General features: G+C 46.9%; 7 protein-coding genes and 2 long non-coding RNA genes across 20 annotated transcripts; 4 read left to right on the forward strand and 5 right to left on the reverse strand.

Moving 5' to 3' along the window:
• The first annotated feature begins 1211 nt into the window (after positions 1-1211).
• Positions 1212-4106, forward strand: LOC114581436 (claudin-9-like). Its single transcript, XM_028701572.2, has one exon. It carries the CDS (start codon positions 1883-1885, stop codon positions 2537-2539), a length of 657 nt encoding a protein of 218 aa, XP_028557405.1. The 5' UTR covers positions 1212-1882; the 3' UTR covers positions 2540-4106.
• A 13058-nt stretch (positions 4107-17164) lies between these two features.
• Positions 17165-26215, reverse strand: LOC114581437 (claudin-4). Its single transcript, XM_028701573.2, has 2 exons — positions 26089-26215; positions 17165-18503 (listed from the first exon to the last, which is right to left on the reverse strand). The coding sequence occupies exon 2, from the start codon at positions 18478-18480 to the stop codon at positions 17836-17838; it is 645 nt and encodes a 214-aa protein (XP_028557406.1). The 5' UTR covers positions 18481-18503; positions 26089-26215; the 3' UTR covers positions 17165-17835.
• Positions 26216-40980: 14765 nt separating this feature from the next.
• On the reverse strand, positions 40981-45705 carry LOC114581441 (uncharacterized). Its single transcript, XR_003703334.2, has 3 exons — positions 45356-45705; positions 42232-44351; positions 40981-42131 (listed from the first exon to the last, which is right to left on the reverse strand). It is a non-coding gene; the product is annotated as an uncharacterized LOC114581441 (long non-coding RNA).
• Positions 45706-45755: 50 nt separating this feature from the next.
• On the forward strand, positions 45756-62707 carry SRRM2 (serine/arginine repetitive matrix 2). Of its 4 annotated transcripts, none has more exons than XM_028701540.2 (15): positions 45756-45873; positions 47565-47840; positions 49352-49456; positions 49626-49817; positions 50337-50414; positions 50582-50644; positions 51047-51073; positions 51443-51493; positions 51606-51695; positions 51840-52026; positions 52164-56968; positions 58693-58962; positions 59913-60038; positions 60189-60305; positions 61607-62707. In XM_028701540.2, the coding sequence occupies exons 2-15, from the start codon at positions 47602-47604 to the stop codon at positions 61614-61616; spliced, it is 6360 nt and encodes a 2119-aa protein (XP_028557373.2). In that variant the 5' UTR covers positions 45756-45873; positions 47565-47601; the 3' UTR covers positions 61617-62707. The 4 variants fall into 4 exon arrangements, with proteins under 4 accessions (XP_028557373.2, XP_028557376.2, XP_028557372.2 ...); XM_028701543.2 differs by lacking the exon at positions 45756-45873 and adding an exon at positions 46114-46219; XM_028701539.2 differs by lacking the exon at positions 45756-45873 and adding an exon at positions 46132-46290.
• Positions 62708-67737: 5030 nt separating this feature from the next.
• LOC114581442 (uncharacterized) lies at positions 67738-73191 on the reverse strand. 2 transcript variants are annotated; one of them, XR_003703335.2, is made up of 3 exons: positions 73116-73191; positions 72237-72424; positions 67738-68905 (listed from the first exon to the last, which is right to left on the reverse strand). It is a non-coding gene; the product is annotated as an uncharacterized LOC114581442 (long non-coding RNA). The 2 variants fall into 2 exon arrangements; XR_013390390.1 differs by having other exon boundaries at positions 67738-72424.
• A 21803-nt stretch (positions 73192-94994) lies between these two features.
• On the reverse strand, positions 94995-100560 carry ELOB (elongin B). The gene is made up of 4 exons (XM_028701574.2): positions 100402-100560; positions 97047-97181; positions 96262-96370; positions 94995-95349 (listed from the first exon to the last, which is right to left on the reverse strand). Exons 1-4 carry the CDS (start codon positions 100402-100404, stop codon positions 95237-95239), a joined length of 360 nt encoding a protein of 119 aa, XP_028557407.1. The 5' UTR covers positions 100405-100560; the 3' UTR covers positions 94995-95236.
• Positions 100561-100651: 91 nt separating this feature from the next.
• Positions 100652-112210, forward strand: LOC114581431 (serine protease 27-like). 6 transcript variants are annotated; one of them, XM_028701564.2, is made up of 7 exons: positions 100652-100739; positions 104020-104275; positions 106188-106214; positions 106314-106482; positions 109350-109627; positions 110715-110890; positions 111748-112210. In XM_028701564.2, the coding sequence occupies exons 2-7, from the start codon at positions 104224-104226 to the stop codon at positions 111985-111987; spliced, it is 942 nt and encodes a 313-aa protein (XP_028557397.2). In that variant the 5' UTR covers positions 100652-100739; positions 104020-104223; the 3' UTR covers positions 111988-112210. The 6 variants fall into 6 exon arrangements, with proteins under 6 accessions (XP_028557397.2, XP_028557396.2, XP_077773297.1 ...); XM_028701563.2 differs by lacking the exon at positions 100652-100739 and adding an exon at positions 100759-101046; XM_077917171.1 differs by lacking the exon at positions 100652-100739 and adding an exon at positions 100759-100992.
• A 4093-nt stretch (positions 112211-116303) lies between these two features.
• LOC144325311 (serine protease 33-like) lies at positions 116304-123578 on the forward strand. Its single transcript, XM_077918128.1, has 6 exons — positions 116304-116522; positions 117315-117423; positions 117978-118143; positions 119768-120045; positions 120667-120845; positions 122999-123578. The coding sequence occupies exons 1-6, from the start codon at positions 116304-116306 to the stop codon at positions 123254-123256; spliced, it is 1209 nt and encodes a 402-aa protein (XP_077774254.1). The 3' UTR covers positions 123257-123578.
• A 2307-nt stretch (positions 123579-125885) lies between these two features.
• On the reverse strand, positions 125886-137793 carry LOC114583223 (prostasin-like). Of its 3 annotated transcripts, none has more exons than XM_077917173.1 (7): positions 137360-137791; positions 134352-134372; positions 130301-130342; positions 129872-130034; positions 128463-128731; positions 127593-127762; positions 125886-126315 (listed from the first exon to the last, which is right to left on the reverse strand). In XM_077917173.1, exons 4-7 carry the CDS (start codon positions 129949-129951, stop codon positions 126070-126072), a joined length of 765 nt encoding a protein of 254 aa, XP_077773299.1. In that variant the 5' UTR covers positions 129952-130034; positions 130301-130342; positions 134352-134372; positions 137360-137791; the 3' UTR covers positions 125886-126069. The 3 variants fall into 3 exon arrangements, with proteins under 3 accessions (XP_077773299.1, XP_077773300.1, XP_077773298.1); XM_077917174.1 differs by having other exon boundaries at positions 130301-130357; XM_077917172.1 differs by lacking the exon at positions 130301-130342 and having other exon boundaries at positions 137360-137793.
• Positions 137794-140024: the final 2231 nt, after the last annotated feature.

The following is a 140024-nucleotide window of genomic DNA, read 5'->3' on the forward strand; positions in this document are numbered from 1 at the left end:
TAGCTGAGTCCTAGGTCGTTCTTTTTATTAATTCAGATCAAAGCAGTGCATCATACAAAATGACAGGAGGGGTGTGGATTATGGTTATCATCGTGTGTACTGCACACCGCTTTCCAAAACAGTGGGGGGAGCACACTGGGTGCGGAGTAAACAGGGAAGTGAACCCAGCCTGAGTGCCACTCCGTGAGTTTTACTGGAGCAAACTTGCTTAGGATTGGGTTTGAAACAGCTTTGTTATGGCAACAAGTGAAAGGAGGCTACACACAAATGCTGATTATTTCTGGCATCTGTATCCCGCCCTCCCTCCAAAGAGCTTAGAGAGCCCTACGTGGCTGTGCTCCCTTCAACATCGCAACTGGAGCCCTTTTTAGGGAAGTATTTAATGTTTGAAGTTTTATTCTGTTTTTAATGTTATGTTGAAAGCCGCCCAGAATGGCTGGTGAAACCCAGCCAGATGGGCGGGGTAGAAATAATAAATTAATTATTATTACTACTACTACTTGCGTGGGGATTTGAACTTGGCTCTCCCCACTCAAGCGCACAGGATCTCAATTGCAAAGTTATACCCTTGCTATTCACCCACACCTCAGAGGGGAAACCTTTGGCTCCCCAGGTTATAATACCCATTTCCCTTGAAGATTGGCCGTTCTGCCTGGGGATGATCGGAGCTGGAATCCAAAAACATTTGGTGGGCCATAAGTTTTCCCCAACACTGACACCCACCACCCTGGAGGGAGCTGCATTTGTACAATGGGTATGATATGGGATGTGTGGGTGCCTCTAACTAGGCACCCTTTCCATCATCATCATCATCATCATCATTATTACATATATTGCATATTCATCATTTCTTTCATGATGCTGCAGTTGGCTGGCACGGGGAATATCTGATAGGCTCCACTTCTCTGTGCCTCTTGAATTCAACCACAGAAACTCCCTTTCTCGCTTGATCGCTCGCTCTTTCTCTTCCCCCCCACCTCCCTCCTTCTCTCCACCTCTGCTTGTTTTTCTCAGCCTTCTCCTCCCCTCCCACCCTTTCCCCTCTAGAACGGGCAGCTTCCCAACTCGCCAACAGAAAATAAAGAAATATTCAAACTCTCTCCTCGACACCACCACCCATTCTGTCGTTACCATGGAACCCCCAATGCCCTTCTCGGCTTGGGCTGCCTGCTCCTCCCACCCACCTGTTGGGGGTTCATATAACCCGCCCCTCCCTGTCCCTAAGCACGGGCTCCCACGGGATCCTTCTAGACAACAGCAGGTACCTGTGAAGGAGAGCAAATTCAATAACAAGCAGCCTGCCGAAACCAGGGAGGGGAAGAGAAGACGGAGGATCTGTCCAGCTCCCACCATCGCTAGCAGCTCCTTCCTGGGCCTCTTTCCTTTGCTGGTTCCACCGCACCTGTCTGCCTTTGGTCCGGCCAAGCTCATAAAAGGACAGGTATCCCTGGACGACTCCACATCACAGACCATCTCTTGGATGCTGTTGACTGCCATCTTCCAGGCTGGCATCTCCAGTCGCAGGTAACACAAGAAGGCCTCTTTTGTAGCTGTGTCATCAACCGGTCCGATAAAGAGACTTGGTTTTGCAGAGGAGCCCCATCAGAAACCCTCCTCCTGGGCCCACAAGTCGTTGGAATATCCTTCCAGGACTTACTGGCCAAAGCTGCTCTTTGGGGAAATAAGTTATCTCCCATTGCAGCATCCTTCACTCTGAAGATTGTGTGTCTTTGAATTCTCACCCACATTGATCCCTGTAAAAGACAGCCTGCCTTCGGACACTGCTGCCCGGTAAAACGTGCGTTCCCCGACCCTCCCAGAGGGTGGCGGAAGAAGGAGTACGTGTCTTGCAGCAGGCTAAGAAAGCAAGTCTCCGCTCACAATGTCCTCCGCAGGGTTGGAGATCTTGGCCATAGGCCTGTGCATTGTTGGTTGGATAGGGACCATCATCGCTTGCGCCCTGCCCATGTGGAGGGTCACCGCGTTTATCGGGAACAACATTGTCGTGGCGCAGATCATCTGGGAGGGGCTGTGGATGAACTGCATTGTGCAGAGCACCGGGCAGATGCAGTGCAAGATCTACGACTCCATGCTGGCCCTCTCGCAGGACGTCCAAGCTGCCCGGGCCCTCATGGTCGTCTCTGTGCTGCTGGCCATCCTGGCACTGCTGGTGGCCATCGTGGGAGCCAAGTGCACCAACTGCGTGGAGGACGAGGGGGCCAAGGCACGCATCGTCATCACCTCGGGGGCGCTCTTCATCATCTCGGGTCTCTTGACCCTCATCCCGGTGTGCTGGTCGGCCAACTCGATAATCCGCGACTTCTACAACCCAATGGTGGTCGAGGCCCTGAAAAGGGAGCTGGGGGCCGCCCTCTATGTTGGCTGGGCAGCTTCCGCACTGCTGCTGCTTGGAGGGTCTCTTCTATGTTGCTCCTGCCCGCCGCGGGAAGACCGCTACCCAGCCCGCATTGGGTACTCCGTCCCGGCCAGATCCACTGCGCCTCCAGGCAGTGGGATCGACAAGAGGGACTATGTATGAAGAGCTGTGGTTGGGGGGAGGGTAGACTTGCCAGATGTTGCTAGGCCCAAACCCTGACAGGAGTTACTGGCCCAAGGACTTTTTCAGCGGGGGAAATGGGACAAAGCCAATCGGTATGGGTTGAGCCGTGATATCTGGCAATTCTCAGTTGCGTGCACATGCACAGGTGTATGTGTGAGACCATGAGCGGGTGGGAGATTAGGGGAAACATGAACAAATAAACGGATATGTGAGAGAATGAACAAACAATTAGGAAAGAGATGAGTGGGGCAGCAAACACAACTGGAATGCAGAAACTGTACCTGAGGAGGCTGAGCAAATGAGAGCAGGGAGATGGGACAAGGATAATGCGGGCCAAGTTAATGGCTAAGCCAGCAAATGATTGTTTGGGAATGGAGGCATAGGGGCAGATAAGAACGGAGAGGCACTTGTGAACAAACAAAACGCAGGCAGAAACATGAGAAGAGCCAGGGAAATTAAATATGAGAGAAAGAGGAAACACTGAGGAGGACTGTCTGTCTTGTTATAAAGCAGCTCTGCTGCAAGAACCAGCTCATTAGAAAAAGTTTCGTCAAGAACAAAAAGTGAGGGGGAAACGGAGAGTCAGAGAACAAGTGGTTTTTAATATTGGAAATGGCAATTGGATGCTGACATGGCTGAAACAAAAGAGGGAATTGACGGGGTGAGGTTTGAGGGTAGAAATGAAACTAATCAAAGGAGAAATGGGCAGGGTAAGCAAGCCTACCCAAACCTGGCATATCAAGAACAAAGAGACCACAAGGGGTGTGGAGAATGGAGGCAAGGCACGACTTCCTCACAAGGCTTGTGTGAGAATGGCGGGATAAAATGGGAAGTGAGGAACAAGAGCCTTGGTTTGGTGAGTGCAGGGGGGCTAGGCAGGATGTGGCAGGAGACCCTGACCCTCTTTTGCCTTGGACTGGTGCTATTTGCTTGCTGGTTAATAATTTGTCAAGGCTTTGGCTACTCCTAGAGGCCTGGACAAACAGATGAGGATGTTTTGCCCCTGTTGCTCCCTACCACAGCCTGCCTCAGACAGTGCAAGGAGGAAATCTGTCTCTCTCACACACCCTGATGCATTAGGCTCCCCTCCGCTCACAGATTTGGGAAGAGAACCCAGCTGTTCTGGCTTCCACCCCCTCTGTTATTGGAATGGGGGTGGGAAACAGGATTCTCAGCCCTGCCCCCCCTTTTTTCCCCTTCAGAAGTTTCCTAAGGAAAGGGTAGGGTGGGGGCAGTGGCGTAGCGTGGGTTGTCAGCACCCGGGGCAAGGCAAGTAATTTGTGCCCCCTAACCCGTGGATTTGCGCCCCCAACCCGTGGATTTGCGCCCCCTAACCCTAACCTCCAGAAGTTGCGCCCGGTGCGGCCGGCCCCCCCCTGCACCCCCCACGCTACGCCACTGGGTGGGGGGGAGTTCCTGAGGTAACTCTTTCCCCTTGAGCAAGAAGGGTCAAATGGGACTATCTTTTGTGATCACTCCCTCCCAGAGGTCTGTGTGGTGTTACTGAAAACTGTATTATTCAGATAAAGAAGATAAATGTTTGTAACCTATCTGTCTCTGGTCTTATTTTTGGGGTGAGGAAAGGGGACTGCAGACCTTTTGGAAAGTGAGAGCAAAGCTTAATTACAAAGGGAGGGGAGGGGGACACAGAAACAAATGTGGGGAGGATGGATAGTGAATATATTGAAAATATATTGAAAAGTGCTTCATTTGTAATAGGTGGAGTGTGTCGGGAGTTTGTGCGTATCACACATCACTCAGTCTGACATAGAAGCTCTAAGTTTCCCTGTTTGGGGACTATTTCTGAGGAAAGGCACTCTGTATAAGCTCAGGAGGACTCTTCTTCACCGCTTCATTTACTCATGCCCTGCCATTCAAGAGTGGTTCCTTAGCAAAGCCCCCAGCCTTCTCAGGCTCTTGTGAAATAGAGGCACAGGAACTTCGACATATATTTCCAATTCTATATTTTATAGTGGTGTTACTATTAATAACCTATCTGACACCAGGAAGCGACGCAGTAGAGGGTCTCAACCCACCAGTTGAAGACTAAAGTGTTAGACAGCATCATTGGTATACATGATCTGGGGCTCAAACTTGCCTGATAGCTGTGCCCCTTTGGACTCTGAAGCCCCACCCCTACTCCCGAATCTGTTAGAGTTGGCAGGCGGTGAGTGAAAGGCATTTCAAACATTTTCGCATCAGGGGTACCTTTTCAGCCTGCTTGAAAGTAAAAAAGGAAAGGGGGGAGAACCCCTCCAGATAACGCCTGATGGGGGAGATTTGAGGGTTTTGGTTTTTTAAAAAACGGTTCTGGGACAAAACTCAAATTAAGCACCCCAAGGAGCACAGGCCAAAGAGCAGGCTGTCCTGGAGTAGAAAAGTGTGTCAGGACGGGGATTGGCTTCTTTATTAAAGAGAACGCCAGTGTATAAATGAACGGGAAGGCCAAAGGGCTGACAAGGTGTGTTTATATGTGGGGGGAGGGGACAGAGGAAGATGGTTTATTCCGAGTCAGACCATCAATCCGGAGAAAGAGCTCAGTACTGACAATGACTGGCAGCCGCTCGTCAGGGTTTCAGTGGGGGCTCTTTCCCGCATTTACCAGAAGATGCTGGAATCTTCTGGATGTAAGGTATGCGCTCTGCCGCTGAGCTGAAACTAGTCCACTTTACTCCCAGATACAAGGGAACTTCTGAGAGAAATTCATTTTGCCCATGCTCAGAGGCACTCCGCTCCTTATTACTGCTTTACATGTTGCAGTATGAAGGCCTGACATTGAAGAATGGATGGTGTGTGTGTGTGTGTGTGTGTGTGTGAGAGAGAGAGAGAGAGAGAGCGCACACACCACATTTTCTAGGCTGATTTGCAGCTCATATGAACACCTGTGTTCTGGATGCAAAATACAGATGCACACACCGATCTACAATGCAAAGTGTGTGACTTTTCCAGCTGGGCTTTGGGCAGCTGCCAGGGCTCTCTTTCCCCTCACCTTTCCCCTGGCATCTGGGTCTAACTGCCATTTTTATTTCCCAAAACAACCCCCCACACTGCAGTGCCACAGTCTGGGACACTGTGGGAAATCAAAATGGCAGCCCCCCCCCCCGACACATGGCGCAGCTCAGAGCACTGCTGCTGCCTGTCAGAGATGCCACATTGGCCTGTCAGGGCCTATCCAAGGATATTTTGATTGGTGCCTTGTTAAACCTGGATATAGCTCTACAGGAAACTAATATTGTTATGTACTGAAGTTCTCACCCTGGGCCAGCAGAGGGATACTGTAGATAGTTTTCACTCAGGTCCACATATGCAAATAAGGGATTGAAAGTGATGTTCAGTGATTGGATAGTTACAGAAAATGGTTACTGTTGCGTTCTAGCGGAGCTCTATATAAGCAGGCAGGCTGAACCCTTCAGTTCGGTTCTGTTCTGGCCTGTGAATAAACAAGAGCTGTTTGAAGAATCGCTGTGTCGTCTGATATGTTCACCCACAACTTAACAAATATCCTTTGCACAGCAATTAGGACACAATTTGGGATTCCCACAGGCATCTGTGAGAACAAGATGCTGGACGAGAGGGGGGGGGGTGTCGCTGGCTTGATCCAGAAGGGCTGTGTAAACCGTTATAATGGGCTGGTACTCTGGGAGACCAGGGCTCAAATTCCCACTCAGCCACTGGGTGACCTTGAGCCGCTTAACTCTCAGGCTGACCTACCTCACAGGGTTGTTGTGGGATGAAACGGACGGAGGGAGAAGCACACATGCCACCTTGAGCTTGTGAGCAAAGTAAATGTAATAATAAATAATTAACTTAATGCATAAATATAATTAAAAATAGGAAATAAATGTTATTCTATCCATACATTATGTGCTGATGCCATCTCTCCCGCTCAGCCCCGCCCCAGCATGAAATACAGGCAGGGTTTCTGTCACCTGCCTTTCCTAACTGTCTAAAAGAGGCTAGAAACCTAATGAGTTTCGTGGCACCGGGATCAATGACACTTGTTCTTTGAATTTAGCCCATAGGGAATGGCAAGTACCGGTATTTCCTTGAAATGAAGAGAAAGGGAGAAAGAGGATGTGAGTCACCTCACTCCACACAACAGCCCTCCCCGGTCCAGGTGAAACCCACAGATTGCATGAGGAGAGGGGGTTAAATCCAGTACGTACCAGAAGCCTGTGGAGCAGCATATGGTGTTTGCTCTGTGTACACAAGCGGTGCTTAATTTCTCAAGGAGAGGTTTAAAAGATCATATCCTCTTGAATAACAAAACCGCTAAACTGAAAATCTTTCCCCAACCCCAGATATACGTCTGTGGGGGGATTTGTACATGTTCAGGAACTCTCATAGCTTCCCAATTTGAGTGGAAACCTTCCTTCAAAAGAGTTGCCTGGGTTTAGGGTTACCATATTCCCAAAACTGAAAATCTAGACAAAGTTGAGTTTTTTGGGGGAACATTCCCCCCCCCCACAAAGTTTTGGTGCTTTTCTGGATTTTTATTTTTTTTACTTTACCCCCCTTGCCATACATCTGGGTTTTCCTGGACATTTTTCCTGATTTTGCAAAAATCCCACGGACACCAAAATGCTGTGCGATTCCCACAAAAATCCGGACGTATGGCAGCCCTACCTGGGGTGAAACCTAGAACAAATTGAGGCCTACTGCCAGTGGCAAGATGGGGTGGGTAGAGGGGAGAACAAATTCTACGGGGAGAGGTTGTGGAAGGGGGAGTGCAAGACCTACAGACACCCTTCCTTCCTAATTGGGGGGGGGGCAGGTACATTAATTTGAGCCAAACATAAGATGACTGTTCTAAGAAAAAAATAAGTTGTGTGAGGGGAAAAAAATGAAGAACTTCACTTCCCCATTCCAATTGCAATTGTGAAGGTGGGGGAGCAACATTTTTGCGAAAGAACTAGGGAACATGAGAGACAGGCATGAAAGAATCAGATTTGCCCCACCAACATCTTTTGGAAATCCCCCATTTCAGTTTGAAACTCCCTATGAGTGAGTCTGTCTGTCTGTCTGTCTCACATGCCACTTTGAATGAACTCAGGTGCTAGCTATCCGGGCAGTGAGAGCAACCTGGCAGGCTGGCTGGCTTTCCTCTACTTCAGCAAACAAGCAGAAGTGCAGGACACCCACCCTCCCCCTGCCCCACACCACCACCCACCTCCCATTTTCTTGGATGTGGGCCCAGTAGTCGACCCCTGTAAGGCGAGATCCCTGCCTGACTTCTTGGAGGGGTACCAGTACATTCCAGTGCCAGGCCGAGCCTTCCACAGCCAGACACGTAGGGACAAGGAAGCCGATCTCCCTGGCATGAGATGCGAGTCTCCTCCCGTCAAAACTGGCATGAAGTGGGACGTACAGGGTGGGGGTCTGGAACAGAGGGCAATGGCGGACAAGCCGCTGCAAGGGGAACTCTGGGAAGAAAGAGACCGAGGGGTGGGGTGGGGTTTCTTTCTAACCTAATGCCGGCTTGCTTCCTCACCCCCAATATATGCTGACTGCAGTCTTAGTGCTGTAATTCCCTCTTCTGTTTCGCTATAGTCCCCAGAACATTTGCTGCACACAAGATGCAAAATCCCAACTCTACTCTCCAGAGTTTGTACATAGCACCCACGTTGTGAAATCCAGGGAGCAGCATCAGTTCCTTAACATCCCACCCCCTGAAAGCCAGCACAGTGTAGTGGTCATCATGGAGTTGGGGAGTCCCAGATTTTTCTCCTCACTTTTGCCACAAAGTTCACTGTGACTGTATTCACACAGCAGGATTTTTAAAAATCATGTTTCCCCAATGATTCCCTGTTAATTTCCACATTACAGGTATATGTGAGCTTTCATGTGACATAAAAGCCACTTCTAGAAAACAAAAACTACAGCTCAAGTTTAGCACTCATTTCCGTGTTATTTGATCCCAGAAAAAAAGAGAATCTGCAGCCCCCTTAACTCAGAAAATTGTGGGACTAAAGCCATGAATTTGGGGGCATGAAGTTCTTTTCTGCTTTTTTCATGGGGGAATCATGAGGGAACAGAAAAAAGAAGCACGCAGGTGCGGAAAGTGGGGGGGGGGGGAGTAGTATTTTTGTCCAGTGACGGTCATTGTCTCGCTCTGCACCCTCTGGTGTGAATGAAATTTAGTGTGACATGCTGGTATATTGGTCAAGGAGCCAGAGTTCCATAACAACAGGGGCTGCAGTGTGAAAGGAACATTTAGAAAACAGGTCAGAACCGCTAGCATTATAATTGGGAAAAGTAACACAATATTCCAGAAGTCTGAATGCATCCTTAAATGGCTTTGAGCCAATCTCTTATCTCTCAGCCTAACTTACCTCATAGGTTTGCTCTGAGGATAAAATGGGAGGGAACCTGAGCTTTCGAGGAAGCGTGGGTGGAAAAATGTGATGAATATGGATTATTTTTCCCCCTCTGGTTTCTTTCCTGTGGTGTTTTGCTGCCTGGAATAAAGGTTAAAGATCCCCACCTCATTCCATTCATGTACAGAAGGCAGCTAGGTTGTGAGCTGAATATAACAGTGGGCAGGACAGGAGGCCAGTTTTGAAGCCCAGGACAGTCCATGTGGATCACACTTTCTGTCATCTTAATACCTCACCAACATTGCTCCCTCAGCCTCCTCTGAATCTGTTACATTCACACCACACACTGACAGCACTCTTAGGCCACTTTAGCAACCAGGGCTTCCACCAATAAACCCTGGGAACTGTTGTTTGTTAAGGGTGCTGTGATTTGTTGGGAGACCCGTCACAGAGCTACCATCCCCAACACCCTTAAACTACAGTTCCCAGGATTGTTTGAGGGAAGCCATGATGATTGTCAAGGTGGTATAAGGTAAAGGTAAAGGTACCCCTGCCCGTACGGGCCAGTCTTGACAGACCCTGGGGTTGTGCGCCCATCTCACTCAAGAGGCCAGGGGCCAGTGCTGTCCGGAGACACTTCCGGGTCACGTGGCCAGTGTGACAAGCTGCATCTGGTGAGCCAGCGCAGCACACGGAAACGCCGTTTACCTTCCCGCCAGTAAGCGGTCCCTATTTATCTACTTGCACCCGGGGGTGCTTTCGAACTGCTAGGTTGGCAGGCGCTGGGACCGAGCAGTGGGAGCGCACCCCGCCGCGGGGATTCGAACCGCCGACCTTTCGATCGGCAAGCCCTAGGCGCTGAGGCTTTTACCCACAGCGCCACCCGCGTCCCCTCAAGGTGGTATAGGAGTGCTTTAATTCTACGGCGTTGGCGTGATTCACTGCCTAATGATAGAGCCGGCCCTGTCTTCCTCTGTCCCCAATCCTGAAGTCCAGAATTCACCGTTATTGCCGAAATGTAACACTTCAGCTCCTCTTCTCCATTTTATGTAGGTTTCCTTCACTCCTAAAATACTTCAATCTTGTCTGCCTTGTATGTAGAATGCCCTCTCAATCACAGCTCTTAAGTTCTGCCTCCTCTTCCTTCAAACCCCACTCCTCCCACCTCCATTTTGCCTCTGGCTTATCCCCTTAATAGGCTTATCCCCAATTGTAACCAAACTTCAAAGGACATGCAACACCCACAGCCAGACCCACTGCCTCTTTCCTTCCTCCTCCTACCTCAGAGGTGAGCACCCTCATTTCAGCTCCACAGTGATCCATGCCAGTAGTTGGAGGAACCAAAAGCAAGCGTACCTGTGTACAGGAGGCTCAATTCCAAAAAATTCAGTGTTTGTACATCTACCTGCTAGCTGCCCATCTTCCAGTCAGGCGTGCGAGAGGCATGACCACAGCTCAAGAGCACATTCCAGCCAGGCAAAAGCACTTGAAGACAATCAGTAAGGGGTACAGCCTGGAGGCTGGAGGCCTGCATTTGACACTCAGGCCTGAAGTTCCTTACTTCCTACTCCACTGCTTTCCTCAGTTCTCCATTTTAGATTATAACCTCCTAAGGGATTCTTACTTGCCTGTGTTAACCCCGTGTGCACCATGTACTCCAGCAGCACCAAAAAGTACAATAAGCATCCTCCACCCACAAAATATTTACAGTGGTACCTCAGGTTAAGTACTTAATTCATTACGGAGGTCCGTACTTAACCTGAAACTGTTCTTAACCTGAAGCACCACTTTAGCTAATGGGGCCTCCTGCTGCTGCCACGCCGCCGGAGCACAATTTCTGTTCTCATTCTGAAGCAAAGTTCTTAACCTGAAGCACTATTTCTGGGTTAGCGGAGTCTGTAACCTGAAGCGTATGTAACCTGAAGCGTATGTAACCTGAGGTACCACTGTATCTTAGTAATTGACACATCACCCACAGAGACAATGGAGTGTCCACCCCAAAAACTGAAAAAGTGCAACTAACTTGATGGGTGAATAACATTTTCTAACATAGGTTAGAAAAAACTAAAAATAGAATGAACTGAATGGCAGTGTAGCAATCTTCAAAGGCCAATTTGGGGTTGGGAAAGGAGCGGGGGTTTACCTTTATGACTCTATTTAAAACAAACTCAGGTGATGAGTGCCAGACAGCTAGGGAGCCATAGGGAAGTTTAGGTATGGTACGTTGTTAATGTTTAATGCTGTATCATGTTTTTAATATTTGATTGGGAGCCGCCCAGAGTGGCTGGGGAAACCCAGCCAGATGGGCGGGGTATAAATAATAAATTATTATTATTAAGTACAAAACCAAAACCCTTAAGAAATTAAACCTTAAGGGAACAACCCGTCCAAATAGTCCAATGAGGACGGAGGACTCAGAGGGTGTGTAATGCTGACTGGCTCTTATGAGGCGGGATGACAATAATATTTTGGAAAGGAAATGGAATAGAGTATCGTGGGAGAGAGCACGGCTGGCACCTTCAAAAGCAGTACATCCTGCCACACTTTCTTGAAGGTTTGGTGTGTGGGTGGGTGTGTGGGTGTGCATGCACACACAAATATATAGAAATTGTTGTACATCATCCCAATCTGAGCAGTGTGAGATAAGAGCTGCTCGCAGACTAGTGGAAGCAGAAGTGTTTGTCACTTCCATGCTTTCTTTTCAGAGCTTTGGCGGGCACACGTACTGCCCGCCAATAATTTTTTTGTTGCCACAGCCACCCTTAGGTTGGTCTGGTTGCTATGAGTCTGCCTCTCAATCCAAAGCTCTTCCTAAATGGGCTGACTGAAGCCAGTGATGGGTCTCCATCAATGGCGACATGAACATGCAGCTTGCAAATACAGAAGAATATATTGATGGTGCATTATCTGGACACCTTGGTGAAGTTCTGATAAGGTGCAATAATGTCCCTTTATATTATATAAGGGGTGTGGAAGAAGATGGAGAAATGAGAGAATAACTATTTTGGGGGGGAAGTTGTTGTTGTTTAACTGTGCCAGTGTGAATGGAAATGAAACTAACATTGACTGGTTCCTTCAGATGGAGAATGAATGACACCTTGTTTAGAGATCCAGAAATTATTAAGAAGGCCCAAAAAACTATAAAAGACTATTTTGAAATAAACCTGAAGACTACAGTAGAAAAAAGAGGAATCTGGGACGCAAGTAAAGCAGTAATGAGAGGTTTTTTGATTCAGCAAAATGCCATAAAGAGGAGACTTCAAGAGGACAGAAAAGGAAAGATTCTGGAGAAAATTAAAGAAGGAGAGAAGAGATTAAGGTCTAAACCTAAGTCACAGGAGATTCTACGGGAAATTAAATCATACCAAACACAATATCAGAAAATGATAAATCAGGATATAGAATGGAAGATTAAACAGATGAGACAAAAAACATTTGAATCGGCTAATAAGTGTGGAAAGCTGCTAGCTTGGCAGCTGAAGAAAAGACAAAAATTGAATACTGTGACTAATCTTGAAGTAAATGGAAGGAACATACAAAACCCAAAGGAAATTAAAGAATGTTTCCAGAGATATTTTAAACAATTGTATGCACAAGGGCCACAGGATGAGAATAAAATGGAGAAATTCCTAGAAACAAATGGATTACAAAAAATATCTCAAGAGAATAAATTAATACTGAATGGAAAAATTTCTGAACAGGAGGTCGAAGGTGCCATAAAGAATCTGCAACTTGGCAAGTCTCCAGGGCCGGATGGGCTATCCTCCAAATATTACAAAGTATTGAAAGACTATTTAACTCAACCATTAATGGAGGTCTGCAATGAAATAATGGAGGGGAAAAGAGCGCCGGAAACGTGGAAAGAGGCCTACATCACACTTATACCGAAAAATGAGTCTGAAAAGACACAACTTAAGAACTACCGCACCATATCCCTACTTAACGTGGATTACAAAATTTTTGCTGACATTTTGGCTAAAAGATTGAAAAAAGTTTTAGCTGGATTGATACATAAAGACCAAGCTGGCTTTCTTCCAGGCAGATATATGTCAAATAACACAAGGAACTTGATTGACATTCTTGAAAAATTGCAAGTTAACATTAATACAAAAGCTGTCCTGATATTTATTGATGCGGAGAAAGCCTTTGACAATATTTCTTGGAGTTTTATGAGGAAAAATTTGCAAGGGATGGGGGTGGGAGAAAGGTTTGGAAACGGCATAGGTGCGATTTACTCAGAACAAAGGGCAAAACTAATAGTGAACAATACAGTTACAAAAGAAGTTAAGATAGAGAAAGGGACACGACAAGGCTGCCCAATTTCCCCTCTGCTTTTTATTTCAGTACTGGAGGTTTTGCTGAACATGATTAGAAGGGACCAACAGATTCAGGGTATACAGGTCGGAGCTAAACATTATAAACTTAAAGCATATGCAGATGACCTAGTTTTGACATTACAGGAGCCAATTCCTAGCACTAAGAGAGCATTGGAAATAATACAAGAATTTGGTCAGGTGGCAGGATTTAAGTTGAATAAATCAAAAACTATGGTGTTGGAGAAGAATTTAACATCGACTGAAAAGGAAAGGTTTCAGGGAGAAACAGGTTTATCATTGGTGAAAAAAGTGAAATACCTAGGGGTAAATATGACTGCTAAAAATGCCAATTTATTTAAGGATAATTATGAGAAGTGTTGGTCAGAAGTGAAAAAAGATCTTGAAATCTGGACAAATCTGAAGCTTTCCTTATTGGGTAGAATTGCTGTTATCAAAATGAATGTATTGCCAAGAATGTTGTTTTTGTTTCAGACGTTACAAATTATTGACAAGATGGATTGTTTCAAGAAGTGGCAAAAGGAAATATCTAGATTTGTCTGGCAGGGCAAAAAGCCCAGAATAAAATATAAAATCCTTACTGATACTAAGAATAGAGGGGGGTTTGCCCTGCCGGACTTTAAGCTATATTATGAAGCAGCAGCTTTTTGCTGGTTGAAGGAATGGCTACTTCTTGAGAACACAGACATTTTGGATCCAGAAGGTTTCAATAATGCGTTTGGGTGGCATGCATATCTGTGGTATGATAAGGTTAAAGCTCATAAAGGGTTTAAAAACCATATTGTAAGGAAAGCTTTATTTAATGTCTGGAATAGATATAAAGATTTTTTGGAAAGTAAGACCCCAAGGTGGTTGTCGCCAATGGAAGCCAAAGCTGTGAAAAAGGTTAATATGGAATCTAAATGGCCGAGGTATTCGGAAATTTTAGAACAAGAAGGGGAAAGGTGGAAATTGCAGAGTTATGAGAAACTTAAAACCAAGGTGTGGGATTGGTTACATTATTTTCAAGTAAGAGAGGCCTATAACTTGGACAGGAAAAATGGCTTCCAGGTGGAAAAATCAAAGCTGGAAACAGAATTGTTAGAACCCAATGCTAAGATACTGTCAAGAATGTATGATTTGCTGTTGAAATGGAACACTGAGGATGAAACGGTTAAATTGGCTATGATAAAATGGGCTCAAGACATTGGTCATAACATTATGTTTGCTGACTGGGAACGGTTGTGGACCACCGGTATGAAATTTACGGCATGTAGTGCCTTAAGAGAAATTATTATGAAAATGATCTATAGGTGGTACATGACACCAGTCAAGCTTGCAAAAATTTATCATTTGCCCGATAATAAGTGTTGGAAATGTAAAGAAACTGAAGGAACATTCTTTCACCTTTGGTGGACGTGCCCAAGGATAAAGGCGTTCTGGGAAATGATCTATAATGAACTGAAAAAAGTATTTAAGTACACCTTCTTGAAGAAACCAGAGGCCTTTCTCCTGGGCATAGTCGGCCAATTGGTGTCAAAGAAGGACAGAACTTTCTTTATGTATGCTACAGCAGCAGCAAGAATACTTATCGCAAAGCATTGGAAGACGCAAGATCTACCCACTCTGGAAGAATGGCAGATGCAAGTAATAGACTATATGGAACTGGTAGAAATGACCGGCAGAATCCGAGATCAAGGAGAGGAGCAGGTGGAAGAGGACTGGAAGAAGTTTAAAATTTATCTTCAAAAATATTGTAAAATTTATGAATGCTAAGGGCTCTGAAAATGAAATGAAGGGGTTTTAGCGATTAAGTTAAATAGACTGTAAAGAGATGGACAAAGGCTTAAAAATGAATAACCAATGATCTTGCTGAATTAATTTTTAAAATAGAATACAAGAAGGGAAGGCGGGTGGAAGTAAAGAGAATAAGGTTCTGAAAATTATCAAAATGAAAGAGTGTTCTTTTTTATGCTATACTTTTTTCTGTATTCTTTTTTGTATTTTTTTCCTCTTTTTTGATGTTTTATTGTTTGGATTTTTGAGGTTTGTCTGTTCTTTTTTGTGGTTTTTTTCTGTTTGGTTGTTAATTCTTTGGAATTTCTAATAAAATATTATTATAAAATAAAAAAAAACTGTGCCAGTGTGGTTTAGTGGTTAAGAGCGGTAGTCTCGTAATCTGGTGAACCGGGTTTGCGTCTCCGCTCCTCCACATGCAGCTGCTGGGTGACCTTGGGCTAGTCACACTTCTCTGAAGTCTCTCAGCCTCACTCACCTCACAGAGTGTTTGTTGTGGGGGAGGAAGGGAAAGGAGAATGTTAGCCACTTTGAGACTTCTTAAAGGGAGTGAAAGGCGGGATATCAAATCCAAACTCTTCTTCTTCTTCTAAGAAATTGTCCAGTTTTGTTTGCTTGCTTTTTAAAGGTTTTGTCAAGTAACATTTTTTATGGCCAAATAATAAACATTGTCATTGAAGAAAAGTTACAACTATGGAAGAAAAATAAACAAACTATTTCTGACCAAAAAAGAAAAAGAAAAAGCAGTGAGATTCCAGGTTTCAGGGGTTTACCTATACATATATCCAACCTGAGCCTGCAATGGGGGGCTCACAGCATTAACACCCCAATAAGGAATTGCTTCTCCCGTAGCCAGCCTTGGATCCCAGCAGAAATCAGGCATGGCTCTGTCTCTCAGCTCTGTCTCACACCCGCTTCTCACACACCTCAACTCTGGCTTTTGTTTTTCTAAGTGACTGACGGATGAGGCCCCCCCCCCCACATTTGCCCTCTGGGGCAACTTCTTTTGTTACCTTAAGGACCCATACTTACAGGGCCATTACCAGAAAATTTGTCTGGCTATTATAGCAATTGGATACTTGTTGGATTCAGGAATTAGAAGGAATTGAGGCATGCTTCTTTGGGGATCACTCCTAGCAGAGCAAGATTGTTTTCCATGAACATGGTCTTAACAGTGAATTTGAGACTCTGTGGAGGCCAATTCTGGATGCACTAGGCCTTCCACAGTGGGGACATACGTTTCTCTCTTTTGTCCTGAGTTTGAGCATCTTCAGAGTCTGACACCTTCTGTAAAGGCTGTTCTCCAACTGGAGCACCCACAGGCCAGTGTTTCCTAGTTGTCGGTGTTTATACTACATTTTTAAAGATTTGCCGTAAGAGTGTCTTTAAATCTCTTTTGTTAACCACCAGCATTATACTTTCCATTTTTATGTTTGGAATAGAGTAGTTGCTTTGGAAGATGATAATCGGGCATCTGAACAACATGACATTCCTTTGACACTGGTGATCTTTTCTTCTACTACACTGGCATTAGTTCACCTGTCTTCCCAAGTGATGTGTAAACTTTTTCGGACACACTGTTGGTGTTTCACAAGCAGCTTACCTGCCACCTCCCAAACTGTGATATCAATGCTAAATCTCCCCTTGCTCCCCCAACCACCTAACTCCCCCACCCCCATTTTAATTTGCTCCCAGTTTCTAGTTAGCACTTTCAATCCCACCAGGCACTTCCAATTTCTCCAAGACCTCATGCAAAAAAATACCTCCCTCAGCCTTCTCTCTCTTTGCACTTCCTCTCTGCTTTGTTTCTGTGCTGGGAACTCTTGCTTGGTCAGTTATCTGAATACCTTTGGGATATGTTGGTGCAGAGACTGAATTCTTCCAAGGGGGGAGTCTTGCCCCTTGGCTATGGATTCCTATGGCTTTGATGCATACTCTGGTATCTAGAGACCAAGTATGTTCACCATTCCTTGGGGGCAGTGCGAAGGTCACTTATCTCCCTTCTCTCCCTACCCCACCTCTTAGTTAGATTGTTCCACAAGTCCGAATATGTACTGCTAACTCTCCCAGGAAGGTTCAGTAGATAAGGCACACCTGGCTCCAAGAACTTGTATTTAATGACCTGGAACTCTCTCTCCCTCTCTCTCACACACACCAGTAATAACCAATAACAACTGTTATATATAAAAGCCTGTATTTTTATTCAGGTCATACTAATAAAAAACAGAAATAAAATGGCATTCAATATGAAATGCATGCATGGTGAATTGCAGTGAGTTAGCAAAAAGGAAAAAAAGAGACCACATCACTTTTGTTTACAAACAACATTGTACAACGCATCACAGCTTTATAAACTCATTTCTGGAGTACCCGTTTCCACCCCCCACTTCTGCCCCCAAATGGAGACCATATTGAACGGTGACCTCCAGGACAATATTAGTAGTTTTAGTCCTCTGATGAGCATCCAGGAAACCTAAGAACAAAACCCACATTGATCATTAAGAACTACTTGGAAATGACTTTTCTTTTCCCCCCAAGGTCCAGCATCTCTTCTACATACATCGAGGAGAACCAGTTAAGAGTAGAAAATGTTCTCTAGAAGCAGAGCTCTGACTTCCGTAGGGCAAGTCTGTACAATAATGTAGTGGTAACATTTGGAGGTGGGGGAAAATACTGATGGGACAAGCACATTGGAAAGTCATGGGACTATCAGATGCTCTGTTCTTTGGATGGATGGATGGGTATTCTCTGTGCAGAGCCCCAGTAGGGATGCATCCCTGCTCCTCCAAAGGGGACCCAAGCAGCAGTGAGCTTCAGATGACAGCTTTGTTTTCCTGAGGTGGCGTTCCTAGACGTAGTTCTTGCTGGGGTAATCACTGTGGGGCTGAGAGGCAGCGGCTGTGTACCGGGCGCTGTAGTTGTTGCTCTCCTTCTTGGGGCAATTGCAGCAGAGCAGAGCTCCTCCGAGGATCAACAAGGCAGAAGATGCCCAGCCGATGTAAAGGGCAGCTCCCAGCTCCCTCTTCTGGGCATCGATCACCATCGGGTTGTAGAACTCGCGGACGATGGTGTTGGCTGACCAGCACACGGGGATGAGGCAAAGGATCCCTGCCACTATGAAGACTGCGCCAGAGACAATCATTATGCGGGCCTTGGTGTCCTCGTCTTCAACGCAGTTGGTGCACTTGGCCCCCACGATGGCAACCATCAGAGCCAGAGCAGCCAGGAGCACAGAGATGACCATCAGGGCACGGGCTGTCTGCACATCCTGAGAAAGGGCCAGCATGGAGTCGTAGACCTTGCACTGCATCTGCCCGGTGCTCTGCACCACGCAGTTCATCCACAGCCCTTCCCAAGTGATCTGCGCCACAACAATGTTGTTGCCAATGAAAGCGGAGACTTTCCACATGGGCAGGGCACAGGTTATGATGGTCCCGATCCAGCCCACCACTGTCAGGGCCATGCCCATGATCTGGAATCCAGCAGAGGCCATGACTCAAGGTGAAGAAGACAACCCTGTAGAGAATACAAGCAAGGACACTTTTAATGCATATCCCCAGAAAGTCATTGTTACCCTTTGTGTTCTGGGGCAAGAGACCTTGTCCTTAGTGTTTTAACACACGTTACATTTGAGGTCATCCCAGCAGGCGGTCATTGGTGCAATTCAACTTTCTCCACGTTACATTCTAAATAAGTCTTAGGTCACCCATCTCCAACTTGGAAGTCTCCAGGTGTTGCTGCCATCCCTCTCTGACCATTGGCCATGCTGGCTGGGGCTGATGAGAGTTGTAGGCCACAACATCTGGAGAGCACCAGCTCGGGGAAGGCAGGTTTAGGCCAATTCAACTCTTGGTGGCTAAATGGAAGTCCTTTTGTTCAGAGGCAGCAAAGCTACAAAGCTGGAAATATTTGTTGCCTTATTGAGCCTCACTTGCTGCCTTCCTGCAAGGACCTACACTCTAGAGAGCAGCATTCCCCAGCCTTGGGTCTCCGGATGTTGTTGGACTATAGTTCCCATCATCCCTGACCACTGGCCCTGCTGGCTAGGAACAGTGGGAGCTGTAATCCAACCACATCTTAGGACACAAGGTTGAAAAAGCTGCTCTGGAGGAACCCTTGTTCTGATCCTGCAAAGCTCATGCGTGGTACACACACAACCCTGGCACTTGCAGAAATATCCTACTGGAGTCACCTTCAAATGAGACCCAACTAACACAATTTAACAAAATGTTAACGTTGTCTTGAATAAGTGACAAGAGCTGTGCAGCAGGCCATTTCTCAGGCTGCATAGCCCATATAGCGTTGAAGGGCTCCCCTTGTCAAGCCAGTTTTCCCTTGTCACTGAGGGGCGGTGAACATGGATTAGCTGCATGCAGTTATACAACCTGTTTTTTCCAGAAAACCAGGCGTCGTTACTTGTTCTGTTGCCCGCCCATTATTGGGGTTAAATTTTAAGGCGGCTGCGGCGGCAGTGGGGGAGAGATCCCTTCAGGCTAAGTATAGGTTGGAATGAGGTTTCTTTCACCAAGCTCCAATTCATGCCCGCTCCCCCAATATGGTGGGGAAGGTTAAACAAGAGACGGCGCTCTAAACTCAGTTAGTGCTTATCACTAGTTTGCATAGGCAGAAGCAGCTCACCAAGCACCAGAAAGCCACACACACACTTGGTAGCATTTTCTGTGCCAGCTTTGAAAAAAGTTACAGGATAGCCTTGGTACAGGACAACCCAACGCCTACCATATGCACTCTGGAGAGACTAAGAAGATTATTGCAGGATCAGGCCAGTGGGCCCATCTAGCCCAGCATACTGTTCTTACAATGGCCAACCAGATGCCCATGAGAAGCCCAAAAGCTGGACATGGGTGCAAGACAACTCTCCCCTGCCCTGCAGCTGCTAGCAACTGCTATTCAGAAATTATGTAGAGCTTGGTGGCTGAGCCCTTGTGGAAGATTCCTGGTTCAATACCTGGCACCTCCAGGTAAAAGGGGAGGTGATGGGAAAGACTCTACTGAAGAGGGCTAGCCCAAGGCATTTCACTGCCTAAGGCAGAGAAGATTACACACTTTCCCCCAATCCCCGTACAGATGCCAACTGAGCTGGCAGTTGAACCTTAATTAAAGGCTGGTGATGGGATAATGTCCTCCACCCAAGGCAGCAAGGTCATTTAGGGGACAAGGACACACCCATGTTCTGTCCTCCTGCAGAGGGGAATGGCCAGGTGGCCTTAGGAACAGTACCCCCAAACACCTGTCACCTGAGGCAGTTGCCTCACATGGAGTAAAGGTTGGGCTGCCCAAGATCCCAAAAGCTAATGGCAGCCAGGAGTGGACAATACTGGGCTTCGACAACATTTGAGGTCAATTCACATACCATGAAAAACCATGGTTTGGCATTAAAATAAGCAAGCCATGTGCTCCAGTTCAAAGGATTGCCTCTTCTTTTTTTAAAACAAAACGAAACAAAACACAAGGCCCGTAGTTTGCAACTGCACCTGAACTGGCAGATGCTGGTTTGTGCTTCCTCCCAGCCAGGACTGAAAGCCAAAATTTAAAGTTGGTTTGCAGTCCTGGCTTAGAGATCCAGACCAAACCAGAGCTGGCCAGTTCAGGAGTTAGTTGACAACTAATACGTCTTGCACTAAAGGAGATAAGTGCCCTTTCCTGTTGCTTTATTTTCCTGGATTCTAGAACAGCTCTCTCTCTCTCTCTCTCCATTTTCTATGTAGTTTCAGAATGACTGGAAAGGGCAACATTTTGTTTACTGAAAAATAAGCTGATGTTTTTATTTCAGATTAATCCAGAACACTTTTACCTCTGGCACCACCCATGATTGGCTTCAACAGTGGGTGCCTCTTGGCAGCAACATGCAACGCCCAACAGAATGTGGACTTTGGTGGGGTGGGTGAGAAGGGAAGCAACTCTGAATTCAAATCTGTCCAGACACGAAGCTCATTGAACACTGTTTGGTTAAGCTGAGTGTGTGTGTGAGAGAGTGACTTGCTTATCTCCCAAGACTCTTGCGAAGATGCAAGTGGAGTGACTCATGTGTGCCATACAGAGTTCTTCGATTCCATTGCTGTATTTGTAAAATTAGCCAGCCAGCCCCCACCATCCCCATAAGAACATAGAGCTGCAATCCTGTCGTTTTCAAGCCACACGCTGCCCAAAGAACAGAAATTAACCAAGCTGGCACTGCATAATGGTCAGGTTGGGCCCTGAGAGAGGCCCAAGTTCAAATCCCCACCTTGCCACTGAGGTTGCTGGGTCAATCACTGTCACAGGGTTGTTGTAGTCAAGATAAAAAAGGGGCAAGGGCGGGGGGAGGCATGTAAGCCACTGTGATATTATTGGAAAGGGAGGATATATACAAGTAACGTCTACTGATATTTTTGGTTTTCCATTAAATGTGCAGTATTAGCTGACCTAAATTTTAGCAAGCAAGAATTGTTGGCTGTTCATAAACCCCACCTAAAATTCTACAGATGCACTTTGCCCCTCCTCCCCAAAGTAGTGGGACTGTAACTAGTTGTAGGAGGACTTTGGGCATACAAATTTTCAGGGGTGCCCTGTGCAATGCCAAAATTTGGTGTGCCCCATCTTCCACCTTTGTCACAGCGCTCCCTGTGGCGCCCAGCGTAGGTGAACTGGGACTCAGCTATACAGCTGCAAATAAAACAATTTTAAGTATGTTTTAAGTACAATATAAAATGTGACACTAGATGGCGATGGAAAATTCAATATTTTTTTAAAAAAACTTTTTTTAAAATAAAAAAAGCATTTGCAAAACGGTTTTTATATGTGCGTATATTCCACCCAGGTCATGCTCCCTTAAATCCGCCTCGGATTGTAGCAGCTGAAGTCCCCACAATTCATGACTTTGAAAATCAGGGCAACCTGCTAAAGGAGTTGGCAGGGAGGGGTTCATTGGGTGGCTTATGCTGTGGTAGAGGTGTGGCAGCTGACCTTAGGATCCTGTCTTCTCAGAAGAGAACACCTGTGTTTTAAGCAATGCTCCCACCTGACTCATAGAGGCCGGAGATAGCCTAGGTAGGCGATACTCCTATTTGACTCAGAAACAAGGCCTAGCTCCTGACTCATCTGGTCAGGCAAAACCATTCAGGATTAGCCTTCAGACTCTAAACAAAGCAGGATGATATAGATAGGTTCTCTTTTTCTCCTCCTCATACTGAGCAGGGCAGAAGAAAAACAACACTCCCTCCCTCCAACTCATCAGGCACCTAGAATAGCAGCGGTTGCACAACTGGTTGTTCTCTCAAGATCCGCTCTGAGCAGGTAGAGAGGGACACCTGCCCTAGGAGCGACCTCAAGAATTGCATCATCTTCTGCCCTCAGGACTCGGCAAGGTAGTTTGTTGCCACTGGCACTCCGCAACATTAACTGAAGGGAAAGAACAGTATAATTTGGCGACCTATTTCACAACTATTAGGCAAGAGATACATGCCATTCTCCTCAGCGCTGTGGCTCACTTGTTTGCAGTGTCTGTCTGGGGCAGGGGAGGAGGAATGTCCTCATTGTTTTAGTCAAAGCTGGGTATTTAGGTTTCAGCCCACCTCTGCCCCAAGGCTCCAGGCAAGTCAGGCGACAAGGACATGTACAGCAAGAAAGCACTACAAACACCCAGTGGGCTCTCTCTGGGAGGAAACAGTGGTTTGGATGGGGCATCACCTCCTTCCCACCCCCATTAAAACAACCGGCACAGGCCTGGACACAAACTACACATTACGCAAGGGGTCCATGATCAGAACTCACCCAACATTTTGCTTTACATTGGCATGTCAAAGGGGAGGCTCCAAATTCAGTAACAGCAGTAAGAGTTAAACCCTACACAGTCTTGGTTGGGGTAGGACTGTGCAGAATTGAATCTTTAAAAATATTTACAAATCACCTTTTCTCAGCAAGTCCAAGCAGGTGCTCAGTGTCACTACTATTACTTAGAAGGCAGAGCTAAGTGACTGAACAGGTCAATTTGGAGCTTCAGTTGGGGAGCCATGCTCAGGAAAAAACTTGATGTTGCAAACTTGATAGATGATCCAGGGCAATGCTCAGCGCCAAGGCAAGAGTAATGGCAGTTTGTGTATCTCGCAATGCAACAAGATTAATAGCAGCTCAAGGGGGGCAGTGAAAGAAATGCAGAATGGGATTTTAGGCTGGCAAAATTGTGCACGAGAAAAGGTTAAAGAAAGACCTCCCGCCAACTGCAACTGCTCCATTAACAAAACAGGCAATCTGATCACAGAATTCCTGCATGGCTTATAGCCTGCCTTTTGAGGTGTACACTTTTGATCTGCTAAGCCTAGGCAAGTGTGCAAAGGATCTTTAAACACTGGGATGTTAAAAAACCCACAACCCTAGGTTTGCACTATGTTCCATTTCAGCTGCATACAGCAATTGATTGTTAGCTTATTACCATGGAGCCCAGTATTTTTTTAGCCAGCATAAATAAAAATGGAGCTGGGGTTATGAGACTAAGTAAAGCACAGAACAGACTTCTCCTGGAAGCTGCATACTTGGCCCCCCAAAAGCCCTTAATGCTGATTACAACAAAGGAGATGCTGGATGTGTCAGGTTAATGATAGAGAAACATAGGCAAGTAGCAACAAGTCTCTCCTCCCAAGTCCAAGCCTGGTTTTCTATGTCCACCAACCATGCTGCCTGAGGCTGATTGGCTTGGAGCCCAAAACCATTCAAGGGCATCCAGGTTGGGGGAAGGCTAGTCCAAGGAAGGATTTAGGAAGAACCTACGCAGGGTTGTGTCCTGAGCTAAACTGATCACACCAGCACCGCCATTTTCTTTCTCAAAGAGGAAGAGAAGACAAAGAGATAAGGAAAGAAACATACAGGAAGGAGTTCTAAATGGATCCTTTGTTGTAAATAGTGTCTAACAGCTTCCCCAGCCCTCCAGATGTTTTGAGACTACAATTACCACAATCCCTGACCACTGGTCCTGCTGGCTAGGGATCATGGGAGTTGTAGGCCAAAAAAATCAGGAGGGCCGAGGTTGAAGAAGCCTGCTTAATGTTTTAGAAGAGGCAGAATACCACCTGTGCAATAAGCTCTAGGACCTGATTTTGTAATTAAGTTCTGGTAAATACCACTTTTTAAAAAATAAAATCAGTAACAAGTTGCAATTTTTTTCAACCACCCACTGTCTCAGTCAATGTGTGTTTCTATTTAAAGCCTCAGGGGAGGTTTACATCACATGTAGAAGATCACACCCTTTTAAACCATGTTAATCCAGGGCCAATTCCAACCATGTTTTACGGTATAGTTTTCAGCTAGTTTAAAGGACCAACTTTACCTTCCTTCACAGGTGCAATAAACCCAACCAAAACACAATGCCATCTTGCTTTTCAGGTGGCTCTAAAAATCAACCCTACTTCTCCCTTTTCTACTCCCAAAACTAAGTAACACAAGTCTAGTCTGATTTGGAATTAAACACTTTAGACACAGGTCCTAAGTAGTGTCTAGTTCTCATTATCCCAGTGTTTGGGAATACCTGTATTAGGACCAACCAAATGTCACAAAAACGTGGCAAGCTTTTGAGTTATTTAGGCAAGAGGGTGGGGTGCTTGATGAAGAGTTATGGAGAACTCAAAAGCATGCCACGTTTTGTGAGTTGTTGGGCAATGCATTTATTAGAATCAACCAAAAAATGTTTTACCTTTGGACTCTGCCCTCCCCCTATGGATCAACCAATACACTAACAAGAACTTTGAAAAACCAGTATGTTACAGACGTGTGAAATCCACCTGTCGCAAGGCTCCTTTCTAAACACCACCCCATGGTTACAGGGTCCTTCCCCCCCCCCCCCCATTTCCAGAAGACAAGGCAAAGCTCCGACTCTAGCCCTACTTATTCTGTAGCCCCAAAACTCTCGAGAGGAGAAGGCAAGTCTTAGGAGCTGCAGAAATAGACCTCTTATGCCTGCTAGGTGGGTGGGGTGTACGGGCGCAGGTATGGCGGGAGAATCGTCAGCCCTTATGGAAGGTTTTCCAGCCTCTGGGACAAAGAGACACGAGGTCACTGGGTGCCTGCGCTCCAGGGAACAAAGGTTCCCCACCTCCGCCACACGTATGCCTCGGGCGGGGCCGGGGCGTGAGCGGGGGGGGGGGAGAAGGCGGGGCCGCCCTCCTCGCTTTGTCCATGCCCTTCAACCGAAACTGTCCCCCCCTTCCTCTTTCTTAAGGGGGTTTCAGTGGGAGTCCAGCTCGCCACCGAAACATCACGGCGCCACCCATTCCCTTGCTGGGACAATGGAGGCGAGGGGAGAGGATGCCTTTGATATGGGCAAGGGAGGGAGGGGGGAGCGCGGACCCACAACTCCAGCCCTTTCCCACCATGAAGTTCCCAGCAAAGTTAAGAAAGCCATTTCTGTTTGCCGCTTAAGTTTGCTCTCCACCTAAGTTCCCCCGGGAGCACTGCACCCACGGAACTCCACGAACACAAGCTACCCATGCCCGCTCGTTTCAACGGGTCTACTCTCGCGTAGGGATCTGGGCTCACAATGCCTCTCTAACCCTTTATTTAGCGGGCAATTTTTTTACTCTTCCAATAGCTTCTAGAGAAGGCAGACTTATCGCTCCGGAGACCAAAAGGAGCGAGAGAACTCATCTCACGACAAGTCCCTAAATTAACGCTCGGGCGTTTATTGAAGACGCCCGTAAACGAAAGCGCTTTCCGCACCTGCTTAAGAGTCCGCGGGTCTTCATTGATCAAGCGCGAGTTTCACCACTCGCATTAATCTTAGCCCCAATCCAAAGAGAGCAAATCTAAATCTGTTCCAAGATCGCAGGAGAGCGAGCGTCCTTTGGGAAGGAGCGCGGAATATAATAAATTTAATAAATAAAGGACTTATTTAATACTGTCTAATACACCGCGTCGATCCTTGGGGAAGGGACCCAGGCGTCCTGGCATCACTCCTCAAGGCATCCCGCGGGACCCACATAACGCAACAGATTTTTAAAAACTTTGCCTCGCACACAATATCAAGTCTTTAAAACAAAGTAAAACTAGTTAACCCATTTCCACCCTGCAGATCACCAATCTCACTAGCCCCCCCAGCTAAAGTCTCTTCCCTTACCTGTTGACGGGACCCAAGGAGCGAAAAGGCTTCAAATCCTCAGGAGGCAAGTTGGAGGCAACTTCCCTGGAGGGGCCGGCTATATACCCCTCTCATCCTCCTCCTCAGCCCTCCCCCCCAGACCACACCCCTCTCATCCCTGATGACGTCAGTGGCAGGTGAAACTGGCGGCCTGGGATAGAAAACCGTCGGGAGGAAAAGCCCCCAAAAGAGGAAGGGGGGGGCAAGGAGAAAGAGAGACCGAGACGGGCTTGCCCCACCCAGGGCGAAACTGGCGCGAGCGAGCGAGCGAGCGCACCTGGGCGGAGGAAGGGGCGCGCTGGCGAAGAGGATCTGGTCGAAAAGTTCCCAGGTGCTCGCCCTCGAAGCGCTCCTTAACCCAGCCCGGCCGGACTTTTACTTTGGCCAGCATTATGATTATGATTATGATTATGATTATTAGGCCAGTAATATCCGCGGGACTCGGTGGGGGACTTCCTTGGGAGCAAGCGTGACCCGGATCGGGCTGCAAGAACTTGGGAGGAAGCAAAATAATTCCCCTCGGTGGCACGAATACAGTGCAGCCCCGTGGATTAACCGCGAGGCCAATAAAGGGGCCATATAGAGTTTAACCTTAGGCGCTTCAGATTTTTAGGCTTTTCGGTTTCCTGGGTCAGCCACGGAGCCCGCCCGGTCACCTTGGGCCAGTCGCTCCTTATTAGCCTTCTCTTCCTCCCAGATATTGTTTCTTTTGAGGGGGAATCCAGGTACATAGAAGACCGTGTCATGAGGCAAGACATCATTCCTGTCTTCGCCACAGCCAAAACCAGGGAAAGGGTGGGATGGGGGGGAGTTTGGAGGAGTATTGTGGATTATTTGTGTTTTGACGATTTTCTCCTCAGAATCATAAGAGTTGGAAAGGTAATCCAGTCCAACCCCCTGCAATGCAGGAATCTCTTGCGCATTGTGGGTTTTGAACCCACGACCCTAAGATTCAGCCTCACCATCCACTAACTGAGATACCCCATATGATTTGATCTGAATACATTTGTTATTTTTAGATCATTTGTTTCATGCCTATATGTGCGTTCCCGTCTGTATGTAGACTCTCTTAAAAAAGCAGCCCCAACCCCAGCCTGGAAGACATAGGATGTGTCCCTATAGCTCCTGCCAATTGTGGGGGCAGGCGAACTCCTACTCAGAGATATGCCAGAATGGAGCAGGTGTAGCAACCAGGCCCTATGCCATCAAAGGTCAGCAGCGGGGCTAGCTCAAGCCCTCCCTATTATTATTGGCTGCTTTATAGCCTGCTGAATTTGCCAAGCTGGGTTTCTGAGGGCTACCACTGATAGATGTCTTGGTGGTGGTAATTCTGCCCACCTACATGACAATTCTAGGGAGAGTGCCACGTCTGAGGAGTGATGCTGGCACCACTCTGCGGGGCAAGAGGCCAGTGTGGGCTGTTTTGGGTCTGAGCAGACTGAGGCCTCTACTGCATGGGTAGGCAAACTAAGGCCTGGGGGCCGGATCCGGCCAATCACCTTCTAAATCTGGGCTGTGGACGGTCCGGGAATCAGAGTGTTTTTACATGAGTAGAATGGGTCCTTTTATTTAAAATGTATCTCTTGGTTATTTCTGGGGCATAGGAATTCATTCATTTCCCCCAAAAAATATAGTCCGTCCCCCCACAAGGTCTGAGGGACAGTGGACCAGCCCCTCTGCTGAAAAAGTTTGCTGAACCCTGCCCTACTGCATCCAATCTCTTCCCCCTTCACCAGCGCCACAGATTGGGGGTTTGGATTGGAGCCTCTCAGCCAGTAGTTTTAAGGGTGTTAGGAGTTGATGGGAGACCCCTGTTCTCCTCCCAGAGCTACAGAGTGGTTGAACAGTCATTCGCTCCTCATAAGGAATTCTGGGAATTGTAGCTCTGAGAGGGGAACAGGAGGCTCTTCACAAGTCTGAGCACTCTTAACAAACTACACTGCCCAGAAGGTTATTAGGGGTGGCGGCGGCCATGACTGTTAAAAGTAGCACCACAGTGCTCTGAATCTGTGGTGGGAATGTGGTCATTGTCTTGCGTGTCCATTTGCAAATTCAGTGGATTGCTAATGCGATGAGGAAGGAACAAGTTCATTCCAAAGGCTGCTTGTCATGATTCTTTTTTTAAAGTAGCCCTGCCCAAGATCAGTTCTTAAGGATGTCTCATGTGTTTGTTTTTTTAAACAGCTGTTTAAATAAAGTCTTCCTTCAAACCACACCTACTTTCCCAAAAGCCCGGACTTCTTGCTCTGTAATGAGAAAGGAGTGTATGCTAAGGATTCTTGCCTTTATACCAAATGGTTGAGAACTGGGCCCTGGTAAACATTTCCTGTGTGGACTTTAGAGACGCTCTTGCCCTCCCTTGGACAAGAGTGTCATCAGGCGATGATTAAGGACATGAGCTGTGAGCCTGGAAGGCCCTGATTCAACCAAGAATACTCAATGGGCAAAAACTACAACTCTACCAATCTGAAATATAGTACAGGTCTACCTTACAGGGCTGTTGTGTGGGGCAAACATTTGATAAGGTTGCATCCCATCACTTAGGAAAAGTACTTTGTGTGCGTGTGTGTGTGAAATCATTTTTATTGGTTTTACAGATACAAAGATACAAATAAACACTACTAGTGTTTATTTGTATCTTTGTATCTGTAAAGAGATTATCTTTGTATCTTTGTACAGTCATACCTCGGGTTGAATGTGCTTCAAGATGAGCGCGTTTGAGTTGCGCTCCATGGCAACCCGGAAGTAACGGAGCGTGTTACTTCCAGGTTTTGCCATTTGGGAAAGGGCAGACGCTCAAAATGACGTCACGTTCATGCGCAGAAGCGCCGAAAAGCGATGCGCGTGCGCTGACGTGCCGTTGCTAGTTACGTTTGCTTCGAGATGCGAACAGGGCTCCGTAACAGATCTTGTTTCACATCTAGAGGTACCACTGTATCTGTAAAGAGATTATCTGCATCTTGGGACTTCTCCCATCCCCTCCATGGGGTCTCATTTTAAACCTCTACAACTGCATATTCATCTATACTCCAATTTTTTTTACCAAACCATATTGTCCATAGTAATTTATACACTGCAAGTGGACTCCAAGGTAACTTATGAATTTTTCCCATTCTTTTATAAAGTTTTTACCCTCTTGGTTTCTGAGTTTTCCAGTCAGTTTTGCCATCTTAGCATAGGCCATCAGTTTGGTTTGCCATTCTTCTCTGGTAGGGACTTTTATCTTCTTTCCAACTCTGGGCTAATAACATCTGGGTGGCTGTTGTTCCATACATAAAAAGTCTTTTCTGCTCCTTTGGTAAGGAAAAGTACTATATAAATGATATTGCAGTTGACTGTGAACATTGGGTCCAAAGCTGAGCAACTCTTTGTGGACCTAGCCCTCTTCACATGCTCAGAGGCAGCCACAACTTTTTTCATTACATTCCAGGCACTTAAAGCAGATCTTAACCCCCCCCCCTGCAGATTGTCTACTTCTACAATTTTTATTATTTTATTTACACTATTTACCGTATATATCACTTGTTTGTAACAAAACCTCAGAGCAGTAGAAGAAGTTGAGAAGAGCCCTGCTTGAATCAGAACAAAGGTCCCATCTAGTCCAGCATCCCATTTCCTACAGTGGCCAAACAATTGCTTCCAGAAGACTCACAAACAGGCTTGAAGGCAACAGCTCTCCTTGTTGTTGCTGCCCCCCTTGGCAACTGGCATTCAGAAGTAGACAGCCTCTGAGCCTGGAGGTTCTGTTTAGCTATTGTGGCTAATGGCTTGTAGCTTTGCTGAACTCAATCCCCTTTTCAAACTGTTACAGAAGTAGCCACATTTTGAGAGAGCAAATTCTGCAAATTGGATTGCAACCCTAAGCACGTATACTCAGCAGAAAGTCCCACTGTGTATAATGAGACTTGCTTTCTAGTAAATGCCTTTAGGAACTGCATCCTTAAATCCCACAGTCTCTACTCGCAGGAGTACAGCTGGCAAGGAAGGATTTATGCAGAGACCACAGAAGTTCCACACAGGACTTGAGTTTTGATTTAGGACAGCAAGGAAGGTGTGTAGAAAGATGGGGAGGGAAGTAGCTCTCCTGGGTACTTGGGAACTCGTGGCAGGATTGGTTGCCTTGTTCCAGACACCTTTTTGGCATAAGCAATAAAGTGCTTAAAGAGCAACACATTTCTTGTAGCAGAATCTTTCCTGGACCACAGCCCACTTCATCAGATGCATGAAGCGCAGTCTTCATTTAAGATGCATGTATAGTGTAAAGTGTAGTGGGAGGGATGTGGGTACAGGCAGTATAAAATACACACACATACACAGAGATAACATAAGAAGAGTCTTCTGAGCATCTTTCTTCCACCACGGGAGTAACAACAGTCAGCCTCTTTTCGATGAGATTAGGGGTTAAGGGTTAAGGGACCAGAATATTATTCACCACCTCTGCGGGGGAGGAAGGTAAATTTGGCAGTTTATTAGATCAGAAACATTCTATCAGTTTCCTGGGAGGAGTGGGCTGGGATTTGGCTGTTTGAAGAACAAGGAAGGGGGGGGCTGTATGAGCCCCCTGGAGAGTGCAAACTATCCACCTGCCTGGGCATGACAATGAGTCATTGAAATGGACAAAGCTGAGAGATCCGGCCCTTTCAGATCTCCTGAGGTTGTTTGGGAGGGGGAGGGGAGCGAGGAGGAAGGGCAGAACAAGGTGGGGAAAGTTAGGAGGGGGGTGGGAGGGAAAGTCACCACTTTTTAAACTGGGAAGAGCTCCTGCGCCTTTAACAGCAACTGCCTGCGAGACAGAAAATCAACTGGTAGAGCTTTCCCCAGTCCCTGCCGACGCAGTGCAAGGAAAACTTTCACCCCGTTGATCTTCTGCCTTGCATTCAGTTTGTTAGGTCACTGAACCTAGGGAAGCATGCACACCTAGTTTGAGATCAAGGGATTTCCCCATCCTAGGCAATCTGCTCATGGCCACTGTAGCAACATTTTCATGGTCTTCCTTTGCTGCCCCCTGTGGAACTCTCTCCCTGAACCTTATGGCAGCTTTTCTGAAAAGTTGGACTTGCAACTTGGTCTTGGTCAGGATTCCTTGTCAGTTTGGAACAGAGGCTTTGCTCTCATACCTGGACATTCACAGTTCCTTGTCAGGCTTCTTCTTCTTCTTCTTCCTCTTCCTCTTCCTCTTCCTCCTCCTCCTCCTCTTCCTCTTCTTTGCAAAGCTCTACACTTGGAGGTGTAATAAACGAAAACCTGCCCTTATTCCCACAAGAGCCCTTGTAGAGTCCTTTGCAGGTTCTCCATCAGTTGGAGAAAAATAACAGAGGCCAACCAGAGAATATTGAGAAGCAAAGTGGCTAGTAAGACTGATCTTTATTGAACTGTTGCAACAGGGTGCCCCGTTCACACGCAGGAGAAGGAGGACAACCCAGAACCCAGGTGTGTCCGCCCTTATATAGATATTTTACATTGCCTGCCCTAGAGTTCAAGACCACCCCCAGAAACATCATACATACATCACAGAAGGGGTGTAGCTCAAGACCACCCCCCAAACACATCAAAAGAAATCTGAGTCTGTTTATCTCCTGTCATTGTTTATCTCCTGTCTGGCAGGTTACCTGTTAATGCTTACTTGATTGGATTGCCTGGGGAGCCTGGCCAGTCTTTTGTAATGATAAATACTTAGTTCCTGAGCCAGGTCACAGGCTCACACCCTATTCATATCTTAAATGCGCCCTTAAGACAGGATCTGTGAGGAAAGAGACAAAGGGGAGGTTTCCCACTTTGACCTTGCAGAGAAATATTTGAGGTCAATTCGTTCAGGACTTTTTTTCTGTGGGGTTTCAGACATGTGGTTTATATATTTATTTATTTATTTATGTATGTGTTTGCTTGGTACATTTATGAACATTTATTACATATCTAAGACCTTAAAATTCTTATAACAGAGGCACTTACAGGACCACCTAGGTGTGTAGAAGTAACCCTAATTTTGGGTGACTGTTTTGAAATGGATAGACACTGAACCATCTGAGTTCACTATTAGAGGGATTGGTGCTAACAGCAACTTTCTCCGGGGATTCTGACACTTCCCATTATAATAATATCTGATCTTATATTGGGCATTTGTTTCAGAAGCACACACACAAGCGTGTGTTACCACACATACACATGGAGTGATCGCAGTAACACTTCAGACAGTACCACATTGCTTTTTTTCTCCCTGATTCCCCAGCTCACAAATGTGCCTTTAAGTCCTGGAGCACTTATTTCCAGATAGTTTCATAAATGGCTATTCTGAGTTTTAATGTGAAGGCAAACACCTTCTAGACATTTATACAGTGGTACTTCAGGTTACATATACTTCAGGTTACAGACTCCGTTAACCCAGAAATAGTGCTTCAGGTTAAGAACTTTGCTTCAGGATAAGAACAGAAATCGGGCTCCAGCAGCGTGGCAGCAGCAGGAGGCCCCATTAGCTAAAGTGGTGCTTCAGGTTAAGAACAGTTTCAGGTTAAGTTCGGACCTCCGGAACGAATTAAGTACTTAACCCGAGGTACCACTGTATTTGTATTGGTTAAATATATATTCATTGATGGTTGTTTTTTGCAAGGAAATTCTACAAGATGTTTTTATAACCTTTGGTCTTCTGGAGGGTTTTTATTGCTCATTTTATTGTTTTCGTATCCTTTTGTGTAAACATCACTTCCAAAGCCCGGGCTGATGTGTAAATAAACAAAGAAGTGTGGGCTGAGGTGAACTCAGGTGTCCGCAGAAATTAATGCAATATTGGCATGTGATGTTCAATATGGTTTTTGTTCTGAGCTGAGTTCCTCTTCTAGGATTCCCCATGGTTTACATCAACAGGTTCCCATCACTGTGTCTGAGAAGAACTGTAAATGACATGGGGAGACAGACAAACAAACAGACAGTTTGTGTGTGTGTGGTGAATCACATTTGTTAATGAACTCCTGGGTTACAAAATTAACTGGAAACAGAAAACTACAACACCAGACAAAGGGATGGACACTACAACCATTGTCCCTAATATGCTCTTTTTTTTAAAAAAAAGCCTGCATGGATTTTATTATTCTTATTAAATGTGGGAAGCATTTAAAAGTGTATCTCCCATCTGATACCAACCCTATTGTTAACGCAGAGGGAGGAGGCTGCCTCAGGCAGCTGATTTTGAGGTTCATGAAAGAGCAGTCACTAAATTTATTATTATTGTATATTTATTTCCCAGGAGAGGTATTTGTGGAATTTTCTAAGGTGCCAAAATGGCACAGCCTGGGGTGTTAATAGTATACACCTTGAATTGAGGAAGGGGGCACCATTTGCTATGGAGGAAAATGGGCCTTGTATATAGGGAAGCCCCAGGTTCAAATACCTGATATTTCTACTCAGAGAGGTACACTTAGTTAATTTTATACTGTGGACTTAATGGTCTTAGCGAAGGCTCTTTAGATAGTAGTGTAGTTTTACTCCAGTTACTTCAAGTGTGTCTCACAGGGGCCTCCCTTCTTTGATGGTAATGGCCCATTTCACATGCCACAGTAAACTGTAGTTAATGGTTTACCCTAAACACAAAGGTGGCTCCTGGTTCACTCCTTCCCTACTGCAAGCAAGGACAACGATCCAAGATTACTGGCTTTGAGTTACATCCGAATTGGGAATAGTGGTTTGTTTTGCTCAGACAAACCATGATAGATAAGCCAAGAGCAATCCTATACATCACATTGGGGCTTGTTTGGAATGAAAGAAACCACAATCCCCAGTTCAGAAACAGAGCTAGGCCAGTGATTGATTGCTCCTGCCTGAGCTAGGTGTAGATCGAAAGGAGAGTGTGTTCACAGTTAGCCATTGACTACGGTTTACCTTATGTGTGAATGTAGTCTTATTAGCATATAACACTCAGCCAAACCATGCCTGCACATAAATGAGCAAGCATGAATGAGCAAGAACAAACCTTGGCTACAGCTCATGGATTGTTTGGAGCGAGACAAACCATGAGCCGAGGTTTGCACAAAGAGTGGTACCTTGGTTCTCAAATACCTCAGTGCTCAAACAACTTGGAACCCAAACACTGCAAACCCGGAAGTAATTGTTCTGGTTTGCGAACATTTTTCGGAAGCTGAACTTGCTCCATTTTGAGTGTTAAGCTTCCACTTTGAGTGCCACACTTCCGTTCTGAGTGTTACGCTGAGGTCAGTCTGTTTTTCCTATTTATTTTGCGTTTTTGTTTTTGTGGCTCTTTTTGTTTTGTTTTTGTGACTGTGTGGAACCCAGTTCAGCTACTGATTGATGGATTGTGTGACTGCAGTACATCATTTATTGCTTTCATTTTATGGCTCAGTAGTCTCGTTAGACAGTAAAATTCATGTTAAATTGCTGTTTTAGGGGTTGTTTTTAAAAGTTTGGAACAGATTAATCCATTTTTCATTACTTTCTATGGGAAAGCATGCCTTGGTTTTGGAACGCTTTGGTTTTGGAACGGATTTCCTGAATGGATTAAGTCTGAGAACCAAGGTACCACTGTCATGGTAAACCAAAACCATAGCTTAGCTCCAAGTAGTATAGGAGCAACAGGAGCAGGGGAGGAGCGAAGTGGCAGCGTTTTTTGCTCTGTCCCTGTTCACGCTAAATCATGCTTTGGCTTAGTGTTGTGTGTGGGCCACACCATTGTGTAAGTATTTCATTTCAAAATGTGCTCAACCAGATTTCAAGTAGCAGAGCAGGGGAAAGCGTGGAGCCCCTTCAACCAGGGCAGATATGATTGAATTACTGTATTTTTCGCTCTATAGGACGCACCGGACCATAGGATGCACTGGACCATAGGAGGGGGAGAACAGGGGAAAAAATTCTCCCCCTCTCTGCTCAGCGCCCCTTCAGCGAAGCAGCAGGAGAAACGGAGCCCCTTCCATTTCTCCTCCCGCTTCACTGAAGGGGTGCAGCACAGAGAGGGAAAACTGTGCAGCACCTCTCCAGCGAAGCGACGCCTGGAGAGCAAGAGGGATCGGTGTGCACTGACCCCCTCTCACTCTCCAGGCTTCAGGCAGTTATCCGCAAGCTCCCGGAGCGCAGCGGGAGTTCCCACTGCACTCCGGGGGCTTCAGGCGGCTTCAGCGAAAGCAACGCGAAGCCTCCGGAGCGCGGGGGGAGCTCTCCCTCTGTGCTTCGGAGGCTTCGCATTGCTATCGCTGAAGCCAAGGAGCCTGCATTCGCTCCATAAGACGCACACACATTTCGCCTTAATTTTTAAAGGGGAAAAAGTTCGTCTTATAGAGTGAAAAATACGGTAAATGGAAAATTTCATGTGTTTGCTGCCTCTGTTTGTATCTGATATATGAAACACACCATGGTTTGTTGATTTGGGCTCTCACACTCCCCTCCACATATGATGGTTAAAGTTTCTGCAGTTCTTTGTGACATTCCAACTCAGCAAACTGTATTTAGCAAGCCAGGATATCAAACCAAGATTGGATATAAAATCTGGAGTATCAAATTCAGGATCCTGGTGTGTGCAAGCCATGCTTTGTGCTAGCCTGTGATCATGATGACGAACCGCTGTTTGATATGACATCTGAACAGGGGCGGTTTTTAAAACTGTTGTTATGGTTAGCCAAAAATCTACTATCATATTAAACAGCTGACACGTTTTCACTTTGTGTGTGGATGTTTCTCAAATCTAGTTAAAATCCTGACATCAGCACCTGGCATACTATAGCAAATGCCATGCTCTACAAACCCTGGAGAGCCAGTGGCTACTGATGCCAACTTCCTTTTAAAATAACATACAATGAAGTGTTTCCTTTAAAAAACATTTTAGGGCTCAGAACTCTGAAGCAAAGCACTGGCTGAAGTGACTGCAGCTGCTGCTATCTTCTTTCCCCCCGGAATGCTTCTGTGTTCCATGCTCCGAGGCATTCTGGGAAAATTAAGCTGATAGTAGCTGCTATGACTCTGGGACGTGGGTGGCACTGTGGGTTAAACCACAGAGCCTAGGACTTGCTGATCAGAAGGTCTGCGGTTCAAATCCCCGCGACGGGGTGAGCTCCCGTTGCTTGGTCCCTGCTCCTGCCAACCTAGCAGTTCGAAAGCACGTCAAAGTGCAAGTAGATAAATAGGTACCGCTCCGGTGGGAAGGTAAACGGCGTTTCCGTGCACTGCTCTGGCCACATGACCCGGAAGCTGTACGCCGGCTCCCTCGGCCAATAAAGCAAGATGAGCGCCGCAACCCCAGAGTTGGTCACGACTGGACCTAATGGTCAGGGGTCCCTTTACCTTTACCTTTAGCTGCTATGACTACATTGCTTGGCAGTTCTCTTCAGAGTGTTGGCTGTCTGCTGCTGCCTGCCCCTCCTGGGATATAGCTCAGTGGCAAAGCATCCGCCTTGCATGCTAGTGGTCTCTGGCTCAATCCCCACCATCTCCAGGTAGGGCTGGGGATATCTCCCCCGCTCTAATCCTGGAGAGCTGATGCCAGTCACTGAGTTAGATGGACCAATGGTCTGATTTGGTATAAGGCAACTTTCTATATTCCCAGATCCACTTCTTTTTCCTCCTTTTCCCCCTTTTGCATAATATCTCTAAAGGCTGCAAACCATTATTTTAAACCGTAAACTGGTGCTTTGGTAGAAAGCCAAGGCCAGTTATGGAAAAAGAAAGTACAGTAGCCTCCTGAGAGCTGTTCCCTGTGTGACAAGAATTGATGCCTGGCTTAGATTGTGCAGGAAATCTACTTTTATTGCCTCTGCCACTTGTCTGCACTGGACTTTTAGTTCTGACAACAGGCCAGAATAGAAACCAGTTGGGTCTGTCCCTGGGCCTTTAGTGCAAGAGGGAGGCACCCACAGGTTAGGAAGAATCCTGAAGTTTGTAAGCATACAAAAAACAAACAAACCCAAAACACTTTTTTTTGGGGGGGGGGGGGAGGGAGTTACTTACTGGATTGGGGAAGAAATACCGTAATGGTCCAATCAGGACTGAACATGCCTGGTGACCACAGAATGTTGACTGACTGCTGGAGGAAAATATCAGAGAACCGTGTGTGTGTGTGTGTGTGTGTGTGTGTGACCGTGGTCCTGAACAGGAGCATTCTAACACTGCAATGCTTTGTTGTAGCTCCCACTTACTCCCTCCATGTCTGATGCTCAGGTCTGAGTGGTGATGTTTAAATGGCCAAACTGGTACCATCCATGCACAAGAGGGAGGTAGCAGCATGTTCAGGGAAATCCCAAGGTTTGCAAAACTAAAATAAACTCTTTTTTGGGGGCTAACTGGGGCTGATGGCAATTGGAGTCCAACAGAGTCTGGAGAGTCGCAGCTTCTCCAACCTTTTGCTAATTGCTATAGACCAAGAGTGAGGAGGGTGTGCCCCCCCCCATATTGTTGGACTTGTAATAATAAAATTTAAGGTCTTATATATATATAATAAATGTTCATAAATGTACCAACCAAGCACGTACATAGATCAGCACAGGAAGACCGACCTGAAACCATTTTGACTCCCAAACTGACCAAATGTTTTCTCTGCAAGCAGGGAGGGGGTCAGGGAGCCTTCCTGTTGTTTCAGGAATTGGGAAATCACCATCTCAAAGGGTGACACACTACCAGGAAAGGCAATCAGAAAAGGCATTATCAGATAACCTGGCAGACAGGAAAAACAACAACATTCAAATTTCTGTTGTAGACCACCTTTTCTGTGATGTAGGTATGATGTTTGTGGGGGGTGGTCTTGGGTTACACCCCTTCTGTGATGTATGTATGATGTATGGAGGGGTGGTCTTGAGCTCCAGGGCAGGGAATTTAAAATGTCTATATAAGGCCTTGTGCACCATTGTTCGAGGTCCTCCTCCTTTCCTTCGTGTGGTTGTGAGCACCCTGTTGCAACAGTTTAATATGGATCAGGTTTACTAGCTGCTTTGCTTCTCAATATTCTCTGGTTGGCCTCTGTTATTTTCTCCTACCAATAGGGAACCCATGTAAGGACTCTATACGGGCTCTTGGATACCCCATAGGGGAAAAGGGGCAGATTTTGTTTACAACAGACTCCAACTCCCATCAGCTCCAGACAGTCCACCAAAGGTCAGGGTTGATGGGAATTGTGGTCCGGCAGCATCTGCAGGGCCAACAAATATCTGGAAGGTCACACCTTCAGCACCTCTGCTCAACATGTTAGCAATGAACCACCGGAAGGCAAAAGTAGGGACACACGCATAGCAGACACAAATTTTCCAGAAACCAAGACTGCTTTTGATAAATAGGAGCAGAGCACATGCTTCATTTTGTGAGTGAGTCCTGTTGCGTCACAGTCCTTGCCTCTAGGGGTGAGAGACAGTTGTTCCAGGATGTTGTTTTGAAAAACCTAGAGCCCAAACCCCCAGCTGGGCTGAATTGTCAGCAACTCAGAGCTGACCATGAGTCAGTTATTTGGAGCCAAGTCAAACCTGAGTATCAAGGAACTAGTTTATATAGGATGACATGTTCCTTTACACAACCAGCACACACAAACCCAGGTCACTGTGGAAGTCCAAGTGGGCTGTGTGCCATCGTGCTCTGCGTGCGAGAGAAGCTGAGGATGAGTGAACCTGAGGGAACCTTTCAATGAGGAAAGGCGAGGTGGTTGCCTCAGGTGCAAGATTCTGGGAGCCATTAAGAGTGGCAGAATGGGAGACAGATGGTACTTGATCCACATGAAGCAGCCACGGAAGCCTGCCATTTTGAACAGAGGAGCCATTGTTAGGGAGGCATTGCTCTTTCATGCTATTTTTTTGTTCATCAATATGGCTCCCAAGTTGGTTCCCCCCTTCTGCCTCTGGGTGCCAGGTGCAAAACACTCATAAAAATGCATCTGGAACCTTGTAAATGTTGTGCACATGTTGAAATGGTGCAAAGCTTACTGGATGGCCTTGGGTCGTTCACTATCTCTCATATTCACCCCCCCCCCCCGCATAGGCGTCTTTGGAAGATAATGCATGTGGACCAAGTATGCCACTGTAGCACTCTGGAGGAAGCGCAGAATCAGAATAAATAATAGATGTGTCCCTGGCATGATTTTTTAAAAAATAACTATCAAATTTGATATCCTTCCCTTTTGTAGAGGAACATGCAGTGGCATTCATGAACATTTTTCCATTCTAGCCTTATAAGAAACCTGCCAGGTAAGCTTGGCTGAAAAAAAAGATAACCCCTGAGATCACCCAGCGAATTTCATGGCTAAGTGGGGAATGTCCTAGTACAACACTCTTATCCAGGCTACCTCAAACTCAGCCCTCCAGATGTTTTTGGCCTACAACTCCCATGATCCCTGGCTAGCAGGACCAGTGGTCAGGGATGATAGGAATTGTAGTCTCAAAAACATCTGGAGGGCTGAGTTTGAGGAAGCCTGCTCTTATCAATACACTCACTGGCTCACAGGGCTGGTGCCAAGCTTGAATGGACCGCCTGTGGCACTGAGGGGTGCCCTGGGTTCCTACCGCCATACCCCTGGCATTGCCAGTGGTTTTTGTAGCCACTTGGTACAACAGCTGCCTGCCACCCTCTTCCCTTTGGGTGGGGTTACATGGCAAGGTTGCAATGGGATGGAAACTGAGCAGCTGATTGACTCTGGGAAACTGCCATACTTAATCTCCCACCATTCAATGCCTGGGCTGCAACATTAGACGCTGAGCAATGTATTGCAGGAGATAAAACATGGTGGAAGCCCTACACTGATCAATGCAACCCCTTCAGATCAGTGGCGTAGCGTGGGGGGTGCAGGGGGGGCCGGCCGCACCGGGTGCAACATCTGGGGTTAGGGCAAATCCACAGGTTAGGGGGCGCAAATCCACGGGTTAGGGGGCGCAAATTACTTGCCTTGCCCCGGGTCCTGACAACCCACGCTACGCCACTGCTTCAGATGTCAAGCAGATAAAGAATTACACAACTTTTAGAAGACATGTGAAGGCAGCCCTGTATCGGAAGGTTTTTTAACACTTGATGTTTGTATTATGTATATGCTGTAAGCCACCCAGAGTGGCTGGGGAAACCCAGCTGGATAGATAGGGTAGAAATAATATTTATTTTTATTTTTATTCAGGCTAGACTTGTCCAAGCTGTGGCAAGGGCCCAGCCCCAGTAGGCCTGAGTTTGTTGAGTGCTGACGTATATATTCACCCAGTCTGCTCCCTCAGTTATTTGAGGATCCACCTGTCGGGAAGATGGTTGTGTGTGTGTGTGGCTTAGGCCTCTGCTCACTTTTCTGCTGGAGTCATTATCTTGGAATCTGCCTCCAGGAACTGCTTGTTCCTTGGCTTTGATCCCACAAATAACACAGGAGCATAGCTTTGTGTTTGCCTGGCAGCACTGATGGGCGGAGTGCTTTTGGAGCCCATGGCTACAATTGCCTCTGTTTCCAATTCCCCTCCTGAATTCGTGGAGGGATCTTCCCTGGGGATTTGCTTGCCCGTGTGAGCTCCTTAATTATGTCCAAGGTGTCCTTCTTACAACCTGCCCAGTGGGAAGGAGTTCTTGCTGCCTCCCCTCCTCTGCCCTTCCGTCTCTTCCTGCACATCGAAACTCAGAGTTCTGCGTAAGCAGGTGCCGCTGTTCTCAGTCAGTGTTCCAGAGAACAATGGGATGGTGACCTCTTTTTAATGGTTCTGCTTTTGGGTGGAGAAAGTGGATGGAGATATTTTTCTCTTTCCCTCCTCTCTCTTGACACTAATACATGGGTTCACTAGTTAATGGGAATAGCAGCAACAGCTAGAAGGGTTGCTTATCTACATTAGTCTGCCACAGTGAAGCGCCTTGTGACACCTTCAAGTCAACCCATTTTATTGTGGCATGAGGATTATGGCGCACTTCGTTGGCTTAAACACAAAAAGAGACTGCCATAAAATTTGCACATGCTAATAGATGCACGTTTGGAAAGAATGATTATGATTTAGATAGAAATTTAATTTTGGGTATCAAATGGCAGGACAAAATTCCAGACAAATATGTGCTCTCCTAAGCGCACATTCCCAGCGTGTTGGCATTCCTGTCTCAGCAATGTCTACATTGGCTTGGTCATATCCACAGAATGGAAGGTGGCAGGATCCCCAAGGACGTGCTCTATGGGGAGCTGGCTTCTGGCACCCGGCCTGTTGGCAGACCAACTCTGAGTTCCAAAGATGTCTGCAAACATGACATGAAGGCTGGCAAACCCACTGTGGCATGACTTCGGAACTTGTAGCATAGTTGTATAGCTCCATGATCTTGCTCTGGAACAACCTAATGCTTAGTGAGGAATATAAACTATATGTCTGTCATGTGAGATGGCAGGGAACCTGTAGCCCTCCAGATATTTCTGGACTCCAAATCCCACCAATGGTCCCAATCCCAATGGGCAGGGGTTATGAGAGTTATAGTTCAGCAAGTGCCACAGGTTTCCACCCCATTGTGTGCTATTAATGTGTGTGCTTTTTATCCGAGATGGCCACACAGTTTAAAGGATTTCAGGCCCACGTAATATTGGCAGCGATAGAGTTGATATTCCCTTCTGTGGCTGCATATGCACAATGCACTTAACACACATGACTTCCCCCAGAATACCAGGAAATGTAGTTTAAAGGTCCTGGGAATTGCAGTTCTGAGGGAGTGAACTACAGGTCCCAGGATTCTTTGAGGGGAGGTGATGTGCTTTAAATGTAGAGTGTGTATGCAGCCTGTGTTGCTTTATAATTTTGAGTCTGAGTGTGAGGTAAAAAAGAATTCATCTTTTGTCGTTTACTGTCACTACATTGTGCAATAGCCTCTGACTATAAATTCTTAAAGTCTGGCTGGTTTCTGCCTGAGAAAACATAGCGAGTCTTGCATTTTATGCCTCTGGAGGTTTAAGACCAACAGTGCCCAGTCTCCATGTTGTGGACAGTGAAGTGGCGACAGTCTTCCAACCGTAATTCCATTTCTGTGCAAACAGGAGTAACAGGAATACCTTCTGATTCTTAACAGTGGTTCAGGCAGGAGGCAGGATGTTTTATTGTGGGTTGCGAAGCTATAGCTCCTTCCTGTGGTCATGACAGGAAAAGAGACGGGAGAGAGTTAAGCAGGGCATGAGAAGCCACGCAATACATATTTACGTCAACAGTATCAATAGGGCACACTTACCTTGAAGAGGCGACGCCAAAGGTTTGGGCTTCTTTTTTGTAGGATTGGTGGCTGTGTCCACACAAACAATGGCAAGGCATTTTTACAAGGGCTGTTCAAACTTCAAGAGCTACTTGATTTGAGAGCTTCACTCCTGTACTCTTCACCCACATTTTAATGAAAAGCATCACATTCCCCACATTCCTCATTGTAGGGCAGGGCGTGTTTAGTGAAATGGTACAGGGCTACCCACCGTTCCCCAGATTCTCTTGCAAGCTCTTTCTCAATAAAGCAAAAGCAACAGACACCAGTTGTGTGACTTCCTTGCAAGAAAACACTTTAACAACAACAAAAAGAGCTGTACAATTGAGGTATTCCAGTTTTTCTGTGCAACAGCATCTCTGCTCCAAACTCAACAAACCCCACGGTATTACGCACAAGCTAAAGAAAAATACAGGTGTGAGAATTGGCAAAAGAATTAATATATAGTAAGACAAATGTACAGTAATCTCCAAAATGTACAAACTCCTACTTGAATGGGAGGTTAAAGACGAGGAAGTCAAAGAAGTCAGGACTAAGTGGGCAATTGATTTGGGGGGGAAATATACCAATGTCAGCATAGGAAAGACTATAGAATACAGATTGGAAATTCACAGCCTGTTATACACTTAGGGAAAATCATATGAAAAGTTCTACAGGTGGTATATAACTCCCAGCAAGTTAGCAAAGATGTACAGAACATGCTCAAATACATGCTGGAGGTGTAAACAAGCTGAAGGGACAATGATTCATATGTGGTGGGGCTGCAATAAAATTAAAAAATTCTGGGATATGATATACAAAGAAATAATTTTTTCTTCAAACAAACTTTTACAAAAGAACTAGAAGCCTTCCTCTCGGGGATATTGGGACCACCGTTTTCAAAGGAAAAAGGAAGAATATTCTTATAAACTGCAACAGCAGTGAGAATGTTTGATGTTTGAGTGAACATGCACAGAATCAGACTAACAGAGTAAAATATGAATGGACAAGGCTGAGTTGTTAAAAACAACAAATCCCATAGCCGTGCAAATGAAACTTTTGCTTGTGATACCAGCTGAGATTCCATTACGACAATTTCCCACAGAAATTAGTTGCTAGGCTTGGGAAACTGACGTTATTCCTTCTCTTGTTTAGCTTCTTAGATATCTGAAAGCTTCTGTCATTGTCTTAATCATCTCTTCCTTGGCCAAATATGGCCAGTGGCTCCAGCTTTTCCTCATGCACCATGCATTCCAAACTCTTGATCTGCTTCCCCGCTCAGGTATATGGCAAGAACGGATGTGAAAGGTTTACTAGACATTTTGCAATGAGGAAGGCTGCCGTGCTTTCGTATTTGTAGCCCTATGCTCCAGAATTGAGTTCATTAGGTTATTACAGAGACTCTAGATAATGTTACGTCAATATTCTTACATTCTAATATTCCCATTTCCCCATCTGTCTTTTCAAGGCTTATTTTCTTGGAGGTTCTTCTAACTTGGAATGCAACTGCAGTGTCACCTATTCATGTGGGGATTGGCAACACGGCTATCAACTCACTTGTTGGAGGACTGGCCTGCGGGGCAGTTGGTGATGTGCCTGGTGAAGCCTACCTTTCTGCATTGCTTGCCCTGCATTTCCTGGCAACAGTGCCACAATTGCCAGCTCTGGCCAATTTCAAAAAAATTAAATGTTTGAAGATCAGCAGTCCAGGGTAGAGATGAATAATATACTGGCAGGTATACATAAAATCACAATATAAAATCACAAAAGACATAATAAAAATAGAAACAACCCAATATTCCCCACCCTAATATATTTTAAAAGGTCGTTGGATGTCAAAGGCCTAGTTAAAGAGGAACGTCTAAAGCCCTTAAAGGTGTATAATGAAGGCGGCAGGTGAACCTCCCTGAGGAGAGCATTCCACTCATCAGGAGCCATGGCAGAAAAGGCTCATTCTTGTGTTGCCACCCTCATGGAGGAGGCATGTGAAGAAAGACCTGAGAGGATGATCTCAGAGTCCGGGTCAGTTAATATGGGGAAGGGTGGTCCTTGAGGTCTTGCAGTCCTGAGCTGTTTAAAGCTTTCTAGGTCAAACCACGTGGAAACCGCCTCAGGAACAACTGCGTCAAGATGAACAGTAGAAACAAAAATAAGTTAATAAAGTTTGGGTGGGTTGGTGGGAGGTTGTAACTCAGCTGCGGTCTCATTTGGCCGGGCCGTTTCTGGTGACCCTTGCAAGCTCCTGGGCTGGAAGTTCCCATGTATGGCTTAGGGCAGGCTTCCTCAACCTTGGCCCTCCAGATGTTTTGAGACTACAATTCCTATCACCCCTCACCACTGGTCCTGCTAGCTAGGGATCATGGGAGTTGTAGGCCCAAAACATCTGGAGGGCCGAGGTTGAGGAAGCCTGGCTTAGGGCAGTGGTGGCCAAACTTGGCCCTCCAGCTGTTTTTTGGACTACAACTCCCATCATCCCTAGCTGACAGGACCAGTGGTCAGGGATGATGGGAATTGTAGTCCCAAAACAGCTGGAGGAACAAGTTTTGCCACCACTGGCTTAGGGCTATTCTGAGAGCTATGAAAGGTGGAGGGCTGGGTGGTTAACCCCTAGGCAACCAATACGAATATTCAGTTCAGGGCCGGATTTAGATTTGATGAGGCCCTAAGCTACTGAAGGTAATGGGGTCCTTTATTTGTCCATCTGTCCTTGTCAACAACAAATTGTTGCTGTTTTTTGTGTTGAATATATACTATATGGTAATTTATGGACCTAATAGGTATGTAGGTTTTATTTTATTTGTTTTTATCTTCTATTTTGGAAATGTACACCTTTTTTTTCTCCCTTTAATTTTTTTGGGGGCCCCCAAAAGAGTGGGGCCCTAAACTATAGCTTGTTTAGCTTATATGCAAATCTGGCAGTGATTTAATTGGTAAAAACTACATTTCCCAGAAGGTTTAGGGTCCGTATTCAGTGCATTCTGGGTAATGCAGTTTCTTAAAAAATAAAAATAAAATGTAAATGCGACTCTTGAGAATTAAACCCTGCTCGCCACGCTGCGAAGCTGAGAACATATCAGGGCTGACAAAATGGCAGAAGGCTGCATTGATGATGAGATATTGCTACCTTAACTTTCCCCAAAATCCACCGTCTGCAGCGCAACGGAAGATACACTCCACTCCCAGCCAAACTTTACATTTGGGCTTTATGGAAAGTCCCTCTAGGAATAAAATTCCCCGTTCTTTCCTCTGTGAGGGGAAACGGGAAAGAAAATGCAGCAACATCAGCTCGCAATTCATTCTGGAAGTTGTTGTCTCGCTTGTAGGAGAAGTGTGTGCGAGTGCTATGGTGCAATGGGAACAGCTGAACTACAGTTCCCGGCATGCTTCGAAGGCACGCAACATTTTGCGTCGCGATAGACGCAACGTGGTTTTTCCAAATGAAATCTCGCGAGATTTGGCTTTCTACTCCGGATTCCTCCCCTCTCCTCTCTAATTTGGGAACGCGCGGTGGCTGACGGGAGGGACGGTTCCGTCTCGTCTCGTCCTGTCCCCGCTCCCTCACGCACCACTAGCGGTGCCTTCCGAAGTGCGTCGCGCATCGATGTGACTGCTGTACGAGAGAGAGAGGGGGAAAAAGTGAGGGTGAGAGAGCGAAAGGCAAAACCACCTGCAGGGGCAAAGTCTTCCTGAAATACCCTCCCCCCCCCCATCTCTATCCCTCTCCCCAGAGCGCTTTAGAAAATGGCGTCCGACCTTCGCGCTGCTTGCGTTACATGCCGGGAGTTGTAGTCTTTTCCATGCCTCGGGCCCTTGGCGTTGGGGTCTTGATCGCGAAGGAAAGGACTACGTTTCCCATAACCCCGCGGGCGAGGAGAGGGACAGACGGGAGCGAATTGGACGGGAAGGGGGGCGGTTCCGCCTCTCCTCCTCCTTTCCCCCTCCTCCCCTTCACCCTTCGCCTGCGCCGCGGCTGCTGCTGCTGCGTCGGGTGAGGGAGCGCGAGCGAGCGAGTGGCGCAGGAAGAGAGAGCGGCCTCCCTGGGCAGCGCGAGGGAGGCGGGTGAGAGGCCTACTCTGGGGCGGCCCGGTCTCGGGAGTCGCGCAGGGGGAGGGAGGAGAGGGCTTGGGCAGGGGGCGCGCGTCACGGACGCGGTGCATGCGTGGGCGGGTGTTGGGTTGAGTGCTGGGGTGCGGGCAGAGGGAGGGTCTCGAACGGCTCCATCAGGCCTTGAGGTGAATCGGCCTAATAGGTAGGGCTGTGTGTGTGTGTGTGTGTGTGGTTATTCCTGGGGAGGGAGGAAAGGCCTAGTAAGGGGGTAGAGGCAGGGGTGGGGCTTGAAACTGCTACAGAGATGGCTGTCCAGGCCTTTGGGGGGGGGGGGAAATGTAGGAATGGATTGCTCGTAGCCAGGTTGTGGGTGCATGTGGTGGGGGGCGCAGGCCTTTAAGCCGGTTAGAAACCTCATAGGGACTAGGGAGGTTATAACAAGATTGGGAGGGGGTGGTCCAGTCCTTCAAAGAAGGAGGTGAATGGGGTGGTTGGAGCCAGATTGGGAAAATATCGGGCTGGCATTTCAGCCGTTTATGAAAGAGGATCAAATGGGACAGTGAGGGAGGAGGGGAGTGCAGGGCAATCGTGTGCGGTTTGTTTGGGTTTTTTTGCTCAGAGGTAAGTCCGACCGAGCTCCCAGATAATAATGAACAGGATTGTAGCCTTAGCTGGGGGCTTGAAACTGGTGGGGTTGGGGACAAAGGATAGGGTTGTATTTGTGTAAAATGTAAAAATAGGAAGAGGGGCTCAGTAGAGTGGAAGTTAAGACTCCAGGGTTTTGTGATCATCTCTGCTCTCTAGGGGATGGGATGAGTAAATTTAAGCAAATTCTGAAAGCAGGTGGAGGAAAAAAATCAGGTTTCTGAGAGGTTCATAAAGGGAAAAGTGTTGAACAGGAAAAATGTAGGTAAGAGGCTGTAGGGGAGACAGTTCTCTGGGGGATCAGATAGAATTTGAAGAATGAGGGGAAGGGAAGCCTGAAATGCAATAAGGGAGACTTTGATAAGGAGTAAATTTGAAGATGCATAGAGAACATTAATGGGGCAAAGTAAGAAGAAAGGAAAGTGTGTTTGAGGGGTTGTTTGGCACTAGATTCAGGTTGGAATTTGTGGGAAGCATGTTGCACTGCATGAGTTCTATGGATTTCTTCTGTGCATTTATATTTTCAGTCTTGATTGTGAAGAGGCATGGGTCCATCCTGGTACTTGGAAAATGTTGGCAGAAGCTGCCAGTTGCTCTTTTGCCTCTGCTTCTAGCCATACATCCTCTTTTTTCCCCTGTAGGCATTAGAGGCACCGTTGGTGCTAGCCTGTGAGCGCCATGTACAATGGGATAGGACTCCCCACTCCCCGGGGCAGCGGCACCAACGGTTACGTGCAGCGCAACCTCTCGGCCGTGCGCCACAAGAAAGATCGCACTGACTACAAGTCAGAAGAGGAGTTGAGGAAGCTGGAGTCATCCCTGGTTAAAAAACCCAACCAGGACATCCTGGACCACGAGCGCAAGCGGAAGGTTGAGCTGAAATGCTTAGAGTTGGCTGAACTCATGGAAGAGCAGGGGTAGGTTGTAGCAGGCAATAGGGAAGCAGAGATATTTGGAATATAACAATGGGGGCTGAAAAATAAGCATGGAGATAGTGGCAGCTGTTGAATGAATAAGGCTGATAGCAATTGTGGAAGAAGGTGTGGTATGGGAAGGTGGGGGTATGTGGGATTTGGGAATGTGGGGTATGTGGACATTGCACCTGGGATTTCTGCCTTCATTTGTTGGCAACCTTGGTCTTGGTAGCTGACCAATTACTCTGATCTGTTAGCACAGCAGTGATGGAAGGTAGACAAAGTTAGGATGCAGAGATGAGGAAGGAAAAGCTGTCCTTCATCTAAGGGCAAAGGGTGAGAGTAGGTATTGAAGGAAATTGGAAAGTTACATATTTATGATTAATAATACAGGTATAAATAGACTAGGAGTAGAGAAGAGGAAAACAGAAATGGGAAGAATAAGTGAACGTGTTCAAGGACCGGGCCTGATGGTAGGGTAGGGTGGAGGAATGAAGTACAAGTTGAGCATGAAAGGTGAATGGGAGAAGAATTTACATGAAATGGGTAAAAATACTTAGGAGAGGTGAGTGGGAGTGGGGAAAAAGCCTTCTCTACTTAAAGTGAGCCTCTGGATCTGTCAATTCTCTGGATTAGTCAATAGGGGGGCTGGGTTTTAGTACCTCCTGAGTAAATGTCTACTATGCTTGAAGAAAGTTAAAGCATGAACCTCATTGTTACCAGGAAAATGCTTTGGCAAAGAATTTAGTAATTTCTAAATATGGATTAGATGTCGGTAATTGCCTGCTGATAGTACCAAACTGCCTATATAGATAACCTTTTTGTGATGGGAGGACCTCAGTAATTTTTAGCTGCCTCAAGGAGTTGAAAGTATGAGACATCATGTCATACATGCTAGGTGTACATATGCGTTGTAGCACTGGCCACTTGCTGACTTGGTTTCAGTGGGACTTGTTCAGAAGTGCTTTCAAGAAGCTTCAGATATAATATATGTAGTGTTAACTTATTTATAGGAAAAACAAGCAGAGTGAAGTTACTTCACATTTAGTAGGTGTTCAGTCAATTTTATGTGTATTGCAAGAAGAGTTAAATTTGTTGATTTTGTTTTGCTGGATTCCAGGAGTGAAGATGACATTTTCATTTGTAGTAGAAAATTATTCCTTTTGGGGGAGTAACAACTTTGCTTAGCTTTTTATAAAGTACTTTGAAGTTCTAGTCAAATGCTTTATTGATAATGATGATTCTCCGATGCAGAGATGTTGTAATATTATCTCTAGATTGCAGATCTCAGGGAAGCTGAGGCTGAGAGAATAGTGGTTCGTAGAAAGACACTTAGCTAGGTTTACATTTAAGTCATAAGTACTATGCTGTGTTAGATAGAAGTAGTGTTTAGAATCTGTTACAATTCATGTCCCTTAGCAGCACTGCCTACTACCTCATTAGAGACTGGTTACCTTGTTTATGGGACCCATCTGGTAAGCCTTGTAAAATATTTTCTGGCTTTCTCAACCCAGGTATGGAGAAGGGGAGATCCAGGAAAAGGTAGCCACTTTTCGGATGATGCTTTTGGAGAAGGATGTAGCAGTGGTCAAGGAGGGGGAACAGCAGCAGAAGCCGACGTAAGTAAGGCACCTTGGTGGATTTTGATTCTGATGAGCTGACTGATTCATTAACGCCCCACCTCATTTCCATTCCTTGTGGGGCTTGTTGCTCTTCCCATACTTACCTTGGGCTTGCCTCATAACCTCTAGTTTTCCACCTGTAGTAACTATTTCTGTTCTTCTCCAGTGTCACAGAGACCCATCAGCTGGCTGAGGCCAATGAAAAGAAGAATGAGAGGCTTAGAGCTGCCTTTGGAATTAGTGACAACTATGTGGATGGCAGCTCCTTTGACCCCAACCGCAGGGCTAAGGAGGCAGCAACCGCTGCTGCTGCAGCTGCAGCAGCTAAGCAGCAGCAGGAACAGCAAAAGCAGTACAGGTATGTGGGCATCCTTGCTGAGGAAAGGAAAGGTAGAAGTTGGGGAGGTAGACATGGTTGTGCCTACCTCAGTTGAGCTCTTGTTGCTTAAAATGGATTGGGAAACAATTTATTGTATTTTTTTGTTTAAGAAATAGGTATTATTTCAGTTCACTGTACTATATAATACAAGCCTTTCCTTGGGGTAAGGTTACATCAGATGATGCCTTTATGAAATATAAATGTATTTTAAAAATCTGATTTGTATTTTGACGTGAGTTATTGATCTCTTTGCTTGATTAACTGGCTGTAGTTTTGACATAATTTTTGTAAGGGTTGTTAACGATACTGGGACTCCCTAATATACCTTTTGTGGTGTGCATGCTAATACCCCTAAACTTGAGAATTTTTATTTGGCAGTCTAGTTGCCTGCTTGGGGATTTGTTGGGAGGAATGGGGAGAGGAAAGAAGGAAGGGAGAGCTGTTATTTTGGAGCCTGTTTGGGAGTTGGTTTTTCACCATTTCTCTGTGATTTCCCAGTCTTGTTAAAGAGTCTAGCAGCTCCCGCTCACCGTCCCCAAAACAGAAGAAGAAGAAAAAGAAGAAAGACAGAGGCAGGTGGGTGCATGAACAAAGGCAGTGGTGAGATGTGGCGAGAAGAGGGTGTCAGTTGAGTTTGGCTAGGTGGGGAGCATTAGTGAGGGGAGAGAGTAAGGGACCTGGGATGTGTTGGTCTCCATTACCACTTGCCACATGTAACATGTCCCTTTTGTTTGTCTCTTCAGATCTGAGAGCAGATCACCTTCTCGGAGGGAGAGGAAGAAAAGTTCAAAGAAAAAGAAACACAGGTAAGGGGCTGTCTTGGGAGAGACAGGCTGGCTTAGTGTGATAGACTGGGCTTTAGGATCTTCATCTCTTCAGCTGATGGTTATTTTCAGTGTTCCCTAAATAGCTTATGTCTTCAAGTGTGCATGAGAGAACAGACCTTGCTTTCTGTGGGGTACGGTTGTCTTGTCTTCCGCTACAAAAGAGGTTACATGATGTAGAGTTTGGGGCCTTTCTCACCCTATATGTAGCTATATCTTGTCAGAGATTCTTTGTCTGAAAGCATCCTGTGTAGGACTGGGGTGGAGGGAATTCATCACTTTTTATCCAGTATCAAGATTTCTGGGCATACTATTATGTTTTTAGGTGACTGGCAATAAGCTGAAGTATATTAAGACCCTTTTGTTTGTTTGTTTGTTTTGTAGGTCAGAGTCAAAGAAAAGAAAGCACAGGTGAGTCTTAAATTTTTAAAATGCATTTGGGTATAGAGAGTTCTTTGCAATTCTGATTTTACTTTGATTGTATTCTCAACCAATCAGAACTGAGAAATTGTGAGTTCTCAGAGGATACCCTGTGATTTTCATTGTTGAGTGGTGACTTGAATCTGATTGTCCCACATCTACATCCAACGTTACTAGCTACATGTTGCATTGATCTTCTTATGAATTGTGTGGCAGTGTTTTAGAGACATTTGTTTAGTAATAGCTTCTTGGTTATTCCTAGGGATGGGGATGTTCTGCAGTGGGTACTGTAGAAACTGAGATGGAAATAATGTCTGTGCAATGTTCCCAGAATGTTTCAAAACAAATGTCTTTTTCCAGGTCCCCAAGTCCCAAGAGCAAACACAAATCTAAGGAAAAGAAACGCAGGAGGTAAAAACCACGTTTTTCTCGCCACTACCAAGATCCCTCCTTGCTAAAGGTGGTCTCTCTCTCTCTTTTTTTTTTTTTGCATCCTTTGTGCTCACATTTCTAACCCTCTTAGGTCTACTAGCGAGAGTGCATCTCAGAAAGGCCGACGGGATCGTTCCTCCTCCCCTGATGATTCTTCCTCTTCAGATGCTTCCCGTAGCAGGTATGGCTTTGGGATGGAGATCCAAAGTTCCCTCTATTCCTTCCTCACCCCAGTCCATTGTTCTTGAAACCAGATTTCAGACTTGGGCAGACTATTGAAAATAACTCACATTTCAAGCCTCTGATAGTTATTTATCATCTGCAGGTCAGGTAGCCCCATAGCCCAGAAACGGGCCCCCTTAAGGCGACAGAGCAAGTCTCCCTCAGCACCTTCACGGAAGCAAGCGGAAACTGAGGCCAAGAATCTGCCAGAGAGAACACGGTCATCTTCTCCCGAGCCTGTCCGGCGGGGCAGGAGCCCAAGCCCTCGAGAAAGCAGAGAAAAGCGGGAGGTATGGGATTATACTTTAGTGACTTGCAACAGAGATTCCTTAGGGATTTCAGCAGGACTTGATTATATTTGGAGGAGAAAAATCATAGAGTCGGGGTTGTAATACTAACAGTTTTTTTTTAATCTCCTGTTGTCCAGAAAACTATGTCCAAGCATTCTCCAGTACGTGAGACCCGCCAGCGCTCTGGCAGCCCTTTATCTCCTGCCAGAGAGAAGGAAAGAGAAAAGGAGAGGAAGTCGTCTCGGCATGGGGATCGGAAATCCTCTCCATCATTTGAGCGGGATTCAAGGTTCAAGCATCACTCCCCAATGCCAAGTGATCCTTCTCGGGAAAGAGTCTCGGGGCACAAGCATTCCTCGAAGGAGAGTGTCTCCCCACTCCCTAAGAAGCAGACAGAGGATCGTAATGGGACTCTACCATCCAAGGCTAAATCATCCACTGACCAGAAGGAGAAGCTGGCAGCTGCCTCATCTCCTGCTTCTAAAGCGAGTGAGACAAAGTTGAGGAAGGGCTCACCCGATGGCTCTCCACCTCAGCGCTCTTGTTCTCCTTCAGAGAGTGGTAGCTGCTCCTCTTCTTCCTCCTCTTCTCCTTCCCCAGCAACCAAGCCAGCCCCAGTTTCCCGTAGCTCTTCTCCAGAGGAGCCTCCTAAAAGGCAAGGCAAAGAGAAGACCTCCACACACAGAGAGAGGTCTAGTTCATCCCCCGAAGTCTCCCGCTCTGGGCAAAAGCAGGCTGCCAAGGTCACATCTCGTCGTGAATTATCGGGCACCCCTCCAGCCAGGGGCAACAAGTCAAGGACCAGTCGAAGGGATAGATCTCTCTCCCAAACACCCATTGCTCGAAGAGGTAGATCTCGGTCACGCACCCCAGCTAAGAGAGGCAGATCACGCACACCTCCAAGGAGGGGAAGGTCTCGCTCTGCTCAGAGACGTGCTCGATCCCGTTCACGTACTCCTCCAAGAAGGCTCCGTTCTCGCAGCCCTCAGTGGCGGGCCCGGTCAAGAACACCCCAGCGGTGGGGCAGGTCACGCTCACGAAGTCCTCCTAGATGGGGCCGATCACGGACACCTCAGAGGCGTGGCTGGTCTCGTTCTAGAACTCCCCAAAGGCATGGCTGGTCTAGAAGCAGAAATAGTGGGAGATGGGGAAGGTCAAGAACCCCACCAAGAAGAGGGAGGTCACGTTCAAGAACCCCACCAAGAAGGGGCAGGTCTCGATCCAGAACTCCACCCAGACGAGCAAGGTCTCGATCCAGAACTCAACCCAGAAGAGGGCGATCTAGAACCAGAACTCCTCCCAGGAGAGGAAGGTCAAGCTCTTCACCAAGGAGAGAGAAGTCGTTGATTTCAGCAAGGCGAAGTAGGTCTGTGTCATCTCCGGATCGGAAGGCCTCTAAAATTTCGTCAAGAAGAAGCCGATCTGGTTCCTCCCCCCAAATGAGAGAGAGATCCAGAAAACCTTTGCGGCGTAGCCAGTCTGGCTCATCTCCTGAATCAAGAAGCAGATTACGTGTTTCTCCCCGGCGCAGTCGATCTGGATCACTTCCAAAGGCAAAGAAGAAATCACAGTTGTCTCCTAGAAGAAGTCGTTCAGGTTCATCTCCAAGGTCAAGGAAGAAAAAATCAAGAACACCACCACGGCGCAGTCGCTCTAGTTCTTCACCCAGGCTGAAAACGAAGTCCAGGTTATCTCCACGGCAAAGCAGGTCTGGTTCTTCAACACCAAAGAAGAAGTCCAGATCACCAGCAAGACGAAGTCAATCCAGGACACCTCCAGCAGTCAAAAATAAATCTAGTGTGTCCTCAAGGAGCAGATCTGGCTCATCTCCAAGACATACAAAGAAGTTTGAGGATTCTTCAGCAGTTGAAGAGAAATCTAAAATGACTTCCAGAAGAAGCCAATCTAACTCACCTGCAAGACGTAGCAGGTCTGGATCCTCCAGAAGGCGAAACAGATCTGGGTCTTCCCCAGAAGTGAAAACGAAGTCAAGGTCCTCTCCAGGGCTGCAGAAGGAATTAAGATCATCTCCAAGACGAGACCGGTCTGGTTCCTCTCAGTCATCAACAAAAGAAAACTCATTATCCCCTCCAAGACGAACAGCCTCTCCAGAACCAAAGTCTACACCCCCGTTGCAGCGAAGCAGATCTGGAAGGTCTCTAGCAGCAAAAGAAAAGCCTAGATCACCAGTCCGAAGGCAGAGCTTGTCTGGATCACCTCCAGCTTTGAGGGAGAAATCTCTGTCTCCACCAAGACGAACTACATCTGGATCATCTTTGGAACTGAAGAAGGAATCCACTTCACCACTGGGAAAATGTACAACCGGCTCTTTGGAGTTGAAGAAATCCAGATCACCAGCAAGGCGAAACAGGTCTGGTTCCTCTCCATTGGTCAAGGAGCAATCTAAATCTCCTTCCAGGAGCAAGTCCAAGTACTCTCCTGAGACAAAGAAAGTCACATCACCGTTGATTCAGGTCAGGCCTGGGCTCTCCTCTCCAGCAGTGAGAGAGAAGTCTAGATCACCTATGAGGAGAAGTGGGTCCAGATCATCTCCTGAAGTAAATGGCAAATCTAAATCTCCCCCAAAGCAAAACAAATCCCAAGAAATAAAGTCAAAATCTGGGTCACCTGCAAGGCACAACAAATCATTGGCAGTAATGGAGAGAGCTGCATCACCATTCCGGAAAAGTAAATTAGGTTCATCTCCCCCTGGGAAAGAGAAATTGAAGTCTCCACCAAGTCAAGGCCAGCCTGGGTCATCAGTACTCACAGAGTCAGAGATTCCATCAAGGCGAAGTAGATCTGGATCTTCCTCTTCCTCCTCCTCCTCTTCGTCCTCCACCTCCTCCTCCTCCTCTTCCTCCTCCTCTTCATCAACGTCTTCTCCAGAAGACAATAAATCTCGATCACCTCCACGACTGAGTCGCTCTGCAACACTTTCAGTCAACAAAAGCAAATCTGTATCATCGCCAGCACACAGCAGGTCAGATTCATCTCCAGAACCAGAGAACAGCACACTTCCAGCTGTTGCAAAGCACAACAGACCTGGAGCTTCTCCAGAAGCAAGTGAGACTTCAAAAGTTTCTCCTGTAGAGAAGAAAGAGGCACTCAGAGATGCACCTCGGAGGAGCAGGTCAGGGTCGTATTCAGAGGTTAAAGAGAAGCCAAGAATACACAACAGTGAGAGCAGTTCAGAGTCTTCACCAGATCGGAAAGAAAAATCTGTAAGCAGATCTCCGTCACCTCCCAGACCGTCAGTAAAATCAAGGACACCTTTAAGACGCAGGACATCAAGGTCTCCACTCAGACCTAGAGTAAAATCCAGAACTCCTCCAAAGCGTGGTAGGTCTGGGTCACCACTAAGGCCCAGAGTGAAGTCCAGGACACCCCCCAGACGACGTAGGTCTGGATCATCTCCAAGACCACGAATGAAGTCCAGAACCCCACCAAGGCGACGCAGGTCTGGCTCATCCCCAAGACCACGAATGAAGTCCAGAACCCCACCACGCCGCCGTCGCAGATCTGGATCCTCTCCAAGACCCAGAATAAAATCTAGAACCCCACCACGACGTCGAAGGTCTGGCTCATCTCCACGAGCCAGAGAGAAGTCTAGAACACCAATTACAAGAAGGCGGAGATCTATGTCACCACTGAGCCCTAGGCGGAAATCTAGAACACCTCTGAGACAGAGGTCCAGATCACGCTCCAGGCAGAGGTCAAACAACAGCATGCATCCACATAGGTCTGAATCGTCATCTCACTGTGACAGCCGACCTCGAACCTCCTTGCGACGGGGGAGATCTGGCTCTCTGTCATGGAGGAGTCGCTCCCGTTCGCTCTCCAGGCGGCGAGACAAGTCTCGGGGCTCATTACGGCGGGAAAGGTCCATCTCGTCCCCAGGCCGAAGCTGCTCAAGATCCCCTTCCCGTCAAGACAAATCTCGCTTCACATGGAAGGGTGAGCGCTCAGTCGCCTCACCGCGCAGAGGCCATTCCCGATCACCAGCACGGAGAGAGATGTCTAGGCTGTCGCCACAACGGAGTGCTACCAGCCGGAATGCATCCCGTTCACCTCCCAGATTAGATGCCCCGCGAATAACAGCAACCTACAAAAGCACTGGGTCCAGAGTGTCTCCTGATTTTCGGTCGTCTCCTGTGAGGAAGCATTCCAGATCAGGCTCCCGAGAAATCTGCACCTCTCCAGGAAGGAAATCCCGCTCTCCTCCTGTGCTGGAGAAATACCCCAAGTCTGACATCCAGGAGAAGTCATCAGCACCCTCGCTATGGCACAGCAAAAGCAACACTGCCATCCCTCGCACTCCAACCCCACCATGTGAGGACTCTCCCATAGCTCGAAAGGCCCTGTCTCCTGCTCCATCTGCCGTGTCAAAGAATGGCGGTTCCACGACTGTCCGAGACAGCCCTGGAGATAGGAGTCAGGTCTTTCATCCTTCCACAGTTAGGGATGAGACAGCTGCTGGTGCTCCTTTGTCAGGGAGAAGCAGTTCCCATGCAGACTCCCCTTCTGTTAAAGCTCGGTCGTCGTCCTCCTCCTCTGAGTCCTCCAGCCCCTTGCCAGCCCTGGTTTCTGTGCTAGCCCCAGCCCCCAAAGAAGAGGAGTTTGTATCTGAAGGAAAAGTAGCAGAGAGGCCTGCAGGGCGCCTCCCCACCCTGGAGGCTGAGCCACAGCTGGCTTCTGTTGCCATGGAGGAGAATACCAGGAGCAGCTGTTCTACTGCCCCACAACTGGCTCTCCCCTCTCCACCACCCTCTGCTCCTTCAAAGGTGAAGAGAAGTTCATCTGCTTCCTCCACCACTTCCTCCTCCTCCTCTTCCTCCTCTTCCTCATCGTCTTCTGATTCCGATTCTGAATCCAGCTCATCTGAGTCCATCCCCCCGGATCAGCCGGCAAAAGACCTTGAGGCGGAGATTGTACCAAAACAGTAAGAGCCTATATTCCCCCCCCCCCCCCGTTCCCGCTCTCTTAAGTTGCTAGTAATCACTGTCTTAGATGAAGCTGCTTAGAGGGCCAGAAAAACTTCCTTGGGTGATTGCATCAGTTCTTCAGGTCAAGGGTTGGCTGTCCCAATATAACAAGCGCAAGCTAATAGTTGAATCCTCCTTCTCTGGTGGGCTAAATTAACCACTGCAGTGTGTCTTGGCACTAATATCAGCCTTGAAAATAAGCTGTCAGAAGTTATTAAGAAGCTGGTAACCTGTGTTTGTATGCTGGCCATTGGAGGGGCATAAAGGCATCTCCATTCCTTAGCACAGAAACTAAGTAGGCTTGAGAAGGGTGCAAGGATGCATGTATGCCATCCCCTTTTCAGCTGCTCCTCTTTCTTATCTAGTTGCCAATAGGTGTCCATATGAGAGGCTTCCTTAAGCAAAAAGGGCATAACATGACCTGTATAGCTTAGCTATCCCAGATTCTGCTTGTGGATGGCCAGTGTCCATATCTTGTATGTTTCTTAAGCTTGGCATAGAAATGTCATAGACTCTACCTCTTGCTTTTCATGGCTTCTCTCTCCACACTCTATTCTGACACTTAAATCTACCAAATGAGGGTGAGAACTTTACCTCTTATTTTAAAAGATCTCATAAAGTTCTTCATGTTAGCTGAAGTGGTTTTTAAATGCTGTAATGGTGGCCTTTGTCCACCAGAGGCTAACCTTGTTTCACTTCACTGTGTCTTTGTAGCAGGAAGGCACATGGAATTTGTGCTCTGAATCTGCACTGCAGGCCCCATGCAAGCCTTTTGCTCCTTTAAAGCGCACCTGGTGAAACCAAATGCAGGGCTCCCTTGCAGAGCATGTGTTTGTACACATGAAATGCATGTGGGCTAGGTTTGTGAACATCCTTTGAATCTTTCGCCAAGATTCTAGTTCTGTGTACTTTTCATATTTACTTTTGACGTGGTTTGGGGTTATAGAACTAGAAAACAAGGCATTAGGGGACTGGAGAATGGGAAGAGGAAGCAAGAGTTGGAAGATGGAAGAGGCTGATCATTAGAATCACTAATCGAAATACTGTTCTGATTTTTGAACTTCAGCAGGAATGAGAACCTCCTTTGACATTATCTTACTAGTGAGGTTGCTGTTCCTACTGAAGGTGATGATTCTACATTGATCTAAGAACACCTGAAATAGGGGGTGAACTCGTGTCCTTTCTGATGTGGTTGGACTCCCAACTTCCACCAGCCATGTCCATTGTGGCCAATGGTTCTGAGATGATGGAGTTGAAATCTGTTCAATGACAGCTTGCGGGGTGCAGGCTCCCCACCCGTTATCACAGTGTTTCACTCACGATGTTTCTGCTTTGTCCCAGTTGGCAACCGTAGAGGTGACACTGGCCCCTTCAGAGATGTAGCCATTGTGATGTAGCAGTAGGCCAATGTGCGTAGAAGCCTTCAATGTTTTCTGGTGTGGTGGGAACAGCAGCAACCATTCTGATAACAGAAATGTAAAGGGGAGCTTAGGCAGCTAGTCTCCAGGACCTTTCCCATAAACACCATGATCCAAAGGTTAGTGTATCAGTTTCCCCGGCAAAGAAACAAAAATGGCGATTCTAGAAGTAACCCACCAATACCTCTCTTAATCCTTTTAACACAATTGCCCTGTGTGTTTGAACTTGATACTATCCTTCATTTTCTCTTCTCCCGCCCCAGGCCACCAAGTCCAGTGCTGAAGGAGGCTAACCGTGATGAGCAGCCTTTGGAAGTGGGCAAACGTAAGCGCCGTTCTCAGAGCTCCAGCAGTTCCAGCAGCAGCTCTTCCTCCTCTTCCTCTTCCTCCTCCTCCACATCCTCCTCCTCGTCCTCTGCCTCCTCCTCATCTTCATCGTCTTCCTCCTCTGCTTCACCCTCGTCGCCTAAGACTGGATCCCAGGTACCAGCCAAAGTGGTCCCCAAAAAGAAGCCGTCTCCAGAGAAGAGGAAGTAAGTATTCTTATTGGTTATTAGTGAAAGAGCTGAGAATCTGCTGCAAGGGAATGATGCCATGACTTATTGGCAGTGACTTTATTTTAGTATGGGGTGGACCAGTCCCTTCCTCCTACAAGACTGTTGTATTCTGTGGGACTGTTCTCCCTTCTTCTAACTCTTTAATAAGGGTGGCTGTTGGCACCACATTGCTAGTGAAAATGGTGTAAAAAGGGCATGTGTAGCAGAATGCCAGCAGTCCCAAGTGTTGCAGGTGGGTAACAAAGGTGCAGAAGACTTTGGGCCTGATTGTGTGTGTGGTAGTGAGGAGGCTTGCTCTTGTGCCACTGGCATCTCCAGGTAGGAGACCCTTGTTTGAAGTCCTGGAGAGCTGCTGCCAATCATTGATGCCTAGGAACAGGGAACCGGTGGCTCTCCAGATGTTGTACTCCATCTCCCATCATCCCTGATGTTCCCTGAGGCTGATGGGAGTTCTAGTCTAACAACATCTGGAGTGTCACAGGATCCTCATCCCTGGTGTAGACAACGGCAGCTTTCATGTTTCTGTTAAGGAAGCTGGAATCTGTTGGCTTGCTCTGCATCAACAGCAAGGAAAATGGTGTGGCAGCTGCTACTGCTGCATTACCTGCTAGTTCTCTCCCTGAGCTGCAAGTGATGTCAGTGAAAAGAATGTGGCCACAGAGAGAATCTTACGTGTGGGCTCCCAAAATATGGAACTAGTACTGAATTGGAAACGTCTTAAAAATGAAAGGCTTCTGAACTCTGCATGTAGTGCGAGTGCATGGGTATTCAGCTCTTGGTACAGCCTAGGGGTGTGTCCATGCTTTACTCTTGTCCAGCATTTTGCTGGAAAATGATCACACGAGTTCTTTTTCTTCTCCCATAGCTGAAGGGCCAAGTGTGGTGAATGCACTCTTAAGCAGCCCATCGTCTCTCTCTTCCTTCAGGTCACGCAGCCCCCGGAAGCCTATAGACTCCCTGCGTGATTCACGCTCCCTCAGCTACTCCCCAGCAGAACGCCGCCGGGTATCCCCTCCGGTCCAGCTGCCTTCAGCTCCAAGGGACCGACGCAGGTAGGAACCTGAGCCTCCCTTCTCACCATGTTGGGATTGTGAGGGAGGGAGGCGGCGGCTAGGGATCTGTTTGGAATAGGGAGGGAGGATATGTGAGAATTGGAGTTAAGATAACTTGGATCAGCTTCATGCCTTCCTTTGCTTGTCCAGGGACAGGTCCAGGGACAGGTCCTCGCAGAGAAACAGACGAAGCATCAGCAGGTCTCCAGGCCGGAAACGTCGACGCAATTCCCCCAGCCCTCGAGTCCCCCGCCGCAGAACTTCAAGGTAGTATTTGCTTGGTTTCTGACAGTATTCAGGGTGGCTTATAAAATAGGACAGCTCATAAAGAGCAGTAATTCAGCAAAAACCCCAGCAACTCCAGATTTGAATTATTGACAAAAAGCTGCCCGTAAGAACAGGTTTTTACATAGAGCCCCTTTCCCCTGTTTCTCTATCCTCCATTCAGGCAAGCAAGATGAACAGTTAGTAGTTTAAGGACACACATTCCAGTCAGGTAAAAGCACAGAGCCTGGCTCTGGTTGTGGCCTGGGAGGAGGTCCAAGCGCCAGATAAAGATGCTGTAGAGCAGTGTTCCCCAACCTTGGGCCTCCAGCTGTTTTTGGACTACAATTCCCATCATCCTTGACCACTGGTCTTGCTAGCGAGGGATGATGGGAGTTGTAGTCCAAAAACAGCTGGGGGCCCAAGGTTGGGGAACACTGCTCTAGAGGACCACCTTGGTCCCTGGGGCTGCAGCTCCTCCCCTCTGCTCTAAGTGAATGGCCTTGGGTGTAGTGTCCCATGTTCCATGTTCCTGCTGATCTTTGCAGTTGAATTGCAGAATCGTGTCATGGGATGGCTGGGAAAGCACATGGTGCAGCTGCACTGTAATTCTGTGGAAGTTGAGTAGGTCAGACTCTGTAACTTCCTGGATGGGAGGTTTTCCTCTAGTAATGTTAGTAAACTAATTGATAGAACATTGAGTAGACCTTTGTGACATCACTGTATGGGGAATATTTGCTTCACGTCACGTTCAAACCAAGATTGACCCCCAGAGCAGCTGACTGTTAAAATCATCCGTTAAAATCATCACACAGGTAGAAAGTATGTGGAGGTTGTTACTGCAGCCTCTTTTGCTTCCTGGTGTGTGATGTCATAGTCCCAAGTTCTTCTCTCCTGGGGGGGGGGGGGCGAGAAGCGTGCTGAAGGTTGGCTCAGGCTGGCTCATTGTACAGATGCCTGTCTTCAGAAGCAGGCCTTCTGTGGGTTTTTCTATTTGGGGGTTGTAGACTCTTTCCTGCCTCATTCCCTAATGGCCTGCAGATACATAAGGCTGTCGGAGCCTCTCTAGTGGGCATAGTGAAGCTTTCCCTTTTCCCTCACAACATTTTTCACTCTGTCCTACTGGTGTCCAAGTGGCCATGTTTCCTTAAGGTGATGTAGAAAATTGAGAAAAAGTTGCAGTTCACTCTGGAGTGACCGCAAGAGCCTGGGGCAGGTGGTATGCCCCTAGGCTGGGAAATTTGGGTGGTAGCCCATCCTGGGAGCTAAGCTTGCTAATTTCTCCTCTCTTTGCCCCCTTCCAGGTCCCCCTAAGCCTCTTGGAGAATCTGGAAAGCCCTTGCCCTTGCAACCACAGACTGCACCACCCCAGCCTCCCACAGTGCTGTCCCAGGTGGGAGCCCCCTGCCTCCTGAAGCCCACTGGAAGCCAGTGTGTTTGTGTGGGGGGGCCCTCTTCATTTGCCATTGGCTTTTTATTCTCATTAGTTTTTCCTTCACTGTCCCTGTCTTTATTGCCCATCATTTGTCGGCAGCTACATTCCCCTCCCTGGACATCTCTGCTCAGCACCCACCAGGATCCGCCGTCTCCGCGCTCCTCTTCTTCCTCTTCCCAACAGTTGGTGATGTTCATTTGATTTTTTCCCCTCTCTCTCTCTCTTGTGAGCGTTTTTTCTGTGCGTTTTACAGCTAAAATCTTTACTTCTGTGTTTTGAGAGAGGGGTCTCCTTTTTGTTGATTTAGACATAAAAGGTTTAAATAAAAGAAAACACAAAAAGGGTGGGCGGGTGGGGAGTAGGGAGATATATGTGAGCTAATCTGTTTGATTTAGCGTTTCTCAGGCACCCCTCTCTGTAATGGTGGAGGGTTGTAGGAAAAAAAAGGGGAAGGAGGGCAGGTTGGCCTTGGGGGTCCCCTAGTTTTCAGGGCCGGGGTGGGGGGCTCCTGTTGAATATTCAGAAGCTTTCCTTCTGTGACCCACTGCTTCAGGAGAAGTGCAAGCAAACTTTTTGGGAGAAATTAGGTGTTGCTTGTAGCCTGCAACAGTGGGGTTGACTTCTGATATTGGCACAATTTGAGCATTAGACAATTTCCGCCCCCACAAAACAAACAGATTTTAATATGCGGTGCTCTTTTTCCTTTTTATCCTTCCCTCAAAGCAGACTCTTTCATATTGATCAGCTGAGCCAGGTCAGGAGGGGTCAAGATAGGGACTGGAAAGGGGGCAGACAGGCATTTTACAAGGGAAGGTGAGAGAAATTCTGCTGGAAAGAAGCCGAGAAACCCTAAATCAGGGAGGGATGGGAACAGAAGTTTCTTCATATTTCTTAAAAGCATTTAATTTTTTTTGATATGTACAGCAAGGAGATTTTTTCTGTCAAATAAAAAACTTACGAAATGCAGAAATTGTTGTTGAATCCCTGGGATTTTCTCTGCCTCTTCTGTGGTGTTGGCTTGTCAAACGAGACCTCTATTACATGTGGAGGCTTTTTAGTCTGCTTTGTCTTAACATTGCAGTTCTGGGTCTTAACTGCGTTAGTTTTTCAGATGTAGAGATTTGATTGCTTAATTAGTACGTTGGCCCTCCCACTTTATAAAGCCACCCTCCAGGTTCTGAGAGTTGAAGCCTTCAGTTACCACATGGTGACAGCCAACAGCATATTTCTAAAGTGGATTTTAAAATTTAGTTAGAAATGATGTTCTTTGCCCTTTTCTTACAGTCAAAGTGGCTATAAATAGCAAGAGTAACATTGAGTAACAATAAGTAATTCTACACATCCTCTTTTAAAAAAAGAAATACTCTGGATCAATCAGGCGAAGCTGGGCAACCAGATAGAAAATACAAGAATCAAGTGAAGACACTTCTTTGTAATAGCCTGTAAATATGTACTCTTAGTTTGCTTTGCTGGGCAAAATGCGTGTTAGGACCACAGCAGGAAAGGACCAACTCTGCCATGTTGGTTGCAAAGGGGACTCTGATGAGGCTCTGTTTGACGGACCCTTTAGTAGGAAAGTATGATTGCTAATGGAGAGGAGAGTGAGAGCCCAAAACTTCTAAAGGGAAAGTAGTAAAGGCATTGCATCTCATTATGGAAGACAAATTCATTTTGGAGCAAGTTCTCAAGCGTTCCTGACAAAAATAGGGCACTCTTGAAAATTTAGTAAGAGTGGAATAAACAAGAGGTACCCCAGTGTTGCAGACATGGGAAACATTAGGATTCGCTTTCTTTCCTGTGGATTCAGTTGCAAAATTTGATATAGGCGTATAATGTTGATTACAGTGAAATAGGAATCCACATATATTTGTATCCTGACTGGTTGTATTGGATCCAGATGGTTGCCAGAACTGTTTTTGCCTAGTGAGTTTTCATTCCTTGCAGCCACAACATGGTTCAGGTGCTCTCAGTCACTTACATCACAAATTAAATTCCCTTAAACCCATTCCTTGACTGAAAAGAGAGAGAGTGTTAAGATTTTTTGTGTAAATGTGTTGGAGGGGTGAGATGGGATGGTGGTGGTGGAGGAGGAAATAGCACTGTTGTCATGCCTAATAATAGTCGCTAGAGTCTGCTGTTGCACAGACTAGTGTGTTGGTCTTGCTTTACAAAGGAAAATGCATTTCTTGCCAGTGCAGCTGTTCAGATTGTGTACCCTCTTGTCCTGGCCACTTTGCTAAAAAAAAAAAGCTTAAAACCACCACCCTCTTCCCCTTTACTCTTCTTTTCAACCTGCTTTTTTATTTTTTTAAAAAAGGTACATGCCCCAAACGATGCTCCCTTTATTTCCTGCCCTGCCTCTCAAGATCTTGTGCTTTGTTGAGCTTCACTGGTCTTGGGAGAGCTGTTGCTAAACACTTCTCCTAAATTTGCTTCTCTGTACTTTGAACATGGTTGTTTGTTTTGCTCTTTCATGGTAATCCTGCTTCTGGGGCAACTTGTGACAAGCCTCAAATTGCCAACTTGCAGCTACCCAATCAATGCTTCTCCTCTTTCCTTCCTAGATAAAGAAAAGCATTTTATTTCCCATTGATTTCCCCCTCTAGACTAAGCATGCACGGTTTATTTTGTCCTTGTGCCATCTAACCTCCTTTATCATCTTTTGTGGCTCTCAACCAAGTCATCTCCAAAGGGCTCTTCACTCCTGCTCCACCTCCCCTTTGTGATGCCACATCACAAATGAATATGTAACACTTGAAATACCTTCCATGCCGGAAGAAACTTTTGAAATTATCTGCCTTGGAGACACAAGGCCTAAGACCCCTTGAGCTCACAGGCTAGCTGTGGCCTCAGCTCATGACTTGTGGGGGTGGGAGGGAAGATCCTTCTGCCAACCCAAATCTAAAATGTTAAGTTTCCTTCCTATTGCCTCCCCCCTTCTCATCTGCTGTGTGCACTTCAGCTTCTCTTTCATTCTCCGCTGTGCCAGTGAAGCTTAAAATGAGCTGTGCTTTTCAGAATGAAACAGAAAGCAGTGTGTCTTGCCAACTTCTTCTTCCTCCTCCTCCTTTCACACTCAGGTCCCAGGGCAATTAAAGCACAATGGTAAAAACGCAGAATCATAGAAATCTAGGGTTGGAAATGACCCCAAAGGTCATCTGGTCAAGTCTGCTGCAATGCATGAATGCAGGAATAGTTTAAAATAACTTACAATTGCAGAAATAAGATGGTGTGTGTGTGTGTGTGTGTGTGTGTGTGTGTGTGTGTTTGTAGTGCCAGGGTGAAGAGGTGTCCTTTCAGCATTCACTAAAAGCTATATAATGAAGTAACCAGACTTTGCTGATCTTAACCCATGACAGTGCCTGTAGGGAAGGAGGAAGCCATTCAGGTATTAAGGGCTGGTTATTTAGCACTTTAAACACTACTGTGAACACCTTGAATTGGGCTGGGAAATGAACTGGCAACCAGTGTAGCTGTTTTGAAATGGGGTTATGTGAGATCTAAATAGAACCCCAGCCAGTAATCTGGCTGCTGCATTTGGTACCACTTGAAGTTTTTGGGTAGTCTCCAAGGGCAGCCAGTTAACAGAGCATGGAGTGCAGTGTCCCACGTTTAATCGAAAGGGGTCATAACTGGTGAACCAGCTGTAGCTGGAAAAAAGCACTCCTAGCCCCCCAAACTCAATTGAGCCTCTGGTGATAGGGTTAAATTCAGGAACACTGCCAATCTGTAGACCTGCTCCTTCCAAGGGAGAGCAACCCTGTCTAGGCCAGGCCATCTCTACCTCCCAGACATGAGAACTCGAGACACATAACGTCTTGGTCTTTCCAGGATTCCAGCTTTAGTTTATTGGTCCACATCCAGCCCATCACTGCCTCCAAGCGCAGATCCAGTACCTCAACCACTGCTCCTGATTCAGATGGAACACACACAGGGAGAGTGAGTGAGTGCTGGGTATCATCTGCATATTTATGGCACTTCACTCCAAATTACCTGACGACAGCTCCCAAAGCTTTCATGCAGATGTGAAGTAGCATGGAGGGGACTATATGGAACGCTGTAGGACACCACAATACAACTTGCATGGTGTTGAAACAGTGGCCTCTCATAAGTACTTTCTGGAAATGGCCCTGAAATTAGGAGTGGAACCCTTGAAGCATGGTGTCCCCCATCTCTAGAAGGATACTGTGGTCAACAGTAGCAAAAGCTGCTGGGTGATTGAGGAGAATGAGCAAGGTCACACTGCTCTCCATATCTCTCTTGTGACAGATGCAATCAACCAGGGCAACCAAGGCAGTGATCAGGTCTGAAGCCAGACTGGAATGGACCCAAGGCTGGGCTGCTGCCACTGTATCTAAAAAGGGGATATTTACCACTGTGAAGGAGTTGTTTCTGGGTTCAGAGAGGTCTTCTTAACTTGGAATTGCAGGACTTGGAACATGGTTGAAGTTCAAGGGCATAGCAAGAAACCGAAAATAAACCTGTACCAGTTTCCTGACTGAAGTGAATGCACATATGGAATTCTATATTATAAACCAAATAAGTGTGTGTATAATAAGTGGCATGGTAACAAATCAAGTCATGGTTTGTAACTCTGAAATTACAAGTGTTTTCTGAAGCCAAATGACGGTCCCTTCCAAAGCTTGACAGCAGACATTTCCTGGCCTAGTCTTCCCTTCTGCCTTCACATGGGACAGACAGGTCTTCATTAACCCCAGAAGGATGGGTGGGGGGTGGCTGTCCCAACCCAGCACTGGCCAATTGAGGGTCCCTTCAGGAGTCCATGGCAGGAAATTCCTAGCCTGGGTTTCAGGGAATACAAGACTTTAAGTAGTTCCAAAGTAAGTGTGGGAGTGCTGAGTGCAATATTAAGACTGAGATTCAAAATGGTGGAACAGAATATTCCTCTCAGCCCTTCTGGTAAAATACTTCCCCTTCCTGTTTTCTGATCCTTTTGTTACAGAATTCGGAAACCTGTGACCCACCAGATGTTATCATTGGACTCCCAACTCCCATCAACCTTAGCTAGCATGGGTAGTGCTCTGGGCTGATGGGAGTTTAGTCCAGAAACATCTGAAGTGCTGCAGATTCCCTGTCCATGCTTTACTTGCAACAGCCACCTTGTTTTTACCCTGTTTTTGCATTATTTTGCCTTTGACCAGTAGTTCCCAAGTGTTTTTCCCCATGGACCACTTGATAGTCGCTTAGGATCGTGGCAGACTACTTAATTATTTTTCTGCCTGCCATAGCAGCTGCAATGCACTGTGCCAGATGCTTATTTATAAAGGTATTTTTACGGTTGCTTTAATTTCTTATATATTGTATTACAATCTGAATTCCATGAAATTCAGGTTGTAAAATAAGTAGTACGAGAAACAATAAAATACAATTAAGAGCCAGTGCTGATATTTAATGTGATGAATGTGCTGTCTCCCATCCTAAACCACAAATCCAGTGTCACAATGTGGAATGAAGCTTGTTGACCAGTTTGGAAACCCCTGCCTTAGACTACTGGTTTTAAATGGAAAGTAAGAATCTCAGTGCATGAGATTGCAGTGATGAGCAGAATACCCCCAGAGTTTGATTCTGTGTTGCCTGATTCATTTTTTGTGCCCGTTTGCCTGTATCATGCGGTGATGCTGTGAATTTAGTAGTAGGATGCTTTCAGCTGTATGTGGATTAGTGGATTGGTTGCATGTAACGGTTTGAATCCAGAGTAAGTTAATTCAACTTCGTTCCCAGTGAAACCAGTAGGATGTCAATCAGTCATGAGTAACTTTCCACACTGATTTCATCAGAATTGGAGTGACTTGCTCTGGAGCCAGGCCAAAAATTTTACGGCATAGGTTGGCAAAGTTTGTAGTGCTGATTCTTAAGTGAAAATTCAAAAATGAGATACACTTGTGAAATTCTGCTCCTGTTTCTTCTCTCCCCCCCCCCCCCGCACCCTCCGGCCAAGCACAGCTTCCCCCACTCTTGTGAATAAGTACAAAGATGCAACTGTGTTGAAAGTTTATTTTCGTAATGCAAACATCCTGTAATACCTGTCCCCTCTCCTTTCAAGCACATAATCACAGCTAGTGACCTTCAGACAGTTACCCAAACAACGAAGGTCTTTAAGGGTATGTTGGTCATGGGGTGTTTGCACATGTATGGCCAGCTTCCATATACATGTACCAAGCATCATGTGATATTTTACTCGCCCCCTACTCTGCCCCCAGCAAATTCCCAAACCCTTCTACTTTCTAAAAGCATATTCAGGTAGGGGTGTGTGGCAGGGTAGAAGGTATCATGCACAGATTGTAGCAAAGTTGGAAAGAGGGTATTGGCAGAATAACTTCTGAGCATCCTTAGTTGATGCCAATAAATGGGCCTTCCCCCCCAGGTCTTGTTCTCCACCCCTACCTCCTACTTAGATTCAGTTATGAGTCACATGTTACAAGCATTATTGTTGGGAGTGTCATGTACTATATTTTGGGGAAAGAGATGCATCTGTATTTGAGTGACAGTCCGGCTGTGTGTGTTCAACCATGATGCCCTCCTGTCTATGGCCATGTGGCATTTCCACCTTCCCCTCCCCTCCACCCTTTCCCTGGTCTTGTGCCAGTCTCTGCTCCTCCTTGTTGCCTCCGTTGCTCACAGTACACTCATCCATAAAGTAGGAAACACTACACTTGGACACGAGCGTTTAGTAGTGCTTTCTACTTTATGGATGAGTCCACTGTCCATAAAGTGCAGCTGCTGGTCATGGGTTGGCTCTCGGCGTCTTCTTCAGCTGTCGCTGGCTGTTTGTGAGCTGGTCCCCACCCCCTTTAATCTCCCCTGCGCCCGCCCGCTGGCAGCTCCCTGGTTGTGAAATAACAGAGAGATACTAGCAGGAGGGGAGGTTTGACTTACCCTGCCTTGTGGGTTTTGGGTGAGACAGCAGTTTTTACAGAATTAAAAAACGTCCTTCCTTCCCCATAGGGCTCACAGACTACATAAGGCTTTATTCTGCATTAGGAAGCGAGGAACAAAACTGAAGGAGACTTGCATGTTCAGCAAAATATTGCAGTAAATATTTAAAAGCTCCTTTACACCTGCAAATACTTACTTGCCTTTATCCTTCTCCGCCTTCCGTGCCTGGTTCCTTTCATTGTCTTTGGAAAAGGGGCCTGCCTCTCTTTCTCTGCAGAAAGGTAAAAGTTCATTTAAGGCATATGCACAGATAAAAACTGAAAGAAGCAAAAACAAGTTCATGTGGTTCGGATTTTCAGATGGTCATTGGAGCTGGCTGCCTTTGAAGAAAGGGCAAATGAGAACCCACTTCATGTGGCAATTGATGGCATGCTGATGCCCTCAGCCTGCCCTCTTTCTCCTACGGGGATGTTCTGAGCCCAAAGTAAAAGGCAAACACATCATTGGCAGAGCAAATGCCTCTGTGTTCATCCTCTTTTATCCCACCACCCAGAGGACGCTTGCTACCATAATCCAATTTCTTCCCTTCCCCTTTGCTGTCTCTTGTGCTTGGAACTCTCTTCCCAGCACAACTATGAGAAGTCCCCACCCCCCACCCCTTCTATCAAATCACTCCTCGAAATCCACATTGTTTGTCAAGCATTTGGCACGGTCCCTTAATCCCCATATATTAGATCTAAGTGTGTACAAATAAGCCGGATATATATTTTTCATTTGTTCAATCTCAACCCCTTTGTCAGATATTAGATTGTAACCTCCTTGGGGCAGGGACTGGCGTTTTAGTTGCTGCTCTTTAAAGTGCTGGTCACATTGAGAGTGACTGACCTATTCATAATCATAATGGCAAATAAGTCTGGGGAAGTTTGGAACAGAGGATCTGACTCCCAGCCACCTCTGATTTCGCTGGCTCCGATAATTGATAATAAAAATACACGTGTTTTGGTTCACCCAACATATGAGCGGAGGGCATAATCCAGATATCCTACTTGAAACCCCATAACTCAACTAAAAGATTTCCAGATAGTTTCCCTCACTGCTCCAGATCCTATGTTCTGCTGTGCTATAACTACTTAGAATTTATGTCTCACATGCTTAAATCTAGAGGGTAGTTTACTGGGGGACATTATATTAGTGGTTACTTACTGCCTGTTCCTGTGGCTTTATGAGAAAAGCTCAACCATTTTTCACTAGTGGTGACAAACTGAATAGGGAACTAAGTAGAGCATTTTAATGAAACTAGCTGAGTGGGAATTTTTTGGCATTGCTTTTTTTAGTATTTAACCCCTTAACCAAAGATCTTATGTTTTCTTGAGAGAGTTAAAGAAAGAAATGTTGTGGAGACTGGAGTGTGTGGCTCATCAAGTCTGGAGTAGGTCTCTGCTATTTCTGATAAAATTTAAGAGAGATGAGCAATTGGCCTTGAAGACCGAGAAAATTGTCTGGGTAGAGGCTTTCTATAACCATATATCAAATTCTTCTTCCTCTTCTTCTTCTTCAAGCCGGTCCACCAAATATTATGATTATTTAATTTGAATTTTACATGTGGGTTAGCTATAGTTCTGTTTTTTTTTTGTAGTGCACACATCACTGAGTTTCAGAATTATAAACATTTAAAGGTTTTCAAGGCTAGGATCCAATAGCCCATGAAACTAGTTGGTGCCAGCTAGTTGCATGGTTGAATAATTTGAATACATCTAATAATTGCCTCCTTGCTAGAAACATGCAAGTGATTAGCGGGCTGTGTGCCAGTTTAATGGGCGAGACAAATGTAATGCTGGTGGATCTTGTGTGTGTGCTCGCGTGTGAGCGGCAAGTGTTAAAATGTAAAACTAGGTCAGTACAGATGCATTGCACGAGGCAAAGTAACTCCTTAGATCCCTGCCCATATAGGCTACCATAAGGAAAATGAAAGTGTATTTTTAAAAAGTATTTTGCCTCCTTCCCAATCCCAAAGGGACAAAGCTGCAATCAATCCCAAGCCCGTTAAAACAACCATTGTATTTCTAATCAAAGCATTATTATTATTATTTTTTAAAAAACGTTTTAAGTACTGTCCTTTAAAAAAATGTTATAATGTGAAGTTTTGGCAGGTCTCTTAATTGAGAAAATTCTGCAGAATTGGGGTACAATGAGGAGGACCCTGCTTTTCCCCCTGGTAGATCTTAGTAGAACAAAGAGGTGAAGGTTGGGGAAAAAGGGCCTCTGACACTGAGCGAAATTCTTGGGATCTCCCTTCCCATACAGAATTTGCAGATTCAGGTAGGCTACAAAGTGGGGACGTCTGATTGTAATGCACTATATTGAACACAGGCCCAGTCATGTATGGCACTCTGAGAAGGGCTCGTGTTCTGCAAAACTATCTTGAGAATATGCTAGGGTGGGAAAATTTATTCTAGGTTTGATCTCACATAAACTACAGGTTTTGTGGAAATGGCTTAGTCTTGTAATGTTTTGGTTCTAAAAGAACTAGGCAACTTAACTTCAGCAAACTTGGCAACTCGGGAGTGTTGGTTTTTTTTACCCCAACCTATAGAACAGTTTACCTATTTATATACAGTGTAAAGTTTTCCTTTTAATATATCTGCATAGAATTGTCTTCTAAGTTAAGGAAATTTAAGGAAATTGGCAGAGTAAATAGATTATCAACTAAGATTAAACATATAAAACTATTAATGTGTAAACAGGCCTTAAGAACCACTTACTTGGAAGTAAGCCTCGCTGATTTTAGTGGGACTTACTCCTGAGTAAAATTCCATAGTATTGTAGCGTCAGTTCAGTAATAAGGCCACATTAAACTTAATGAGACTTTCTTTAAGTAGACACACATAGGACTGCACTGTCAGACTTTCCCCATAATAGATGCAAAATGGTTTGTTCAGTTTGATGCAATAATATGTGGCTATACCTTTGATTTCAAGAGAGCAACAGAGAAATAGTTGGAGCTTTCCTTCCACAATAGCTGGGGTGGTTGTATCCAATGTTCATCCTACACATGGCAGACACATTGAATATAATTAGCATGACTAATTTAGGTTCATTAATTTCAATGTGTCTACTCTGATTAGAACTTAGTTGGATGCAACCCATTTGGTTTAACAGAAAACTTAATGAGGTTTTGTTTTTTAATATAGTGACTGGTATTCAGGGGACATTAGGAGTCTTGTTTGCTTTCATTTGCCTAGATGGCGGGCACTAGGTTGGCAAAGGCTGATCTATACGCTGTATCTCTTGCCTTTCCTGTTTTCTATCTCTTACTTTCTCTCCCTGCCCTTTCAGCAAGTTCCTGTTTGGGGTTAAGACTGAATCCTTCATACATTAGTTACTTGCCCCACAACCCTGAACACCTTTATGCAAAATTCCCCCTGCTTTCCTTCTGAGCACTGCTTGTAAGTACGTCTTGGGCACAGCATGAAGGAGGCCTTATCTTCACTATCCACATGCTCTAAAATGGAAAATAACCTGAAATGGTGTTTATTATCCCTCCTCCTTACCCCTGTTAGATTCCAAAAGTGGGGAAAGGATCTCCATGTTCCGTATCTTACCAACTGTCTTGGTCCATAGACTTCTCTTGGAACGAGATTCACGATGGCAGTGGAACTGTCCTCCAAGACCCCCAGGCAATGATCCCAGACCAGCTCATGTTTCATCAAAGAGACTCTTGTGGTCAAATGCTGCGGGGACGGGCATTCCTGCCAAACTCCACACATTTCTGCAATAGAAAGGAGCTGCCCTAAAAACCAGAGAGAGGAGGAGGACAGGTTAGGAAAATGGCTGCAAGGTCAATCAACTGTTGCTTGCTTGAACAGAGGTGTTCGTCTTCTTTCCTATCAGTAGAGGGCAGGCATGTTGAAATTTCACAGCGCCCTTTCAGTGAAGGGCCTGAATAAGCATGAGTGTGCACCCACTGACTGTGCACAGCCGCCATATTTCCCCTTTGCATAAGCCACCCGTGTGACATCTTTCGGAACTTCCCTATTCTTACTTCCCAGTCTACGCCTGTTTAGGAGGGCTGGGGGGGGGGAGTTAGAACTAATAGCTTACATGCCGATGAACACCCCCGCATGCTCCCAATTCCTCATGCCCCTCTTTAAAAATTCAGGTTTTGTTCTTCGAACAAGAAGACGGACTAAGATTAGCTTTGGCCCAGATCCCCATCCTTCTGTCTCCCAAACACCAGCCTCATTCTTCCTCTTGTTCCTTCCTAGACATGATGATAGAACTCCAGGAGTCCTAGAGCATAACACCCACCCAGCGCATGGATGCAGCGTGCTCTCTCCAAGAGCCTCAGCCGCCTTATCTCTGATTGCACAGCCCTTTCCTGCCCTCCTGCATTCCCAGCTAGAACCCAGGACTCTTCAGTCAAGTAGCCCCGCTCTTCCCAACTCCCCGCCCAGGGATCCTGTCAGCCCACAGCAGTCTACCTCTTGGGTCGCTTGCAATCTACCGGGCCAGCCGGGGAGACCAGTCGCCAGCTGAAGTCAAGAGATGGAAGTGCCAGTGCTTGGCCCATTTATAGACGCCTTGCCGCACTGAGCCCGCCTCGCGTCTCCTCCCACTTGGGGAGAGAGATAATCACATGACTGTTTGCTATCTCTCCCCTCCCTGCCCCAAACCACAGGAAACGACAAGAGGCCTCTCTCCCCGAACTGGGGCAGGAAATTGCAAACATCCCCCCCTCCTGCCCCGAGCTCAGAGTCTTGCACACCCCTCCCACCTGATGCACCCAGGAGCTGTGGTTGATCTCTTTGTGGGGGCAGCTTCTGGCTAGGTTTGCCTCCAGCAAAACAAAGGGAGCAGAAGGGTCCCGGGGGGCCGCAGACACCTGCATCCTCTGGTAAAGCTCAGGGCGTGTACATGTGGAACAAAGGCCTGACTATAGAAGCATCTTACGGAACCGAAACAAATTTCTCTTGAGCCCTTTCTTTTTGTGGGGGGCGGGTGGAGGAAAGGGGAGGCAGCTCTGGGGCCCTTTCAGGGCTGTGTTTGGGGACGTGGAGCTACAACTGTGCTATCGGGCACTTTATATGAATGAGTGCTTAGCGAAGGCTGACCTTGCAACAGTTGGCTGGTCTCTGTCACCCATGCAGTGTTCAAATGCAGGTTTTCCTGTGCACATGTTCTGACCCTCTCGCAAGTGTGTGTCTGGCCCTCTTACAAGTGCCTAAAGCAAAGCTAGCTTGAAGGGTGTGGAAGTTGCCAAAAGACGGGCAAATCTCCTGCTGTGCTTCTCCTAACCCACTTCATCAAAACTAAAACAGACAGGACCTTTGGGTTTGGCCTAGAAGTTGGATGGTGTGTATGAGTGATTGTCTATTTTATGGTTTTGGGAGGCAATACAGTCAACTCAGGGTTTCTCCACAAGGGTTTCTGGATGTTGTCGCTTGCTGACATTCCTCACCACATGTCTGTCTCACTGAGTAGCTCACTACTAGGTGGGGAGAGCAAATAAAATCCTCATGAGATTGCTTAAAGTGCTCCCTTTCTTACCCTAAGTTAGCCTTTGCTAGCCTGGTGTCCTGTGTAGGCTTTGGACAACAACGCAGGCTGGAGCTGATGGGAACCGTAATCCAAATCATCTAGGGCTTGCTGAAAGCTGCCCCAGGTTATCTCATAAGGGCCCTGAAGTGAGAACTTGTGCTAGCTCACAACACTCTTCCTCATTCACAAAGTGCCTGCGTGCTAATTTGTGTTGGGCGTGCACATGTGCCCTGCTTTGCAAATGCACTTTTCGAAGTAGTGCAAAGAAGCTGTGCTGAGGTGTAGGCAGAGTTTTTTCTGTAGTGCAGGCACGTCCCAACAGGTAGATCGTGATCTCCTGGTAGATCACTGGACGTCTGCGGTAGATCACTGGTAGACTGGTAGATTGGTAGATAACTGTCTTCCCCCAAAGAAGCTCAACAACTTTTGCTCCCCTAAAAAAGCTCAACAACTTTGACCTGAACCCCCCAAAAGGGGGTAGATCACTGCCAGTTTTTAACTCTGTGAGTAGATCACAGTCTCTTGGCCACCCCTGCTGTAGTGGAATCCATGCTATGGAACATGCTTCTTAGACATCCACACTTGGTCCCATCTCTGTTTCTCTCCCTACACCCAACCCTCTGCAAGTTGAGATGTTCTTATTTAGGATAATCCTTTCTATTTGTGTAATGATTGGGTAATGTTAAACTTCTGCCCAATGGCTTTTGAGATTCTCTTAGTCAATTGCAGAAGTCTTTCCTCTTCCAGTAGTGTTATGTTCCTACTGTGTGTTAGTTTTGCAGCCGGGAGGTGTTTCATGGTGGCTTTTGGTACTGTGCTTATTCTACTTCTGTATTTTGCCTTGAATAAATATGTGTGTGTATAAATACTCCTCGCACACTAACTTCTGCATGTGAGTTTGTGTATGTCCAGGCTCTGGTATGCAACCATATATTTAGCTACCAGCCTTGGATAGATCTGGAGAGGGGTATAATCAAACTCCTAGGTTCCTATATCAAATTTCCAGGTAACCTGCTGGCAAGAGGAGTTGTTTTGACTGCAATTCAGTTGACAGAGAAAAACAAACACTCTGCAACTTTTTTTATTGAGCAATCCTATATCCTGTCTTCCTTTCCCCGCCACTACACCTCCCTGCAGCTTTGCTTAGAGCCCAGTGATAATTTTTCATGATATTCTCATGGTTTTGGAAGAGGCCTCTTGTTCCTGCCCTCTCCCATCCTATATGTCTTAACTTTTTCTTTTGGTTTCTTTCCCCTTGTATTTTCTTTCTGGTCTCCTTCCTTTTTAGATCTCTGCATGCCTACAGCAGGTATGGGGAACTTTGGTCCCTCCAGCTACTGCCATTGGCCTTGCGGAGACTGGTGGAAGCTGTTGTTCGGCAACATCGGGAGGGTCACAAGTACCCCACTACTGGCCTTTAAATGTTGTTTTTCAGACCCTCTCTGCCAAGAGCTCTTGCAAATCTGCTATGGAGTCCCATGGATGTTCTAAGGCAGGGGAGGTGCAATGCTGATCAGCTGCAGGCAGCATGGGCAGCAGCCCTGGCATGCTGGGAGTTATAGTAGTCCATCAAGATCTGGACAGCCACAGGTTAGCCACTCCTCTTGGTTCATGCAAGGGCCTGGCTCATTGGTAAGGATCACAGCTCAGTGGTGGAGTGCATAAACTGTACACTGAAGGTTCCAGGTTCAGTGCTTCAGACTCTGGAGAGTCAACTAGTGTCATGGACTGGCTGGATGCAGAGGAGTGGTCTGAGGCACCATTTTGGGAAACCCCAAGGGAAGAAGGCTCAGAGCCAGGGGATTGGTTGTGGGACCACGATGAGTAGTCAAAGGGAGCAGACTGGGAGGAGGAGGTGTTGGGAGATAAAGAGGGTTTAGTGAGCAGGAAGAGTCTGGCAGAGAGCAGTTCAGAATACAGTGTTACCTTGGTTTACGAACTTAATCCGTTCCGGAAGTCCATTCTTAAACCAAAGCGTTCTTAAACCAAGGCGTGCTTTCCCATAGCAGCTGGGGACTCAATTTACAAATGGAACGCACTCAACAGGAAGCAGAACAGGTTCTGCTTCCAAGGCGAAGTTCACAAACCAAAACACCTACTTCTGGGTTTGCAGCGTTCTTAATCCAAGTTGTTCATAAACTAAGCTGTTTTTAAACCGAGGCACCACTGTAAAAGGCTGGAGAGGAGGGGAGTCAAGAGGCAGAGCCAAGGCAGGCTGCTGGAGAAGCCAGAGCATCTCCCTCTCCTGTTGCAACCAGCTGCCCTCCCTGCTGGTCTCCCAGAACCTGAAGAGGTAGGAAGAGGACAGAGCAAAGATAGACAGGATGCCAGAAGAGGAGTAGGAGTTTGGATTTGATATCCTGCTTTATCACTACCTGAAGGAGCCTCAAAGCAGCTAACATTTTCCTTTCCCTTCCTCCCCCACAACAAACACTCTGTGAGAGACTTCAAAGAAGTGTGACTAGCCCAAGGTCACCCAGCAGCTGCATGTGGAGGAGTGGAGACACGAACCCGGTTCCCCAGATTACGAGTCCACCGCTCTTAACCACTACACCACACTGGCTCAGAGTCTTATATTGCTTAGGAAAGACCCAGGAGGAGGAGACTTTGGGAACTTCAGTCGTCGCAACTGCCTCACTGGGGCAAGATCTACATGGAAGAGTTACTGTATTCACTAAGCTTGGCCTCCTGAGCTGTTTGGTTTCTTTGACTAAAGAGAGTTAACTTCGCTGGCGCTGTGTGAGTTAATTCTGCTCTGCTCCTGACACCCGCCCTGATAGCTTAGGTGGACATAGAGGCTAACCTGATATAAGGAGCTTATTGGCTGGGCCTGACTCGGATGCTGTCAACCCTCCCATGTCACAGTTTACAATGTGAGAGTGTCGGAGATGGTCAAGCTCTCTTTTGAGCAACTCTTCCACAAGTACCACCCTTCTCATTGAGGAACTGTGATAAGGCTTCTGGAGAATTCCAGGACTGGGGGGGGGGGGGGGGGGGGAGACAGACAGAAAAGCAGTGGCTAGGGAAAAACTGAATGCAAGGGAATAGGAATGGCGAATGCTGCTCCCCTCCAAATCCTGAGATGATGGCTTCCTTTTACTAGGCAGACCTCTCTAGCAGATGCTGCTTTTTATTTCTTCCTGCCATCTGCTTGTGATGTGCTATAATGTGGGAGCCTACTCTTTAATACATGTCTGCACCTAATTCTGAATACAACCCTAACCCAACCTGTTACAATTTGAAATCACACAGTTTTGGAGGTGGGAGTAGTGCATTTGTAAAGGTTTTGGAAAGTGTTGGGGCACTGGAAAAATAAGTTGGCTGAGATAGAAGACTAAATATGTGACAGCTGGAAGGTGTCATAATTGCTGGAACACTCCCCCCCCCCTTTCAATTTGTTGGGTTGTGTAAAATCTGTGGGCCATAGCAGACATTTTTTTCCCCTGAAGGCATTATGAGCAGAAATATATCCACCAAAACTTTCTGTTGGTTTGAAGGTGGCATAATTGGCATGGTTATCAGAGATTTCCCTGAATAAAACAAGGAGAGCTTGCTGGATCAGGTCAATGGCCCATCTAGTCCAACCAGATGCCCATGGCAAGACTGCAAGCAGAATCTTGAGTGCCCACCTGCAGTTGCTACCAACTGATAGTAGCCATTGACAATCTTATCCTTCAGTAAATTGTCTAATAATCATTTAAAGCCACCCCCCCCCAAATAGGCCTTGAGGCACCCGGTTAGCCAGTGTTGGGTGTAGGGGGCGGGACTAAATCAGCTTATCTGGCACACTTGAACCCATGTTTTTGCTGGCATCCATCTATCTTGGGAGACAATGGAAGAGTGTGGGATGCCTTCTTCTTCCCCCTAGAAGCCAAAGGCTCTCCCATCTTGAGACCTGTGCAGAATACTGGCTAGGGGACTGGTATGTGCAAAAAGGTAGTGTAGATGGTGGCAGAGAGCCTACTGTACTCAATTTGTCATATTCTTGGTTGACTTGCCTAAGCAAACATATCTTGCCTTTTCATCCCTGAAGGTTCAAAAGAGAGAAGAATCACAAAACAACATTGGGGTCAATAATAGTACGCTAACCTAACAGTAGTTACAAAACTATTATACATGTTAAAAAAATTATTCCACCCTCCCTCCAGAGAGCTTGGACCACTGTACACCCCCACCCCCCATTTTGTTCTTGCAACACCCCTGTGAGGTAGACTAGGATGAGATAGTGCCTACCCAGAGAGCTTTGTGGCAGAGTGGGGACTTGAGCCCAGCCATCCCAAGCCTTGTTAAACACTTGCTACTGTTCCACACTGACTCTCACAAATGCTCACCCCAATCCAACTTGGGGGCCCCTTTTCAAAATAAATGTCAAGCGATGGGAGGTCTGATCTTGGAACTCCAACATCTCATCTCTCTCCCCCTTGACCACCACCCTTTGTGGAAAAGCACACCCCCTCCCTCTCCCCCCCCCCACCCCCCCGCTTTTCTCCCATATTCAATGAGATCTCATTACATGATTCCAGGTACTCCCTAGTTCCGTTTTCTAAGGAGGAAGTGCTCTTCTCTGTGGTAAACGTGGGCACCAAGCCCAGCTCAGTAAGTTTCTCATGAAACTACAATTTGGGAGTTTTTATTCCTGCTAATTCCCTGCTTTAACTTGCTTTATGAGTGAGAACGGTACTGGAATCCGGCCGGAAGTTTTGTCAGGGATTCTTCTGCTAAAGTTGTGTGTGTGTCGTGCGTTTTACAACTTTGTGTTTCCCATGATGCATGTGTGCTGAATGGATTGGGACAAACGAGGATGTTTAGGAAGTGGAGAGACTGCAGTTCCACCACTCATTTGAGAATGGGGATTCTTTAGGCCTGTCTTGGCTTCTCCAGTGAAATCACCAACTAGACTCACACAAACACCCCACATCCCCTAGGCAACATAACATTAGTCAGTCTTCCCTCACTGTTGCTTTCAGAGCTTACCAGGCAGGACATCTTATCTGATGATGAGAGGTGGTTATTTATTTATTTCATTTTAGGCAAGCCAAGAAACAGTGGTTGCAGAAGCTGAAATGTTCACCCTTTAACAACTAGAAGCACCCATTCGTTTCTCGTATCAGAAAACAGTAGAAGGTATTGAGGCATTTGGGATCTCTGTTTTTCTTCTTCTTTTTCCCAAAGCAAGAGGAAGGTTCTGCCCTTCCCGAGGCATTTGCAGTGTAATAAGAACACACGGCCCCAACTGTCTACTGCTGTGACCAGCTGAGAAAAGTGCAGGGATAAGGATGGTGAGGTGAGGCTTTATGGCTGGTTGGAGAAGCTCGGTGGGCATTGGGTGGCATGCTGTCTCTGGATATAGTGGTCCTCTTTAGTCGTGGTGGCTGCGTGGGACTTCCTTCCCCTTGCCTCATGCAGTTGGCCACTAAATTCCAGCCACCTGGGGGGCAACAACAGGTGAGGACTATTGCCTTCAGCACCTTCCTGTGGGCATCCAAGAGCCATCTAGCTGGTACCTGGGAAGCAGGCTGCTGAATTAAATGGGCTGATCTAGCAGGGCTGGAAGCAGTCTAGGGAATATGGGCTATTCCATTTTCTGAGCTATGGCTAGCTGAGACACCATAGCTCTGCAGCAAGAGGAATTAAACATTTTCCCACCAACATGAGAACATAGAAAGAACATTGAAAGTCCACCTAGCCCAGTTTTGTCTACTTTGACTGGCAACAGCTATCCAGGGTCTCAGGCAGGGGTCTTCTCCATTGCTTGCCATCTGATCCTTCTAAACTGGTTAAATCCATAGATTGAACAAAGGACCTTCTGAACACAGGACCTTCTTCATTCAAAGCAAGTGTTCTACCTCTGAATTCTTATTCTTACTTTTACATATGTATAAAACCAACTTTACAGCCTTAGGCCATCGTGTGCAACAAGACAAAAACAACACACACAAAAATACAAATTCTAAAAACAAAACCGTTCTTACAGGCTCTGAAAGCAATGAAACCATTCCTACAGATTCCTATGGAAAGCCTTAAACAAAGATGTCTTCAGTAGATACCCAAACATCATGATGTTGGGTGCCTGCCTAATTTTGGCTGGGAATTGATGCTGGAGTTGGCCACACCAAAAGCCCAGTTTCTAGGACAAACTAAATACACCCTTTGAGGAGCATAGTTGCTGGGCAGGGATATATGGGGTGAGGTAACCCCTTAGGTAGCCTGATCTCAAGTTGTTTAAGGTTTTAAATGCTAAAAGCAGAATCTTGAACTGCTCCCAGCTACATATTGTGGTACCTCACTCGTTAAACCTGGAGAAATGAATCATGACAACATTTGGGAATCTCTGTTGCAGGGGCCTTAATTGGGAAGTTTCCCAGGACCTGAGATTTTATTCTTCTGACTAATTTGCAAGGTTTGGAAACTCCTTGGCTAGGTGAGGTACGCCTCGGCCCCCTTGATTAATCATCACTGGGTTATTTATATCTTTGTGGAAGCCACAGATATAGTTGATCAACACCACCCACCATTTTGCAGTAGTGAGTTCTAAAATTGAGTGAAGGAAGTAGAATGTCGCCTTTCTTTGGTTTAAGACTCATTTGTCTTCTATCTTTACCAAGCTCTGTTGGTAGCATTCCCCTGCTTTCTCCTCAGTCACTTGTTTCAGTCCAATTCACGAGTTCATGTACTACTGTAGTAGCTCCCTGACCCCTATTAAATAATTACTTGAATTAGGCAGTCAGTTTTATGAATTGCTCTTTTGCTGGTCCTTTTTGTCATTCTCCTCTATGCATTTTCCTGTTCTGAGGTAGGAAGTAAACACTCTGTGCTGTTCTCAAGAAATAGTACAAAGAAGAAGCGTTAGGAAAATCAACCGTGAAAACAAGGGTATGATTTTTGCCGTCAGTCTTTTTTTATTGTTGTGTCCCTCATCAGTTACTTTCCAAAGTAGTGATGGAAAACCATGCCAGCAATAGCTGGTGAGCCGTAGCTTAGCCACCCCTGATCTACACCTACTGGCAGCAACACTCTTGCCCAAGATTTCAGACAAGGGTCTTTCCTGGCTTATTGGAGTTGCCAGGGGTTAAACCTTCAGCTCTACCACCGAGCTATGGCTATTTGGCAAATTCTTGGGTGTGGTGGCTGACTGACAGAGACTGACAGAGTCATCGTTTTTTAAAAAATAATAATGATAACAGCCTGCTTTTCCAGTTACATGTTCAAAGAGAAATGAAAATAAAAAAATAAAAAATAACATGAATAGAAAATGTATTTGCCTGTCTGAAAAGTATCTAGGGACAAATCCCACATGAAATGGGGATTCAAGTGTTAAGATTTGAATGGGGGCTTCCTCATTTTTAACACCCACTCAGCCTTGAAGCTAGCTGGCTGTGTTACTGAGGGCCAATTGCTCTGTCTTAGTCTTAACAGCCCTCCCAGCGTTGTTGTGAGGAGAAAATGGAGAAGAGGAACAATGCATGTTCCCATTGGCCTTGACTATTGGCCACCCTGGCTGGGACTGATGGGAGATGTACCGGTAGTTCAGCAGCAGCTGGAGGGTCAAGGGTTCCCCTGCCCTGTGCTACATGATAAAAGGACTTGCATGTTAAATTGGTCCCCATGTCCAGTGTTTTTAAAAGTATAGCATGTGCTCTCCAGAACCTGCTGTGCTTTTTGGGTGGGTCTGCTTCACCCCTCTGCTGTCTTGAGGTCTAATGTCAGCTTCAGGCATTTTTTTCTGGAGGGACTGACTTGGGTGAGGTGTTCTCTGTCCCCCTCTCTTGAGAAGCACTCCTTATTCACTCCCTACTGTTCTGCTGCCCTGCCTCCTGCCTCTGGGCCATTTCTGTATTGCCTCTTGGAGACAAGAGTTTGCTATCAGAAGGAACAAGTGGGACTAAAACATTGCTGTGTAGTCCCACTCCCAAAGGACACGCTTGTTTAGAGCTTGGGACAAGAGTCTTGTAGGGCTTCATCAGACCTTGGGGCAGTGGGGAGTATGCAGGTGTTAAGAAAGGGGTCTAGCATCCTCTTACAGTAGCCAACCAGATGTCTACAGGAAATCTGCAAGAAGAACCTGAGTGCAACAGCTCCCCAGCAGCTGGTCTTCAGAAGCATGCTGCCTATTGTAGTTAGTAGCTGAATCTGTTTAATTCTCTTTGGAACCCACCCAAGTTTTTGTCCTTCTTTTGCCTCCTGTGGGAGCAAATTCTATTGTTTAGACTTGCAGTATGAAGAAGGCTAGAGTGTTGTGTTTCTCTAGATTAGATAGGACAGAGGCTGATGAAATTATGTACCTAGGAAATATAATTTGTTTCTTTGTCCCCCTTCAACACTATTAACTTTTGGGCACTCTTAATCTGATTGACAGGAGATTCAGAACAGCCCCAATTCATAGAGCGGTGGTGATGGGTAAACAGAATCTCCATGTACGGAGATACAAGTCCATGCCAGTTAATGGCTGCTGCTGTGTGCGTGCCGGTGGGATGTGTCAACAGTGAGAAAGACCTGTTGCCTTCATGCCTGGCCTGTGAGCTTTCTAGAAACTTCTTCCTGGCCAGGGAGCTAGATGGTTCTGTCAGCAGGCATTTATGTTCTTGACGCATATTAGGTCACCCTGCCCTATATGCTTGTGTTCTCGCCTCTAGTTCCCTTTGCAGGGAGTTTCAGCTTAGCCTGGGAGAGGGAACTGCAGAGACCCAGAAACATTTGTCAGAAGAGAGACGGGGCAACCACATCCTGCCCAGAGCCTGAGAGAGGAAAAGCAAAGGCAGGCTTGCACATCGGTCTGTCTCTTGTCTCATGCGTAGTCTGTCTTGCTCTGGCTCCTCCTCCTCCCCCTCAAATTCACAGTCTCCTTTGCTCATTAGGGCCTTGCTGTACCCACATGGCAACAGCCCAAGGTCACAATCCTGTCACACATCTGCTTAATAATTGGGGAGAGGGGCTCAGGAAGAGAGGCTTATTTGCAGAGAGTGTGTGCAAAGTTGTGCAAAGTTGGTGGACCTAGCAAGGAGGACAAAAACTGGAGCTTGCCGGTTGTAAGCCTTGTAAGCCTCCTGTTTCCCTCAACCACTTTACGTTAAAAGCAGTCTGCAGTTTGTTATCATCTGGTTCATCTTTGCTTCTGAGCCTCTACTTTGGGAAGAGAGACCATAACTCAGTGGTAGAGCATTCTGAAGGTCCCAGGTTCAATCTCTGCCATCTCCAGTTGAAAGGACCTCGTACCAAGGATGGACCTGTGGCCCTCTTGGCATTGCTGTAGTCCAACTCCCATCATGCTTGACTGTTGGCCATACTGGTTGAGGCTGATGGGAGCTCAAGCCCAGTAACACCTGGAGGACCAAAGGTTCCCCACCTCTGAGGCAGTGGATGTTGGAAATGACCTCTGCCCTGGGACTCAGGAGAGAGCTGCTGCCATTCAAAGCAGGCACCATCAGGCTAAATGGTATTAAAGAGTTGGGTGAGTGTCAACACATGGCATCCTTAGGGAGCTGTTGAGTTCACAACATCTTGGTAGGGTCCAATGCGGACACATGCCTTTGTTCCCTGTTTAAGAAAACAAAAACACATTGGCCTGGCACTCCAGACAATGCTTCTGGGGTGCAGTGGGGAGCTGAGTGTAGCCACCATTTAAATATCCTACAGTGCTCTGTAGTGATGCTACATTGGTGGCATTGTGAGAAACTAAAATGGAGGCTTGACACAGCTGTCCGGCACTGCTGGAGATCTGCTGCTGTCTCCATTGCCAGATAAACCCACCAGGTCCCAGTGGTGGATGAGGGGGTCCTCCAGAGGGTGTTTTCCCCAGGGACCCCCTCCCAATCTAGAAGCAGCCCCATTAAGATAGTCCCCTGTGTTAAGGGGGGAAATGTGTAGCTTTCTTTACTGCAGAGCTGTGATCTGCCTGATGCTGCCATGCTGCTATGACTCCCCTTCTTTGTTAGGGGGCACGTAGAGGGAGGGAGGCTGGTGAGCCAGGCCCATCCCCAGCTAGTCCTGTTGCCCGCAGTTGCCTTTCCCGTCGCACCTCTCTGTAGGTGACTAGTGCTGCTGGTGGCATATCAGACTCCTCAAAGGGCTGCATTAAACTAGGGGAGAGGCCTCTAGTTTCTGACCTCTCATCTTGTCCCCTTAGGTGGATCCCAGCAGGGCAGCAGGGTTGCCAGCTCCTACGCTCTCATCCTTATTGACCCAGCATTGACTGCTGCTGTTCCCTGCGGCTGTCGCTGCCTCAGCAGCCTTGCTGACCCTGTTTTCTTAAGAGGTGAATGTCTAGCAGCAGCCTGCCAGAAAAGGTCACCAAAAATGGCAAGTCTCCCCACTCTGCCATGTTATTAACCTCCCTTGCCATCTGTGCTAGTCATTTTGCAGCCTATTGGCACCCGAAAAGTGTTGGGCGATTTGTGGGGCAGGGAGGTGAAGCTTTTCTAGTTTTCAGGTTTGGCTGCCCAGTTTGGTTGTTTGAAGGCAATTTTACCTCAGGTACATGCCTGTTTTACAACATGAAATTGCTTTAGAATTTGGTCTTCAACGCTGACAAATCTCCCACCCCACAATTCAGTTGCCTCCCCATTTTTCCAAAGCATATATGATAGAGGATTTAGGGGAGGGCATTCTCACAGTGCCCCCCCCATTTGTCCTAGTGTGTCCTTAAAGCATCCTGACATTTAGCAACTGAGGCTTTCCCACAGCCTTCAGATACAGTGATGGGGAAAGCACCACTTGCTAAATTTCAGGCTGCTGAGAAAGAGCAGGACCCATAAAGAGGTTGACTGTCTTGCATAACAGGCAGGGCTTAAGAGTAGGACTGCATCTGACGAAAGAAACATTTCTTATTTTATTAAGAATTTCTTGTAAGTAAATCGAAACAGATAACTTTGTCAATGAGTCATCGAGCTGATGCGAATTAATTGAGTCTGCATTAATTTGCGTATGAAGAAAACCAGCTTTTTCCGAACAGAAACTACTGTTACTTGATGCCCGCAATACCTTTCCTGGGGCCCCATTTCCTGTTGTGCTGAAGATTGGTGTGTGTGTAAGAATACCTCTTCTAAAGTCATTTTGTATTGGGGTATGTGTATGAAAATAATTTAGCATTAAAAGCTGCACAATTTTGCTGGGGGCATTTTTCTAATGAATCCAAAGGCTTTCCACTGAGCTCTTAGGAGTTTGTCTCTAGGGCTAACGCCGCAGTTACCACTTGAGCCTCTCAGCCTGGGTGGGAGATGTCATGGGTGCCTAACCCCCCAGGCTTTCAAATTTCTGCTTTATTGACTGAGCTAAAAAAGGCCTGGCGTGTAAGCCTCCCCTTCCCCATCAGAAACCCCACCTGCTTCCTCTCCAGTTATACCGTTCCCTTCACTTCCCCATTCTCTCAAAACTTGGGGGGGGGGGGGCGGCAGGCCAGAGTGGGGCGGGTAGGGCAGAGTGGTCTCTGCAAGGGCTCAAATCAAAACCTGTGAAAGTGGGTGAATGTTGGGGTGGGGGAAGGGACTTCAACTCCCTGTATACTTGTCGCTGGGACTGTCACCAGAGCCAGCTGCAGTTTCATCGTTTTCTGAGAAACATCCCCCCTCTCCTCAGAGAAGCAATTTCAGGGGTTTGTTTGGAAAAAAGAAGCGCAGCTGGGATATTGTATATAAAGGTGTACATCTGGAGGATTTAAAGAACCCAAGGCTAGAGTGGCCTCATAGGCAAGAGACCTGAACGAGGATATAAGATCCCCTCAACCCTCCCAGGATTCGCACTGTGCCCTTGGGCAAGTCACTCTCTCTTTGCTTCAGTTCTCATCTTGTCTCTGAAATGAGTCTAAAGAGAAGTTGCCTCCTAAGGCTAGTGCCACAAAAACCTAACAAAATAAATAAAGTTTTTGTGGGGTGAGGAGGGTTTACTCTCTTAAGGGTCAATACAAACTCACAAGGGCTCAGATGATCAATGGCCATGAGCCCCTTTTCAAGAACAGAATAAATATGGCTACCCAGTTTAAGGCACGAGGCACAAAAGACTCCTGGGGGGCTGTGGTTGAGGCAAAAAAATGCTGGAGTAATGTGCAGCTTTTGAAAAAAAAGGACATTTGTGTTTGTCTTCTAAAGCATCACCATCATTATATTTATACCCTCCCCATCCTGCTGGGTTCCCCCAGCCACTCTGGGCGGCTTCCAACACATATAGTATTTGAGCCAGAATGGGTCAGAAAAGCAGGGAATGGAGGAAAATTTGCTATTTCTTCAAGATGGAGCAGTCAAGTTTAGGTGGAGGGATTTTTCTTTGAACGCCTCCCAATTACCAGCTTTTGTTTGCACATTTGTTTGGCTTGCTTTTGCCCTGGAGAAGGAGGTGGCTGTTTCACCATTTGAAGGCAGATTTGCTGCCACCATCTCAGTGGCAAATGAGACAGGAAGGACCCACCCTTATCCGACAGAACTGATCTTCTCCGAGCGATAAGGGACCGCTGGTGGGGTGGGGGGGATGTGGGGGCCGCTGGTTTTGAGATGAGCATGATGGTTCTGTGTGTGCAAGCCTACTGAATTCTATAGTCATCCTGGGTCATTCGCCCCTACTTGCTCCTTCTCTAACCCTTGCCTTGCAGAGCTGGGTCATGTATAGTTTCAAAGAAAGCAGAAGTCTGAACCCTTCCTTCATTCTTACTCTCTTCTCCCGAAGCTCTCCTTTCTCAGAGAACCCAGGAAACCTCAACTCCTAGCTTCACAACATTTCCTGCAGAGAAAACCAGGAGTTCCAGTTCCCAGATCTGCACCTCCCTTTCCTCCTCGCTCTGACCTACTAGATTCTTCCTCCCCACGCCCTCTGGCCACCAAGTGGGGCAGGCTTGAGCTGCTGCTAGGCTGCTGAGCTTTGACTTCCCATGGTAGGCTGTGGGGCAAGCTGTAGCGCTGCATTGATTGCCTTATATGGGCAGAAACACACCAAGGGTGGAGGGGGAGGGGAGGGCGAGTCCTTTGGCGCCATTTTTGTGAGGCAGGATGTGGTCGGCCTGTGGCTTCGGCTACTTGCAGGAAGACGTTCAGTTATGTGCTTGGGGGGGGGATGGGCAGTTGTCACCTGTTAGCGTTTTAGACTCAGTGACCTGTTCTGAAACTTTCCTGGCGTTCTGCCCGCTGTGCATCTCCATTTCGCGCTTGCATCTCTTCCCCCTCCCTCCCCGGCGCCCGCAGCTGGATCTCGAGCGTGCAAAAAGCGAGCGAGAGATTGAACTGCACTACAGATTGCACCCTGAGAATTTGCAGTGGATACTGAGAATCATGGAATTGTAGGGTGGGAAGGGGACCCCAGAGTCATCTAATCCAATCCCCTGAAATGCAGGAATCTCAACTAAAGCATCCATGTCAGATGGTCATCCAGCCTCTGCTTAGAATACCTCCAAGGAAGGAGAGTCCACAACTTCTTGAGGGGGACCATAAATTGTGGTGACAGCAGTTTGCTAATCGGCACAATTCTGTGTTTGGAGGTTCAGAAATTTTTAAATCTCCTGATCAAATTTGGGTGATAAGCACAGAACTACAATTGCAGATCTATGATTTTTTGGGGTGGGGTGGAGTGGGGTGAGGAAGCTGACAGGAATTGTGGGTCCAGTTTGGAACAGATTTTCCCCTGGGATGAATGTGATAAAAGTGATGCACATTTTAATGGGGGAGGTGTAGAACAAGGCATGGCAAGGGGAGGGGCACAGGATAGCAATTCGGAAAGGGCAAAACACCATGGGACAAAATGCAAGTGTCAAAGGCACTCAGAGTCTCTGTTTATAATCGATGGTAATTATTGGAGTAGGGGTGAGGTCCATGTGGACTGGAGGCGATCAGAAGTCGTCCCCGTCTTCAAAAAGGGGTGTGGGAGTCCGGGGAGAAGACCCAACTACTAACTGCTCAGCTTGACACTGATACCAGGAAAGGTGCTAATACAGATAAAACAGTCAATTGGTGAGCACTTAAAAAAGGATGCTGTGATTACTAAGACCCAGCATGGATTTCTCAAAAACAAGTCATGCCAGACAAATCTCATCTTTTTTTGGATAGAGTTACAAGCTGGGTGGATCAGGGCAATGCTGTGTACGTAGAGTATCTTGATTTAAGTCTGGCTTTTGACAAAGTCCTCCATTATATTCTTGCAGAGAAGCTGGTAAAATGTGTGCTGGACAAGGTTACTGTTAAGTTGATTTGTAGCTGGTTGATTGAGCCCAAAGAGTGCTCACTAATGGTTCCTTGTCGTCCTAGAAAAAGTGACACGTGGGGTGCCACAAGGTTCTGTCCTGGTCCTGTGTTTGTTCAATGTCTTTATAAATGACTTGGACGAAGGAATTGAGGAGATGTTCAGATGACACCAACCTGGGAGGGGTAGCAGAAAGCAGAATAGGGATTCACTATGACTAGATTGGAGAACTGGGCCCAAACTAATAAAATGAATTCCAATAGAGACAAATATAAGGTTCTGCACATAGGCAGAAATAACCAGCTGCAAAAAGATGGGGGATACTTGGCTCTCCAGCAGTACATGTGAAAAGGATCTAGGGGTCTGAGTAGACCGCAAGCTGAACATGAGTCAACAGTGTGATGCAGCAGCAAAAAAGGCTAATGCAATTCTAGGCAACATCAACAGAAGTCTAGTGTCCCAATCAAGGGAAGTCCTGGTCCATTTTGTCTTGGTCAGACCACACTTGAACTCCTGTATTCATTTCCGGGCACCACAATGTAAGAAGGAAATTAACAAGCAGGAATATGTGCAGAGGACGACAACCGAGATGGGTGTCAAAACCAAACCTAATGACGAAAGGTTGAGGGAGCTTGGTATGTTTAGCCTGGAAAAGAGGAGACTGAGAGGAGATACAGCCATCTTCTAATATCTAAAGGGCTGTCACATGGAAGATGGAGCAAGCTTGTTTTCTCCCGCTCCTGAGGGTAGGACCCGAAACGATGGCTTCAAGTTACAAGAAAGGAGATTCCAACTAAACACCAGGAAGGACTTTGTGACGGTTGGAGCTGTTCAACAGTGGAACGATCTCCCTTGGGAGGTTGTGAGCTCTTCTTCCTTAGGGTTTTTAAAGCAGAGGTCGGATGGTCATCTGTCATAGATGCTTTAGTTGATATTCCTGCATAGCAGGGGGTTGGACTAAGTTACCTTCCAACCCTACAATTCTATGAATCTGTGAAGAAAGATACTGCATACAAGTGTTTTTTTCATGATAATACTAGAAGCCTCTGTGCCAAGATAGATGAACTGGAGTCTTACAGGGTGGCATTGATATAGTGGGCATCATAGAAACCTGGAAGAATAGAGAGGACCAGTGGGCACAGAAGATAAAAGATGTACTGGAGGTGGTGTCACTCTATATGTCAAAGAAGGCATTGGGTTCAGCAAGCTAGAAGTCTTAAAAATGCAGACTCCTCCACAAAATGGTTGTGGGTGGTGATACTGGACCCTAAGAGCAATTTAGTACAGAGGATGTGCTAACGTCCCCCAGATCAAAATGTCACTGAGGGTGGGGAAGATACGTTGTAGATGAAAAATATTTTCCACCAAACTTTTGATACATAGAATTGGAAAAGAGTCTGAAACGCATATTATTTTTGTGAAGTGGATATGTGGGGACCTTGCAGCCCTGTGAAACACAGACTTTGTTTTGTTTTTTCTCTTGAGTCATCCTGCCTTGCCATTAGGGTGTTGGAGCAGTGACACTCTGTATAGGATTCATTTTAGTGTAGCTTATTGCCCGAACTTTGCTAAATCCCACTCTGCTGTGGCCACATGGGTTTACTTCTGCTCAAGAATAGGCAAATTATGCAACTTGAATTTATTAACTACATTTGCATGCATTTGTTTAGACATAATTTTATCTGCTAGGCCTGAGGAAGGGCAAGGAGCAACACCCAGTACCGACATCTAGCTCCATAACAACTGGAAATATTTATCGGTAAAATATTGCAGCAAGCATCACCCATGACTTTTCATCATTTACTTTTGTAACCTTAAGGACCCGATATTTGCTTTCATTGGGGGTGGGGGGAAACCCCCAAAGCAGAGATTCCCAGAACGAAATCCCATGGTTCCACAACGCTACTGTGCATACACAGGATAAATTCAGCTTGAAAACCTATTGCAGTTGTACACTCCAATCCTGTACCTGGTTTACTCAAACAGGCCCACTGTGTTAAATGAGGTTTACTCCCAAGTGGGGTTGCTATATTTCAAACAGTGAAACTATGGACAAAAAAAAGGTGTTGAGCTTTTCTTGAGTTATTTTTATGGGAAATTGGCAAAAACAGCACTGACGACATGGACTGCCATACGTCCGTTTTTTCCAAGACATTTGTTACTGATTTCCACAAGGACACTGCTGCCTGGATACATAACTCAGTAATGTATACTGGAAGGATTTCAGAGTCTCAAAAGCTTGTTTTCTCTTACACGAGGACTGCAGCTTCTTTTCAGAGAAAAGAAGTCACACAGCTGTGCCTTTAAAAGACATTTGCACAGAGGCCCAGACCATGCTAACCATTTGTGGTGAGTCTCCCCTTCGCACAGACACGGACTGTTACAGTAAACTGCTGCCACCCAACCGGGACGTTGTTCTCCCATCTTAGCTGTTCCGTGACATGGTTGATTCGAAACCAAACCAACGTCTTCTACCCACATGCCTCGTTGCATGAAGTCAAACACGTGGTCTCCAACCGACGGCAGCGCTGCAAGGGAACTTGTTAACTCGGGCGGAGATACTACAAACCAGAAACTTAGTGTTTGAAATATAAAAACGCACTTGCTAATTTTGTGTCAGTTCATGTGGAATAAATGCTTCCTTTCACTTCTGCACTTGCAAGCATTAAAGCCTCCCCCCTTTCTTTTCTTTTTTAAAAAAAGAAAAATTGCTTTTTTACTATTATTTTTTAAAAAAAGATGTTTCAGATTTTGACAGACTTCCATCAGTCCAGCCAGCAAGTGCCAGTGGTAATTGCAGATGGGAGCTGTAGTTCATTGGCCCCTGGAGGAACTATTGATTGACTTAAGACGGGGCAGACCAGAGTTCAAATCCCCAGTCAGCCCTAAAGCTCTCAGAAATAGGCCAGGGATCGTCTCTCAGCCTCACCCACCTCAAAGGATTGTTATGAGGATTAAAACGGCAGAGGCAGGAGCCCTGCACACCACACTAAGCTTCTCGGAGGAAGGGTGAAATGGGGCTTCAAGGTTTGCAGTGCAATTCTATATAAATCTACTCCGAAGGAAGCCTCATTGATTTCTGTGGGACTTCCTCCCAGGTGAGCATGCACAGGATTGCAGCCACAACTGATAAAAAACGAACATTGCCAATTCAGAGACAACATGGCCCTGTTTAACTGGGCAATTTTTAATTAAAAAAACAAGTTACAAAACTTGGATCTGGTTAATGCCACCTTGAAAGGGGCAAGTCTCTCTTCATTCACAAAGCAGGTAATGTCTCTCTTAAGCTAGTGTGCAACAACACACATAATCTAAAAACAAAGTTTATGTCTGTATTTCTCACCAATGTCCCCTGCTTTGAACCACTCCTATCCCCTCTGCTTGAGCCCCCTGTTTTAATGCAGCCAGCATACATGGTTGTTATTTTTTAATCTCCAACAAGTCTGTGAGGTGTCTTAGGATGGTTGGTTGAGGCGAGAGATAACAACTTGACGTTCTTGACAAGGCTAGGCGGTTTGGATCCAGCTTCTAGACCAGCACGCCTCAAAATGACTCCCCGGCTATCTTTTGCTTTTAAAACTCTTTTAACACCACCTGGTGGTTCCTCCTATGTATGAGTTTAGACTTCTACCCCCTGGAAGTGAAAGCAAGGGCTGTAAAAACCTGTGGTCCTTCTCTTCTCTGCCTCCCAACACCTTGCCCCTTCACATAATCTAGGGATAGGGAAGATATGCACCATCAGCTCCCACCCAGATTGATCATGGCCAGGGATAATGGAATCTGTAGTCCAACAATCCGTGGCAGGGGGCAGGGGGAGAGCCAGTGTGGTGTAGTGGTTAAGAGCGGTAGACTCGTAATCTGGGGAACCGGGTTCGCGTCTCCGCTCCTCCACATGCAGCTGCTGGGTGACCTTGGGCCAGTCACACTTCTCTGAAGTCTCTCAGCCCCACTCACCTCACATAGTGTTTGTTGTGGGGGAGGAAGGGAAAGGAGAATGTTAGCCGCTTTGAGACTCCTTCGGGTAGTGATAAAGCGGGATATCAAATCCAAACTCCTCTTCTTCTACCCCATCCCTGATATGCACCTTCCGTGACAACAGGACAGTTGGTTCAGGCTACCACCAATCTACCCAGCCACATTAACATGTATGTTTAGGAAGAGATTTCTGTCACGGAATTGCTCCACAAAAGAACCCCCTCCGAATATTATCCTGAATCCCTCTCTCCAGATGTTCAGTGCCAGATGTGGAAAGTGTATATGCAAGTATAGCTCAGTTAGTAGAGCATGAGACTCTTAATCTCAAGGTTGTGGGGTCCAGCCCCACATTGGGCATAACGATTTCTGCATTGCAGGGGGCTGGATTAGATGACCCTCTGTCCCCCTTCCAACTCTACGATTTTATGAATTAAAAATAATAATCGAGCAAGAGCTGTTCTTTTAAGCACACTGAATGGCATATATTTTAATAGGAATCAGTTCTTGCAAATCTGCTGGTTTCTGAAATGAGAGAGCCTGACACAGATGGGATTGCTTTCTGGCCATGCTTTAGATGGGTAATTTTAATAGCCCCTTTTCTTATCTTGCAACAACTTTAGCACATATATACTTTACAAAGAAAGGGGGTGCCACCCCAAGGTGGCTCCCAATCAGAAAAATGATAATAGCCTTTAGGGCACTGCTAGTAGCTCAGTGCAGAGGTGATCTACACATTCAGGTAAGTTAAATGGGAATTTGAGGCTGTATGAAATACTGACAAGGAACTCCATGGACTTGCGAAAAGATAATGATGACACTCTGTGGTAGGAACCTTTTAACGAGCTGCAAAGGGTTTTGCTGCGTTAGTCTGCTCCATCAAAATCAGCAAAGCCTTAAAAGACCAATAAATTAAAAACCAATACCCTTAGAGAAGAAAAATCGGGGGCCCTCCAGATGTTGAATGACAACTCTCCTCATCCCTGACCATTGACTATGCTGGATGGCTGATGGGAATCTAGAGGACCACCTCCACTTTCAAAAGTGCCTCAAGTTGTGTTTTATTTCAATTTTTAAAAAAGGCCCAGTGGCTGGGGAACAAAACGTGCTGCTTGAAGACCATGAAGAATGTCCTTGAAAATTCTGGGAACTAGCCATGCTGAAAGATCTTAAAACAAGGGTTTCTCCAAGTACAGTCAGCCTGCAACTTACATTTATCTTGTGTACAATCAGCTTTGTGCACTTGGCAAAAAAATGTAAAAAGGGAGCAGGGAAAGGGTGGGCGTCCGGATGGGGGTGGGGGTAATTTGGCAATCTTACCCACCATTGTACCCATGTGTTTTGGCTATACGCGATTTTGGGTTTAGGCAGGATCATTGGAATGCAACCTCCATGTGTGTTACAGGCTTACTGTAATTTCAAATGTTATACTAGATGGATTACAGGAAAGCCCTTAGCTATGCCTAGCTCCCTTGCAAAAACATCATTCCCAGGTACTTTGAGAATGATGGAATTGACCCAGTTTATGGTTTCACTGTAGATCAAGGATGGTGAAACTGTGGCCAAGATGTTATAATTTATTACCCACCCTTTATTTACCTCAGGGCCACAAGGTGGGTTACAAAATCAAAACGCATTTCTACAAACAGTTTAAAACAAATTGCCACCACAGAATTAAGGTGGGTTCTAAAAATATATACCTTAAATGTCAAAAGCCATGGTAAAGAGGTGCATCTTCAGCAGTTACCAGAAACAAAAATAAAGGCGCCATAAATGCCTGTCAGGAGTTCCACAACTAAAGGGCTGCCATATAAAATGCTTTCTCCTGGCCTACTGCCTCACAAGCCTCTGAGGGCAGAGGAACTAGCAAGATGGTCCCTCTGCCTCTCTTACCACTTGAGAGGGTCTGTAGGGAAGGAGGTGGTCTTTCATGTAGCTGGGGCCTGAGTTATTTAGGGCTTCACACATGAATGTGAGCACCTTGAATTGGCCCCAGAAATGAACTGGCAACCAGTGCAGCCGTTTTTAAAGGGGTTCTATGAGATCCAAACAGAACCCAAGTCAGCATCTGGCTGCTGTATTTTGGACTAGTTGAGTTTCTGAGTCATCTTTAAGAAGAAGAGAAGAAGAGTTTGGATTTGATATCCCACTTTATCACTACCCGAAGGAGTCTCAAAGCGGCTAACATTCTCCTTTCCCTTCCTCCCCCACAACAAACACTCTGTGAGGTGAGTGGGGCTGAGAGACTTCAGAGAAGTGTGACTGGCCCAAGGTCACCCAGCAGCTGCATGGGGAGGAGCGGAGACGCGAACCCGGTTCCCCAGATTACGAGTCTATCGCTCTTAACCACACCACCACACTGGCTCTGCAATGTGATAATCCAATAATAAAAAAGTTGTTGGACTCAAGTTCCCACCAGCATGATGGGAGATGGCTATTAACATTTGTTCGGTGACAATATACCTACCATGGGGCTTAGAAGAGCATTTTCAGCACACAACAAATTCCAGAGTGGGAGCCTGTCCTAGTCTTTAAGGTCTCATAAGACTCTGCTTGCTGGAATCTCAAAGACCACCACAAATTCAGTGTGGCATAAACTTTTTCTAGTTGTCACGACATGATCCCAGTCCCCGAAAGCAGGGTTCTTTTTGTGTTTCATAGCACAGGCCCACAACACAAGACAAGGGGAAAAAAAAACCAGCTGAACTTTTATTGTTTCCAAAACCAAAAATGAAAACATTGCTCTGTTTGATGAGTGGGGAGGGGCTTGGAAGGAGGTGTGGTCTTGTATAGAGAAGGGTGGAGTAAAAGGGGGATCTGGATTGGAGGGGTGGGACAGTGCCATGTCTCTCTCCACGCTGGAGGGTTGAGGGAGGGAGTGGGTGGTGGGGAAGGGGCGCCACGGGTTGTGCAGCTCGCTCCGTCGCCCTTTGGCCTCTCACTGCACCGCTTGCTCGTTGGCGCTGCTGCCAGAGTCCTGGGGCTTCATCACGTCTGGGAGCTCCGGGGGGCTGGAGAACGGATCAATGCGCAGGGGCTCAAAGGCATCTTCTGCACGAGAGGAGGAAGAGGAGAAGATGACACAGTCAGTTTGAATTTGTGCAAGCTGGTAACTAGCAAGGCTGGAACCAAACAATTCCACAAGTCAACTAAGAGCGGCCCACATGCCAGTGGTGGACAAGGCTTGTGGTCAAATAGTGCAGAACAACAAATGCAATTTTTTCATTTGTACAGTAGGCTAATTTTCAACACACACTCGCACACCCCTCTCTAGCTAGGCAAACAAGAGGCATCGCCGCAAGTTCAAGGACAGGTTTCAGACAGTCAAAAAGACACAAGGAGGATGCAAAGCATGGTTGGTGTCCTGGGGAAGAGTTCTGAAGACCAGGCAGAGAGGACCGCATTTGTATCCCAGGCCTGAGGTTTCCAACCCCTGAGCTGAAAGCTTTTGTAAAGGCACGGGTGAGCAGAGTGCGATGCAAAATAGCAGCTGCTTACTCCCACATCAGCCCCCCCCCCACAAGTCTTTCTTAAAAAGAGGATTTTACTTCTATACTGTTTCACACAGATGCTTTGAATTGGGTGAAATTATTGTAGCATCTCTCTTGCTTTGCCTCCTGCAAACTAAGGGGAAAGAAACTACCTATCGGCTTCCCCCATATTCCTTTGCACTGCAAGACAGCTTTCTGCCCCAAAGCAGCAGCTACACACTATTCGCCTTGTCAAAAAGGGTCATGAGAAAAAGCCAAGGATCCGGCAGCACCCAGATTCTTCCCAGCGACTCATTCCTGCACAAGGCAACGGGTGCCCTGATAATTTCCACTAATGTGAATGGCAACAGGTGATTTAATGGCTAGTCAGCCTAAAAGTACCCAAATTGTAGGGCAGACAAGAGATGCATGGAACAAATTAATTTTATTCCTTCCCCTTCCCAAATCTAGAAAGCAAGAGACCCCAACTCACCACTGGCTCTGAAGGCCAAGCCAACTGTTGCTGGGGCCTGAGGTCGTGCTGTCTGGCTGGTGAAGCCACAGTCTCCGAGGGTTTTGCTGTCATCCAACAGTTGGTCATCCTGGAGGGTGAAGTGGCAATTACACAACAAATTAAATCTTAGCAACGCACAAAAAACCCCAAAAAACTAACCTGGTAGCACAACACAACTTCTGCTGCAGTGGGGTAGGTAAAGAACAGCAGAGATTGCCTCTGTGAGGACAGGCCGCAACGTGGCCCCATAACACCAGCAGATTGGAGCATGCAAAGGAACACGCCATTGTCACAACAGCATGCATCCTGGGGGGGGGGGGGAGTGATGGGGATGGGTGTTTAATGAGCAACAGTAGGACTGAAGGGTAGAGCTGATATTTCAAGACTTGTTCTGGGGCATTCCAGCAGGCTGTGAAAGGAGCGGAGTGAAAAATTAAGCCAACGTGTTTGGTAAATCCGCAACCCTATGCTTTTCACAATGGGGAGGCCCCCCACAGCCTTGAGCTCTGCTCCACTCCATTTGTGGGCAGTGGCATTACCCTGAGAGGACAGGGACTAAGGACGAGGGGAAATCCCAGGAGCATCACCGCTGCCCAGGGTTGGCCCCGAGATAATTTTGCCCCCCTAGGAAAAGGACGTTATCTCTCTCTCCACCTACACTGTATACAAAAGTTGACCAGACCAGCCGTTATTATAATAGCTGCAATCCACAGGGAGGGGATATTGCGGTATGCTCTGCAGTGAGAAAAACACCCCCCCATTACCTTGTATAGCCTTTGTTCTTCTGGGGGTCTCTTAAGTATCCCCTCAACAATTCTTTTCAGCTCATACACCGTACTGGACTCCTTGGCGTCTGTGAAGATGGTCGTCTTGTGACGTCGGATCATTAAAAAGACGTCCTATCAAATGGAAAAGTGGCAATGGATGGTGAGCAAGTATTCGCTGATGCACAACACCTTTTCAGGAGCTTGAGCCATGGAAGCCATTTATAACTTTAGAAAGAAAGAAGAGAGAGAACCTCTAAGTTCTCAAGAGCGTTCCTACTCACTTCCATAAAGGCAGTTATGACCTTTCACAAGTGTCCATGTGAGTGGCTATTTGCAGGTTGGAGCAACTCATAGAAACCTGCATTATACTATGTCTGACTATGTGACCAAATAGCTCAGCTCCGATTGTCACTGGCTTTCTATGGCTTCAGTTTTTCCCACCACCATCTCCCTAATCCTTTCAACTGGAGACACCAACCCAGGATTTTTTTTTGCATGCAATGAAATCTTCTCCTTAACAGTTGTTTGAACCAACCCTGAAAGCTGTACAAGTTGGTGGAAGGCACTGAACCACTTCAGACTGTAGGTGGGGGAAAAGCAACATTTTCAAAATCCTCCCCAAAGCTTAAAAACAAAAAACAACAACTCCACTTTTGTTAGAGAACTAGCACATCAGCAACTAGCCTAGAACCTTTCTAGTGTTCTAGTTTTCTGCTTGCAGGGCATTTTTACATGGAGGAGCAGTCCAAAGTGTGGTGTCCCACCTGCATCCTGATGTGGTAAAGTCTGCTGTACCACCTCAGTATCCAACCAACTCATTCTGCTGCATGTGTAGACTAGTCTTTAAAATTCTTTTGGCACAAGGTACAACATGCCCCGGGCACAATGACAGCATCCAGGTGTAACTTATTTCTTTTGAATTTGGGTAAACAAGGTTAATACCATGTTCTCATGGTACTAACCAGCATTTTGCAGGTATGCAAGTCAAAGTGCTCAATGGACAGCAACTGCTGCACATCATGTGGTGTTTATATTGGCTTTTCAGCACCTGTGGAAGACTTACTTCTCTCAACAAGCCTTCTAAGTGAAGGTTTTTTTATTCTAATAGGATAGTTTTTACATATGCAATGGTTTAATGTGTTTTTATTGTATTTTATTTAAATCACTTTCAGATGTTTCATAGGAAACAATTCATAAATAAAATAAATAAATAAATATCCTTTAAGAAGTTAAACTAGCATGGAACAGTCTCCATTCATGTTGGAACTGAAAGAACCCCAACTTGTCTCATTATTGCAAGGTCAGATGTTCATGCACTGAAATACGGTAACAACAGTGATAAAGATCTCCAAATGCAGACTGTTTCCTCCCCATCGGCCCAGTATTTTGATTTCTAAATCTGTTCACTGTATCTTGTTTCAGGGGGAGACTCAACATCTTTCCTCTTTAGGGCTGACAAATTCTAAAACAATAATACCCCACAATAGGTAGTGCAGCAGTTTTGACACTGCATATAATGCAGATACATAATTTCAAGTATCCACATTAGCCTTTGTTCTCACATGTGTGGGCATCATTTCCCAGCTCATTTTCTTTGAGGTGTAATCCAAAGTCTTTTCTCCTCTGTTGAAAATCTTAGGACTGTCTTGGATACCTTTCCATTAAGAATTTGAGGGTCCCTGAAAGGCCATTTAGCTTCTCCTTCACCATGAAAGGAAGCCTCTCTTATCTGATGCTTAATCAACCCATTCTACACAAACCAATCCTTTGCTGGTTACATCTCCCGGAGTAAGAAAATCTGTATGACACCCCTGCTGACTGGGTGATCTTAGGCTAGTCACTTTCCTTTAGTCTACCATATCTCACAGGGTGGTTTTGACGATAACATTGCGTGGGGTGGGGTGAGAATGACTGTGTATGCTTCCCTCAGCTCCTTAGAGCAATTGTCTCCTGCATTTTCAGACACAGAAGCCACCTTCAAACACTTCCCCCTTCTCTCAAGTTTAATTAGGAAACAAGAAAAGATTGGTGTCTTGAACCACCATAGGACAGGATGAGACCCAAGTCCCACCCCACCCCTTGAAGCCCAAGGAAGGATGGAGTAAAATAACAACAAAAACAATAATAGAACAAATGCAGCTTTCTCTCACCCAACTCTCAGTGGCTGTAGGTTGGCATCCTGCTTCAAGCAACCTCTTATATTGAAAGGTCTTATCCCCGCACCCTGCTCCACAAATTAAGAGCACTCAGGCTCTTCAACCTTTCCTTGACACTCCTGTAATCCTGAAATATCATTGAATGCATTTTCCACTCCCCTCAACTTCTTATTGGCTTTTTTGTCAACATAAAGCAGCATGGACAGCCTTGCTTCAGAAGCGTTAAACAGCTCATTTAACCTTACTAGGGAGTGGGTAGAAATCTTGGATAAGAGGTCACCTAACATAGGAATCTCATCCTCTTCCCTATTTGGTAGTGATGCTCCACAACACAAAGCAACCATAGTCTGTGTGTGTTAACGTGCATTTGTGGCATGCCAGAATTACCAACACAGGATAGATGTTGGTGGGTGACAGTAGGAATGAGGCATGCTTTGCAGAAAGACAGAAAGGACTATAACCAGGTCATTGGGTGTCATGGGTGCATTCTAGAGTGGGGCTAGAGTTCAGATTATCCCAGGAAAAAAAGGGGTGGGGACTCTGAAACTTCCTGCTCGACCGTGCGCCAATCATCTCTTCCCAGCCCAACCTACCACACAGGGCTGTTGTAAGCATTAAATTTCGGGGGCCGGAGCATAACCACAAACACAGCCCTGGGCTCCATGGGGGAAGGGAAAGATAAAAAAAAAACACCGCCTGGACGCTATTATTAGTGTGAACAACAACAAGGGAGCGCACACACCCAATGGTGGGCAGAGAGGGAAACAGGAAAGGGAAGAAGAGGACGAGACGCGGAGGGACCTTCTCCAGTTTTGACAAGGGAAACTGGAAAGGGTTGCCACCCAAAAAGGGGAAAGGGATGGTTGCCACGAAATAGGATGGTAGGGGGTGAGGGGGAGGCAGAGAACAGGGGGATAGGAGGGTAAGAGGGCAAAAAGAAATGAATATATGAAGAAGATGGGGCGAGGTGGGGGGAGCCACAGGGGAGGCGCTGGGGGTTGGGAGGGAGATACTTAAATCTGGGGTATGGGGGGTGTAGAAAAAGGTGAAGGGGGCCGGCGGAGGGGCGGGGGCCGGCGGAGGAAGTGGGAGGGAGAGTATCCCTACGCCTGCTACTATTATTACTACCAGCACTATTGTTATTATTGCCGACGGTCCCCCCCTCCCTCCTCTCCTGCTCCCCCTCCCCTACTCACCATCTCTGCAGCCGCAACCTCAGCCCAGACCCCCCAGAGAGGAAAAAGCAGCAGAACCCCCAGTATCCCAACATGCACCGCAACCTCGGGACGGCCCAGCCGGGTTTGACGGAAGGAGCGGAGCGGCGCATGCGTTTCGGGAGCGCTCGGCGGCTTTCGATTGGGTGCGGAAGACCATAGACAACTAAGTCAAAGGGACGCTCGAGAAGGAACCATAGAGATAAAAGAGAGAGCGGAGAGTGGTGGTGGTGCGGGCGGGGCGAGGAAGGCAGGCGGGTTATGACAGGAATCGCCGCCATCTTGCGAAGGGCGCGCTCAAACGCAGCCATGCTGAGAAGGTCTCCTCGCACATAATTCTCCTCTTCCCAAGCCCCATTTTATGAGGCGGCAGTGCGGGGGGCTTGCTTCCGCCAGTTTGGTGGAGGTCAAAGGTTGCCGTCATGCTACCCGTCTGTCAAGGCTCCTGCGTCTCTCTGGTCTCCGGGGAAGCATTTAATCCTTATCTCTGGTGTTTTAACCCTGTTTAAGCCTTGACAGCAAGCCTTACAAGGAAGGATAGAAACGGCGATCGCGGGGAGCCATCTTAGGAAGGTCGTTTCCGCCTCCCCGAGCCAAGGGAGGCTGCCCAGCGACCACTGGGATGAGGTGGTCAAGCGCAAGAGCGTTATGTAACTGTGGACTGAGGCTGCTGCCATCTTGAGAAGGACCCCCCCCCCACTTCTTGGAAGGACCACCATTTTGTAGCATTGCGTTTCATGGACTCTAGTCCATAGCTCACTCATAACGGCAGCCAACTGACAGTTTGGATGCTGGCTGGAGAAAAGAGGCTCTTCTCTTTGCACCAATCCTTTACTCATTCATTACTGCTTGTGGAGGAGACCTGTGGAGTCCCTGTGCGATTTTTATGCGTGACAAAATGCATCGTTTCATTTACATGTAGCCATAATCTGACAACTACAGGTAGAAAGGGCCAGCTTTTTACAAAATTACTGGAGTCGCAATGATAAGGGATTATTCCAATGTGTGGTCAGTTAAGACTGCAGGGAGGTGAAGATTCCCTAACACCTGTGCACAACCTCTCCCCTTGCCACAAGCTTGCGTGTGTAAACCTTGCATATCAGGAAAAGGCCATCTTCCTGACATGTACGCTTTGTGATCCCACGTGAGATTTGCACTTGCTTCTCCCTATTGTCCGGGTGACTGGGAAATTGCTATTTCTGTTGTGTTGTATGTATCAACGTCCACTTTTCCTGTAGCCTAGGAGAAACCCCAGCCAGTGAGCTGCACAGGACCCTGCTTAACAAACCAGTTTAAGCTCCCAATCACAGTATTGAGCCTAAATTTAAGGCTCAAGGTTCAACAAAGTACATTTGAAAACATCTGGAGAAATGTTGGGAGTGCCTTTTGAAAATGTTAATCTGCATACAAATACAACCAAGTTCTAAAAAAACAAACAAAACAAATGTAGCCATGTTGCCCCATGAGGAACCACACTCCTCTAAAATCTTAATACATTATTAAATCAAATGCCACAGAAGCGTGGCAAGCTTTCGGGTTCCGCAGAGCTCTTCACCAGGCAAAATGTTATATGAAGCAGGGGGATGAAGCAAAATGGGGTGGTGGTGGGGAGTTCATCAGGCTGATGTCATGGCCACGAGGCCACCTTCCAGAGTCAAAAATTAGTACAAATTATTGACTCTTTTGAAGTATACAATGAAGTTGGGCAATGGGACCAAATGGCTGCTAGGCATATCTGCATGTGCCTCCATGTCTCGCCACCAGGGGCCAGCAGGCACTATGTTGTCCAATCAATATTTTATTTGACCAGTGGGAGGTGGGGTGAGGTGTTTAGTTCACCATGCCCTGTCCTGCCCCACCACTCCATTCCATTCCTCCACCCACACTCCATCCACTTTGGTTTGAAGCAGGCAGTTGTATTGTTTTGTTTGTTAGAAATAAAGATTGGACTTGGGAGTGGTTCAGGTCATAAGTGCCAACTCCCTGGGGCCCTGGGTGCCCGAGCACCCATAAAAATCCCCATGAAGGGACCTGGCACCCACAAATTTCGGTGCCAAGGCCATGCACACTGGATGGCACCCACGGCTCTGGGCACCCACAGTCGTGGGACCAAGTTGGCACTCCTGATTCAAGTAGCTTGGAATTGGTGACAAAAAGAAGTGTATTGCATGTGTGAGAGAAGAAAATAGGCAGGAAGAGATGAAAGAATCATAGACTTGTAGAGTTGGAAGGGGCTCTGTGGGTCATCTAGTCCAAACTCCTCTTATGCATGCTCAATTCACTTTGAGCAGTAACCTGGCATAACTAATAATAATAATAATAATAATAGTAATAGTAATAATAAATTTATTAATACCCCACCTTTTTCACTGATGGGACTCAAGGCAGCTTGCAGATACAGTGGTACCTCGGGTTACATACGCTACAGGTTACATACGCTTCAGGTTACAGACTCCGCTAACCCAGAAATAGTACCTCGGGTTAAGAACTTTGCTTCAGGATGAGAACAGAAATCGTGCTCCGGCGGCGCGGCAGCAGCAGGAGGCCCCATTAGCTAAAGTGGTGCTTCAGGTTAAGAACAGTTTCAGGTTAAGAACGGACCTCCAGAACGAATTAAGTACTTAACCCGACGTACCACTGTACTAAATTGACCTCATAGCCCCCATGAGTGGGTCAGTAGCAGTGGTAAACCCTCCAAAAGGAACTGGCATAAGGTTCCCTCATATCCCGTGTGTGTCAGTTGCTGTTCTTTATTTTGGAATGGGAATAAGAGTTTCAACAGCAATCTGTAGCAAGGATAGGTTAACAATGAACGAATTGAAGTTTCTGAACCAATATGTGAATAGGAACACAGCTGTCTCCTTTGAAAATTGCACTTGCCTGAATAGTCTGATGCAGCTCTTCAAAAGAATGTGCATCCCAAAATGTGTGTATTAGTGAAAATAATGTACAAAAATGCATTCTGTTAAGGAGGTTTTGCTTGCAAAACATGCCTCTACTAGGAACAATTGTGCACAACTATACAAATATTAGGAGAAATGTTCATTTTTGAGGAGGGAATGTGTAATGACTGGGGAAAGCTGAAATGACAGGTTCATCTACCCCGTTGCCTGCTGCTGTTACCTTATAGCAGAGTTTTGACTTTCAGGGGTTTACAACTTTTTGACATCATGTGGCTCTGCCTCATCATGACACCACAAGCCCCACCCCCTTGCCCTACAGGCCTTTGGGTGCTGGGGGCCTTGACAACTTTAGGGCTGGATAAAGGCTGGGAGGAGATGGGATGGTGTTTGAGTTTACACTGATTGCTACTGCGGGCAGAGCCGAAGATCATTTACGTCTTGGGTTTTGTAGCACAGCGGCTGTGCTTTGCTGGCTTAAATAGAGGGCAGGGCAGACCACAACCTGTGATCAGAAGCCATCCCCCAAATTCTGTATTGTATCAGTCCTCCAAATTTTATATTATTTCCCCAAATTCTATATTACCTCATTTCTCCTACCCCCCCAACCTATGAGATAGGTCAGTATTATTACTGTCATATTTTATTGTTTGTTTTATGCTGTTCACCAACATTATCCTTTTTCTCATTATTGGTGTAGAAATTTCTGCAAATAAATATCGTGGAGTGGTAGATGTTGAAAGAACAGCTAAGCAGACTCCACCAGGACAATAACCACCAGCTCTTGGATTGTGCCCTTTCCCTGGTGCACTGATCCTGCAAGGTTGCTTGGACTAAGCAGCCAAGCCCAGCAGTCTCTTCTCTGGTTGGCATCAGAATTGGATGATCCAGGGCTGCCCGGACTATGCTGAGTTTCTGCTCTTCCCAGATTGTGCTCCTCCTCCTGTTGCTGAGAGGTGAGGCATCAGGAGTGGTGTATATTTGTCTGTGTGGTCCCCTGGGAATGTGAGAACTACCCCTGTTCTCTTTCCCTCCACGCATGGCAGCCATTCTGTGTCCCATCTGAGCTGCCAATTTTGCTCGTTTTTGGGAAGGAATGATCCAGGACTCCTGGATTCTCTTGGGGGGGGGGGGAGAGAGGAATTGGGGTTGGGATACAAAGTGGAAGAAGCAAAAGGGCAAGGATACTTTAACTGAGAGGACAGTGGGTCATAGCAAGAGACCCTAGAAGCCAGGGGATATGCAGATTCCTAGGTGCGGACTCTAGCTGTTAAAGCAGTTGTGTTAGTAGATGGGGTGAAAGTTTGGTGGGAATTAAGGGGCCTTGAGAAATGAGATCCAGGGCCCCAAATACGTAAACTATATCCTCTGCTCTGGGAACACTTTTTGCCCTTGCCAGACACACTGCATCTTATGCAAACATTCAAATGGGTTGTTTTTCTTTTGGAGATGCAATATTGGGGAAGATTTCACTTGTTGACCCCTTGCAGGCAGAAATCAAATGCACTGGGACCCTGCCAGAATCTGGTTGGCAACTCTAATGTGTGATTGAAAAGAGATGTCTTTGTGTATTTGGAGCCCAGAGTCTGGAACGTGGGAGGACTAGAATTCTATTTTCTGGTACTGTATGATCAGACTTGTGGCTAAGTCTTAGCTGGACCAAAACATGGTCTGCCTTTCAACGACTTTTGGGAGGTTTGGATTTCCTCCGTGCACCTATTTCTGTGCTACCGAACTCAGAAGATGTTTATTATCAACACTCCAGAGGCAGATTCATTGCTGTGTTAGAAGCTTCCCAAGGTATCTCCTTTTGGCCATTGGTGGCTTTTTAGTGGCTTGCTCTGTCATGCTCTTGACATGGCCACACTTCACCATAGACCAGCTTGGCGTTCCTGTGGGCTATCCATCACATCAGTCTACCCTCAGGCAAACCCCAGCTGCCTGCCTCCTTCCTTCCTTCCTTCCTTCCTTCCTTCCTTCCTTCCTTCCTATGCCACTTTTCATTCACACGAGTCACAAAGTGGCTTATAAACAATAAATATCAATAACATAATGTTGTTGTTTAGTCGATTAGTCATGTCTGACTCTTTGTGACCTCATGGAGCAGAGCATGCCAGGCACTCCTGTCTTCCACTGCCTCCTGGAGTTTCGTCAAATTCATGTTGGTTGCTTCTATAACACTGTCCAACCATCCCATCCTCTGTCGTCCCCTTCTCCTTGTGCCCTCAATCTTACCCAACATCAGGGTCTTTTCCAGGGAAGAAGAAGAAGAGTTTGGATTTGATATCCCGCCTTTCACTCCCTTTAAGGAGTCTCAAAGAGGCTAACATTCTCCTTTCTCTTCCTCCCCCACAACAAACACTCTGTGAGGTGAGTGGGGCTGAGAGACATCAGAGAAGTGTGACTGGCCCAAGGTCACCCAGCAGCTGCATGTGGAGGAGCGGAGATGCGAACCCAGTTCATCATATTATGAGTCTTAACCACTACACCACACTGGCTCTCCCCCTGCCCCCTGCAGGTGGAAAAAGCCCTTGCCTGGTGGAAAAAGCCCTTGCCTGGTGGAAAAAGCCCTTGCCTGGTGGTCAGCACAAAGTCTCATTCTCCTTCCTTGCTTCTAGTCCTGAAGGTAGCACTAACTGGCAGCTTTCTCCTCTTTAGTCTTGGTGTTGCCCCTTGTAGAATTCAGTAGGGAGGAGGATGGGGGCAAAATGAAAATTAGTTGGCTCTGCCAGCTCTGGCACCACCTACTGTTGGCCTCCTTGCCTCCCACCCTATCAGTCCCAATGGGGACCAGCCACCACTGCTCCACCTTAATGCTCACAATTTCCCACCCTGCCTTCTTGACTCCTGCCTCCTTTCCTTTTGCAGGTACCAATAAAAATTCTGCTCAACCAGGTGAGGAAGATATGTGAGTCCATAGCTACAAGGGGCAGGTGCTCATCAATCTTAGCTTTGCTCCCTGCCCCTCTGACTGCTCCTGGTTCCTCTCTGCAGCCTGCGGCCAGCCTGAAGTGAAGCACACCACTCGTTTAACTGGGTGGCAGGAAGCTGATGAAGGGGAATGGCCGTGGACCGTCAGCATCCGAAGGAACAGGGTGCATGTGTGCGGTGGAAGCCTGATCTCATCTCAGTGGGTGGTGACAGCTGCCCATTGCTTTGATGGGTGAGTCGAAAGCAGCCTGTTGGGAAGATCAGTGCAGCCAACCATTATTATGGGGTAACTGTGCCCCTGAAGGACCAGGTGCGCAGCCTGGGAGTCATTTTGGACTTACAGCTGTCCAAGGAGTCACAGGTTAATTCTGTGTCCAGGGCAGCTGTCTACCAGCTTCATCTGGTATGCAAGCTGAGACCCTACCTGCCTGTAGACTGTCTTGCCAGTTCTTGTTATCTCCTGCTTGGACTACTGCAGTGCGCTCTATGTGGGGCTACCTTTGAAGGTGACTCGGAAACTGCAATTAATCCAGAATGCAGCAGCTAGACTGGTGACTGGGAATGGCCGCCGAGATCATATAACACTGGTCCTGTGAGATCTGCATTGGCTCCCAGTACATTTCTGAGCACAATTCAAAGTGTTGGTGCTGACCTTTAAAGCCCTAAACAGCCTCAGTCCTGTATACCTGAAGGAGCGTCTCCACCCCCATTGTCCAGCCCAGACACTGAGGTCCAGCGCCGAGGGCCTTCTGGCGGTTCCCTCATTGCAAGAAGTGAGGTTACACGGAACCAGGCAGAGGGCCTTCTTGGTAGTGGCGCCTGCCCTGTGAAACACCCTCCCATCAGATGTCAAGGCAATAAGCAACTACCTTACATTTAAAAAACATATGAAGGCAGCCCTGTTTAGGGAAGTTTTTAATGTTTAATGCTGTATAGTGTGTTTAATATTCGGTTGGGAGCTGGCCAGAGTGACTGGGGAAGCCCAGCCAGATAGGCGGGGTATAAATAATAAATTATAATTATTATTATTGCCTAATCAACCATTTTGAGCCATACGATTGGCCCGGGAGGCCCTGTTGGTGGTGCCACTTCTGGCTGCTGCCCAGTTAGCATTGGCCTATGACACGGTGTGACAGGGACTTCTCAGTGGTGGTTCCCCATTTATGGAATGCCCTCCCTGGTGAGATGCTCCTGTTTCCCTCTGTATTGGTTTTCACTTGAAATTTATTAACATTCCTGTTGACTCAGGCATTTGATGGCCGAGAGGTACAAGACATGGCAACCCTGAATTTGATGAGGGTATGTAATTGCTTTTAAATGATTCTTAGAGGCTCTAAATTCTTTCAGACGGTTTTAAATTGTGTTTAAATGCTTTTACTTGATTTTAAATTTGCACTGTTTTAACATTTTGCTATTTGCCACCCTGAGCTCCTTTGGGATGAAGGGCCTGATTACAAATCATCAACACCATGTGATCCAGCATCACCACTGAAATTCTTCAGTGCAAGAACTCCATGTTGCTGATACCAAAAATGGCAAAATTTGGAAACTATGTTTAGAGTTAACAACTTGAAATGTGACTCTCTAAAGTGTAATATTAATTCACTTTAATAAAATGCAACATTAATAATAGTTATAATAGTTACTCATAGTTAAGAGTTCATCATGTCAAATGCAGAATTAACACTATTATGCTGGCAACTGATTCATAGAATTGTAGAGTTGGAAGGGACACTCAGGATCATCTGGTCCAACCCCCTGAAATGCAGAAATCTCAGCTAAAACATCCATGGCAGATGGCCATCCAACCTCTGCTTAAAAACCTCCGAGGAAGGAGAGTGCACAGTGTCTGCTTGATTTAAATCCTTATTTGGTGTTGTCAGGGCCGCCTCAGGTCCCAGCTCACAAGAGACCAACGCCAAGTCCACTTTATTTACAAAAGTCTTTATTGAAGTACATTGTTTGTTCCACAGCCGAGGCGCGCAGCCCCACGTCTGTTACGCTTAGACCGCTGAAGTCCCCTCTGAATCAGTCCCGCCTCTACACCAGTTTAAGAGGCTTGTGCTAGTCCACCTCTTCCTGTCCTTCCTTTTCCGCAGGGTCTTTCTGCCCCCCTGGGTTCCTTCCCTCCTGCTTTCCCCTGATGCTGAGTCCCCAGACGCCTGCTCCCCCCTCCTCCGTGCTTTGGGACCAGGCTCCTCCTCCGGGCTCTCCGCATTTCCGCGCGCCTCCACATTTGAACTTGGCGCGCGTTCGCTACCCCTGACCTTCCTCTTGACAGCTACACTACTCTCTGTACTACTCTCCGCCCCTTCCGGCAGGACGTCTTGCCCCGATCTCCTTCCCCTCTCTGCTTCCTGCTCTGCTTCGTCTGTCACACTGGGAACTCCACCCTCTTCACTCCGTTCCGGCTGGGAAGCCGGCCCCGATCTCCCACTCCCACTCGGGGTTTCCCTGCTGCTCCCCTGCTCCTGACGAGTCCCCCCTGTGGCTCCCCTTGGCCTGACCAGGGGCGCCCCCTTTTGGGAATCCTCCGATTCACTTGAGAGACTCATGGAAGCCCTCAAGTCATTGTCATCCTCCTCCTCCTCATTCCGGGATCCTTCCCCCTCGCTCTCAGTCTCCTCCCTCATCTGTGCCTCTCTCCCTGAACCCCTGACAGGTGTATTATAATGGTTTAGAGCAGTGTTTCCCAACCTTGTGCCTCCAGCTGTTTTTGAACTACAACTCCCATCATCCCTGACTAGCAAGACCAGTGGCAAGGGATGATGGGAATTGTAGTCCAAAAACAGCTGGAGGCACAAGGTTGGGAAACACTGGTTTAGAGCATGTGTCAGAAGCCAGGAACAGTGCTTGGGTACTTCATCCATTTTTCTCTGAATATCTAAACCTGTTTCTATGGAAGTAAATCCTACGTGGGTGTGTGGGGGGATGGGTTTTCTTCTGAGGAAACTACTTGATGATTAGCCTCCCAACAACCCCTTGAAGACAGAGTGGGCTCCTTTCCAAAGGATTCCTAGAGAACTTCAGAGCTGAGTAAGGATTTGAACACGAGCCTTCCCACTGCGCAAGTCACTGATTGCTCTTTGTCTCCCACAGGCCACTGAATGTACGTGAGTACAGAGTAAACGTGGGGGAATATGAGCTCACTGCACCCTCAGCTGCCATGTTCTCATCCAATGTCAACAAGATCATAATACACCCGTTTTATGCTGGAGTTGGCCTTAGTGCCGATATTGCTCTGGTGCAGCTGGCAAATGCAGTGCGTTTCTCCAAAATGATTATGCCTGTCTGCCTCCCAAATACTTTTCAACCTTTTGTCTTCTACGGAGGGATGATGTGCTGGATTGCTGGCTGGGGCGTCCCCTTTAAAGGAGGTAAGAACAAGCTTGGGGTCTCGCTAAGTCATGCTGTTTATTGGAGATGGTGGCACTGCTTTGTGGCTTTAGGGGAGAAGAAGGGTTTAGGCGGGAGGCTGGGAATCATATTGACTAGGAAGACAGGAATCTGTGTTGATAAGAAGTTGGGAAGGTGGCAGGAGCGCCCCATAACAATGATCACAAGTAGGGGAAAGCAGGGTCAGGGACCAGGTTTCAGTGTCCCCTTCAAGTGCACCCCAGAAGCAGTTCTACCAGAGGAACTTGTAGGGCCAGCATGACCCCAGCCAAAGGAGGTGGCACTGCCATCTTTGGACTGGGAAGACTCTATGGAGGGCCCAGCGTGACCAGAGACTCGCCCAGCCCCATCACAGCAAGAGGCTAGTGGAGAGAGCTGGCCTCCTTTCAGCAAGGTAGCATCTTCCAGGATGTGTGGGGTTCACCATGAAGACTCAGCTGTGCTGCTAATCTAGAGGGCTGAGACTCAGCTTGCTCCCTGCTGAATCAACATAGCAGCTTTGTGGTTGTGGAGCATAGCCTGGGTCCCTGCATTCAGCTTTGATGCTGCCTGGTGCCCAGCTTAAACCTCACCCTGAAGCCAGTCTAAGTTCCACCTGGCCTTGGCAGAGAGCATGACCCAAAGGATGCAGGTGGATACAGACCACCTCCTCTTCTGGCCCTTCCCTCACTTCTCAGGGGCGTAGTTGCACAGCTAGTGAGCTGACCTTTCAGTCTGGTGGAGGTGCTATTGACAACCAAGTTGGTTCCCAATAGAACCATAAAATAGTAGAGTTGGAAGGGACCCAAAGAGTCCTAGTCCATCCCCTTGCAATGCAGCTATCGCTGTTAATCACTTTGTTGTGATTTGATGAAAGAGCCAGCGTGGTCTGTATCAATGAGCTGCAGAATTTTTTTGTGGGGAATGAAGCCTGATTCAGAACATGCCCATCCTTTACAAGCTGGGCAACTTTGTGTTCCAAACCAGCAAACTATGTGCTGGTTGGCTCTTAAAAACCAGTAAGGCTGTAATGAATGTTGTCTGGTAAAATTTGAGGCTGTGCCTTATGCTTCCTTTCTTTTGCCCAAGCCTCCCTAGTCACTCAGACCCTACAGAAGGTGGAAGTGCTGATCATAGAAGCTGAAGACTGCAACGGAGTCTATCACAACATAAGTAGTGACAAGACCATCCCCAAGGGCTACAGGTTCATCTATGATGACATGATCTGTGCTGGGTATTCAGAAGTTGGGAAGCATGCCTGCTTTGTAAGAATCATGAACCAGAGTATTATAGCAATGATGTAGGATATTGCAGGGGCGGGGACAGGAGCAGCCTGTGAGGCTACGATGGCAGAAATATTGTGAGTTTGTGGTCATCGCAGCCGAACCAAAACTTGTTTTCAGTAGCACTGTCCAGCCCTGGAAAATATAGACAGTGGTGTACTGGTAAATTTTACGGTATGTGTCATGACAGTGCCATCCCACCACACTCCAAGAGAGTCCAGAAATACAGGCAGTGGTGTTGATCTTACATTATCTCAAAGAATAGCAGCAATATGTCACATAATATAATGCCAGTTTGTTAGGATAGAGAAGGGAATTTTTTTTTTATTTGGTTTGCATTTAAGGCAAAGCTACCTTATTTGCACTTTGCAAAACAAACACAGCCATCCTTTGAAATATGTTTTGGGGGGGCTTTTTTTGGCAGTGTAGTTCCCCAGTCAAGTAATATGTACAAAAATGCATGTGCCAAAGCAAAGTGTGCGTGTTAATACATACGTTAGTCAAAATAACATGTAAAATTGAATTATATCAGAGGCAATTGCTTTGCAAAAAATGTGCATATTAGGCAAAATGGTGTACAAAAATATTCATATCAGGAGAAATTTGCTCTCAAACGCTGATTAAATTTCATGAGGACTTTTTTTTATTAAAAACAATTGCAAGCTGATGTGGAAATGTGGAGAACTGAACTTCAAACTGGGAAAACGAGAAACAGGAATGGACACCAGTGTGATAAATAAACACATTCATGCAATTTGTTTCAGGTTATCAAATCCTCTGTGCATTTTGGTGCCTCTTCTCAAGAGAGTAATGGAGACCCTGTCTCCTTTTCTTGGCAGGGCGACTCAGGGGGACCTCTAGTCTGTCAGCAGAATGATATCTGGTTCCTGACGGGAGTGAGCATAACATTTGGTTGTGTGGAGAGCTCTCAACCCGGCATCTACACCCTAGTCACCTCCTTCATGGACTGGATTGAAGACACCACACATGAGAAATTGGCAGCCACTAATGTCCATACCAGTTTGGTTACCCTCTTGATTCCACTCCTTGTCCTGGCCTTAACCAATGTCCTTTTGTGACCCACCCTACCTTCTCCCAATGTGTTTCACTGTGGCCATCTTGCTTTGGCGTGCAAGTTGGCCTGTCCTCAGAGAAAGCTTGGAAGGTCTGAATGCTGACCCTTGAAGACTGAGCTTCTGCTGGGGGACCAATCTGTGTATTTCCTTCTTCCTTACCTTGTTTTGCTCAACTGATGAGAAGCGACTGAGCTAGATTTGAAAAATAAAATGTCTGGAAATGTAAGGAGGAACCAGAGTTTTAAAGGCTCAAACACAAATCAAAACAAGGTAGCCAATGTGCCTTCCAAATGTTTTATGGACTACAACTCCTATCATCTCTGACCATTGGCAATGCTGGCTTGGGTTGATGGGAGTTGTAGTCCAAAATTGTCACAAGGGCGCTATGTTGGTTAGCTGTATAGGAGAAAGCATCCAGAGAAAGAACACAGGTAATACCAATAAAACCTGATGGCTGAATTTGGGGACAACCTTCGCCCCCTGCAATAAGCCAATATTAGTACTGAAATTCTGTACTGTACTACAGTGGTGATTTTCTGTTCTTCTAGAGAAAAGGGGATTGACTAGCTTGGGGCAGACCCTCTTCCAGGGGTGGGGAGTTGCAACATTTGGTGGAGAAGTCCTTCCTGTGCTTATTGGGGGTGCCTCCAAACCATCACTTTGAAATTTGGGTCCTGGGCATAGGGTTCCAGGAAGGATTGGTCCTTTGAGTGTCCATATCGCAAACCATTCAAAGGTCAGTCTCAGCAACTTGAATGGAGCCCAGGAACAAATGTGTAGCTTTGTATGATGTTGAAGGAAGAATTTCCGTGGGCGTGCAGAACAGCTTTCCCCTCTCTGCTGAATAATGAACTACGCCAACTGAAATTCTCTGTTCCACATGACTTTAAAGAAATAGGAGCCCCATCCTCCGTAGCCTATGGTAATCCTACAACAGGCACACATCTATGCATGCAAACAGGTAGGTGTGCACATGTTTCATGAACTAAGAGCTCACTAGCCCTTGCTCCCCAACCAGAGAGACAGTGGTGGAGATGGAAAGAGCTAGGGAGCCTTGCTCTCCCAGTGGTGAAAAGTAGGCAGCTGAGCTGGCTTCACTGGGTGGCTGTAGGCGGGTGGTGGACGGCAGCACCCAACAGCTTGGATTTAGCTACTTGGCAGCCTTTTTGGTACTCAGTGACACCAAGAGGCTGCTCTGGGTTTTGTGCCAAGGGTGCTTCAGCAACCAAGCCCAGCGCTCTCTCCTTCCCTCGTTGACCTCGGAGCAGGATTACCATGCTGAGTTTCTGCTGTTCCCAGATTGTGCTGCTGCTGCTGCTGTTGCTGAGAGGTGAGCCACTAGCTCTGGAGGGGGGCGGGGGCGGGCTGGTGCTGTGGTCTAAACCACTGAGCCTCTTGGGCTTGCCAATCAGAAGGTTGGCGGTTCGAATCCGCGTGATGGGGTGAGCTCCCGTTGCTCTGTCCTAGCTCCTGCCAGCCTAGCAGTTCGGAAGCACACCAGTGCAAGTAGATAAATAGGTACCGCTGCGGCAGGAAGGTAAACGGCATTTCCATGCGCTCTGGTTTCCATCACGGTTTTCCGTTGCACCAGAAGCAGTTTAGACATGACCCAGAAAACTGTGGACAAGTGCTGGCTCCCTCTGCCTGAAAGCGAGATGAGCACCACAACCCCATGGTCGCCTTTGATGGGACTTAACCATCCAGGGGTCTTTTACCTTTTTTTTAACCTTTAACCAACCTGGGGATGTGAGAACAACCCCTGTTCTTTCCCAGAGGGGGGCAGTTCTTCCCCATGTCACCTAGGCTGTCCATTCAGCTTTTCTTTGGATAGGAATGATCCAGTTCTATGGGAGAGGAGTTGGGGGGCTCTGGTAGGTTGTGAGGTGGAAGGATCTGGGAGCAAGGCTACTGCAAGAAGTATATTGGAAGATTCGGGACACACAGAAGAAAGGACTTCTCCACATGACACGTAAACTCCGGAAGTAGTATTGGCCACTGACTTGGATGGCTTTAAAAGATCAGACCAATTTCATGGAGCACGGAATCATAGAACTGTAGAGTTGGAAGGGACCACAAGGGTCATCTAGTCCAACCCCCTGCAATGCAGGACCCTTTTGCCCAATCTGGGGCTCAGACCCATGACCCTGAGATGAAGAGTCTCATGCTCTACCAACTGAGCTAGCCACAATGTCTATGCCCTCCCTCCATTGTTGGAGGCAGGATGCCTCTGAGTACCAGTTGCTGGAAATCTCAAGTGAGCTTTTGCTTTTAGGCTTCCCACAGAGAGCTGCCCACGGTGAAAACAGGATGCTGTACTAGGTGGGCCATTGGCCTGATCCAGCAGGGGTCTTCTTATGAGGAGGGAATGGGCCGCAGCAGGGAACCCTAGAAGCTATGAAATTCCCAAATGATATACAGTGGTACCTCGCAAGACGAAATTAATTCGTTCCGCGAGTTTTTTCTTCTTGCGAGTTTTTCGTCTTGCGAAGCACGGTTTCCCATAGGAATGCATTGAAAATCAATCAATGCGTTCCTATGGAAACTGCCTTCAGACCAGGTCCGGGGACAGTCTGTCCCCCGACCTCTTCTGAAGGCTGGGGGGGGGGGAAAGGGCTTTTCTTCCCACCGCCAGCCTTCAGAAGGCTGTTCTGAAGGCTGGCGGTGGGAAGAAAAGCCCTTCTCCCCACCTCCCGCCCCGCAAGCTCCGGGGACAGGAGGGCTTTGCTGCCGACCGCCAGCATTTTAAAAGCCCCCGGGACAGCGGAGACTTCTCCGCTGTCCCGGGGCGATTTTAAAATGCTGGCGGGTGGCAGCGAAGCCTCCGCTGTCCCGGGGCGATTTTAAAATGCTGGCGGGTGGCAGCGAAGCCTCCGCTGTCCCGGGGCGATTTTAAAATGCTGGCGGGTGGCAGCAAAGCCTCCGCTGTCCCGGGGCGATTTTTAAATGCTGGCGGGTGGCAGCGAAGCCTCCGCTGTCCCGGGGCGATTTTAAAATGCTGGCGGGCGGCAGCGAAGGCTTCGCTGCCGCCCGCCAGCATTTTAAGATCGCCCGGGACAGCGGAGAAGTTTCCGCTGTCCCAGGAAGGCAGGCGGGGGGGAAGCAAAGACTTTTGCCCCCTGCTGGCCTTCAGAAGAGGTCCAGGACCTCTTCTGAAGGCCAGTGGTGGGCAAAAGTCTTTGCTCCCAACTGCCAGCATTTTAAAAGAGGTCCCCGGAGATTTCCCTATGGGCTTTCTTCTTGCGAAGCAAGCCCATAGGGAAATTCGTCTGGCGAAGCACCTCGAAAAACGGAAAACTCTTTCTTCTTGCGAGTTTTCCGTCTTGCGAGGCATTCGTCTTGTGAGGTACCACTGTACTGGGATGCTTGCGTATGATGATTTGCCTCAGCTGGACCAAAATGGTTTCTGCCTCCATACCCCTCATGAAAGCTTTTGGTTTCTTTCTTGTTCCGTGTTAGGTGATGCAATGATGCAATGCCAGAGAGAAAGGGAGTTGTTTGTTGTCAGTGTGGTGTAGAATGTTAGACTAGAACCCACTCAAGTCATGAAGCTCACTTCACCAGTCAGCAGGGCCGGATTTAGGTTTGATGAGGCTGCTGAAGGTAATGGGGCTTTTTATATGTCCAGTTGTTCTTTGTCAACAACAAATTGCCGCTGTTTTTGTTGTTGAATACAGTGGTACCTCAGGTTACATACGCTTCAGGTTACAGACTGCTAACCAAGAAATAGTGCTTCAGGTTAAGAACTTTGCTTCAGGATGAGAACAGAAATTGTGCTCCGGCGGCGCGGCAGCAGCAGGAGGCCCCATTAGCTAAAGTGGTGCTTCAGGTTAAGAACAGTTTCAGGTTAAGAACGGAGCTCCGGAACGAATTAAGTACTTAACCCGAGGTACCACTGTATATGCTATATGGTAATTTATGGACCTAATACAGGGGTCAGCAAACTTTTTCAGCAGGGGGCCGGTCCATGGTCCCTCACACCTTGTGGGGGGCCCAGACTATATGTTGCCATGATTATGACCCACATTTCTGGCAAAAACCCTTATTAGGACTAACCCCAATGTTGCCCAAATGTGATCCTTTTTTTTTTTGGGGGGGGGGTTTCCTTCATATACCCATGCTGCTTCCTTTGAATTTTACGTGTTGACTGTTATTATTTCTCTCATAAGGTGGGGTGGAGGGCTGAGGTAAGCGTGCCATTCCTGTCAGCCCTGTAGACCAAGTGCACATGCATGGGTGAAGGGAAAAGCCGTTGGCCACGTTAAGTCAGGCCAGCGCCGCTCAAACAAAAATGTTCTTTTCCCCGTGTGAGGGAAGATGAGATGGCGGCTATTTACCTTTCCATGGCTTGCACCTTGTGGCTAATGAGCGGCCTCCCCAGCAGAGCACAGCTGCCCAGGCACTCCCCACTTCCTTTTGTGGGGAGCACCACTGCCACAGACACCTGCGGGCATCACTCCCGAGGCGCCTCCGAGCCCCTGACGCCGCAACTGCCCTTCCTGAGGTTAGTCGCAGGCAGCTCCATGGCGGAAATCCGAACTGTGGCTCCTTTTCCCTCTTCCCCACCCCACACCCTGGAGGAAAAGATTGCTGCACGCGCATGACAGATAAAGAAGGGGCTTGTCTCGAGCAGCTGCCCTCCTCACTTTTGACCCCCAAGCCTGACTGAGTCGCAAAAATCATCACACGCGGGCGCTATGCTGGCTGCCTGGATTCCAGGACTGTCAGTGGGCCGGATCTAGAAGGAAATTGGGCCTGATCCAGCTCACGGATGAAGTATATTAATAGTGAAATACAATTAAGAAGAAGAATATTAATAGTGAAATAATTATTAAGCTCTAACTTAAAATCATGTAGGTTTTATTTTGTTTTTTATCCTATATTTTGGAAGAATATTAATAGTGAAATAATTATTAAGCTCTAACTTAAAATGATGTAGGTTTTATTTTGTTTTTTATCCTATATTTTGGAAACATACATCCAGTTTTTTTTCCCTTTAAATTTTTTTGGGGGGCCTCCAAGAGAGTGGGGCCCTAAGCTATAGCTTGTTTAGCTTATACGTAAATCCGGCGCTGCCAGTCAGTATCTCTCAGCCTAACCTACCTCTCAGGGTTGTTAGCATAAAATGGAGTGGGGAGAAGCATGTACATACACTACCTTGAGCTCCTTGGAGGAAAGATGGGATAGAAATTTAATTATGAATGAATGAATAAATGAAATCCAGTCCTGGAGAAGAAACAACCCCTTGGTGTTCTGCCACACCCCAGGCTAAGTGGCATTTCACCACGGACCAGATTTTGGAATGGGGGAGGGGGTGGGGCTGTCAGGAATAGGACAAAAGTGTTTGGTCCAATCTCCGCCTTCTAATTCCAATCATCTCCCCTTATTTTGAACCTGTCTCATTTTCTCTTGCAGGTGCTGAAAATGCTTCCACACAAAGAGGTGAGAGAGGATTTCTGGGAAGGGATACCCATACCCCCCTCCTCCACGAAACCAGTGGGATCAGGCTCCAAAGTGCCTCTGGAAAAGTTGCATCCATTTCCCTGGACTCAGAGAGATAGACCCCTTCTTGTTTAATATCCCGGGCCCCCTCTTCCCCCCCCCACAACTCTTTCTGCCTCTCTCCTTTTAAAAAACAACAACAACCAAGAGAAAATTTTGGTGGGTCCGCCAGTTTGAAGATGGACATATTTCTAAGGCCACTGGGAAAACACAGGAGGACAGTGATCTGACTAGAGCGAGTGGCTCGCACGCCCGTGTGTCGTTTTATTGCCATCTCAGTCCTCCACCTGCAGGCCAGTTCTGCACAGCAGCATCCCAAGCCAGAGCTGCCCGCTCCCAGCTCTGCCCCGGGAAGACAAAACTATTAGCCGCAACATTTAGCGTGGCTTACATTTGCTGCAGAATTGCAATGAAACCGCATCGAGGGTGAGGCTCGCCCGCTTCTCCTCCGCTCTCTGCCCCATGCCTGACGCCTCTCCCTCGTTCCTTTGCAGCCTGCGGACGGCCCCACGTGTTCGCCCCTCGGATCATCGGGGGGAAGAAGGCCGACGAAGGGGAATGGCCGTGGCAAGCCAGCATACGAAGGAACCGGCTGCACATTTGTGGAGGAAGCCTGGTCTCGTCCCAGTGGGTGGTGACGGCTGCTCATTGCTTTGAAGGGTGAGAGGGAAAGGACGCGGCTTTGCACTGCTCCACTAGAGGGCGGTCGAAGGACAGTGTCAGGGAGAAGGAGCAATATTAGTTCAGGAAGGGACCGATCTGATGCTTGCAATGATTTAGGAATATATTTACGGCACTGGCTCTGATGGTCTTCTTTTATCTCAGTTACTGAGAATGTGTGTATTATTGCCCCATTGACTTCATTCAGCGCCCCCTGCCTGCTTGCCTTCCTTTTTACAGCCGGTAATGGGGGTTGCCCTGCCTGTCGGCTTTCTTTGCCTCACTCTCAGGGATGCCCTTAGGGAACTCAGCAGGGAAGAGGACGATGAGAACAAAACTGTAATTAGTTTTCTCTGCCTGTCAACCTAACATGCATGGGATCCAATAAACGGCTTCTCAGAAGTAAGTTCCGTTGGGTTTCCCCAGGAACTTATTGCCATCTCAGTCCTCCACCTGCAGGCAAAATGTAAGACATTTTGGTGCCTGGTGCGGAGCAGCAAATAGCAACTCTCTCCTTCCCCAAGTCAAGGCAGTTCAGTTATTTTATTTTTTTATTGATTGATTATATCCCACCTTTCCTCTCAAAGGAGCCCAGGGCAGCATTTTAGACCACATCAACACAATACAGTCAAACATGATTATACCACTTTAAACAGTCCATGGCTTCTCCCCCCCCCCAAATTTTTTGGAAGCTGTAGTTTATTAAGCATGCTGAGAGAAGTTAGCAGCAGGGTGTGTCTCTCCCCCCCCCCCCCCAGTCAGAGCTCACCAGAGTTCAGTTCTGGCACCTCTCAGGTAGGTGCCATTGCTATTCTATGAGAACAAGGAAGAAGTTTGTGGTGAGCTCTGGCACCTCCTTTTCTAGAAAAATAGCACTGGTAAGAAGCCCCTATTTCTCTCATGGAGCTACAGTTCCCAGAGTTCCCTGGGAAGAGGGATCCATGGTTAAACCATTCCAGTGTGGTGTAGTGGTTAAGAGCGGTAGTCTCGTAATCTGGGGAACCGGGTTCGATTCCCCGCTCCTCCACATGCAGCTGCTGGGTGACCTTGGGCCAGTCACACTTCTGTGAAGTCTCTCAGCCCCACTCACCTCACAGTGTGTTTGTTGTGGGGGAGGAAGGGAAAGGAGAATGTTACCCACTTTGAGACTCCTTAAAGGGAGTGAAAGGCGGGATATCAAATCCAAACTCTTCTTCTTCTTCTTCATTCTGAGAATTGTAGCTCTGTGAGGGGGAAGCCGCGACTATTTAAAGTGATAACATAGCACTTTACATGTATGTTGTAAATATGGCCTAAAAAGTACTCTGTGTGGGCGTAAAAATGCCACAAGAACAAATGTCCTATCAATTGCTGCTCTTTAATTACAGCTGAAATAATCTGCCCGAGGCAGCTGCCTCACTCTACCAAATGGTAGGACTGGCTCCGGTCTTCCTCCCTGCCAGGTGGCTATAGGATTGCAGCCTTAGGGTGCAAAGTGCTTGAGGGTTAATAACCCCAAGTTACCCACCAGGCAAACCTGTGAGGCAGAGTAGGATTAGAGAATGTCTTTCATCAGGGCTGAGGTGGGATTTGAATCCAGGCCTTCCTACCGCACAAGATGCTTATTGTTCCTTGTCTCTCACAGGCCACTGAACCTACCCGAATTCCGAGTAAACTTGGGAGAATACGAGCTCCCCAAGCCTGCGCCCAGCATGGTCTCCTCTGCTGTCAGCCGGATCATAGTGCACCCGTCTTATGCTGGAGAAGGACTTAGTGCTGATATCGCCCTGATGCAGCTGAAGGAGGCAGTCAATTTCTCCCGAACCATCTCCCCTATCTGCCTTCCGAGCTCTTCGGATCCTGACACCTTCCCTGTAGGGATGGCATGTTGGGTTACTGGCTGGGGCCTCATCTCTGCAGACGGTAAGAACGGGTTGTAGTGCCATCTGCTTCAAGGCAGTTCATTCACATTAATGGCCCTGAGTTGGTCATGTCTGCTAATTTAAATGGGTCTACTCTGACTGGCAAAGGGACACGGGTGGTGCTGTGGTTTAAACCACTGAGCCTAGGGCTTGCCGGTCAAAAGGTTGGTGATTCGAATCCCCGCGACGGGGTGAGCTCCCATTGCTAGGTCCCAGCTCCTGCCAACCTAAGAGTTCGAAAGCACGCCCAAAAGTGCAAGTAGATAAATAGGTACTGCTCCGGCAGGAAGGTAAACGGTGTTTCCGTGCACTGCTCTGGTTTCAGTGTTCCGTTGTGCCAGAACGGTCATGCTGGCCACATGACCTGGAAAAACTCTCTGTGGACAAACGCCGGCTCCCTCAACCTGTAAAGCGAGATGAGCACCGCAACCCCAGTGTCGCCTGTGACTGGGCTTAACTGTCAGGAGTCCTTTATCTTTTTAAACTCTGACTATGACCGAAAGTTGCCCAAAGGGGAAATGCATTTGGGCTGAAAAAAGGGGTTCACCACGTCTGGTCTAAATGGTATATCCTGTTAAGGGATCTTGTGGCTGATCTTGGTCCTTTGCTTTCCTTGTCTTAGGCTACTTCATGGCTCGGACGTTGCAGGAGCTGGAAGTGCCAATCCTAGGCACTGAGGAATGTGATCAGATGTTCCACGAGGACTCCAATGGCACCGAGACTGTGCCTCTGGGCCACCGGTTGATCTACAAAGACATGATCTGTGCTGGGTACCCAGATGGAAATAAAGACACTTGCCAAGTAATTGTGGACCAGAGCAGCAGATTAAGGGCAATGGAAACTGGGGAGGTGTCAGGGAGGAAGCAACTGGCAGCTAGGATGAGAGGGTGACTGTGGATTAGGATAGATCAGGGCAGAGCCAGAAACTGCCTTCAGTACAACAGTTCAGTCCTTAAAAATACAGGTTCCAAGAGAAGTGGATCTTTGGGGCACTTCCAGACAAGCCACTGCTTTTAAGTGGGAATTCAAGTCACACACTGGCAAATTCAGGTGGTACAATTATTATTGACTGGGAGTTTTCCCAAAACACTGTCAGACTGTTGTGATCAAGAAAGCACTGGAAAGTGTGGGAAATAACACTTGCACCGAAGAACCTTGTCTAGCCTCCCTGCAGAGAAATCAGAACGGATGCTCATTAAATAGCCAACATTGTCTGATCTCCCTGCAGAGAAAGCAGGACGAGAATGCTCAAAGAGGTTGTCTGGAAGCGCCCCCGGTTTCTGCAAGAGGTTTATCTGAAGATCTTGGAGCCTTCTAGCGCAAGAGGGACAGTGGGTGCTTCCAGATGAGTGCTTAATATTGCAAATTCAGATATTGCAAATGGGCCATTGGAACTAGAGATGGGGGAGAAATCTGATTCCATTGGTATTTAAAGGCTAAGTTGCCACATTTGCATCATCTGAAACAATACGTGGACTGAAATGTAGTTCTCCAGCCAAGCAATATGTGCAAAAATGCATATACTAGGGTAAAATGTGCCTATAGATGCATATGTTAGTGAAAATCACACACAAAAATGCCCTTGGTATCTCCACTTTGATCACCGGAGAATTGATGCTTTTGAATTATGGTGCTGGAGGAGACTCTTGAGAGTCCCATGGACTGCAAGAAGATCAAACGTATCCATTCTTAAGGAAATCAGCCCTGAGTGCTCACTGGAAGGACAGATCGTGAAGCTGAGGCTCCAATACTTTGGCCACGTCATGAGAAGAGAAGACTCCCTGTAAAAGACCCTGATGTTGGGAAAGATTGAGGGCACAAGAAGAAGGGGATGACAGAGGACGAGATTGTTGGACAGTGTTATAGAAATGACCAACATGAATTTGACGAAACTCCGGGAGGCAGTGGAAGACAGGAGTGCCTGGCGTGCTCTGGTCCATGGGGTCACAAAGAGTCAGACACGACTAAACGATTAAACAACAATATCCACTTTAAGGATCAGGCAGCAAGTGATAAGAAAGTCCCTTGCCTGAGACCCTGGAGAAGTGCTGCTGCCAGCCAGGGTAGACAATATTGGGCTAGATTACATAGTAGTCAACGGGACGCGGGTGGCGCTGTGGGTAAAAGCCTCAGTGCCTAGGGCTTGCCGATCGAAAGGTCGGCGGTTCGAATCCCCGCGGCGGGGTGCGCTCCCGTTGCTCGGTCCCAGCGTCTGCCAACCTAGCAGTTCGAAAGCACTCCCGGGTGCAAGTAGATAAATAGGGACCGCTTACTGGCAGGAAGGTAAACGGCGTTTCCGTGTGCGGCTCTGGCTCGCCAGAGCAGTGATGTCACGCTGGCCACGTGACCCGGAAGTGTCTGCGGACAGCACTGGCTCCCGGCCTCTTGAGTGAGATGGGTGCACAACCCTAGAGTCTGTCAAGACTGGCCCATACGGGCAGGGGTACCTTTACCTTTTTTTACATAGTAGTCAAAGGTAAAGGTAAAGGTACCCCTGCCCGTACGGGCCAGCCGTGTCCGACTCTAGGGTTGTGCGCCCATCTCACTTAAGAGGCCGGGGGCCAGCGCTGTCCGGAGACACTTCCGGGTCACGTGGCCAGCGTGACGAAGCTGCTCTGGCGAGCCAGCACCAGCGCAGCACACAGAAACGCCATTTACCTTCCCGCTATAAAGTGGTACCTATTTATCTACTTGTACTTAAGGGTGCTTTCGAACTGCTAGGTGGGCAGGAGCTGGGACCGAAGGACGGGAGCTCACCCCGCCGCAGGGATTTGAACCGCCGACCATGCGATCGGCAAGCCCTAGGCACTGAGGTTTTACCCACAGCGCCACCTGCGTCCTGCGTAGTCAAAAGAGGTCTACAAATACTGGAAAATGAATGAATGCACAAAAAGGCTGGCCTTTTATAAGGCAATCTATTATATTTCCTTGTCTTTCTCTCCCCCTCTCTCTAGGGTGACTCTGGGGGCCCTTTAGCTTGCAAGCAGAAAGGCACCTGGTTCCTGGCTGGAGTGGTGAGCTTTGGGGTGGACTGTGCAAAGCCCAAGCGGCCGGGAATCCACACACGGGTGACTTCCTACATGGACTGGATTCAGCGCACCATGGAAGAGAAAGCAGCCCATAGTGGCGGCGATGCCCATCTCTTGAGTGTCAGTTCTGCCACTCCCTTGCTTCTACTTCTTCTCCTAGTCTTGACCCACAGCCTTTGGTGACCCATGCTGCCTGCACACTTGGGGCTTCAGAATGGCCATCTTGTGTTGATAGGTTGGATCAACCAGCTCAGAGTGACCAGACTCTGGTCTTCTGTAGGCTGAGCCTGAAGCAGAGGACTTCAAGGACAGAAGAAGTGTCCTGCTGGACCCATCTAGACCAACATCTCATTCTCATCAGGGCCAACCGATGCCCAGGGGAAGCTTGCAACAGCAGCTTTTCCCACCTACGATTCCCAACAACTAGTGTTCAGAAGTGTATCACCTCTGAATATTTTAAACAGCTTTGCCACCATCTGAAAGATTGCCCTGTTTTTGTTCAATAGGTGAAAGAGGAAACAGAAGCAGAAGTAGGGTCAAGAGCCATTAAAATAAGAACAGAGCACATGGATCCGCAAGGGGTGCTTTTCTTCAATGTGCCAGCCAGCCAGGCACACCTTCTTTCAGGCTACTCCATTCCATCTGTCTTCTGTCCTTCCCCACCCAAGAGCCAATCAGCATTCTATGGCTACTGTACTTTTTTTTTTTTGTTCTGCAAAACTTTGAGTGCCTTCAAACCTGCCAGTACCACCCCTGCTGTGGGTGGATAATGCCATTTTGGTTACTTAAGGATCATAGCTCTCAGAGCAGGAGGTCAATATTAGTACATAGGCTTAGCGGATGGCAGTAGAAAGAATGTAGAGGAATAACAGAGAAATGAAATACAGATCGGTAAAAGATAAATGTAACTCAACCAGTTGAAATTAAAAGGGTACTTTTCTATGTAACAATGGACCATTTCCCCAATTCACAAGTAATTTAGACATAGGGGGTGGAGCCTTCGTGGGAGAATATCCTGGTGGCTTTTGTCCAGGCGGCAGATGTTAGGGCAGCTTTTGCCAACCTGGTGCTCTCCAGATATTTTGGACTGCATCTCACATCAGTGACAGCCAGCATGGCATGAGGCTGTTAGGTAAAGGTAAAGGGACCCCTAACCATTAGGTCCAGTCGTGACCGACTCTGGGGTTGCAGCGCTCATCTCGCTTTATTGGCTGAGGGAGCCGGCATACAGCTTACGGGTCATGTGGCCAGCATGACTAAGCTGCTTCTGGCAAACCAGAGCAGCTCACAGAAACGCCGTTTACCTTCCCGCCAGAGCGGTACCTATTTATCTACTTGCACTTTGACATGCTTTCGAACTGCTAGGTTGGCAGGAGCAGGGACCGAGCAACGGGAGCTCACCCCGTTGCGGGGATTCGAATCGCCGACCTTCTGATCGGCAAGTCTAGGCTCTGTGGTTTAACCCACAGCGCCACCTGCGTCCCATACATGAGGCTGCTAGTCCGCTTCAATTTTAATCATACAGTCCTGTGAACATGAGCAGTAGCTGGTAACTGGCCCCTGTTTGAACATCCAACCAACAAGAAAACCCCACAGGTATGCTTCAACTGTCGGTCTTTATCTGAGACAGTCCCTGTTTCCCTGTACCCATCCCTTGAAAAAGTCACTGCTAATATTTTGCCTCCTGGATTGGTTTTCAGAGATGCCTTTGACCCATGAGGGTTAGAACTGGGTGTCGGTCTGTCTGTTTGTAGAGTAAATGAACACAGGAATGGGGAAATTCAGCCATATATAATGAAGTGCCATGTTTCACTGAGATAGAACTAGCCAGACAATGTTGGTATCAAGATGCAAATCTGTAGAACAGAAGCTACGAGGTGATCTCACCTAAGACAAATACATCTCACAGACACCTCACAGTGACCAGGAAACACTCTCCCAGGTGAGCTGCTTATTTAGCACAAAATTGGCTTGGAGATTATACGATGTCCACTGTTTATTGAGCATTCATTGTTTGCACTCATTTGTTTTCACTGAGCTCAGCAGAGGAGCATCTGCCTTGCATGCAGAAGGTCACAGGTTTGATTCCCAATGTCTCCAGGCAGGACTGGGCATGTCCCTTGCCTGAAACTTAGCTGCTACCAGTCACTGCAGACAGTACATAGCCTAATAGTCTGACTCCATATATGGCAGCTAGCGTCCCGTGTTTCAATGAGATTATATAGCTCCCTGTCAATCAGTGGTCATCCCAGTGCATTTTCCTGTTGCTTTGCATACTCCAAAAATCCTGTCTTTTTTGTATTTAGTGGGTTTGTTGGACTACAGTGCTTTAATCCCCTTTGACTGTGAAAATTTACATTTTCAATTGGATTCCTCCTGCAAAACAGTGACAGTCTAGATCACCCCTTTAATTTCCCCCCAATGTGATAGTACCAAAGCATTGGTACACATGCTGAATGCACATTAAAAAAAAAAAAAAGGTCCTAAGGAAGGTAATTCTCCAAATGTGCTGACAAATCACACTGTTTGGATTGCAAAACTGCCTTTGGTAATCCCAGGTATGCAGCTGAGCGATGAGAGGAAAAGAGTGCATGAGCATTCAAAGAGTGCAAGAGCCAAAACATTTGTAAATATAGCAGTAGATTGATGAGGTAAACAAACGTACCACAGACAAACCTGGACTGCATCAAAGACATTAACATAATTCAAAGAAATTAAATTTAACATTTTTCACCCACCTCTGCTGCGGAATTGATTCACATAATTTAAACTATCTCCGGGGATTTCCCCTTTAAAACTGAGTAAACACCAGCACTATCAAAGAGTTTATTTTTTCTTTAAAAATGGGTAACGCAGATGTGCCCCAATTAATTTGACAGAAGTGGGAGAAGATTCCCAGAAACTCTACCCTACTTCACACAGTCCTTTTGGATATTTCTTAACAGAGTCCAGTTAGCAGTACCGTCTGGGTTGCGGGCCAACAGAGAGATGGCACCTCAAGGGAGGGCCAGAGCAAGAGTTGCAAGGAAGAGTGTCATAATGGGGGCACTCTGCCATCCAGCATGGTTGCACGCCACAAAGCTTATGTTGGGTACGTTGTCGGAGATCCAGTTGGCATAGTAAGGCACTAAGGTGTAGACACCAGGGTGCTTGGGTTCGGCACAGCCCTCTCCCCAACTCACAACCCCAGCCAGGGTCCAACCCGCATCACACCTGCAAACCAAGGGTCCTCCAGAGTCACCCTGTGGAGAGAAAGAGAGAGGGGGATATGGCAGCTAGAACGTGACTATGGGAAGCCTCCTGAGACCAGATTTGGGTTAATGGTTAGATAAGTTGGAGTAAGGCTCAGGTCTCGCTTGCAAGCCAGCTGCTTGCAAGCCCCTATAACTGAACTCTCATTCCTACTCACGGCCATGGATAGCCTTCTCTTCAAGGAATTTGTTTATTCCCCCTTTAAAGCCACCCACGTTGATGGCTGTCGCTGCAACTTGTGAGAACGAATTTCAGTTTTAACTATGCAATGCATGAAGTCGTATTTCCTTTCATCCGTCCTGCATCCCTCAGCATTCTGCTTAATTCGATGGTCCTGGGTTCCAGTATTATGAGAGAGGCAGGGAGGTGAATTATCTCTCTGTCCTTTCTTTATATCAGGTATCATTTTATAGAAGAAGAAGAGAAGAGTTTGGATTTGATATCCCGCCTTTCACTCCCTTTAAGGAGTCTCAAAGCGGCTAACATTCTCCTTTCCCTTCCTCCCCCACAACAAACACTCTGTGAGGTGAGTGGGGCTGAGAGACTTCAAAGAAGTGTGACTGGCCCAAGGTCACCCAGCAGCTGCATGTGGAGGAGCGGAGACGCGAACCCGGTTCCCCAGATTACGAGACTACCGCTCTTAACCACTACACCACACTGGCTCTCTAAATCATTTCTATACACCTCTAAATCATTTCACTGAGCAATCATTTGCTCTTGGCTCTGCCCCACCATGTTGACCCAGACCCTACCCAGTGGCGGTACAGTTTGCCACTGAAAGATTAGCTCCTTGATCCCCTAAAACTAGCTTGCTGGTCCCAAACCTCCAACATGCCTCTGAGTGAAATCGGGACATGCGCCTTTCGGAGTGGAGGTCCTGCATAAGTTAAGAGACTCTTCTGAGAGCATGCCCCCCCCAACGTTCATCTTTTGGGGCTGTGCTTTTGTGGGAGCCAAATTGGGACATCCCAGGAGCTCATCAGAAGCCGAGGTGGCTTCTGTAAATCAGGGGTGTCTGGGACAGTTGACGGGTATGGCTGATCCATGGACTAGGTCTAGGTCAGGAAGACATGGCTTGGGGTTCTGTAGGCACACGTCTTTTTACAGTGCATTTAGTTCCCTGTCTTTTCTCAGGATACTGTAGAGTCGGGGATAGAAGTTCCCACTGAGTAAACTTACAACACTTCTGAACAGTTGGTTTTCACTAATAATACTAGGCCCAAGACTGGCAATGATTTTATGACATGTAGGATAGAGAGCATCTTACATGACAGGCATCCTTCCCGCCTTCTGGGTAACCAGCGCAGATCATATCATCTAGGACAGGATTCTGAGGCAGGTCTGGCGCTGGGGCACTGTTGAAGAGAGAGTTGCATGTGTCTCGGTCAATGAGGGGCACCTCCAGTTCCTGAAGCGTTTGTGGGGGTGGCAAGGCCTCTGCAGAAGACAAAAATTGGACAGCTGAATGAAAATGGAATAGAGGGTACCTCTGGGGCTGGATCTAGACACGTCCAAAAAAAAGTTTCAGGAAAATGCGTTCTAAACTTCATAAAGGGAAATCATGTTGACGAAAGACGGGACCCCACAGCGCCATCTGGTGTCACAGTGTTATAACGCATATAAAGCACTTTTTATTTGCCAATGTAACTGAGTTCTGGGTGCCTCACACATACAGTGAGCACATTGTGGAAGAACACACCACACTTTGAACACTCAGACAAACCCCCGCCCCTGGTAACCTGCACTGGGGAAGCCTGTTCTACTGCTTTTTTAGAAGTAAACAGTACTTGGCTTGGAATACAGCAGCTGTGAAAGGCTGATTTTTCAGCAGTAATTGAATTTGGAAACACTTCCCTGCAAATGTGGATCACAAACCCAGTTGCATATTTTCCCTCCAAAATAAAAGTAGTCATTCTAAGCAAGCATGAACAACATAATATTTAGTTTGGCCCTCAAAATTTAAAACAGATTTCTTCAACCAGGTTCTCCCTGGATACTTAGATTGCAACCCCCCATTGTCCCTGTCCATTGGCCATGCTGGCTGGGGATGATGGGAACTGTAGTCCAAACCATCTAGAGGGCACCATGTTGGGGAAGGCTGGTCTGCATGAGAGCATGCCCTGTCTCTTCTCCTCACCTCCGTCTTTAACCTGCCCCCAGCCTGTGACCCAGCAGGATGTGTCCATAGAGAACTGTGCAGAAGAGTCTGGCAGACAGACTGGGAGGATGTAGTCGTTCAAATCCAGTGGGGCCTTCAACTCCACTAAAGCAATATCCCCAGGAGAGCCATCAATGCCGTTATAATTCGGGTGAGAAATAACCTGTTGCACAGTAGTTACCACAAGGCTGGAAGGGGGGATTGAGAGTTGATAGGCCCCCAGCAGCACATCATACTGTTCATAACCCCTGGAAGAGGGAAAACAAGAGTGAAAAGCAAGTGAAGCAGGGATTTTGGTTTCTGTGCAACCTGAGATCCTGTCTTGCTGAGTCCACAAGCAAGACCGCTTCCTTTGAGTGGCTATGCTTTGTTGACCATGTCTTATAACACGACACATCTTTAAACACGCCACTATTCATAACATTCACCTCTACTCAGGGCCGTCTTAAGTATATCCGGCGCCATGGTGCAAAGACGCCTCTGCCCCCCCCCCCGTTTCCCAGAGTTGCCAACCTTTTTACGGCGCTACTGGCAGCTTTGTGGGGCTGGAGGAGGCAGGCAGCGGCTGGAGGGCGGCTCCTCCAGCAGGGAAGAGGCGGAGGCTCCGGGCGTGGTGCTGCTTTAGTGAGGCGGGCGAGGGCGGCAAGCTGATACCAGGAATCACTGCGCCTAGCCTCCGCCTCTTCCCTGGTGCCCATGCCATGGTGGGCACGGCAGGTGGAGGCTCCGGGCACGGCGCTGCTTCAGCGTGGCATGGCGGAGGTAGGCGAGGGCAGCGACCTGATGCCAGGAGGCTCCGCGTCCAGCCTCCACCTCTTCCCTGGCGCCCTCCAGAACTTGGCGCCCTGGCGCCCTGTGCCTGTGCCACTTGCCTCTATGGGCAAGTCACCCCATGCCTCTACTTTCCACTAGTCCTTGTCATAGGCTTGGTGGGATATACACTGTGAAAGAACTGCTCTATCATTGGACAGAGGGAGGTGGCCAACCTTGGGCAAAAGGTGCAATGGCAGCAGCTGTTCTTCCTGAGTCTGTCAGGTGTTGGGTGGACACGGCTGTGTGCAGCATGTAGCTTGCCTCAGACCCCTAAGCTAACCTGCTTCCCTTAGGTGTGGTGGAGGAAGCTGTCCCACTGCCTGTGTTGTAGGAAGATTCAGCTGACTGTCTAAGTCACTTGGGTACATAGCCTGGAGAGGATACCATCTTCCTCTTCAGCCCTGACACCATGGCTCACCTCATGGAATAGCAGGTTTTTGGTTCTCAAAAGTTCCATCGTTTTTGCAACTGGTCTCTTAAAGACCTCCCTCCCTCCATCTGCCTGGCCTTACAGCTGCCTCTGGGACAAAGCTGCATAATGGCTCCGCAGTGACATGCAGGTATTGGATACTCACTTAGTGAAGCAGTGAGCTGCAGACACCACCCACTTCTCGTTGATGAGGGAGCCTCCACATATAGGCTTGTTGTTCTCCATAAAGCTGACTTGCCATGGCCATGCGCCCTCGGGGGCTGGATTCCCTCCCACAATACGTGGAGATATCACAGACTGTCCACAGACTGTGAAAGAGAGAGAAGAAAGAAAGGTAGATGGTAATGATCACAAAAACAGAATTCTTACAAGGCAAGATGTGAAATGAAACGTCTCAATTTGCCTTGGCAAATTTATTTGTATAATAATTTCTAAGTAACCTTTCCAGTGACTGCTCCTTTTGGGTATTGAGGAATATCCCCCCCCCCCGGCAAGTAAATACTTAAAGTTTATAGTGCGGTCTTATATATGTCCTATCCAAAAGTAAGTCCCCCTGGAGTCATTTGGTACTTACTCCTAGGTGTGAAAGGATTGCAGCCTTATGATTTTGTTTCCCCTGAAAAACACAATCCTAGGCACATTATCTTGCAATGTTGAATGTATGAAGCACGTTTTGTTACATTGCCGTCGGTATAAACAGGTTAGACAGCATATAATCAAACCAATACTAACAGAACAACCTGGAATTGCTGACTCTTTTCATGTCAAGGTTCTCCTTGGGGATAAGATTGATACTATTACACTGGCGGTAGCAAAATTCCCAGGACCTTGGAGTAGGGAGGGCACCCCCAATCCAATAGACTAAAGATCCAACCCAATGCCATATCTGACACCAAGTTGTGACAATTGCTATGAGGTTGGCTAATTCCCTGAAAGGCCCAATTAGTCTGAAGGCAAATTCATCCCTGGTCCCAAATATGGCAACTGAAGGGTGGGTGGAGGAAGCTGCCCATGACTGAGGCTGGGACCTAAGTGCAACTGGCTTTTATGGCCAGGGCGTGAACCAGAGGGAAGAAGTTTCCCCTCTGGTCCTCTCCCTACCAATGCCCCCGAGGTTGCCTGTGATTGGTTGCAAGTGTGGGTGAGCCCCACCACTCAGTGCGGCTGATGGAGGAGGAGGAAGTGATGTCCTCCCCTGGCCATGTTGAAGCCAGAAGGCTGCCACAAAGTGCCTTGGCTGCACCACTCCTTCCCAGCCGGCGGTAAGCAGTCTTTCTGGAAAAATGAAGTTATGTCTGTGGGACACCTTGTTTGCTCTGGTTGTCTACTCTATTTGTAGTGGTCTAGATTCAGGATAACATGGGTGAATTGGATCTACAGCAGCCTCACACTACCTGTGGCCCTCCAGATGTTTTTGGACTGTGACTTCTATCATCTTTGACCATTGGCCAGGCTGGCTGAGCCTGATGGGAACTGGAATCTAACAACATCTAGAGGACACTAGGTTGTGATAGGCTGGGATCAGAAGTTGGACTAGATGACTGTTAGGTTTGTATCAGCAGTATAATTCTGAGAGAGCTTATTTTTGTTTAACCATTCACTCTCCCTCCGGCCAGTGAAATTCCTGTACAGTGGTACCTCGGGTTAAGAACTTACGTAAGTTAGTTCTTGGTATGAGCTTTCGTATCTGAAGAAGTGTGCATGCACACGAAAGCTCATACCAAGAACTAACTTAGTTGGTCTTTAAGGTGCTACTGGAAGGAATATTTTTTTTGTTTTGACTATGGCAGACCAACACGGCTACCTATCTGTAACTGGAACTACTTTTGTGGTGTGAGCCTCAATTTCCAGGTATGCACTTGAATCTTCCCACAAAATCAGGAGGCTCCCTCTGTCAGTTTCAGCAAGACAACAAGGAATCCTGGGGCATCTTAACATATAACAAAGTTATTGTGAGACAAAAGGCTTAGCTGAAGACATTTTGCTGCTTAAAGCAGAACAGCATTCGCCTATGCCCATGTCAATGTACATAGTACCCCAGGCTAGCCAAGTTATTTGGGGAAGTGGGGCAGAAAATCTTACATGCACCTCTCTTCCTTCTTGTAAATGCAACTACCACCACCACCAATACAACTACAAATAGATCACAATTGGCTGCTCTTTCATGACATTCAAAATTAGTTGTCCTTCTCTGCCTAATGGTAGAGCTGGCCCTGACAGGGTTAAGATATCGTGCATCAGATTCCAATATATCATATGCTTGAAGTTTTTCTTACATGGGTGAGCAGAGCTACCCTTACTAGAGAGAAAGAACAATATTTTTTAAATAATGAGACAAGGTGGCCATGCAATAGAAACAGATAGCTGTAGGTGTCATAAAATTCTGCAGCACACAAAGACAGAATCCAGTCCAATCAATAGATGATCTAATCTGCCAGGGTGTGGCCCATTTCCAGCTAGTGGCCACTGGTGATGAATTGGCATAGAAAGTTCAATAGTATACACACCAAAGGTGGATAGTAAACTAAGCACTCCTAGGATTTGCTGAGACCAAGCTCTGACGCTGTCCATATTGAAGTCAAGTTGGAATGAGGGCAGAATTTAGTACATGGGAAGCTTGGTATAAGTCTGATCATTGGACCATTCAGCCCAGTATCTTCAGGGACTGGCAGCTCATCAGGGCTTCAAACAGAATAAAAGCATGTGCTCTACCATGGAGTTAGAGCCATTCCCTAAGAAACGATGCTTCCTGTCCTTACTCTCATATCTTCAAGATGGATACTTTCAGCTCTCTGGGGAGGAAGAGGTTTGGAAGGGTCTTGCATATTAGACAGTAGTTTAAAGATTGAAGCCACCACTGCTTAGTAGGGCAAACACTTCCCTGTGTGCATATAAATGTAAATACCATGTAAATAGCAGCGTTTGCACATCTGGACACCTGATCTAGCCAGCTTCCCCATATACATGTAACTGGGTGTTCGAAAATTGTGTGCACGTATGTAGTATATCTGCATATTTCCTATTTACCACCCAAGTTTCTTGCAGCAATCATTTAGAGCTGCTGATTTTTTTTGCTCTGTCCTCCCCCCCCCCCCCCAGTTTGGTTGGCACAGAATGGTTCAGATGAATTTCTATTTAACTTGAATCAATTTGCCCATGAGTATGTAGTTCAATTAATTCTGAATGTAATGGATTACTACACAAGCCCCATTCCATCAGTCAATACTGTATAATGCGTGTGCACGAACCAAGAAGAGGAGGAGAGTGACTGTTGCTTTTAAGTCAGCCGGCTTTTGTGAAATGAAAGGCAAGTGCCACTAGGCCTTCCATAATTATGTTCTGTTTTGTTGTACTTATCCATGTTAACCAAAGCTGGGGGCATTTATCCTCTCTGTGACATTTTGGGAGAAGTCCCTGGCTGCTCACTTTCCCATGCTTGGATGTACAGATACTGCCAGGCCCAGGGTCATGAAAATGCACAATAGAAGTGGCATAGAAATGGCATGGATCCCCTTGATAACATGCCTCAAGGGCACAGTGCATTTTGAAAGAGACTCGCAAATGACCAAGAAAGGCGTTTTATACACAGCTTTTGCTTTTATCCTTCCAGTTGCATGCAAAATGTGACCCCTAGTTGGTTGCACACCTTCATTCTCTCTCTATCTCAACCTGGTTGCTACCCTTTGCACCAGGGTCTCAAGGCTGGTGCACCCCAGATTTTATTGGACTACAGCTCCCATCAGCCCCAAGCAAAGTGGCCGGTGGTCTGGGGTGGTGTCAGTTGGAGTCCAAGAACATCTGGCGTATTCCCTGTCAGCTACTTTGTATCTTGGGGTTGTTAATCACTCATGTACCAAAATGTTATTACCATCAGGTAAGTATTGGATTGGCTCTGTCGGTGTGCTTGTGCAGCCCTGACCTCAGAACCACCTGTCCCTACCTTTGGATCATTCCAGGGAACAGCAGTAACACTGCTTTTCTTTGGGCTGGAGGGGGTATTTGGTGCCAGCCATTGCTGGTTATGTGGCAACATAAATGAGTATAAAAGTAGGATTGAAATGTGAATGCATGAACAGTGGATTGAACTAAAATGAATTTTTTTTAGAACAACAACCAAAACTTAATTTGGGCATCAAATCAGTCCCAGGAGATTCGGTCTATTGATTGCACTCTTCCTATTAATTTAACAGAGAACAAGATACATGGTAGCTGTGGAACTGTCTCTTCCCTTTCCACACTAATACTTTTCTCCTTGTCCTTAATCCTGCACAATACAAGATGACAGAGCAAACAAGGAGTAAATTAGAAAAGCAAAATCCGCTCCAGGGTTGTTGGTATTCCCTGGATAGTCTGATTTGGCTTAGAAACGTCACTTCTCCGAGATACGGTAATTTGTTCTGGAGGTCTGTTCTTAACCTGAAACTGTTCTTAACCTGAGGTATCATTTTAGCTAAAGGGGCCTCCTGCTGTTGCCGCGCGATTTCTCTTCTCATCCTGAAGCAAAGTTCTTAACCCGAGGTACTATTTCTGGGTTAGCAGAGTCTGTAACCTGAAGCGTCTGTAACCTGAAGCATATGTAACCCGAGATACCACTGTACAGAAATAGTTTCCAATATATTACATACCTGCTTCGGAGCCAGCAGCATCTGCAGGAAAAAAGAGAAAATATATTTCAAAAAAAGAGACAATGCACAAAAATAAGTTTGTAGGTAAGAGCAGAAGGAAGACCCTGCCCAATTTTGTTAGAAAATTAATACTCCTGACTTCATGCAGCACATAGTTGAACTACGGGATTTGCTTCCCCAGGAGGCAGCGATGGCCACTAATCTGGACTGTATCTGTGATGGCCCTGACTATATCTGTGATTAATGCATGTCATCTCAGGTGTATTTGCCTATTAGTCGGTGTTACTTGTCCAGTGAATTGCTGAACTTATTTAGAGCAACAGAATAACTTTGTACTTGTATGTACTGTATCTGTATCTGTATCTGTATCTGTATCTGTATCTGTATCTGTATCTGTATATTGTATATCCACATCTGCAAAAGCCTACAAGCTGTATATATCTACAGCCAGAACTTATTGAGCCTTATCTTCTGCAGGAGTAAACTATCTGAAACTTTCTCTCGATTGTGTGCGGTGACTGGTACTGGGAACAACTTTTACTGTGGGGGTATCTCACCTCAGATTCCCAACAGGTTTGCCACGAAAAAGGGTAAGTTTTGCAGGGGGACATACACACCATAATTTGCATTACAAGATCGAGAAACCCAGCCTATGCATTCTATAAAATGACACATATGAAATATACCTGGAAGATATCTCTTTGTTCTAAAGGTCAGAACATTATTACAGTGGTTCATCATTAAGAGATAGCAGAATGCTGGAAGGTCTTCAGTTAAAGTTAAACATTAAATCAGCAAGCTGTGGGAACTTGTTCACATTCACGACTACTTAGTGGTCCTGAGCAAAGGGCTCTACAGGACCAATATTTGTACGAATGAAAGTGAAAGCATGTCTGGCTATCTCAAGGAGCCAAAACAAAAAGAGCTTGGGTGAAATTTAGAGAGGAGAAGCAAGCTGGGGTGAGGATGTGCAGCCATGGGGGTCTGGGTGTGGGGTTAGTTACTCCTTGATGAACCATACCACCCAGCTTCCATTTTAAAAAGATTCAATTTTTAACAAACACCCACATCTAAATATTTTTGTGCTAATGCTTCCATAAATGTCAGATATGGGCAGGGTGACTGTAAAAAAATGATGGTGATGTCATGCGGACATGGTGCAAACACAGCGATGAAACTGTTTGGGAAATGGTATAGAAGGTTCATCTGGAAACACTCCCAAGTTTTGCACTTGGAGGATGTGTTTTCCTTCCTTGTCAAAGGAACAAGTTGATGTGTGCGTACGAGGAAAATTGTCACGATGACCCTGCCCATCCCAGGTAGTAGAAGTTGGAGGGCCAGGGAGGTGGCACTTATCTGACTGCCCATCAACAATGTCACTGCGATGTATTGGGTGTGTGTGTGTTTGAGGGGGTAAGGCAACACAGTTGACAGGACACCAACTACATGCTTCTGCTCTGCCTCTGTGACTGCTATTGCCAAGGGCATGGCTTGAAAAAGGCACAGGATACAGAGACTTTGCGGAAGCTAAGCTGGACTGTGTGGGGTCAGTGCTTGGATGGGAGACCACCGGTTAACCCTGCTCATGTGACCTTCAGTTCCATGGCTAATGGGAAGTAAAATTAATAGCTAAATAATCCTGAAAATAGAAGTGCATTCCACATCCTCCTCTTTTAATTTATCAGAGACATTAATATGTTAATAAACAGACTAAGACAATGCAGAAATTATACCCCCCCCAATTGCTGAGATGACTGAAAACGATATGAAATTGAACAAGGGTTGCATTCACAAGGTAGTTTGTTCCATTTTCCTGATGTTTTCCTAACTGTTAATATCCACATCTGAGCTTTCACATGGTGTAAAAGCCATTTTCAGAAAAAACAATGGAATATAGCACATGTTTAATGCTCATTTCCGGGTTATTTGATTCCAGAAAAATATATCTGTTTGTAGCCTCCTTAACCCTGAAAATCACAGATGTAAAGTGATGGAATTTGGGGCAGTATATCAGCATACAGTGATGCCCTGCTGTTTTTGTGGGAGAATAATGGGGGAACAGAAGCACCCATGTGCAGAAGGGGTGGGGGAGTAGAAGCACTGCCTGACGACATTGCTTGTTGTGTTGTACACACCCACTGGTGTGAATGCAATTGGGCAAGACATGCAGGTATATTGGTCAAAAAGCCACAGTTCCATAACCCAGCATGTTATGAAATGAAGCAGTATGTCCACCCCAAAACTTTTGCAGACCAGTGGGAAAGGAACATTAGGAAACAGGACAGAATCTCTAGCACTATAAAAATAGGAAAACTAATGCAATATTCCCCAGGTTTGAATGCACCCAAGGCCTCATCACATTTTGGAGCGAAGAAGACAGACATAGATCCTAAGTGCCTCGAAATGGCTTTTGAAAACAGATTCTCTGTCCTGAAAACAAATGTTTTAGAATACAGTGAATGCATGTCAATATCTCCTTAACCACATATACTGTCCACATCTCTTCACCCTTTGTGAGTGCATCTGAGAGTGTGCAGAGTGTCTCTAACTGAACCAGCTCCCCATAAAGGAGAAGGCTGAATATATGACTCTCTAGTGGTCTCATTTTCTTTTACATATCAAAGATGGTAATGGGGGAAGAGTCCTCTGCCTACAAATCAAACAGGCCAAGCACCCCCTGAATAATCCTGAGAACTGTAGTTTACCCTTTACAGAGCATCTTTAACAACTACAGTTCCCAGGATTCGTGTGTGTGTGTGTGTGTGTGTGCGCGCGCACACACACACACACACACACACACTTTAATTGCGTGGTTTGTACACAGCCTGTGTCCACCCTTGACTGGCCACAATACCTGTATCTTTGTTTCACCTGTGTCACTGATTACTCAAAGACTCCCTTCTACACCGTCCTCCATCTTACTTCTCTTAAAGATGCAGGAAACTTAAGAGACTGACTCCCACATTCATTTCCGCCCCCCCCCCCCGCCCCATCTCCCCATCAATCACCTTTCAGCACCATCAGTTGCAGCAGCCCCAGCAGCAGGGAGGAGGGCACAACTGCCATCGGCTCCCCCCTTTGTCTGCTTGCTTCAGTGGTCCTTCTTTTGCCGGGTCCTCGAGATAGTTCTGCTCCAACCAGTTCCTGGGGAAAGCTGTTTTGCTTCAGTTTCGGTCACCTGTGCTATACAATTTCATGTCCAAAGGTGAAAGGGAAGGGCTGGAGGCATTTTCCTCTTCCCTGAGCTCACAGGAGCCTCCCTGAGTTCTGGGGGTGGAGATGCAACTTAGAAGCCCGGCTTCCCTGAATCCTTCCTCTCGGCCGCTCAGTAAAACTCCTGGCTCTCTCCCAATTACCTGAGATCTCCCAGCTACCCAGTCCTAATGCCGGTGTGGCCGAGCTTTCTGGCCGAGCTCCTGCGGCAAACATTCCACAGTGAGATGCTGTGATTGGGCACGGCCGTCCCTGTTGAAACTCTACCTGCCCTGTGACGCCGGCAGGTGCAAGGACGTTCTGGTGCAGGAGGCACCCTCCCTCCCCGCCCTCCAGGCCTCCTGCACAATTGACGGCCCAAACAGAGCTCAAGTTCTCCTTCCCATTATTCTGCAGCAGACGCAGCAGGCAAAATAGCTGTCTGTGTACAGCAAACAGGTATGAGGTAGAGAGAAAATATGCACCCCCTGCGTCCTCCTTCCTTCCCCTGAAGGGGAAGATGTGCAATGAAAAAGAATGACAAGGCTCACAATTCACTTTAAGGCTGCGCGCACACACACACACACACACACACACACACACACACACACCATTTAAAGCACATTTAAAACACATTTCCCACCTCCAAGAGTTCTGGGAACTCACAGAGCTACAATTTCCAGAATGCTTCCCAACTCCAGTTTCCAGGAGTCTTAGCGGTTGTGGTGGGATGTGCTTTAAAAGTACAATAATATCATCTCCCGAAGCCAAAAACTGGGGCAAAACAATGATTTCCCAGATTTGTTCCTGTTGCAGCATATAGGAGCCCTGTCACTTTAACTGCTAGATACACCTTCCCTCCCATAGCTGAAGCATAATTCAGGCTCCTTCCCTTTATGAATTAACCATTAAAAAGTTATACATTTCTGCCTGTCTGTTTTATCGTCTCCTTCCTGGCTTCATTAGCAGGTAAGTGGTTTAATATTCAATCCAAAGATGGTATTTCTAACCTCTATGGAGAGAAACGTCTGAGTTCATTGCTTAAATAGATGGAAGTTACTTTCAGAATAAGCACATGGCTTAAACAGAGGTCTGATGACGTTCCTTCGACCACCCTCCTTCCCTCCGAGGGAAGGGCCTTAGCTCGGGGCTAGAGCATCTGCTGTGAATGCAGAAGGTCGCAGGTTCAATCCCTGGTGTCTCCAGGTAGGGCTGGGAGAGATCTCTTGCCTGAACCCCTGGAGAGCCACTGCCAGTCAGTGAAGACAGTACTGAGCTTGATGGACCAAAAGTCTCACTCAGGATAAAGCAATTTCCTGTATGTTCCTGCAATCCCCCCCTTAAATGCTACTGACCTCTCCTCAACGCTGCCGCCTCCCCTCTCCAGGAAGACAAGCATTCTCCATCAGCTGCAGCACCCTACCTGGCTCTTTCTGGACTCACCTGTCTGGAAAGACTGTATACCATGAAAGGTTGTTGATTTTGGAGAGAAGGAGGAAAACACACACACACACCACATTCTATAAATACTCAATCTCATTCTTTCCATACAATTACACCACACCTAAATCACTACAAATAAAGACATTTGCTTCCTGGTTCGAACAAATACATGCCATCATTCATTTTTGTTTTTCATTTTGAACTGGCTGCCAAGAGTTTGACTCAGCATGTGCAGAGTGCCTTTGACACGCACGAAGTGGCCTCGTGTAGGGAAGTCAGGCTGTCAGTCTACCTGGCTACGAGTGAGTATTTCTGGGAGTCCAGCTAGACACACGACCAGCAATTGCGCAAATGCAGAGGATGTCCCTACCGTTAGACAGATTGAGGTGGCTTCCTTGGGTGGCAGATGCCTAGGGCAGTGGTGGTAGTTCTCCTGCTATTCCTCCTGGCCCTCTAGCCATTCTCCACTATTGGAGCACATAGCTGTATGTGCCACACAACCAGCTCTCTGCCCCTTAGGCTATCATGCTGCTCTGAGGTGAGGACTCTATCCTGCCCCCAAGGCTGAAGAGCCAACTTCCAGCCCAGTCAGTTGGAATGGAGGGGGCCGCCATTTTGTTCTTTGCTTCAGGAGACATTCACACTATACATTGAAAGCACTATTGCACTGCTTTAACAGTCATGGCTTATCTCAAAGAACTCTAGTGTGTTAAGAGCATTGTTGAGAGACCCTTTCATAGAGCTATAATTTACAGACTGATTTAACTATCAACCCCTCTTCTCAGGGAACTCTGCCTCCCAGTTGTTCTTTCCAGAGCCACCCCCTTTCCGTGGAATTCCAAGTTTTATTGAAAGATGTTCTTCAGTTTCTGTTGCCTGAGGAGACAATTGAACTTGCTCCATTTTTAATCTTTTAATTAAAGGGCAATTTTCAGGGGATCAATTTGGTTTAGCAGCAACATAAGAAAGCTGAACACTGCTCTGTATTATTAAGATAACATTGTGCTTTGTAAGCAATATAAGAAGAGTTCTGTTAGG

This window comes from Podarcis muralis, chromosome 13 (genome assembly GCF_964188315.1).
Source record: "Podarcis muralis chromosome 13, rPodMur119.hap1.1, whole genome shotgun sequence".
Lineage (NCBI taxonomy): Eukaryota > Metazoa > Chordata > Lepidosauria > Squamata > Lacertidae > Podarcis > Podarcis muralis.

Coding starts and splice junctions, on each gene's coding strand:
- SRRM2 (XM_028701540.2), top strand. CDS start 47,602: ATGTACAATGGGATAGGACTCCCCACTCCCCGGGGCAGCGGCACCAAC. Junction 47,841..49,351: donor GAACTCATGGAAGAGCAGGG/GTAGGTTGTAGC, acceptor TTCTCAACCCAG/GTATGGAGAAGGGGAGATCC. Junction 50,415..50,581: donor AAGAAGAAAGACAGAGGCAG/GTGGGTGCATGA, acceptor TTGTCTCTTCAG/ATCTGAGAGCAGATCACCTT.
- LOC114581436 (XM_028701572.2), top strand. CDS start 1,883: ATGTCCTCCGCAGGGTTGGAGATCTTGGCCATAGGCCTGTGCATTGTT.
- ELOB (XM_028701574.2), bottom strand. Junction 96,371..97,046: donor AAGAACAAAGGCTATACAAG/GTAATGGGGGGG, acceptor TTCACCCTCCAG/GATGACCAACTGTTGGATGA. Junction 95,350..96,261: donor CTTGGCCTTCAGAGCCAGTG/GTGAGTTGGGGT, acceptor CCTCTCGTGCAG/AAGATGCCTTTGAGCCCCTG.
- LOC114583223 (XM_077917172.1), bottom strand. CDS start 137,417: ATGGCAGTTGTGCCCTCCTCCCTGCTGCTGGGGCTGCTGCAACTGATG. Junction 128,732..129,871: donor GCAGCTCACTGCTTCACTAA/GTGAGTATCCAA, acceptor TCCCTCTTCCAG/GGGTTATGAACAGTATGATG. Junction 126,316..127,592: donor GCGGGAAGGATGCCTGTCAT/GTAAGATGCTCT, acceptor TTCTCTCCACAG/GGTGACTCTGGAGGACCCTT.
- LOC114581437 (XM_028701573.2), bottom strand. CDS start 18,480: ATGGCCTCTGCTGGATTCCAGATCATGGGCATGGCCCTGACAGTGGTG.
- LOC114581431 (XM_028701564.2), top strand. CDS start 104,224: ATGCTGAGTTTCTGCTCTTCCCAGATTGTGCTCCTCCTCCTGTTGCTG. Junction 106,215..106,313: donor TAAAAATTCTGCTCAACCAG/GTGAGGAAGATA, acceptor TCCTCTCTGCAG/CCTGCGGCCAGCCTGAAGTG. Junction 110,891..111,747: donor TTGGGAAGCATGCCTGCTTT/GTAAGAATCATG, acceptor TTTTCTTGGCAG/GGCGACTCAGGGGGACCTCT.
- LOC144325311 (XM_077918128.1), top strand. CDS start 116,304: ATGGCGGCTATTTACCTTTCCATGGCTTGCACCTTGTGGCTAATGAGC. Junction 118,144..119,767: donor GCTGCTCATTGCTTTGAAGG/GTGAGAGGGAAA, acceptor TGTCTCTCACAG/GCCACTGAACCTACCCGAAT. Junction 120,846..122,998: donor GAAATAAAGACACTTGCCAA/GTAATTGTGGAC, acceptor CCCTCTCTCTAG/GGTGACTCTGGGGGCCCTTT.